Source organism: Manacus vitellinus, unplaced genomic scaffold (assembly GCF_001715985.3).
Source record: "Manacus vitellinus isolate BGI_N305 unplaced genomic scaffold, ASM171598v3 scaffold_9_pilon, whole genome shotgun sequence".
Taxonomy (NCBI): Eukaryota; Metazoa; Chordata; class Aves; order Passeriformes; family Pipridae; genus Manacus; species Manacus vitellinus.
This window is the reverse complement of record NW_021940917.1, coordinates 5451885-5596063: the sequence shown is the minus strand read 5'-3', so window position 1 is coordinate 5596063 and position 144179 is coordinate 5451885. Positions and strand designations below refer to the sequence as shown.

At 38.3% G+C, this 144179-nt stretch overlaps 2 protein-coding genes across 3 annotated transcripts; one reads left to right on the top strand and one right to left on the bottom strand.

Annotated features, from left to right (window-relative positions):
• Positions 1–31911: 31911 nt before the first annotated feature.
• On the top strand, positions 31912–44238 carry LOX (lysyl oxidase). 2 transcript variants are annotated; one of them, XM_029965418.1, is made up of 6 exons: positions 31912–32131; positions 33411–33548; positions 35754–35910; positions 38263–38358; positions 38510–38625; positions 40446–44238. In XM_029965418.1, the coding sequence occupies exons 1-6, from the start codon at positions 32082–32084 to the stop codon at positions 40450–40452; spliced, it is 564 nt and encodes a 187-aa protein (XP_029821278.1). In that variant the 5' UTR covers positions 31912–32081; the 3' UTR covers positions 40453–44238. The 2 variants fall into 2 exon arrangements, with proteins under 2 accessions (XP_029821278.1, XP_029821279.1); XM_029965419.1 differs by lacking the exon at positions 40446–44238 and having other exon boundaries at positions 38510–38629.
• Positions 44239–49243: 5005 nt separating this feature from the next.
• Positions 49244–118899, bottom strand: SRFBP1 (serum response factor binding protein 1). The gene is given in 9 exon segments (XM_029965467.1): positions 49244–50097; positions 50820–50857; positions 51472–52213; positions 53088–53169; positions 73716–73787; positions 94042–94114; positions 95116–95204; positions 118784–118821; positions 118824–118899. Coding segments are annotated over 9 exon segments (1398 nt in total). The 3' UTR covers positions 49244–49909.
• Between the last annotated feature and the right edge of the window lie 25280 nt (positions 118900–144179).

The window sequence follows — 144179 nt, the reverse complement described above, 5'->3', positions numbered from 1 at the left end:
TAAACATAATTCCAGCAAGCACCACAATGCTTAATGATTTCGAGAGTTAAGAAAAGGCACAGATGAGGTGGGAAGAACCAAACGCTTTTCCAAATATTTTAAGTTCAGTGTTTGCCAACACTGAACTGTTGGAGGAGGGAGACACAAACAGAAATATTAATAACAAGAAAATAAAGGATTTAGAACAGTATTTCACTTCATTTTGCAGGCGGTCTGGGTATTTTGTTTACTTGCTCTGATTTTTTTTCTGTACTTGGCTGAGGGTACCTGTGTATTATTTAGACACTCCAGGCAGGAATTTATAGTTGCCTTTTGTTGAATTGTTCACAAGTGGTATGGGCAGCATGTTTCTGTATCTCTTTATCCCCTTGTTGTTCTTCTCATCCTTAATTCTACAGCAGACTTCTTTGCTCTGCTTCTGACTGTGTATGAACAGTACTTTTTGGTATTACCAGAATTAAACAAGCACTTCCACAAGCCTTTGGAAAAGTGGAATTTTTGTCATCTGTTTTGAAAAGAAAAAGAGAGATATTGTCTATACATGAAACTTATTTTTTAAAGGAGATATAATTCAAGACTGTGCTATTGTTTTCTGGGAACTGAGAATATGAGTGGTTTTTTCAGTCATTTCACTTTAATTTCACTCTGTACTGTGATTTGAATGCTGTCGATACAAATTAAACAGGGCATATGAGGTTATTTTTAAAGCACTTTGCACTGCCAGATAATTTAGAAAGGTTTACTCTACAATGTTTAGAATCCCACTGAAAAATTTACAAATCCTATCTCCATAGTGGTTTTGTTTGCTTGTTTGTTTGTTTATTGCTTTTATTGGCATATGCTCCATTTGTTTATTTTTTAATTGTGTTAATGAAGAAACATGCAGTGTAGCTCAGACCTCACTGTAACTCAGTATTATTACAACATTCTTGATGTTGCTTGTACTACAAATAACAGAAATATTAACAGCCACCTTGCAATAGGTAGATGTCAACTGTAAAAATACTATGATGCATTTGCATTTTCAGCTTCAGTATTTTTTAGCAGTAAGAGTGGGGCTCATGTTCTTATTGGCTTGACATCAGTTATATTATCAGTGCAATACCATGATGAAAAGTTTTGAGTCTATTAATAAAACATCAGAGAACTTGATCAATAAGTTGGGCAGTTTTGGATATATGCTCAAGATAGATTACTTTTATCATCCTTTCACATTTGTTTTTTCCTTCTCATCTCCCCTATTTCTATTTGCATGGATTGCTAGAGGCAGATTCATAGAATCATAGAATCATAGAATAGATTGGGTTGGAAAAGGCCTCCAAGATCACCAAGTCCAACCCCTGATCCAACTCCAATTCCTATATCATGGCACTAAGGGCCACATCCAATCTCTTCTTAAAAACCTCCAGGGATGGTGAAAAACCTCCAGGGATGGTGACTCTTGCAGATTTGACTTTAAAATGCTTGAGTAGGTTGTACAAGGTAATAAGAGAGCAACAACATTGTATCAAGGTTTCACAGACAGCACAGGGCTGTTTGACTCCCATATCTTCCTTGCAGATGGCAAGACAGTGAACATCAAGAAACCAAGTGGAATAAGCATAACACATTCTCTATATTCTCCATATTTTCCTCACATGGCTACTTGTCATGTGTACATCTGTACAGCTGATTAACTGTGCCACAGAAGACAAGGCAGTGCTGACTCTGCAAGAACCTATATAGTCTCCTTGAATTGCTACCTTGGGGCAAAATGAAAAAGTAGTGTGGCAATTTTGAAGCAGAATACAGCACAGGCTTGGATTGGGATTAACTCAGTAGAGAGCCAAATTTGTTGTCTCTGCACTGCACACACTGAATCAATACTGTGGAACCCTCTGGAGCAGCATCCAATGGGCTCTTCTTTGCCAGCTCGATGCCAGCAGATTTTATGTACTTGTGTTCATGCCATATCAAGCATGATCTGGCTCCTACTATGCTACAGAGCACTCTGGATTCCTAGAAAGTTCATTAGCTCTGATGAAATGTGGTGCACTCAGAGAGCAGTTCAGGTCGGGTGCTGTGTCTGAGTAAGTCCTCCTCCGGTTTGGAGTGTCAGGGGGATGCAGTGCAGCAATATTCCTAGGTCTGGCTAGTCTTATGAGAACTGGTTCCATGACTGCTCCCAGTACTTGCATCATTCATTTTTTTTCTGCTATATTTGTTTCTTTCCATCAGGTAATGGAGAATTCACTGTAATTATTTTTGGCTAGAGTACTACTGCTAAGAACTATTTCAAAGTGGTGTAATGCAGAATGGGCTCATGCCAGTATATGGTTCCTTTGTTTTAGAGAAAATGGTTACTGAAGGTCAGACTAAGAGATCAGAAACCCCTGTAAAAATCAGCCTGACGCAGGAAAAGGACTGGACCAATGTTACCTACTTGTCACATCATTGTCCTAGCACTGGGGAAGGCAAGTTTAAAGGAAAGCCTTAACCTACTCTGTTCAAAATGCACTGACAGCTATTGAGACAGAAGGACTTTCCAGCCTGGTGGTAAACATAATTATCTTCCCTGAGAAAGCCGTGTCAAGCTAAGGGATTTGAGAGCAGATTCATCTCAGTACTTCCTACCATCCCGAGCAGTAGCTCTTCTTTGCTTCAGTGTTCAAACCATGACTACTGTGACCTGAGGGGAGGTGTCAGATCTACATCCTCCATATCACCAACTGCTCTGAAGACTTCAATAATGATTAAAAGTACTGCTATCAGCATTCCCTGTCTCAAAAACATACGAACTGCCTGCATGATTTCTTTCCTATATAGGGAGTTTATATGCCTGTGGAAAGAAAGAAACAACAACAACAAAAAGTCACTAAATGCAGTTGGTCTGAAAAATACATATATTTTTATTTATTTTGTTCATCAGAAGGTAAAAATACCTATTTTTCACAGTCTAATCATTGTTTAAGTGTCATGGTAAGCTGTCACCTTGTTTCTCACATGAATATCCCTACCACTGTTCTTAAGATTACAAAGAGTAACTTCTGCAATCATTGCTTACAGACCTCTCTAAAATGCCACAATCAATGGAATTTACTTTCATCCATTTTGTGAACAAAGACAAAACCTCATCCTTTTCAAAATTTAGTCACTGGACTCTAGCAAGATCCTCTGGAGAAGTTCTGTTTCGAAAGAATGTTACAAAAAATGTGAAAGCTTCTACACTGGCATAACATGAGAAGACCCTACAGAAATTGAAATGCCAGACTAGTGAGCTGGAATTTGCCTGCGTTGCTAACTGGGAAGGGAGAAGAGGAAGAACAGCACACATTCCTACTCCAGAAGGAAAAACCTGGTTGTGACTCAGACAGGGGAGAATTTTTTCCAAGAACAGTTCATCCTAGTGAAACTAAGACACTCAGGTCATGTTGCCAAGGTCATTGACATTTTTGTTTATCTGATCCTTAAAGGGAAATTACCAAGTTAAAAGTCGTGGGCTATATCCTCACTAAGACAAACTGCTGCAACTCCACTGGAGGCAGTTAATGGCACTACAGCTTTCATAGGAGCTTCTTAAGAGTTTCTTTCCCATGTTATTTCAGTTCTATATTACATCCAGTTTCCATAATCTTTTCACAGTTGATTTCTGACTTTTCACAGTCTGTCTTTCCTATATGTAATCCTATAGCTGCATGGTTACAAATAGAATAATGGAATGCATACAAGAAAACTTGCTTGAAGTCAAAAACAATGTAATGAACATGTTGCATTAATATCTAAAGCAACACTGGACCATAACTTCCTGCCACTTGCTATCTCCTACCTCCTTCATTCTCAATCACCTCTTGTTAGATGTCTACCCTTTTCCTCCTTTCATGTACCCTCTGAGATAAAGCAGCTCTCTTAAGCCATTAAACATCACATTTAATAAATGTTAAGCCAATGACCTCCATATAGAACAAGTTGTACAAAAACCTCCTAATAGAATAAGCTGCACAAACCCCATCTTCGTTGCTTTCACAGAGACTCCTTGCTGGAGGCAAGAATTTGAAAATAGCTTCTCACTCTAGATAGTGTCATTTTTGTTATCTCAATGTGTTGAGTTCCCTGTATAGTTTAAAAATTGAGGGATTTAACTCTAGCACAGTATCAGTGTTGTGCTCTTCTTATTTGCCTTCTGAGTGGACAAGCACTCCTTGCTGGCCGGTAAGGGAAGTAAGAGTCTCAGATTCACTGGGTGCGAAGTCAACCAAATGCCAGCATTTCATTCTCCCTATTGCTTCAGCATTTTGCAGGCCATAGTGAACCAAAGGCCAGATTCAACAGTCCTGGGTTCAAAAGTTATTTGACTTTTCAATAAAAGCAGTGATCCTCACACACTCTAATAGCTGGGGTTTTAACAACAACTCTGTCTGATGAGAATTCTCCACTCATACCTTTTGTCCCTGATCACACACCTGAACTGTGAACTTGGCAGGACAAGTTTTCCCTCTCCTATGATCAGAGTAACTTTGATGCATCAGAGGTCCTCTGGAAGTTTCATCTTCCCAAGCATCATGGGGTAACCTGGCATATACAGTGTCACTATGGAGAGTTTTATGTACAAACATACTCTATGTTATAAACAGATCAAAAGATTGATTATTCTCAGTATCTTTGACTCATTTATCCAACACAGAGCAGCATGATAGTTCCTGGCAATACTCCTCAAGGAAAACTTTTGTGTAGGTTATGTCTGTATCTTCTCATCAAGAATAGGGTCCAGATTTCCTCAACCACATAAAGCCAGTCAGTCAGAAGCCACTGCCATTTTATGTCTGACCTCAGTATTGCTTAATAAAACATTTTTTCTGTTTTGGAAAACTTGTCTACTCAAAGTACAAGCAGAGACCCTAGTAACATCTTCAAGCAGTCTCACTGTGAAAAGAGTACTCAAGAAAAAAGTATACTGAAGGTTTAACAACAAATATATTTAGAAAACAGTAATATCATATGGGAAACCACATATATCAACATGTTGCTCTGTACAAGTTTTTTTGTTACAGAACAATTACTAAATCAAAGTGTTGATTATTAAGAGAGAGACTTCTTTTATGACTAAACATTCTCCTTATATAAAATTACACATAAGATCTACACAAAGAATACTCACTTCATCAGACAGCTTTGTCTACAAACAAGGCTCTGCATATCTCTAAAAAATCCAATAAATTCTTGTCTGAATTTATTAAAAGGCCATGTCCATTAAACAGTCAGTTTTTGTTGTTCCCCTGAGAGACTGCTTGCGGCAAATTTTACTGTATTTCCTTCCCTCCTGGTATTGACTTATAATAAAAGAAAAACATTTTTTCCCTGTTTAATGCATTTTCCAAAATTACATCAGTGCCCATCCACTTCAAACAATTTTTAACAAAGGCCTTGTCCAGCTGGGTAAACAAAAAGATTTTACATATATTTCATTGTGCATTTTTTACTTTTTTATTGTGAAATATTAAAGCAACACTTCTTGCCACTACTCAGATGAATAATATTTTGCATGTTTAAACTGAGCTGTAGGTGCTTTTACTGTCACAAGAATAGCTAAGAAAAACATCCTGGTGTAATGAGCTTGCAACCTCACATGAAAATAGGGCATTAGTACGCAGTAGGGATATCTCTGAAACAATAAACACGGCTGAAAAAAAAAAGATAAACTGCTCATGCTGATACACCTGTCATAAAGATGAGCAGCATAAGATATCTTAGCTTGTTTTCTTTTTCAGCAGATTAAACACAGATCGTTACAAAAGTGGATGAACAGATTTCCTGAGTGCACAACTATTCCCAAAAAAGTAGCAACACAGGCAGCGTACCCAGTGCCCCCTAAGATAAAAGTGTTTTCATCTCCAGCTGTTGAGGGCACGCACTTGGAATATGCTTAGAATGAAGCTTTAAGCATAAACTTTTGTGTTTTGGGTTTTTTTAATTAAAAACATTAAATTCAAGGAAACAAACCCAGCATGAGCCATTCTTCTTTCTTTGGTGCTTTAAGCAGATTCTGTTAAAAGCTTCATTGGATTCCATTTGACGTTAAGGAAAGGAAATCCTGTTCCTGAGGACAAGCTGAGTGGCAGGGTGGGCAAAGGAAGAGTGCCCCTGTTTATGGATTGGTTTCAACAGCTCAGGTTCCTCTTCCTTTTTTTTCTTAAGGACATAAAGACAGCGAAAAAGTTGACAATACAGAGGAGAGACCATATTTGACTTGTTATACAGCCCTGAAATAGTCTTCAAAACAAATCCAGCTTTCACTCACATTGTCATGATCTCAGTGGAGTCAAATTTTCTTGCAATGTGCTGCTGTTGACTAGAAAAAATTTAAAAGAAAGGCACTTCTTCCTCCACTAAATTTTAAACACACGGATGAGTGCTCATTGCTGCCAGAGTTATCCTGGTTGTGGTGTCTAACCACAGAAAGTCCACTACGTCCAAAGTCTTTGAAAGTTTCAATGTAAATCAGTAATTACTTGTAATATGAGATACCAATCAAGCTTGCATGTTTCTTTATGTCAAGGTTTCATCTTTTCCCAGAGGCGTGTATTTTAGACAATCAGAGAAACTGGTGACTGTGCAGCTAATTCACAAGTACGTGGCAGAGGAATTCTGGATCTTGCTTCAGGGTGGTCTTCCTGCATAATCTTTACAGTCAAGGGTCATTCCTTGTCTAATGACAACTGAGACCTTTGCGTGCCACATAACACAGTAACACGTTGTGGTGGGCTAGCCCTGGCTAACAGCTGAACTTCCCTCCAGCAGCTCCACTATCCCTCTCCATCAGGACTGGGAGAGAAAGGAGGTTGAGAAAGTTCATGGGTTGAGATAAAGATAGGGAAATTGCTTACCAGTTGCTATCATGGGCAAAATATATTTTGGGAAAATAAATTTATTTTATTACCATTTAAAATAGATTCAGATGGTGAGAAACAAAGACAATCAGTGAAACCATCTGTCCACCCTCCTTTCCCAGGTCCACATTGACTCCTTCATTCCTGACTCCTCTATCCCACCCTGAGTAGCACAGAGGGGCTGGAGTCAGTACAGAACAGTTGTCCATCTTCTGCTCCTTCCTCCTCACACTGTTCCCATGCTCTAGCATGGGTCCTCTTCATGAGCTCCAGTTCTTCAGGATAAACACATGCCAGAATGGGTTTTCTGTGGTCTTCAGGGAATTTCTGTTCTGCCATGGAGCACCTCCTTCTCATTCTCTGACCTTGGTGTTTCCCTATTCTGCTTCTCACTCTTTTTTTTCTCTCCTTCTCTTTTTGTAGCATTTTCTGCTCTTTCTTAAATATGTGTTCCCAGACACAAAACCAGCATGGCTGAATGGCTCAGCCATGTCCTGTGGTGGGCCCATTGGAGCTGTCTTAAATGGCTGTGGCTGGCATGGGGCACATGGGGCACTAGTGTTGAAGATTTGTAAATATACTCTTCATGATCTTTTCTTCTAGCAAATTTCTTTTCTCTGTATCCTTCTCTCACCTTCCAGAAAACTTTATGAACACTGTTAGATTGAACTAGGTGTGAAGTAAACAGAAAAGAAATGTAAATAAAGGAAAACAAATACTGTATCTACAGCAATTTAATAATCTAAACAAAGACAGGAACCAGATATGCACGGATGTGCCTCTGTATGTGGGCTTGTGTGTAAGAAGAGAGAGAAAGATGAAGGGGAACTTGGGGACTTACACACTCCGGGCATTATGAGGCAATTCAAACAGCTGCAGATGCAGTTATTTATGGCAAAAGAAAACATATGCATTGTTGCAGACTGAACTAGGCTCGAACAGTGTTCACCTGCCTGTAACTTAGCCAGTAAATCTGAACCATAAAAGATCCCTCCATTCTTTAACTGGAGTGCCAGAGCTGTGAGGAATGTAGAGTTAAGATAAAAGCGATTAATGGAGTAGTACCTGATTTCAGGCATGGAAGGTGATTTGTGGTGTCAGATCCTGGCTGAAAAAAGCAGTCTGTTGAGGACAGTGGTGGCTAAAGCACATTGGATCCAATCTGCTACAACACATGACAGAAAAATCAGCATCTGTTTAATATTACACCTATAACAAATATTTTAAAGAAAGGAATTCTGAAGGCAACTACAGAAAATGCAGACTATAAAATAAATTCTTAACTCTTATGACCAATAATCATTCCTGTACCAACCCCTTAATACTAAATAGCCTGAGCTTTACACAAATTATGAGCAGTAAAATGTAGTGTATCACATGGGCAAGGAAACAGAAAAATCTGCTATTTGGAAACTTCTGAAAGTGAAAAGTCACATATGCAATGCAAACACATTTTGGCTGCACTGGATCCTGAAGTATGATGAAGTAAACAAGGAAATGCTTTCAAATTTAATTGCCTTTTTGAAGTACATTGTTTTCAGAAGAAAAGGTTTTCGATCCTCATATATTTGATTCTAGGAGACATTTATCTTTCCTAGTCTCCTTTCTTTTTGCCTTTTCAGATCCTCAATATTTCTCAAAACAGAAGCAGAGTAAAAGATACTTACAGGAGGAAATGAGAAAAAGATATTTTTGAAAGAGGAAAAGGGGATATGTTTAGCCAATATATTTGAAAGGGTTGCTGTCCTAAAGAAACTTGTCTGACAGTTTCCTGCTGACTTGTGATTTGTACTGGGTCATTCAATGTATATATGAAATAAAACCTCTCCTGTTTTTAGTACTTATTGGCACACAAAGAGAGATGCAGTAGATTAAGTACAAAGTATTTTAATTCAGTTTACAGAGTGGCTGCAGGTCAGGACAGGGGCAAATTGACTAAGCATGGAGAGGATTCCGCTATGAATTCTTCTGGAGTAGTTATATGGACAGTTATATGGCTGTCAACCTGTTAAATTTCATAGCAGTAGAGTTGCTATTTGTCTGTTTTTCCAGAACGTTTACAATCAAAATAATTTCTTTATTAAAATACAGTGATGATTCCTTACGTCAGGAATTTTTTGTGCCTTCAATTTATTGAAACCATAACAGAAATACTTTCTAAATACATAGAAATAATTAAATTACTAAGTAGTAGTTTTACTTAGCAGCTCAATTACTGGCTATTGCATAGAATGATCATAGAAGGTTGGAAGGTGACATCAAGGATCATCTAGCCCAAATCTGTTCAGCCAAATCTTAAAAGTCTCCAGTGCTGGGGAATCCACCACTTTCCTGGGGAGATGGATCCAATAGCTGATTGTTCTCATTGTGAAAATTTTTCCTCTAGTGCCTGAATGGTATCTCCCTGTGGAGTAACTTGTTCCCATTACCCAATATCTTTTCCATGTGATTCCTTTTAAAAAGGGAGTCTCTACTTTCTTTGTAGCCATCCTTTAAATACTGAAGCATGGTTATTAGGTCTCCCCAAAGCCTTTTCCCAACTGGTAGGTTTCCTGGTTCTTTGTATCACTTCACTGGACCCTCTCTAGCCTGCCCACATCTTTTTTTGTATAGTGGGGACGAAAATTGAATACAGTACTCCAGGTGTAGCCTGACAAGTGCTGAGTGAGGTAAGGACTTCTCTATCTCTGTCCATGATATTCTTGTTGATGCAGCCCAGCATTCTGTTGGCTTTCTCTGCCACAGCAGGACAATTCACTCAGATTGAGCTTGTTGTTCACTAGGATCTCCAAGTCCCAGACAGGTAGATCCCAGCTGATGCTGCACTCATGGATTACGCTTTCCTAGGTGCAAGACCTTACACTTGTCTCTGTTGAACTTCACAAGATTCTTGTTAGCCTACTAATCTAGCCTCTACATTTCTTCTGGAGAACTATGTGCAGTTTTGGGCACCACAATATAAACTAACTCGGCATATTGTTTAATTCTATGGCTCCTGAGGGGTGGCTCTCTCTTCCACAGTGTCCACACGCCCACCCAGTTTGGAATCATCAGCAAACATTATCAGGGTACACTTGATCCCATTTTCCAGATGACTTACAAAACTATGAAACAGCATTGGGCCCAATATCAATCCCTGTGAGACCTCACTTGTGACAGGCTGACACTTTTAAAAGGAGCTATTTGCCACCACCCTCTCGGTGTGACTGGGCAGCCAGTTACCCACCCACTGCTGGACCACTTGTCTAGGGCCATAACATATCAGTTATCCTCTAGGAGTAGGTTGTGGGAAACTGTGCAATTTATTCACCTGTCTTAGACATAAAATGACACCTACTCTGACAAACATTGAGTGCTTAGTTTTTTTCTAGTTTTCCAGTCTCTATACCTGTTCTTCCCTTATGCAAGAAAAGAAGCGAAACTTAGCCACAGATACATAGCATCACGTCCTGTCCCAAAATGAGGTGAAAGTACGGCAGCTATACTAGTACAAGACTATGTGCTCCAGCATTTCTTGCTTCATATTGCTTGTTGAGAATTCTCACATCTTGTCCTTGTAGATTTAGCTACTCATCCTTGTAGATCTAGCTGAAACAGATGAGTTTTACTTCACAAATAATAACTTCACTTTGACTATAAACTGCAATAATATTTGGGAGTAATGTTCTTTTCCTTTTAAATTGGGCAGCCAACTAAAGTAGCTAGTGCTTTAGTTCCTGTTTTGGAAGTAGTTCATACTGACTGAAAGCCTGAAATGGCAGGGTCACCAGCTGTGGCACTCTCCATTGTCAAATTGTGGGAATGGAATTGTCAGCACGGTAGTACAAAACAATGGAATAATCGTGTCCTGTTAGCTGGGACAAAGTGAGTTTCATCTCTTAACAGAGATGCACACTTGGAGTGAGTAGCCAGAGAAAAAAGAACTGATGGGAAAAATAAAATATTCAATACCTTATACTCCAAAAAAGATAAAGAGTTCAGAGCAAATTTCTATTTTGGACAACCACAACTGAGCCAGGAGCACAGAATTATCTTGATGAGAAATCACAGACCATCAGATTGCTAGCAGCCCTCAGAAAATCTAAGTACCATTTACAGGTATAATAAAGCTTTATATAGAGTTGTGTCTGGTTTAGACTATATAAAAATTCTTTAATTTAGACTGAGGACATTTCAGGACGTAATTGTTGGACAATTAAAAACACTATTCTGCTAACTTATTAATTTGAATTTATTTCTATAGGTGAAGACTAAGTGAATTATAAATACTACCAGCATATCAGCCTTGCAAAATTCTGTTTGTTTGCTTATACATGATAGATATATTATTTTGACAAGGAAGTAAGTTATAAATAGTTTTTGCATCAGTCAGTATGACGCAACTATAAAGGGAAATCTGTATGGGTATAGTTGTTACTGATTCATATTATCACTTGGCTCTTATGCCAAGGCCAACATCCTATCTTTCTTGAACAGTTCTAGACATATAATGGCTGCAAGTTATTTAAACCCTAATTCTCCCCTCGTCTCATGTAACATGCTGTACCTTGAACAACACACTACTTCCTACCTTTGTGCTGGACAACCGGATTAGACTCAAAAGAAGGCTGTCACCTACTAAGTTATCACCATATAGTGCAGTATTTTACAGCAGTGTACTTTCATAGAGTTGGAGAGAGCTGACCAGAGCCTATCTTCTTCTGGACTACGTTTAAGACACTGCTTCTCACCTATTCTCTTGTATTGTTTTAGCCAATCTCCAGCTCTCTGTTTAAAATTACTTTATATTTATGGTTTCTTACACAGATTTAAAATATTTTTTAAAAGAAAAATATTTGCTCCTCTTCAGTCTCTAGTGGGTTTTCTGATTTCAGTTAGATTCACATCACTAAGAAATGAGCCTAGAGTACAAAATTCCATCAAAAATACAATGTTTTAAAAGTTTATAAAAAAATCTCTGCCTGAATATTAATTTGGTACTACTATTTGAAAAATCAGATTAGTTAATCTTACACAGGCACGTGGCCCTCAGGCTAGGAGGAGAGTACCAAAAATCAGTCCTGAAGGACAAAGGAATCCAGGAAGGCTTGATGTGCTTTAAAAAGGAATTGCTAAATATTCAGGAACAGGCAGTCCCCATGTGTAGAAAGACATCAGGGAAAAAGACCAGCTGGAACTTAGATGAAAAAAGAGAATGCATTACCTTTGGAAGGAGGGTTAGGTAACTTGGGAGGGCTATAAAGATGTCTCGAGGTTATATAGGGAACAGATTAGAAAGGTCAAAGGCCAACTAGAACTTGATTTGGTAGCTACGGCTAAATAAAACAAAAAAAGCTTCTTTAAATACATTGTCAGCAAAAGGAGGGTCAAGGAAAGTTTCGTCATTTGTTGAATGCAGAGGGCAGTGTAATGACAGGATGAGGAAAAGGCAGAGGCACTCAATGCCTACTTTGCCTTGGTCTCTAATATCAAGACCAGTTATCTTCATAACACCCAGCCCACACAGTTGGAGAGTGGTGATGGGGAGATGAACGAAGCCCCCACAGTCCAGGAGGAGATGGTTAGTGATCTGCTATGCCAGTTAGACATGTGCAAGTCTATGGGCCCTGGTGGGATCCAACCCAGAGTAATGAGAGGACTAGCAAAAGAACTTGCCAAGCCACTTTCAGTCATCTACCAGTAGTTGTGGCTTACTGGAGAAGTTCCAGATGACTTGAAATTAGCAAATGTAAAACCCACTTACAAGAAGGGTTAGAAGGATGATCCGAGGAGGTACAGGCCTGTCCGCCTGACCTCATTTCTGGGCAAGGTTATGGAAGAGATCATCCTGAGTGCCATTACATGGTACATGCAGGACAACCAGGGGATCAAGCCCAGACAACACAGATTTACAAAAGGAAGGTCCTGCTTGACTAACATGATCTTCTTCTTCTATGATGAAGTGACATGCTTAGTAGATGAGGGAAAAGTTGTGGATATAATCTTATCTAGACCTCAGTAAAGCATTTGACACCATCTCTGACAGCATCCTAGAAAAACTGGTGGCTCATGGCTTGGATGGGTGGACTCTTTGATGGGTAAAAAACTGACTGAATGACTGGGCCCAGAGAGTTGTGGAGAATGGAGCTAAATCCAGTTGGTGGCTGGTCACTAGCAGTGTTCCCCAGGGCTCAGTTTTGGGGATGGTCCTGCTTAACATCTTTATTGATGATCTGGATGTGGGGATTGAGTGCACCCTCAGTAAATTTGCAGATGACACTGAGTGGGTGGGAGTGTTGATCTGCTTGAAGGCAGGAAGGTTCTACAGAGAGAACCGGATCAATGGGCTAAGCACAACTGCATGAGGTTCAAGGAGGTGAAGTGCTGGGTCCTGCACTTGGGTCGCAGCAAGCCCATGCAGCACTACAGGCTTGGGGAGGAGTGGCTGGAGAGCTGCTCATCAGAAAGGGCCTTGGGGGTGCTGGTTGACAGCCAGCTGGATATGAGTCAGCAGTGTGCCCAGGTGGCCAAGAAGGGCACTGGCCTCTTGGCCTGTATCAAGAGTAGTGTAGCCAGCAGGACCAGGGCAGTGATCATCCACCCTGTACTTGGCACTGGTGAGGCCACACCTGGAGTTTGCATTCAGTTCTGGGCCCCTCACTTTAGAAAGAACATTGAGGAGCTGGAGTGTGTCCAGCAAAGGGCAACAAGGCTCACGAGAGGTGTAGAAAACTTGTCTTGTGAGGAGCAGCTGAGAGAGCTGGATTTGTTTAGCCTGGAGAAGAGGAGGCTCAGGGAAGACCTCACCGCTCTCTACAAGGACCTGAAAGGAGGTTGTGGTGAGGTGGGGGCCGGTGTCTTCTACTGTGCCTGCAGTGAGAGGACTAAGGGAAATGGCCCTAAGCTGAGGCAGAGGAGATTCAGGTCAGATATTAGAAAAATTTTTGTGCTGCTCGAGTGGTCAGGCTTTGGAATAGGTTGCTGAGGGAGGTGGTGGAGTCACCATCCTTGGAGGTGTTTAAGAGGTGTCTGGATCTGGTGCTGGGTGATGTGGTTTAGTGTTTCAGGGGTTACAGTGGCAGTGCTGGGTTGATGGTTGGACTTGATGATCTTAAAGTATTCTTTCAACCTTGATAATTCCCTGTGTCTATGATTCTATGAAATGGCTACCTTGTCAAAGAGGAAATAGGCTGATGGTGATGATAAAAGCCAATTTAGATTACAAACTTTATACACAGTAAAAACCAATGTGGGAAATAGATGTGAAACCACACAAATTTTTTTGTTGATGAATTTGAGTTGGTTTCACCAGGGAACATTATTTTTTTAATAGAAATTAAATCTATATACTGAGTCTAAGTAGAAAAACTATTGTACAAATGCGAAGATTTACTAAAGGAATTACAAAGTGATGCTTACCTTTCTAACAGTTTTCATGCATTATTTCCCCTTAAAAGCCCTGAAGTTTTTCATGGATTTGCTGTTCTGAATTGTGTAGATTCGTAATGAATAATCTACATGTATTCACTGGAATACATGGAATACCCCTTTATTTTCCATTTAAACTACAAGACTATCTTACCTGGAACTCCAAGACACTGATGTGCCTTAGATATCCACACCCTCTACCTGACACATAAGGTAAGCTCTTTCACACTCTGATTATGGATATACCTAGAACAACATAGCATATGATGCCTTGTGGCTAGTATGCTAATAGTCACTGTATATCCGCAGCTGTAGGACAGCCAGAAGTTCTAACTCTTTTTAGTGTTACCAGGTTATAAAAAGCCAGATTCCAGCATGTGGACATTTTCACTGAAATCTACCAGAATGTCTGTTAAATCTGGCAGGCAGATTATTTTGGGAGCACTATGAAGTTATTTAGACAAATTCTTTAGTCTAAACAGTCAGTTTAAGTCTCATCCCAGAAGACTTCTCTTACTCCTGGGAGGTCTTGGAACTACCAACATTCCTCCTGGACAATTTGGGATCTGAATGGAATTATCTTCAAATGGAAATTAATAAATAACATAGCTAAAGGAAAAGTGAAGTTTCAAGAATGCCCCAATATTCTGGCTTTCATGACAACACTGCATCCACATGTTTGTGAAAGTCTATGAATTTGTGAAATCCAAAACTTTGCCATAATTATAGATCTTCATGCAAGTTTTCTAACAGAGCAAGTAACTGGGGATTTGGTATATTAAAAATGTTGATTTTGCATTATAAAACACAGGGCCTTGCGATTCAAAGGAGGAAAATCTGGGATTATTTAGTACTGTGCCTCAGTTTCACCCCCAAGTTTGCTGCTGATGTGACTCTTATGAAGATGCCCTTGTAAGACACTTGGCTTGTTCGCTGTCTCTCACACTTCCGTGGCTGGGAGAGTCTTTGCCCAGGTATGGGTTTTCAAAGTCTCTTTTACTACTCCAGCGTTTTCATTTCACAGAAACAGCAGACAGCAAGTCAGATAATAACTTTCTAAATGAAATGTAGTGATCGTGTTTACATTTAATACATGCATACATAAATGCAAAACACACACAAAATAAATATATGTAAAAATGAAATATCCACATAGTAATCTGTTTACAGTGCAGGTGAAAACGAACTCCTGACACATGCACAGGATATACATACCAGTAACACACTTCAGTTTATATAGCAATCCAAGATGATTTCCTTCAAATTTATAAACATGGGAACTCAGATCCCAGCTCCAACATAAGACTGTTTATGTGAAGTCAGACTCAGTGCTACTTCTCTTTCTAATGTCTTTTCCAAATTATGCCATTAAAGTTACACTTAAAATTTCTCATTCTTCTGAACAATAAATGGAGGCTTCAGGATTCCTAATTCAAACGCCTTTACCATGTGTGCCATTGCTATAATTTATGCTGCCCCTGCCAGTGCCCAGCACGGGATGACTAGGGGGGCATATAGCAGCAGACTGTGTCTGGGGTGATCCACCTTGGGAACACATTCCTAACCAGGAGAAATCAGCAGACTGCAGTCCTCCTGAACACAGCTGCTTTTAGATGACTGGGTTTAACATATGTGTTCTATCTTCCATTAGCTTCTCAGTTTGGTTCACAACTCCAGCCCCAGAAGGTGAAGGCTGATGAAAAAAAACCAAACCATTTTAGTGTAAGCTTGGGAATGGTCATATTTTTGAGTACTAAAAAAAATTCTCCCTATTTCCCTTCCCTGCACCAGTCAATAGACTTTTAACCTCTATTGTTCCTTTGCTTACATCAGTTTTCTCCTTTATGAAATAAAAGGTCCTTCCTATTCTAAGGAACAACCTCATCAAATAAGAAAGTAGAAATCTTAATACTAAAAAATTTATCTACTGTAAGGGTTCTGAAACACTTAAACAGGCCCAGAAAGCATGAGGGATCTTCATCCCTGGAGACACTTGAAATCCATGTGGGCATTGACCTGAGCAAGCTGCTGAAACTGGGCCTCGTGTTTCATGAAGAAACATGCACTTCTGCACTCTGAAATATCCCTACCTGTAAAGATCTATTATCTCACAACAGCTTCCTGTCATTATAAGTATTTCAGTTGGGATGCTACCAAAAGCATTAAAAAAAATAAAATAAAAAAAAAAATAATGAAGCATTGCCTGCATGGCCCAAGTCAGTGATGCAGACAGGTACCACAGCAGCACAAAGAGCAAACATCTCACCAAGTCTGACATGCCTCTCAGACTGGTACCACTACACTGATGAGAGGGGTCTCATCAGTGAGACTGAAACTACTGAAAAACCATGTTCACAAAGGATTGGACTGGGCACGGCAAAAATTCTGTTCAAAGAATGTATAATGTTCTCAGGAGGCTCATTTTGGATATATGAAACCTGAAAAATTACCAGATGAAACCAGGAGAGGGCAATGAGAACACAGAATACTGTTGATAGCTAGAAAGGCCCGCATTATTGAATGATATGCCATTTTCTTCTTTTTAATCAAGGGTTAAATATTTATTTGCACTCTCATTGGCTCTGAAGAAGCTGCAGTTTTGAGGTTAAATATTACCGCATTGCACACAATAGATGCAAGGGTCTCACAAAACAAAACAAAGGTTTCCACATCAGTCTTGCTAAAATAAAAATCAGTTCACAATTGCTGCTGAGAATTTCCTCTTGGGCTAAATGGAAGAATGTGTTTAACTGGAGAGGTTCCCAGAATTAATGCCACAGAAATTTGCATTAAAAAACAAACAAACAAACAAAAAAACAACAAACCAACAATCAGCATTTTGAAGTGAAAAATCCATTGCAAAGGTCTGTTCTAAGAAATTGCTTTCACAACAGTCTTCGCATGAATGCACTCTGAACTGCTTCTTTCTCAACACATATTCTTTTTAAGAAGCCTGTTTAGTTCATTTCAGTCTCTTTCAGAATGTTTAACTTTTGGTGAACTCTGAAAAATCTATGTGTTCATTAACAAAAGGAGGACAGTGTTTGTTTGGTTTCTCCAGAAAGAACGCTCTATGCATAGAGCATAGTCCACTGCAGACATAAACAACAATAAATTGTCCTACTGGATTGAGGCATATAATTTTCTCAGTTTTCTTTAACAGAAAACTTCCTTTAAGAAGACAGGGTAAATTTTAACTTCAAAGATGCTGTAAAAAAAAAAAAAAGTTGCTTCAGCTGAAACAAAAATAACCTTCTCCAAAAGTGAATGAATAAGTTACACCATTATTCTCAGGTATAAACAAGTGCAGGGGTTTATACTGGAGGTTTTTTATAGCTGAAGTGGAAACATGTTCCATCAAAAAAAATATTTCAGAAGCTTAAGTCCTGATTTTTTATTTTTTAACCTTAGTAATTTAGGTGGCATGTGTTGGATTCTGTTTTTGTCCTAAAGGTATTGGTTTAATATTTTATAACATAATATTTAAAGTCCTGAGGAATTCAGAATACTTTCAGTATCCACGGGAGCAAACAAATACATATTGCCTGCATACCTAATAGTCTAGTGGTTTACTGCAGTGAAAAACTATCCACCACATTTTATGGTTTAACATCAGTGCTTAGGATTTTATATGTTCAAATGAGTTGAGTTTGTGTTTCTCAGGGATATTGCTATCTCACACTTAACATACACAGTTTGTTCACTGCTTGTAACATACTTACAACATAATGCATTGTAAGTATCTGTACAGTTTATAAAAACATGATTTCATGTGATACGAATAATAACATGACCATTTTTTGTCACAGAACATTACTGAATTAAATCTTATATTCTTAAACAGAACAAACTTTATTGTTTATGAGATCATTAGTTTTAAAACTGAGGTGCTGCCACAGCAAGTAAAATTAAAATGAAGGCAAATTTGTCTCAATAGTGTAAGAGATGCTCTCTAGATGCTGTGTAGCCAATGATTCAAAAGAACAGGAAGGAATGTGCCAGTAATCTCTTTTTATTTGCAGGCTTCTTGGAAGAAGTACTTTTCAGCAAGGATTTCATCACATGGAGCATGGAGGTGCAAAAGACTCAGTGGGACTGCACAGGTGAAGCATGACTGACTGGGTCACACTACTGCAGTGAAAATCTGTCCATTTTTCTGGCCTCTGCTTGCTATCTTTTGACTGCAAAGAAAGGAATCTGGCCAGTTTCTACAGGTATGGTATATAGTTTACCTGACATGTTTTAACCCTGAGCAAGAGCTGCAAATCATGATGAGTACTTGGAGTTCTGTGGTCCCCTGGTACCAGGCTATTTTTGAGAAGTCCCTCCACCCAGTATGCCTTCTAACTACAATGTGCATCTTCAATGTAATTTTATAAACTCCAGCTATGATTGTGTGTTCTGAATAAAAATTCTGAGTGGTGAAGGAATTTGAATTTTTTCAGGCAATGAAGTACTCATTCCAGTCTTCAGAAAGCAAAAACCATTTAACAAAAGAGAAGACTTAGCAATTTCTCTTAATTAATGTGTTTGATAACTCCATGAGAAAAAGATGCCAGACTGTCTTCAGATGCTTGGACACAAAAACTTCCCAAAATGCTTGTTGGGGGGGGTAGTGGGTTTATTCCCCCCCCCAGCTGACACTCACTAGTGGTTTTCTAGTCCAGAAGCACTCCATCATTTGGCAGCAGGAATGCAAAGTTAGATAAATACATTTTCAGCTCACCAGAGGCTGCATCCTAAATTGTTGCTTTACAGCAGCATACCCCTTTCTCACAGTTGGAAAACCAGAGAAGGACAGTTGCTCCAAAGGCCAGATAATGGTAGGGTTCATTTCAAAAGGTGTTTCAAAGCTGTTGCAGCTCTTCAGGACATCCCTGACACTCTCTCATAAAGCAAGTAGCCAGAAGGAAAAAGTGAGAGACTGTATAAAGATGAGTGAGCGAGAACAGTGAACAAAACTTTGCTTTATTTTACTTAATTCTGCCGTCAACACTTTTCATGCTTAAAACTTTTTCATTCATGCTTATGTTAGAAGGTCTTTTCTCACTACAGATGTTGTCCTGAATGACAACTTTAGTCGAGGTGTTCAATTCAAACTATAAACAAGGCACAGTTTTGTTTTGTTTTGTAGGGAAGGAAAAAAACTATTGCATCAGCTGACTTTGGGTTGTGGTGTGCTCTCTATCATTTGACCTCTTTAATCCAAGACTGTCTTTCTAAAAAAGATATCTTAGCTCAGAAACTAATTATGACCTATATGCAGAAATTACTGGGTGAAATTCCATTGCCTCTGTTATGCAGAAGATCAGACTGTACAGGTCCTTCCTGGCTTTAAAATTTTGAAAATGCAAATTCTTACACATGTAATCTTACTTACAGATTTCCTCAGAGGTTTCTATAAAAGAATATTTCATTTTCTTTCTGTCACCAACTGCTCACCAACACTTCAACAGAGATGATGTGCTCTTCCTGAGTAGTGTGCAAAGAGCAGTGATGGGAGAGATTTCTATAATCTCAAAAGCAAGTGCTTTTGAATCTTCCATGACATAATGCAAATTAAAGTTCCTACTTGCTGTTTTTGGCAAATACTAACCTGTAAGGACAGTGTAGTAATGACGGAAAGGCAAGTAGTAGTTTGAGAAATACAGTACCTCTTTCTTCTTAGCTCAGGACTTTTAGATTTTGCTCTGGTTCTACTTCCTATCATATTCAAACTTAAACATTAATTAAACAAAGTTTTACAACAGGAGAGTTTTGCTGGTAACCATTATAATTTTAATGCAAAGTGAAATACAAAGCCAGACTTACAACAAATAGTTTTGGACACCACAATATAAAAAAAGACATTAACCTATTAGAGAGTTACCAAAGGAGGGCCAAAAAGATGGTGAGGAGTCTGGAGAGAAAGCCATATGAGGAGTGGCTGAGGTCATTTGGTTTGTTCAGCCTGGAGAAGAGGAGACTGAGAGGAGACCTCATTGTGATCCTCAGCATCCTAGCAAGGGGAAGTAGAGGGGCAGGTACTGATCTCTTCACTCTTGTGGCTGGTGATAGGACTCAAGGAAATGGCATGAAACTGAACCAGAGCGGGTTTAGTTTGGATATCAGGAAAAGTTCTTCTCCCAGAGGGTGGTTGGGCACTGAAACAGGCTCCCGAGAGAAGTGATCACAGCACCAAGCTTGACAGAGTTCAAGAAGCATTTGACAATGTTCTCAGCCACATGGTGTTGTTCTTGGGGTGGTCCTGTGCAGGACCAGGAGTTGGACTTGATGGTTTTGATCAGTCCCTTCCAACTCAGCATATCCTATGATTTTATGAATTAAATGTGGAAAATACAGTATCTAGAGGAATTTTCATTCTTAAAAAGTACATGACAGGATACATACAAACATGTTAAATGCTCTACTTTCAGCTCCATAGTCTCACTCTGGTGTAACTCAATTAATATCGAAGGGAGTTGTTCATTATAACTCAGTATTATCTACAAAACTTTTATCCACAAAATACTGTATTTCTTGTGTGAGTGTGTGGGAAACATTTGCTTCTGGAACCAGACATTTAATAATCTTCATTCTCCTCAAGCAGCATTTTTGCTTCTTAAACTCCCTGATGTTTAATCATGTTCTGTCTTCCTATGGAGTCTCTTCCACTGTTATGATTCCCAGAGAAGCCCTATAGGAGTTTCTATAGTCTCTGCTCTTCATTCCTCAAGAGGTACATGACAGTGAGTAAAACCATGCCACCAAGTGAAGAATTTCTTACTCCTTATTGATTTTTCATGACTCTGGAAAAACTGTTCCTGGCTTCCCCTGAAAAGCTTGACTTCAGTGGAGCAGGCACAGAAACCTTCCACTTGAAAAAGCAGAAAATTTAGGAGCAGGCACAACTCCTTACAGCCCTTTCAAATTGTTGTGCTAGAAAGTGTGGTCTGCCATACTATGAGTGAGAAGACTCCATTCTGCAGAATAGCTGCCCCTGTGATGGAGGTGACCAGAAGTGTAAAATCTTCTGAAGCTTAGGACTGTATGTATTTTTTTAATGATGGTCTGTATAAATCCAAGAATATGATTTTGTTCGAGCAATTCAGGGAAATGGCACTTGTACCTAGATACAATGTTATATAGATAGATACATACATAAAGTTTTGTTAAACAAGAACAACTACAGGAAGAAATTACCATGGTGAAACTACACCAAAATAAAACTACTTGGACTTAACTGTAGATTTGTTGAGGAAGATAAGTGTATGGCTTAATTGTTCCTGTTTTCCCCCATCTCATGTTCTCACATGATGATCCCAACGTCAGCACACAGATAACTCATACCAACCCAGCCACTCTGTGAAACCACAGCTTTTCCCTGTCGCTTTCAATGCTACAGAGAATTCAGTATTGTACCAGAGTCAAGAGTGTCATCTGTCCACTCCCTCAGCCCACTGTCTGTTCTTTTGTAGGCTGTACTTGCAGCATCAGCCCATTGCCTCACCTCATGCTATCACACCACCCAGACATATGTCACAGGAACACAACACGAGTCAGCTGGAGGGATGGAGAAGGGGCTTCACTTTCTCAGTTAAAGGCAGCAGCCACCTCTGTCACTACAGTATACAATTGAATGTATACATTTTTGAATCATGTACCTATTTTCATGGAAGTCTCGGTTTGACTGACATGACATTGAATGTTGGGATAATTTTGAACGCTTTGAAATGGCACACATGTAGTGCAGTTTAAACCAATTACCGTGTTAGGTTTCAACTCAGATAGAATAAATCCAGTGAAATCAACCTGGCATACCATGACAGGTTCCAAGCTTGCCCTCAAAGAACAGTCTTCATTTAGTAGCTGCTTGAGTCTGTTGACTGTGAGGGGAAAATAGCATTTAATGTTAACTTTTATTTCAGCTCATTAAAGCCAAACAAGCACTTCCTAAGCATACACTCTCTTTCTACTCCTGGTTGGTAAAGCAAATATTACAGTCATTGCCCTGATATACCCTAAACATATTTTTATAAACATTCCTTTCAATCTAACTGCATGACCTAATGTTTTACTTCAAATAATTTTCCCAGTCACAGAGAATATCTAAGGCGAAGTCTGACAATCACCCATGGATGTAGATTAGGAATGTATTTCAAAAAGGATCTACTAAAAAGCAGAACAGTAAAAGAGTTCATAATACTGGTATGTAAGACAAAATATTATGATGAAATCTAGACCAAAGGGAAAACCACCATGGGTGTTTTATTTGAGTCAGAATTGCTGAGTGTCAGCTCTGTTCAATAATATACACAGCTGCATGAGGGTTTTCACATGTTCTAAATGTTGCATCTGTTCAATGTAGCATTCTATATTCAGTGCTGCTCTTCATATTGCAGCAGTGGCCAAAAGTAATAGTCAGACTCAGTGCCCTACTGTGAGCATCACTTAGCCTGCACATAGGAAGCCACAGTCCCTGCCCTGGAGAGCTTACAATCTGGCTTGAGAAAGGACAAAACAATTGGAAAAAAAAAACAAGACAGCAGTGAGGAGGAAAGATAACAGAACCAAGATCCTGTACTGAGATAGGATGAGAATCTGACCAACAAACAACTTCCCAATAGGTTTAGTGTACTCTTCATCTTATAAAGAAGGTAAATAAATAAAGTCAGTTCTTCCCAAGACTCACTCAATTAGGCACTGCTATTTTCAATCTTCCTAAAATAGTTAAATTAGTTATGCCTTGAGAAATAAATGCTCAGAAGCCAAGAAAGGCTCACCAGTCGAGACCATCAGTTTAGGCAAACTGACATACCTCTCTGTAAGCTGATTTGTTTCAGGACTGGAAAGATGTCTTTTTCATAGAATCATAGAATGGTTTTGTTTAGAAGGGACCTTCAAAGATCATCTTGTTCCATCTTCTCTGACATGGGCAGGAATATCTTTCACTAGACCAGGTTGCTCCAAGCCCTAACCAACCTGGCCTTGAATTCTTCCAGTGATGCGGCATCCACTGTTTCTCTGGGCAACCTGTTTCAGTGTCTCACCACCAGCATTGTAAAAAATGTCTTCCTTTTATCTAACCTAAATCTACCTGCGTTCAGTTTAAACCTGTTGCTCCTTGTCCTGTCACTACAGACCTCAGTAATAAGTCTCTCTTCATCTTGCTTTTTTATAAGCCACATCTCTATACTAAAAGGCTACTATATATGGCATCCCCAGGCTGAACAACCCTAACGCTCTTAGCCTGTCTTCATAAGCAAGGTGATTCAGTCCTCTGATCATTTTTGTGGCCCTCCTCTGGACCTGCTCCAAAAGGTCCACGTCTTTCTCGTGCTGAGGACCCCAGAGCTGAACAGAGTGCTCCAGGTGGTGTCTCACAAGAACACAGTAGAGGAGCAGAATTGTCCAGGATGCAGCTGGCTGTCTGGGCTGCAAGTGCATGTTCAGCAAAGAAACTGTCACTCACCTTGGTGTCACACCAGAAAACTTTCTAAGAGTGCATTCATCCTACTGTCTGTGTCATTAATAAAGATATTAAGCAGTACAGGTCAGAATAGGGACCCTTGAGGGACACCCCTTGCTACTGATCATGATTTGGACACTGAGCTGTTGACAGCAACTCTTTGGATTTCACCCTTGGGAAAGCCATGTTGGCTGTTTCTAATTACCATATGCCCTGACATATCTTCCAGAAGGATGCATCAGATATGTTTATGTAATCCACACAGAAAACCTTTTGCAGAATTTACATACAAAACTTTCCAAACATAACTGTCTGATAAGCAAAATAAAACCAGTATGTGTTAATGATATCAAATATTTCCTTGCTAATAGCAAGCTAAGAATGAAGACTTGGTTGCAAATGTGAGGGTATTTATTTTAGAAACATCCTGCCCCCTTATTAGGCATTTATGTTTGGACATCAGATACAGCAAAGCACTGCTGTAGATATCTCTGAGGGATAGATGCCTTAACTATTCTGTTTTTCTATGTGATCTCAACTAATATAACTCACAAGTCTGAACCTGCCTCTCTTATCAGAAGACCTTTGTCAGGTTTCTGTGTCCTGCTAGAAGTAGATCTCACTGTGGAGAAGTTAGACAATCCAACTGTTTCTATTCTTCCCTCGTTCCTTTTTGAATAAAAATGACAAACTCTATTTCCAATGTGCTTAATACTCCCCTCTAAAACATTCTCTCTAATGCAAAGATGCAGAGAGGTTATTTGTTGTTTACTGTGTATATATTTTTCAGTGAAAACAAAGTAGTAGATAATTAAAATCCTAGACGTAGGGATAGAAGAATTCTTCTACCAGTTCTTTATTACCTTCATTGGTGTCCCACTTCTTATGTAATTCACATTTGCATTATGAAGGCAATATTGACTGCTATTTTAATAAAGCCTTTGAATACACCTTATAACACCATGTATAACACCAAATTCTTTTCTAATGTAAATTATGAAAATTCACCTTGGGATTTGAAAGAGGAGGTCTTCTCTGGTATTTTTTCCATCAGATATTGAAGTTCCACAAAGAAAATTACCTGTCTCTGTGACAGCCATTCAAATTCAGGGATGGTTAGTAAGACAAAGATGCTATACACTAGATGAAAAAGAACTATCAGATCAAGGTATATAGGACAGTTAGGAATTATATCTACTTGTAAAATAGTCAACCTAGATATGATGACCAAGACATAATGAATCTAGAACTCCCTTATGCTATTTTTGGAAAGAAAGCTTTAAAGACATCACTGCCACACTAGCTATTTTTTATGAGATGCATAGTAAAATAGCTCCAAAATTTCTGCTGACATGTTCCGCTCTTACATTACGTTCGACAGTGTTCCCCTTTGTGAATGATTTACAGGGACTTCTCCCCTGCCAAAGACAGAAGGCAAATGACAGATTTTTGAAAGCTATTCATTCCTCTCCCATTATACATAATGTCCATAATCTCAAAACAGCCTGATGAATGTCTCAATTCAAAACTAACTGTTCTCTCAAGTCTTTCTTAGCTTGGACTTACTAGTTCTGTTTTTTTGCTTTTGTGCAAAATATGCAGAAGGAAAGACTAATTTTGGAGTGCTGCCACAGCAAAGACATGCCTGTGTATAGAAATGTCCGGCCAGGTTTTTTTGAGTTTTTCATGATAATGTCTCCTCAGTATTCAAAATCTTCAATAAAATTAGGTAGTTGTGTCTGAGATGGTGGGCAGTTCTTTAGCGTGTGCTCTGCTTGTAATGACAATTCAGGACTGAACTTCTCTAAGCAATAAAGTACTGTTTACACATGTATTGTACTAATCTAATTTGAATTTTATTAACCTTGCTAAATGAAATTAACTAGTCCCTATCATAGGCATCAATGCACAGATAATGGGCTTTTTAGTTCGAATGTCTTGGATTTCTATTCCTTTGTACATGTCATCTGACAACTTTCTGAAATCAAAACAAACATACCTGCTTATATTGCTGATACTAAGCTTTGCACACACAAAGACAATAATTAGGGAAGATTTCATTACAGATGATCATATGTAAGAAAAGAATTAACTCTGACAGAGTTTCAAATCTGACTGAAATTGCAATAGCTGCATATTTATCTATTTATATCACATTTTGAGAAATCTCACTTTTATAGAAATCTTGGAAGACAAACAGAAACAAATAGAAAAGTTAGAAAAAATATTAAGAGATGAAACACACTATAAATTCAAGAAATTAGAGGGGTTTTGTTTAATTTTCACTACGCTGTTTTAAAGTCTAGGTTCAAGAAAGAAACTACGCCACTGCATCCCGTGAAGCCACTCATATTCAGATTTAACAACATGTCAATGCTCAAGGTTTAAAAAATATTGCTATTAAAACCTTATTGCAAATCCATGATTTGACAAAAAGTCCATTGACATCAGAAGGCTTTGTCTTCAGCTCTCACACAAGAAAACAGCAACAGCTGTCTCAGGTCCTGTAAATGCTTTTCTTCACAATGCTGTCAGATCCTGAAGAGATAGACAAATGTGGTTAATTTACTTCATTTGGTATAGGTATGTGAAATTCAGCAGTCCTAAACGTGATGTATAAGACAAAGCAACCACAAACTACTACTGTCATACACACAGATAAACCCAAAATATTAGATAGGGGACAGGTGGCCACTAATTTTGAATCAACATTACCTGCTAATAAAATTCTAATAATCTTCTTTTTTTCAACAAATTGTCAAGTACTTTGAATCAACAAAAATCTATTTGTTCCTTTATAAATTCAGATCAGAAAACAAAATGTCTGAAAGTTTCCTTTTGCTTTGGTAGTGGGAAGTTGCCTGATTAGAGACTTCAAAATCAGACATACACAGGGTAACTAAATTTAACTAGAAAATTAACTTTTGTAAAAATAAATTCTTACAGCCTGCTTCAAAGACTACTGATGTCAGAAAAAGTCTACAACTCTTGTCTCTAATTAAGTTGGTTTGTTAAAAAAAAATCTCATTACAGACCTGAATCAGAAAATACTCAGAGTTCTTAGTTTCTAGTGAAGTTTACATCCTGTAAAGAATACTTTTACATCTTAATGCCAACTATTAAGGAAAATTCATTATAATTAGGATCCTTTTAATCCAATGCACTGACAAGTGAGTTTCTAAATAAAAATACCTGAACCTTATGTAAAATATGCTTCAGAAAAATCCAGTGTTCTGATTGCAACAAAATTACATATTTTTCAATGTTTGAATGCAAAAAATGACAAGCTATAAAATCTGTTTTAAGTAAGATCTACAGAACAAGATAAATTTGAATAATCTAGTTGCAACTCAGTGTTTATGGGAACAGAAGAATCAGAGCGAGTACTTTGTCTACTCAAGCATAAATCAGATGAGTATACTGAATTTTTCTCAGACACAAAAAGCTGAAACCAACCCCTACTTTTTGAGATTTTTCTAATAGTCACTCCTCAATAACCAACCCTTCAATCCCAAATGAATAACAACCAGCTTATAAATATACTTAACACATATTAAGTTTGTTTAGCTTCCTCTTAGGATTTTAGAAAATTATTTATATTTCTTGTTTTACATATGTGACTCTAGCTACCAATTTATGACTAAACAAGAACACAAATTAGCCATCCCACAACAACAGAATTGATATTACTTCAAAAATAATATTAAAAGTAATAAATAATGTGATTCATGTAAACTGCCATTTAAAAATATTTCACTTTTTCTACACTAAATACAAATTACCTCCTTATCTCAGGTTTTGAGACTTTACTGCAATTACTTACTGATATCTCCTTCAATTAGTGTAATTTTTTAGTGAAGGAAATTTTACTCCTCAGCTGATACAGACTGTATTTATTTCTGCAGGTGGCAGAAATCAAAATCCCTAGTGAAACAAATACCCAGGCATACCAGTCATTCCACCCAAAAAAGAAAGGGTTGGGCAAATGCTTCAGTAACCAAGCTAACTATGATCCAGTATCAGAACTGGGCTTTACAAAGAAGCTGTACTGACCTCGTGAGAAAGTTTAATATCAGAGTGCTTGACAGTTTCTAGGGCATTTTTAAAGCAATCACAGTACTTGACTTGCTTACAAGACTTTTTAAAGTATTGCAGAAATGTTCACCTCCACACCTCGGGTCACAGAGTTGGGCTTTTTGATGGTCTAGACAGACTCGTGATGTAAAAACTTGGTATAAATGGGCAACCTGTGAGGAAAGGACAGTAGTTAAATGGACATAGGCACCTAATGCTAAGTAAAGGATTTGACTCTCTAGGGGTGCTGATGGTGGTCTGCAGGCATTATGAAAAATAAATTAATTAACAAATAAAACTGGTACTATGGAAAAAATGACAAACAACATGAATGACTGACAGATGGGCGAGAATACTAGTCTCAAATATGCTTTCTCCAGTTTCATGAAAAATAGTAACTTAATCAGGCAGGAAAAAAAAATGGCTAGGATCCCACTGTGTGGAAACATTGTCTAATATCACACATTGGGCAACAACCTGCTATTTGTAACACTAGTAAGATTTAGAGGAAGATTAGAAAGACAGAAACCTCATTCCTTCAGTGTTGCATTTTCCCTAACTTCAACCTTTCCATTTTACTCAGTCTTAGTCACTGATTGTTCCAGGCAAACCCTTAAATGGAGAATAATATTTTCAAAGCCACAATGAGAAAGATCAGAGGAGATGAGAAGCCTGCAAATATGATGAATAAGAGAGCCCAAACCCAGTCACCTCTGTAGAAGGCTGCCCAACCCTAACTAGCTCCAAACTGGACCATCATGCACAATCTGCTTGTGGAAAGACACCAGTTATTGTTCCAGTTGGGGGCCCGGTCCAGCAGATGTTCCCTACCAGCCTGGTGCTGGCTTGCAATGATAACAAGCACCCACTTTGCTATTGGATGGATTCTCAAGTAAGAAGACTTTGCTGTCTTTGATGTGCACCTCCCTGTGTTCCTCAGTATTCTCCAGATCGAGAATTTTTTCAGTTAACTGCTGATTTCCCAGTGATTTTAATCCTCCTGGTTGTTTGGGTGACTGCAGGGAAATGAAGTCCACAGGACTGCACACTTGTCTCCTAAGGTGGAGACCAGAGCAAGCAAGCCTGGTCCGCTGAGCAGCTGGTGCCAGGCACTGGTCACTGCCAATAGCCCACCTGTTTGCAGGAAGAACTTTGACGCTCAGGGTGGCATCACTGATTTCAGGGTGGTAAAAGTGCTTTCAAGACAAGTGCTAACACTAACAATTCAACAGCAGTGTAAATCAGCATTCACAGTCCATCACAGCTACAATGTAGGACTGCATTTTGCTGGTTTTCAATTATTAAATGTGAACCATTTAAAGTAATATGCAATTAAAATAAACTACAATACAACAAATGACAGGAGAACAACAAAATGTAGTGGCAGATATCCACCTGGCCAATAACAGATAGTTTATTAACCTGATCTGGGGAGGCCGGCAGTTGGAAGGTGCCTTGAATCTACCTGAGTAGCGTAAAAACCTCCAACCCCGGGCTGATCATCTCTGACAGGAATCACTTAAGAAATATCCTCACCACCACACTTCTGGTGAAGGAGAACTTTTGTGTATTTTTCTCAGTTCCTGTGCAAGGATTCATAAGCAAACTGCCCTTGGAAAAATACAACCAAAAGGAGTTCTGGCGGAAATCCATGGACCTTAATTCTTTTGCCTTGGTGGGTGATTGGACTTATCAAAACATAGCCTTGATGAACTCTTGTAAAAGCAGGAAGGGAGGGAGAGGCTTTCAGGCCACAGTCTGCTCTTCTTCCCCAGCACGATTTTGGGGAGACACTGCCCGAACTCGGTTTATTTGTTCTGGTGACGGGGCTAAGCCTCTCCCATGTGAAATTTCACTTTTCAATGAAAACTTACTCCGGGAGGAGCATCGCCAGTATATTTCTCGTGTGACTCATACGCACAAAATCCAAAAGTCAATAGTCAAGAGTTTATTTGATGGAGGTTTTCTTCTAATTAAGAGGTCATTAAGGGGATCCGACCGTTACTCAGCGCTGAGACGAAGGTCCCCAGCAGCTGCTCCAGCCCGGGAGATGTGCCGGCCAGCACATTTTCCAGAAACATGTTTCCTCTCTCGCCAGCGGCCCCTTCCCCCTCCCCGTCACCCCGTTTTTAGTCTCTCCAGCGCTGATGAGCTAATAGCATTTTTCCTTTGCATACTTTGGCGCTGCCCCACGGCATACTCTGGCAGCCTACGTGTGTCTGAGCGCGCCCGCCCGCCGCAGGCTCGGCTCGGCACGGCTCGGCGCGGCTCGGGGCGCGGGGGAGACAGGCGGGAGGGGAGGGGAGGTAGGCAAGGAGGGGCGGAGGCAGCAGGAGGAGGAATGGGAGCCCCCGCCAGACGCGCCGGCCCGAGCCGCCCCGTTCCCCGCGGCGCCCCCGCACGGGCAGGCGGGCGGGGGCGGCCGGTGTGGGAACTGTCAGGGCCTCACGTTTCCAGCCGCATACGTGAACAAATGGGCCGGGCGCAGCGCCCAGCCAGCGGGGGCTTGTGTAACTTTGCGAGCGTGCCAGCAAGTTAAAGTCCCTGTCTCTCCTCCTCCTCCTCCTCGCTCCTCCTCCTTCCCTCGCTCCAGACCACCAGCGCGGGCCGAAAGGACGATGAAGCTGATTGTTTTGCTCCGCTCCCATATCGCATTTTTTTCCCCTCGGCCCTATAAATACGGGAGAAGAAAAGCTGCTCCCGCCGCCTCCCGGGCGCGTTTCTCTTCTCCGACGGCCGACCGGCCCGATGCCACCGCCTGGGTGCCGCAGCGCCTGAGACCCAGCACCCGCCTGACCCTTCAAAGGTGCAGCCCGCACTCCCCGTCCTCCCTGCAAACCACCCCGCCCCATCTCCAGCAGGAAAGGAGCCCCTCTCTCTCCGCTCGGCCCCCTCTCCCCCGGTTTCTCCCGTATCTCTCTTCCCGCCGGCTCCTAGGAAAGAGGAGAAGATGCGATTCGCGCCGCCAGGGCTCCGGCTCGCCCAGCTCCTCGCGTGTATCTACTGGAGCTGCCTGTGGCCTGCCGGCTGCCAGCAACAGCAGCCGCTGCGCGCGGGCATCCCCGCCGCCCCCCGCGGCTGGAGGCAGCTCGGATCCATGTGGGAGAAGCAACGGGCAGGTGTACAAAGCCTGCTCACGCCTGGGCTCCCAGTACCAGCCCCCGCGGCGCAGCAGGCGGCGAGCGGCGGGCCAGCCCATCCCTGCCTGCTTGCGAACAACGCGGACGGCGCCCTGATGCCCCGCAGAGCCCGTTCACCCGCGCCGCCGCCGCGCAGCCACAGCCCCGCCGCCCCGGCACCCGGGGTGGACTCCGGTGCTCGGCACTGGTTCGAGGCCGGCTACCAGCTTCCTCCGGAGGCCGCGCCGCCGCCGGGCCAGCGGAGCCATAGTGCGCTCGCCACCCCCGCGGCCAGGAGCGCCTCCTCGGGCGCCGCAGCCCTAGGGGGCAGTTTGGCTGTAACGTGAAATTTGGTGTCGCGCGAGTCGGGCCCAGCGCCCCCGCCAGCCCCGCCGGCGGCACCGGCACCACGGCAACGGGAGCAGCACCAGGCCGGCCGGGCCTGCCGCCCCTCGGCAGCTTCAGGCCCGGCGGGAAGATGTCATGGTAGAGACGAACCCTACCAAGCCCCTACAAGTACACAGGACGATAACCCCTTACTACAACTATTATGACACCTTACGAAGGCCCGCTCCAGGGCAGCAGGTACAGACCCGGCTACGGCACTGGCTACTTCCAGATACGTAAGAGCCCTCCTTCCCGCCGCGTCCCGCGTTCCGCCGTTCCCGTCCCTCTCGGCCCCGCCGCGCCGCCCCGCTCGCTCCCGAGCACGCCGGTCCCGGCGGGATGCGCTGCGGGGGTCGCCGTCGCTGCCAGCCCCTCTGTTGGGGCAAAACCCGACCAGACGGGCGATCGCCCGGCTCCTGACCCGCGGGAATCCCGGCGGAAAGCCCGGTGGGAATCCCAGTGGCCCGCGGTCCCCGCGGCTGGAAGAGCGGGGAGCTGCGGAGGGCACGTCCATTAGCCCACCGCGGGATTCTGGGCGTCGTGCTTGCGATGTGATCTTTGGGAAAAGCCGAAGAGCCTGAGCAAAGGGGAGGAGAGCGAGGTTAAAGGAGGGCAGGGGTCCGTAACAAAACGACGGCTCCTAACGATTGGGATGGTAGCCAAATATCTGCAAACGTGTCCTGGGTTGATCTTGCTGTTATGTGGTTGGTTTGATGAACTGCAGGTCTCCCTGACTTAGTCCCGGATCCCTATTACATCCAGGCGTCCACATATGTCCAGAGAATGTCCATGTATAACTTGAGATGTGCTGCCGAGGAGAACTGCTTGGCAAGGTAGGCATCACCTCAGGCTTTTGCCCATCCACTGTAAGTTCTTGTGTTCCTGTGTCCACTGTGGAGTACCTGTGAACATGGTGAAGAGTGGAGAAGAGTGAGGTTGGAGGCCCAGGGAAACACAACCCAGTTTGAAACCTTCTTCCAAGCTTGTGGCAGATGGTGGGGTATACACATCAGAAAGCAACATTGCCATACTAGAGAGACAAGCTACGGATCTTTTGAAAAACCTACACCTTGTGAAAAGTTATATTACACATTTGTATTGTCGGGCTCATTTGAACATATCTGAATTTTGTGAAATGGAGGCATCCAAAAAAACTATTTGAATCTGGTGGTTTTCATCTCCCTTCTCTAATCTCATAAGATCATATGCAACTCCACTAAGAAAAGACGAAACAAAAACCTATTCTTAACCAGCACAAGTTACTATTAAAATTATAACAAGCTAATTGTTTCTGGGCCTATGCCTTGTAATGTCTCTTAAAACTAAAATCTCCCTGAAAAGTGTTTCAAAGTCTCTTAAGGGGTTGAAATAACAGCTTTGCTATGAAGTTTGGTCTTGTCCAGTTGGCAGAGAGGGATTTTTCCTGTTTTGTTTGGAAAGAAATCAACATAGCTGTTTTTAACCGTTTTAACTTGTTTGATACCTTATCATTTAAAACAGATTTATGTATTTACCAGCATCATTAATTGATATCAGACTTTTTCCAGGGTCGTACTCTTTGTTCACTTGCTGGAAAAAGAAAACATGACATAGGAAGCAGTATTTTTCTGCTAGATTCTCAGTGAATACTAATTGAGATGTTCTTGCTAGCTATCAGTTGACTAAAATATTCCAGTATTTAAAAGATAATAGCTATGTGAAAGAGGATAATACAGCCTGTTCATATATATATGTATTTTTTACAACAGAATCAAACAACTGTTGTGTGATCTTACATACACAGGGAGTTATTTTTGTTAACAGCAACTAATGAATTGTAGTTTTGGTACCAGAGTAATTTTACAGTTTAGCAGTGATCTGCTTTATAGATGAACTCAGTCAGTGGTCCAACTTCCATTTAGAATATTGGAAGTAGATTGGAATCTTACTCAGGTCTTGGTCTGACACCAGGAATTTCCACACCATACGGAATTCCTGTGAACCTCCAATGCATGAAGTTTAAGGGGGCTGAAAAGACCTCTGCTGTCAGTTACTTCTGAGACAATAGAAAGTGTTTTTTTAAAGTGTTTCTTGAATATACTTACACATTTTTCTTTTTTTCCATTATTGCAGTTCAGCTTATCGAGCAGATGTCAGAGACTATGACAATCGGGTGCTCCTGAGATTCCCCCAAAGAGTGAAAAATCAAGGCACATCAGATTTTCTGCCCAGCAGACCCCGTTATTCATGGGAGTGGCATAGCTGTCACCAGTGAGTAAACTGCTCAGTATGAAATCTATGTTTTTCACTAACAAATTGTCACTTATAAGATGACATTTTCTAAAACTGCAGTGAAGCAGAGAAAAGCCATGAGGAAACTTTAGCCTCTTACTGTCTGATACATTTTATGTAGCAGTAATTACTCTTTCTATATTCACATGAAACCAAAAGGGATATGAAGCTTATGTAAAAAACTTGTACAAAGTCTAAATTATTTATAAATACAAGTCTCAAGCCAGTTTTGATGTAGATTATAGTCCAGTTACATTTAAGTGTAACCAGTTAATAAAAATCCCAATCATGTTAAAATAAATGGAAACCCTAAAATGTACATCTACTAGCATGGTCCCTATGATATAGCATTGTAAACAGTGACCCATACCTCTTGACCTGAATTTCATGAGTTAGTTCTTGACAAGGAATGCTCTGATAAATATGGAATTGAAAAGCTACTGAATTGATTGATCCTGTCATCAATAATATCCTTATCAGATAATGATACTTTGACACAGCAGCAAAGCTCTAGAAATAGCATAATTGTTGGAAACACGGAAAGGCAAATGAAGTAGGACATTTTCAACATTTTGGGAGCAAGTAACACAGCAAACCTGTATCTTTTCAGAAAACTCACATTCAGCAGTTTTCAGGTTTGTTCTGTTTTTTGCTATTTCACAGCAGAACCAGTTGTAAAATACTAGAAGTACTTAGAATAGTTACTTCCACCTTATTTAAAATACAACTCTGCTGCTACAGGTACATAAATGATAACTTAATATTATTCTTTAAAAAAAATGGCATGCAATGTGGGCTTGATCTGAAGGCCTCTGAGCCTTCAGAGGCTTTAAGCACTGAATGAAAAATCAGTATCATTAGAACAAATTCTTTCAAAACAAGACTAGTATTATTAGTTTATAAACCTTGTAAAGATAAAAAAAGCTAAAAGTAAATCAAATCATAAAACAAAGCCTCCACAAATGCTTTAGTTAACCCCCATTCCTGAAAAAAAATCAATCACCAATAACAAAAATACCCCAACTCTAGTGCTTAAAAAGCTGATAAGCAGATGAAATGGAGAGAGCAACTGAAATCTTCCATTTGTAAAAGAGCAATTTCTTACTCTGCCACAACAGCCTAGCTATTGCTGTCCAGATGTAAAGTGTCTCTGATGTTGATTCAGTTCTTGGACAGAACATACATTGCCACAAAAAAATGCATCTCTCGTGATCATTTCCATAACAGTGAAACAAGCTCATTTGGAAATGAACTACAACTGCCAACTAGTTTGGCTAGCCATCAGACTTCAGTGTTAGTCATCATCATCTGTGGACTGGTTTTAGTGTTCTTAATGCACATGCTTTTGAGACTTGTGTGCTGTTTTGTTTCACCAATACATTTGAATTCTGTTTAATTAGATTTTTTTCATATAACTCTTGGCATTCGTAAGTAACAGCAGCCAAAGATATAGTGAAGGTAGATAAGACAAGTGTAGTTTAGAAAAAGTGTAATTACAAGAATAATAGGGGTTGAACTCTACAGTAAGAGCCTGAACTCACTTTGTGTGAGAGCAAAAAAAATGCATCACTTTGCCCAGATTAAAAGCATACACACTTTTGCAATAGAGATGACATTAAGTACAGACTGCAAAAAGAGTTGATGGAATGAAATCTGCATTGCCAGTGCACAGAAGCCCACTTCGTTATGCAGATTTTTGTTTTCATCACTGTTATGAATGTGTTATATTGACTGAGGGCCACTGAAATGTGAAAGCAAATTGTTGGGGTTTTGCTAGCAAGTAGCAAACTTCCCTGGAATTTACAGTATGTAAGGTAAGCATTCCTAGTGAAATTCTGGCTAAAGGCAGTTATAAGATGTACAATTCAAATATGAACTACTTAATACTTGCTACTATTATTGGAAAAGAGCTGAAACAGGAAATTTTGGAAAAACAGTGCTGGAATCTTTCCCATAACAAATTAAAATCTATTATTTATTTACAGAAGATGGCATGTAGTAATTGTAAATCAGAGTAATAAAAATAATTGAGTAGCCAGTAATAGGAAAGTATAATAATGCACAGATTTTGTTTAACAAATAAAATTTGGCCACATTTAATGGGAGGTAGATCAAATAGGAATATGTTAAAATGTTATTTATGTGATCTGATCCTTCTCTAATAATGTATCTACGGTTTAACAGACATTATCACAGCATGGATGAATTCAGCCACTATGACTTGTTGGATGCGAGCTCACACAGGAAAGTTGCTGAAGGACACAAAGCAAGTTTCTGTCTTGAAGATACCTCCTGTGATTATGGATATTATAGGCGGTATGCATGTACAGCACATACACAGGTAAGAGTTGGTTTGGAGACAAGTTTTTTTCCTCCTCTAGTCTATATTTGGGTAACTTTTCTGCTTATCATCTGACTCCCTGAATTAACTGATGACCTAACTAACTTCTGAAATTCCTCTGTCAGAGGCCAGGATACCATCTTGGAGACATAATTTACCCAGGTGCTGCTAAGTGGGTTCCTCAGTAAAATGCACTGACACTCATTAGATTAGCACCACTGCTAAATGAACTCTATTAAGACACACCACAAGTTCTCATGGCTATAAGTCCAGTCAAGTGAGCTAAAGGGAACTCAAGACAGCCAGTAAAGAAGTCGCTTCAATGTTCATCCCCCCACAACTGCTCAGTTATATCCTTGGCTGGTCCCAGAGTTCAGCACTAGTATTTTCACCCTTTCAGAGTCTGAAGCTGTAAGGTTCTGAATTCCATTAATACCTATTGCTACTGGCTGGCAGTCTGATGCAGAAATCTTACAGCATTATTTTATGCCTGTATTTAAGGCATGAAAGATATAAAGAGAATGGCAGCCATTTGAACATTATGATGGGTCATGTACAAATGTAAAGCCAGGTGCTAGGGCTTATTAAAGGAACAGATGAAAAATGAAATCAAACATTAAGATAAAAAAAATCCTTGAAAGACTCCTACCTTGAATATTGCATCACCATCTCTCAAAACTGCTGCAGAAAAGCTTAAAAAATCCAAACTAGCCAACCCCAGAACAAGGATGATCAGCAATGTAGTATGGCTAAGAGACTTCATTGACTTTTTTTTCCATTTGGAAAACCAAATAAGAACGAAACTTGAGTGGTTCTGGATTGAAAGAGGAAATTGTTGATATTTATTCTTTCTTACAATACAAGAATTTAAGACCTGCTAGACAACAGCTTTAAAACAGAAAGGAGTGCTCTTTTGACACATGAATGAAGTATTAAATGCCTTGCCTTAGGATGTTGCAGAGGTCAAAAATATTTACATGTGTTCAAGAAAAATTCAGACAAAATAATGGTCACTATTAAACACAAAATAAATCTGATGGTACTCCATGTCTTAAATACAGTTAAATGCCTGGTGGAAGGAATTTGCCTGACATTACACATCCTATTTCTTAGGTTCTTTTGTCCTCAAGCATCTGCTGCTGACCATTGTCAGAGACATGACACTGAGCTTGATGGATCTGTAGTTTAACTCAACGTGGCCATACTTACATGTACATCTGTATCCCTTATTCTGCAGCTTTTAATCTAGGAGGTAGTTATTTTATCACAGAGAAATAACAGGTATGCTTCACTGGCTGACGTGTCCACATTCGAATTTTAACTATAATGAATGATGTGCAATACATAAAGGCTTTGAAGAGGTTTTATAAATATCTTTTCTCCTTCGTAGACTATGACATCTAACTAAGCAACATACATATTTTACAGCTGGAGTATTTGTGTCACTAGAATCATGGCTGTGTCAGCGTTTCCACTGGAAGCCCATGTTTCAGGGGTTTGTAATTGGACTGTAAAACTTTCCTCCAGCCTCAGACTTGGCACATACATGCTGGGTCAAGAGGGAATTCCTACAGGACTTGGGTTTTCTGCACTTTGTGTGTTGCCAGAACAGATTAGCTTTGCCTAGAGCAATCTGTGTTGGACACAGTTAGAGACACCAGATTTGAACCACTGATACATTCATAGTTAGGGATTCTTACTGATGTTCCCAACAACAAAGAATTTTTCAGAAAAGATTCATCTGGAAGAAAGGCTACATTTTCAGTTCCCTCAGATTCTTGTGCCACTGTATGCCTGAAGAGACACCATTTCCATGCAAAACTCAATGTGAAAATAGCTCTTGAGTCTACTGTTCAAAGTTAGCACTTTGGCAGAATACACCCATAGCAAGAAGTTGCATCATTCCTAAGGGTAGAGAGAGGTTCCAGCATAGTGATAGGGTTTGTATTTAAGGACTCCAGAAGCAATTTACTTGAGATTTACAAATACTTATCTTATGTAAAGAACAGGAAATAATAACATCACCAGTCTTTACATAAAAGGAGTACTGTAGCAAGTGATAATAAAATACAGACATCTCACAGATGAACAAATATAAATATTATAGATGTTTCCTCTTCAGTAATAAAGTAATAAAGTGCAGTCTATCAAAATGGTATGTTTGACTTACATATTCGACTTCAGATATATAAATAAAATGCCAAGAAAAAATAAGACTAATTTTCTGAGTTAATTTTCTTAGTGAAGTGTGATGGTTAGGTGAACTTCAGTCTGAGTGTCCCTAATGTCTAGAATGTTACTATTCCTAATGACTAATTTTTTTTTTACATCCACCTTAACTTCATTTTTCAGGGTCTGAGCCCTGGCTGTTACGACACTTACAATGCTGACATAGATTGCCAGTGGATTGATATTACAGATGTAAAACCTGGAAATTACATTCTGAAGGTAAGTGTATTGGGAGTGGTGAAGTATGTTTTGGGTTTTTTTTGTTGTTGTTTGCTTTTTAAAGAAGCAAATCATAAGCATACATTCTTTTGAATGTATGTGAGCAGCTGAAACCTGGAAATAGATAAACACTATGCTTTCTCCCCTTAAGGTGAGTGTAAACCCCAGCTATTTGGTGCCTGAATCTGATTACTCCAACAATATAGTGCGCTGTGATATACGCTATACAGGCCACCATGCATATGCCTCTGGCTGCACAATTTCACCGTAAGTACTTTCCTTTGTTTTCTGTCACTGTCTTACATTCATGGTAGTGAAGTTAACAAAAAGATTTATAAAGCTTAGAGATTTACTTTATCTTGAAGAAAATAACTTCCACTATTAGTTCTACTGATAGCAATTTCTTCAGTATTTTGTTTCTGGGGTTTCAGGAATTTCAAAGTTTGTGAGAATTTTGCACTTGTGCCATCAGATTATATAGCACTTTCAAAATTGCTGTTACTGTCTGGGCTGCTAGATAACTACCTCTGGCTCACACCTTCCTTGTATTTGCACTAGAACCTTTCTGTGATCATTCACTACCCATTTATGCCGCCCACACAGAACTGTTCAGCAGTTACAGAGCTGTTAAAACATTCTGTAAAATCCCACACATGTATGTCACTGCGCTGCTGCTGCAGCTTACACAGCAGCCATCCTCCCTGAAACAGTTCTTTCACACACACTCCATCTACAGTTTAGTTCTTCAAAAGTTTAAACAAGGCCAAATGTACATCTCTTTAAAAATCTTTTCTCCAAAAAAGAAAATTAATTTAATAAATTACCTCATGATAGATCTACCGTACCTTAGTATCTGTCAAATACACACACACACACACAAAGAAGTCTTCTGTAACATAGAGGTAAGCAGTTCTCAGGATAATATATTAGTTGCTCATCCAAAATATTAATCAAGTGATTTCATTTTGATTGCATACGGAGTATTAACATTTTATAGAGGTTTATATGAAATAAATTCCAGATAAGTAAATGAAAAGTAAAATAGATGACCAGTGTAGTCTTATATAACAGCATCAGTGAAACAAATACACTGAATTAATGTGACTAGCTTAATTAGCTTGTAAAATGTTCATTCCTTACTTTGCATTAGGAAATCAGTAGTCAAATGAGGCTAAAGGGAGGAATGTTTTTTCATGCCAGTGTGGAGATTTGTATTTGTAATCACATTTTGATCATACTCATGACAAGTAAAATGGCTTCAGCAAAGTCCTCTGTTCTTGCTGTGTATTGGTCAGACTTCATGAAAAGGAAGAAAAAAGAATAGGTGTTCTGCAGGTTGTGAGAGATTATTTTTGGTGGACCTAAGGCAGGAGCTTTTCAAGCATTTCTATGTAACAGGACTGATTTCTCCTTCTTGGAATACTGCGTGTGCTCGCATTCATGTGGAAGGGAAACTTATGCTTCATACTTTTAACTTCTAGTCTCCCCATCTTACCTCTGAAAATGTTATGGAGTACAGAGAGTAAAAGAATTATTAAGGTTGGAAAAGACTTTTAAGATCATCAAGTCCAACCATCAATCTATGACCACCACATTCATTATTAAACCATGTCCTCAAGTGCCATATTCACATTTTTTTGAACACTTTAAGTGATGATGACTACACTACATCCCTGAGCAGTCTGTTCCAATGTTTTGCAACACTTTATGTGAAATATTTTTTTCCTAATATCTAATCTAAACCGCTCCTGACTCAAGTTGAGGCCATTTCCTCTTGTCCTGTGACTTGTTACCTGAGAGAAGAGAGCGACCCCCACCTCCCTATAGCCTCCTTTCAGATAGTTGTAGAGAGCAATAAGGTCTCCCCTGAGGGTCCTTTTCTCCAGGATAAACCACCCTCTCTCTCTCTCTCTCTCTGTGTATATGTATATATATATAATGTACATATATTCGCGCAGGGTGAGGAAACAAAATTTCTCTTACTGTTCGCTGACTTGTGCCTTCGAGCTGATAAATGAGTACTTAGCAGATATTCTTTTTGTACCTGTTTGGTCACCTGCACAAAATTATTTCTTTTCTTTTGACAGATACTGAGAAATGTACAAGAAAATGGATGAGATGGTGCCAAATGTTTTGAACTGAAGTATCATTATATAAACTTCAATAGGATGCGAACACTATAGAAACAAAACTACAGAACATACATACATACGTACACTCACACACCTTATGTGATTTCAAAGCACTCCAGCAGCTTCTCAACCAAAACTTTACTGGAGTTTAAGAATTTAAATTGGCATTACTTGTATTACTATCGAAATGTGTGGAACTGGTGATTAATGCACAGATATTTTACATTTTGAAAACCCAACTCATTCATAAAAACCTGACTAAGTCTTAGCTCCTTGAAATTTGGAGTTTAGATGATAATAGGCTTCAGTGGTAATATAACTGGTGAATGAGTTGAACGTATTTTAAAAGGCAGAAAAAAAGTATGCAATATGAATCAAATAAAATGCAAGAGAAAGTACTAATGTCAGCTATCTCAGAAAATACCATAATGAAAACCAGCTTAAGAGTAATGATACAGTACCTTTAAAAATACTTGCTAGAACACATTGATATGAATGAGAGAAGTATGTTCAGTTTTCAAGGAATATTAACGTATAGCAGAGAAATACATATATATTATATATATCAGTTATACCCCTGCAAGAAAAGTTACGTTTACATTTTTAATACATTAGAAGTTTTTCCATTTTCTTAAGTGAAAAACAGATGGGGTTTTGAAATACACCTTTCCTTTGTGAAAATTAATTAAAAAACTTACCCACCTTTCTATGTTCAAGAGATTTTTCAAGGTGGGGCTTTTAAAAGACTTCCGCAAAATTAATGCGGATAAAAATAATAGCTGTCAAGAAATGGGCTCTTGGAGATGAAGAAGAGCCCCTGATGTGGTCATCTGTGAAAAAAATTCAACTTGAACAGATTAACCATCAAAATAATACTGGCAATTAACTCAGGTGGCACCACAAAGAGAAGTAGGTCAGAATCTTAATGAAGTACTTTTAGTGTGAAAAAGCCTACTACCTGCTTCCCCCTTAAGTACTGTAGTTGACTTTAAAAATGTGTATCTCAGTATTCAAAATAACAAAGTTGAAAATACACTATATAGAGAGGGAGAACAAAAGTCAGTGTAATAACTTCCTACTTTAGGCTATTCAGGAACCAAATGCAACATTGTTAAGGGGAAAAACTTCAAGCTCAAATTAATGTTTTCGTTGAACTGCTTAACTGGTGCTGGGTACACTACTCCTCCTCCTCCCATCCCAAAATTATTTTGCTTTTGCAGTGCACCCTGCTGTAAGCTACAGTAGCTGTGATTTTCGTTTTAAACTGTGAAATGACATATCACAAGGGGATCTGGTGTTTTTTTCAGAAGATTTCTGATCATGTAAAATAAGGATCTACCTTTGAAACAATGGAACCTAGAAATATTGATTGGCATTGGTTAAATGTGATCAGTTCAAAACACCTAATAAAACATGGAAAGCTCAATATATTAAAAAAAAATTGAAAAATAGCTGTGCTATTGAAAATAGTTAAAAATTTAAAAATCTGAGGAGTATGGAGTATTTTTTGTTATCACTACATTATCACTGAGAATATTTCAGGCAGTATTTGGAAATATTTTATGCATTGGAACCCTATAGATTTAATTTGGATGCTTGATGAATCGCCATAATATCGTTTAAGGATCAGCTGTTCTTTAGTACATATATTTATTTCCTGATTATAAAGTATTTCCACCTTAATCATAACTCGGTTACAAATTTGCACAACTAGAATTTAAAAAGGACCTAAGAACCAGCAACCTGGTGATTACTACCCACCAGTGGGAGAGGGTGTAGAATGAATACCATTTATACCTGCAGGTCCCTTTTTGTTTGGTGCGAGATCCATTTTGGCAATTAGTAACCAGTATGAGCAATGAACAGGAGCAAAATTCAGAAACTCGATTTATTAGAAAGCCATTTGTTACATATGTCTGCAAAAACGAGGGCGTGTTCAAAGTCTAGGCTTCTGAAATCTCAGCCCAAAGAGCTTTTAAGTTTAAGAGGTGTTGAGGGATGCAAGCGCATTCATCTTTCTATAGACTTAGGTCAAAACTGGGGTGAAAGTCCTGAGAGCAGCTTGGGCAATAGACACAAAAGCTAGTGAATGGAAACTAAGCTGTGGGCATGAGCTGCTTCCTGGCAAGAGGTTGTGTGCTCGTACCTCACTGTGCCTGATGCTGAATGTGGGATATGAGAGCACTAACAGGAAAAAGAGCAGCCGCAGAAAGTGAGGTTATCCCCTGGCTCATGAGACAGGAACCTGCTTACATGTCTGTACCCAAACTACTTGCAGAACTCCACTGAAGTCAGCAAGCAGCCAGAAGGCCTTGAGCATCTGTGTAGGTGGAGTAAGTGGAAATGGCCTGGTTCAGAAAGGTGTTGAACGCTGTAACTTTGAATCTTGGGGATATTGTAGCTACAAAAATGTAGCTTTTTTTTCCGTAGCAAAATATTGTATTTGTTTTTAAATGTGTGTTAAGCAACATTACATTGATGTACAATAGCACAAAAACTGCCTAAGATAACATGAACAGTCTATTTAGAAAAACAGGGGATTTTAGGATTAAAAAAAAAAAAAAAGGAATGTGACTTTAACCCTGTCTATGGTAAATCACAACGCAGTAGAAGAGTTTATTATATAGCATGTACAGAAGTAGTTCTAAATAGGGGAGCACCAACCAGTATTTTCAGTATCTTGGCTCTGCAGATTTGACCCAGACACCTTAACTTACTTTTTTCATACTGGAAAATAATTATGGGATTATGTGCATTTTTGTTGAAAAAAAGTCTATAAACCTGTTTTGATAAAAGCTTTTATTTTTACAGCAAATTATATTTGGATTCCATTTCACAAGACATTGGGTTGATTCCCATCATCTTTGAAAGGCATCTTGCCATTGGTAGGAGAAAAATCAGATTTAGATTTTGAGAGATTTCTAGTATAAATTTGCTGTCTTGCAGTCTCAAATTTCTTCTGAAAAGTCAGACTGTAAAAATGTATGTGAACCAATTACCTCCCACATTTCAAATCTTAACATAAAAATTACATATAAGGAATATGTTGTATGTCGGGTTCATTACAGGAGGGGTTTGTTATATATATTTTTTTTAATCCTGAAACACATTTGATATTTGCATATTTCTAGACAAAAGTGTAACAAAAATGACAGATTGGTCACCAATGGAACCAACATATTGTGTAGATTATGTTTTTGTGTTACTAAAGTCTACTCATTTTCTCTCTGCTCCAGAGTTTACTGTGCAGTGTTGAATGAGTGCAAACACCAAATGTACCTTCTTATAGTCATTCATGCATTGTTTGCAGTGTGCTCATTCAAAACCAGCGGGGTGAGTTTCATAAATGAGACATTGAAAAGTGGTTTATCCTGTGTCTCACACTTATGCCGACAAGGCATTTTCATTTTCTCCAAATCCTAAAAGGTGCTGAAAGATTTTAACTTGAATTAAAACCAAAGAGTATGTTATTGGGAGGTTTTTATTATGCAACTAATGCTACAGATACAGTGAAATGCCACTTGTTTTTGCAACTTTTTAGAAGGTTTTTCGTTATTTCCTTCACCTTTCTTCCAAGAGTCTTAATTTCAGTAACTTTGCATCTTTACCTGAAGAGCTCTAATTTATAATATTCAGGCACTAGCTTTGTATTCTTCATTGCACTTTCATATTCTTGTGTTACATGCCTGTATTATGGTTGCAAGTTTATGTGAAAATGACTTGAATAAAATGTTTCAAGCGTTCTACTTGTCCAAGTATTATACTTACTGTATAGGCCAGATCCATCTCTCTATGAGATTTAAGGTTGTTATATCTATAGGAAAACGAGGAAGATTTTGTCGTGCTGACATGGTCTCAGAAAAAAAGTCACAAGTTAGAAACAAAGAAAAATTACTCCTCACACTACACAAAGGATTAATACGTGAAGGCTAAACAGGACAAGGCATTTGGTTCATCTGGATACAGGATTTCCTTACCATATTGTCTGTATCTGTAAAAGCAGGAACTCAGAAATCACTTTCAGAATTTCTGCTCCAAAAATTATACTTTCATGGGAAGAACATTTGAACAGTACAGAAAGTCTGTGTACTCTAGAAAATTGACTAACGCATTAAATATGCAATTACCCAAAAAATATTTTATCCTGTTATTTACATTCTCTGAGTACAGACTGACGTCCTGCTGCCTCTTCACTCTGTATGCTAAACTGATGAAATGGTCTGAGTTGTGAAGCAACTCTTGTCCCTTCACTGAGGGACTAATACAGAGAAGCATGGTTAAAAACTTTGGAGTGTTGCTCTAGTAAGAGGTTGTTAAACACAAATATCAACTAATGGCACTCTTGGTTTTGAATAAATGGAGACAATACCAATGTAATATCTTTTAACATTCATAAAATAAATGTAGAAATATTTCAGATATGAACCACTTTGAGTAATGTTTCTATAATTTATTTAAAAAAATTGTTCCTATTCTACTACTTATTAGAACTGAGAGCTTCAAATTGAGAATTTCTTCAAGTACTATTCCTAGCACATAGAATTTGGTGTGGATCAAAATCCGGGCAAACACAAAAATGCAGTAAAAAATGCATACAATAATTGCAGAAAGTATATTCAAATCTGTTGAAAATAAAGCATGTCCTAGTTCCAAAATATCTCCTACGGACTATTCTACTATCTCATTTTCACATTAGATCACCTGTCTAGTATCACAAAATGATCTATCACCAGTACACATTTACAAAGCAGCTCAACACATTTGGTGAAGAAAGTATTGCTGTAACTGAATTTTCATTCAAGCCCTCTTTCTCCTGATCTAATCATTCCATAAAAACTGATGTAAGAAATATTTATGCCTCTTCAGAAGCCTTCAAGCTGCTGCTATCAACAGTACACCTTTTTTTTTTTTTAAAAACCACCAAATTTAAACTAGCAATGACCATCTTAAAAGACATCGAAAAATATGAGATTGTTTTGCTGGTAATTCTTAAGTGAAAAATAGTGCACCTGAAGCAGCCTAGTAGTATCCAACAGAAGGTACCTGGCTGAAGACATTTCTTTTGTGGTATGGTACTGAACTGGAAAGCATGGTTCAACATTTTTAAATCTAATCATCACAGAATGAAAAAACTTTCCACATCGCTATAAAAATAAATTGGTAGTACTTTGTGAGAAGTCTCTGTCTAAACAGTACTACAGATAACCGAGTTATGTTAAAGTCACGTATATACTCAACATGTTATGTTGTTACAATGAACATAATGTTGATAAACTTTATCAACAACCTCCAGGCAAGTTCATTGGGTTTATCAGTTCACAAATAAATTGCCCAGTTACATGTAAAAAATATTATCAAGTCTCCACCATCACTACTCCTTTGTACAGTGTATTAAGGCTGTGATCCAGGTGAGTCACTAAGTATCAACTAAAAGTGGTAGTAACCCATTAAAATATGAAGCAATGCCAGTAACCTAAACTCTCTTCTCTCATGCATGTTTAGTGTATGTTATCTTTTCCCTTTTCTTTAAAATAAGAGCTCAGAAGTGTTTTTGAAGACAAAAAAAAGAGATGTTTTGATAAGTCAGGCTTCCTTCAGGAAGAATTCTGTGGCCACGAATTACAGTTGTAATAATGCAGTAAGAAACTTGCTCAAGTGCCAAGATAAACTAATGCTCCTAGATCTCTAAGCACATGCAAAAAAGCATTTTAGAACATAAGCTTCTTAGCATCTTGGACTTTTTCCAAACTGCAGTCATTAACTTTTTGATCTTTAATGTGAATAACTCTTAAAATAGGGTCCATTTGCTAAAAGAAAGGTAAGCTGCCCATGAAAAATTGTGTTATAGCTGAAAACATCTACCAAAAGTAATTTTCCTCGCCTTTGACTGGAACCAGAGAAGTCTATGGCATTCAGCTAGAATTTATTTACTTATTTTATTTAAAGCATTAAGGGTTAACATCTGCATCTGGAAATCTCGAAGTCTGTATATAACAGGTAAATGCATGGTTTTTTTCTATGAAATACAATCCTTCACTATAAAACCACAGTACACATGTTTCTGTGTTTTATTCTGATGCTTCTGGCCTTAAATATTGTTGCACATAGTACAGTGAGAATAACAGCAACAAAACCCACTGGAAAATGGAAGTTTTTCCGAATTTTGCATTCCTCTGAGAGGCAATGCCATTCAAGAAAGATAGTATCACATACACTGACATTTGCTCAAGATCCAGAAAAGAAAGCCTAACTAAGCGGGGCAAAACATGCCTAGATACTCATACAAAAATTGATGAACTGGGATGTTTAGTCTTCAAGAACTTAACACAGGATGGGAGAACGGGTCTGTTTTTATATGAACCTATCTGAGACTAGATCATGGTGAGCATTTTATCTTTCTACCTGCATTTAGCAAAATAAACAACTCTAGATAAGTCCAACTATAATTCCACTCCTAAAATAATTCCATTCCTCCTTGTAGCCTATTTATTCCATTCTTCCTTGTAGCCTGTTTTATACTTGGAAATCTGGGCTCATTGTCTGGATGTTATTGCCTATCTACATATTTGGAGACCAGAGAATACCATTGTGATATTTGCTGGGACTTTAGGGAAAAAAATCCCCGAACGCCCATTAAGACATAAAGCCTGCAGGAGAAGGAGACAGAGGTGGCCATACCAGTAACAGAGTAACATAACATTAAAAAAACTGAAGTTGTTCCTGACATTCGACTCTAATGCCATCACAAGTGGTATTACATCATCACTCTGAGGAATTAAAGAATGACTACATGTTTTAGACAGCTTCCAGTACCTGCCCTATGGTCAGGAATAGATGTGGCAGGAAGAGACTTCTAAACATAATTTAGTTCAAACCCACTGACCAAGCACCCACCCTGAAATGGCTACCCAGGAATAACTCAGTCAAGTTCTGAATGTCTCCAAGGATAGAGACTCCACAACCTTTCTGGGCATCTGTGTACTGGGGAGCCCAGAACTAGATCCAAGACTTCAGAAGTAGCCTGATCTGTGCTTAGTACAGGGCAAGAATCACATCTCTCATACTGCTGGCTATGCTCTTTCTAATGCAGACCAGGAGGCTGCTGGGTTTCTTTGATAAGACATAGAAAAATATTGTTTTTCGTAAGACTGTAATATGTAGGAAGGCCTTCAACACTTAAAGGGACTACATATTCTAAAAGTTTGCATAGATTTAAGAGCAGAAAATCTGCAGAAAGGAAATCCATAGGATTATTAAACGCAATAATCTACAGTATCACAAAATGTCCTGGAGCTGGAAAACTAGAAGCTTGAAGATATCAATGTTGCATGATGTATGACTGTGTGCTCCCTCTATCCTATGCTTAAAACATCCCTTTTTGACTGCTTTACAATACACTAGGCAGATGGTCCTTTGGTCTGATGCAGGACTTTCCTTAGGCATGTAGCGGGTTTACCCTGGCCAGATGCCAGGTACCCACTGAAGCCACTCTCTCACTCTCCCTCTGCAACTGGACAGAGGACAGAAAATAAAACAGCCAAGGCTTCATGAGTTGAGATAACAGCTGGGAGAGGTGAGATACTGATTACCTTCATGGGCAAAACAGACTCAAAGTGGGGATAGTACTTAAATTTATTACTAATAGCATAAGAGCCAAAGAGCGAGAAATAAAACTCTTAAAAAACACCTCTCCCCCACCTCTCCTTCCACATTCTCCCTCCTCCCCCTCAGAGGTGCAGTGGGACAGGGAATGGGGATTACGGTCAGTTGTTGTTTCTGCCACTGCTCAGAGAGAGGAGTCCTTCCCCTGCTCCCGTGGGGTCCCACCCACGGGAAACAGGCCCTGGATGGACCTCTCCGGCGTGAGTCCACCCCTCGGGCAACAGCTCTTCCCAAACTGCTGTTCCGTGGGTCACTCCTCCATGGGGTGCAGTCCTTCATGAATGAGCTGACCTGATGTGGGTCCCCCACAGGGGCCACAAGTCCTACCTGGGAAAAACCTGCTCCAGTGTGGGCTTCCCTCTCCATGGGCTGCAGGTCTCTGGCAGGACCCTGCTCCATCCTAGGCCTCCCATGGGGTCACAGCCTCCTTCATGCATCCACCTGCTCCAGCATGGGCTCCTCCATGGGCTGCAGGGGCACAGCTGCCCCACCATGGTCTGCACCACGGGCTGCAGGGCCTCAGCTCCAGCACCTGGAGCACCTCCTGCCCCTCCTTCTGCACTGACCTTGGTGTCTGCATTGTCGTTCCCATTTTCTCATCTGCTCTTCCCTGGCTGGAATTATTTCTGCGCAACAACCTTCTGTTCTTAAATGTGTTATCACAGAGGTGTTACTGTTACTCCTAATTGGCTCCGCCTTGGCCAGCGGCAGGAAGTCCATCCTGGAGCTGGTTGGCATTGGCTCCACGGGACAGGGGAAGCTTCTGGCAGCTTCTAACAGAAGCCACCCTGGTAGCCCCTCCCGCTCCCAAAACCCAGCCACAGAAACTCACTATAAGGCATTACAAAATGCTGTATGAATAGTAGAGTGTATTATCTTACATCCACTAGAGTCATTTACCAAGTTTCTGAATTAACTTGATTATGTAAGATAACTATAATTAAATAAACACTGCTAAAAATTAATTACAAGTTCAGAACTCATTTCAATTAAGTAGTATGAAAAGCACTTGAAGAAAAATTCAATGAACCTTTTATGTCACAGCCCAATCAAATGAACTCTCAATGTCAGACAGGCACTTAAAAGTCAAATGTTTCTTAATGTACAAAGACCCTTTAATTTTTCATATTCTTTCACAAAGTACAAGCTGCACATGAAAAGGACTCAGCTGTAACTACCAGAACAAAGTATTAAAGACACTCTTTTGGTTCTTCAAATTGGCAGTATAATCAGAGGACAGAGATCACAGTTTAAAAGGACAATATTTAATTGATCTTCAGAAATTTTCATATCATGCTTACCAGGTGATCAGCTTTTCCAGCTACTTGATACATTCATGAATTTTTGAGGTCTGTTCAAGTTCAAGAATCTCTTACTTTTCCTCAGTTGAGATTTATTTGACAATCCAAATCCACATATAAAATACATTTTTACATTAGAAAAAAAAAGCTCCAAAAAAATCTGTACTATTCCTATAGGGCAAAAATGATGTTCCTAAAAACCATTAATTTGTTAGAGTGTATTTCATAAATGGGGGGACTACGCTATGGAACTTATGAACCAACACCACATGGCCATTACATTTATCCACAGACAGCACACAGAATAAATGAAGCAATCTTGATTATTCTAAGACGGTAAGATATAGCAGTTGCAGTTTTATAGGCTGCAAAGGATATGGACAGTAAAACAAAAATGTTCAAACAGCAGTTGCAAAAATCTTTTTTTTTTTTTTAAAACCTGAATTTTCATATAATCTAGTCATCAAATTTAATCTTTTTTCCCTGGAATGCTGTAATTTGAGACACTTGTTCTTTGCGTCTCCTGCTTGCTTCCCATGAAGGATGAAGAGGTTGCTCCAAACATGCTTTCTTATTGTCACATTTAATACCTGAAGCTTTTGCAAATGGTTGTTTCTTCAGCTGTGATTCACTTTTAAGAAAACCTGTGCAAGTACAAAACGAAGCATTAACTACATCATGAACTTTCATAAATAGATGCAAACTACTCTGGGATTGCAGATATTTTCAAAAATTTAATAATAACCCATGGGGAACACAGTCATCTGAATATTCACAGCAAGATTTCCTCATCTTGCAGCCCAGTAAATTGCCATTCAGTGGACTGCAGATAGTTAGATTTATTATTACAGACCACACTCAAAATTTGTGTAGACAAATATTCAGCACAGTCTAAACTTTTTTCTTCACAATAAACGAATGAGATATTACACAATATAACTCAATATGACTGAAATGATATCCTTGATCAAATGAATTCCAAAATGGTATCATATAGTACAAATGGAATAAAATACTACATTTTCAGGAGCTACTGGAGGAATTACTTAAGACACAAGGTACTAGGTACATATCAAAATCTGTACCTTTACCTGTGCACAAGTAAAACTAACTGCTTGACAGATGGAAAAGCCCTTTCCTCTGTAAACCGTACTTTAAGTATTTCTAATACTAAAAAAATAGAAAAGAGCAGATAATATCCATGATTAAAATGAAAGCTCAACAATTTGACCATTTTAACAACAAATGTTAATATATGTTCCACAAATTTGAAAAGAAAAAAAGTACAGCTTATCGTAACTGCAGAGGCAACAAAATCTCAAGATGATTTTACTCTTGTAATTTTACCAGGTTAAGTAATACATACCTGTTCTTCCATTTTTGAGTGGCTGGTCTTTAGGATTTCTAAAAATAAAAAGAGAATTTAGGATTTTTCAAGAAATTTGTAAGATTACAAAAACCTGTGAATAAAGAATCATTACCACCAAAACACCCATGCAATAACTTTTCAAGCTTATCATGCGAACCCCTTAAATGCTGTTTCACCTTTGTTAATAAAGAATTAGAAATAGAAGTATTCAGAAGTGACTGAATTTGGATGCAGGTCTAGATAGGAATCTTATTAGCATCAATTTTAGGTAGAAAATTTCAGTTTCAAGAGAACAAGAGAGAACCTAAAAAACCAGGAAAGACACCCTAAAGATTCTGGGGACAGTTTTCAAGGAAGATTTAGAAAGTAATTTGTAAAACCTTTTAGATGCCTTTGGAAACCCAGCTGTAATGATCCTTTTACATTCCCATTTAATTAAAAAATTAGCACATCAGTGCTAATGTTAATCTGAAAAATACTTAATGTCAAGAAAGTGCAAGAAGACTGACAGGTAGTTTCTGTGAACATGTTCTAAGCTTTAATGAACTCAAATTCTCTTTGTTTGGTAAGGACTACTGAAAATCACAACAATTTCCATTACTGAGAAGGAGAGAAGGAATGCAGAACATAACATGGGGAAAAGGTTTACCTTTTTCTGGTTTGAGATTTCTGATTAGAGGTCAACAAGGAACTGCAGAACACTGATTCTAGCCTGATTGCTTTTGCAGGTGGCTTTCTTTCTTCCATGATCAAATCTTGTGCTGTCCCAGGAACTGTGTTCTTTTCTTTCTTCACTACATTTTTCTGAAGTCTATCTTTATCTTTTGTTGAAGAAGGATTAGTTACTGCTGCTGTTTTTTTCTTTCTTTTTACTTTGCCAATGAAGAAATCATCATTGCTGTCACTGTCAGAATCTGATGACTCGTTATAAAACCTTTCTTCAGTACTATCATCGAAGTATTCCTTTTCACTAGGATGCTCCTGGTCACTATCACCAATTTTCTCTATTATTGCATTTAATTTGTTGATACTCGTATTTTCTTTCCTTTTTTGATAGCTATGTTTGTTTTCTGTTTTGTTCTCAGTGACTATTTGCATTTCTACTGCCTGAAATGAAGATTTTTCTGGAGCGTATGCTCTCTCCATTTCCAAAGTTTTCTGCTCAGATGCACTCTCACAAAGTTCTTCAGCCACCCTGTCAGTCTCTATTTTCATACTCAGTTTTGTTTTGTGTCCACATCCTTGCTGGTTTTGAGCTAGTTTAGGAGCTTGGTCATCCAAGTTGCTATTGAAATGTTGCGCTGCTTTAGGCTGTTCTTCTGACTTAGCCTTTTTCAAAGGAGTCGCTTTGTCTGGGTTCTTTCTTGCATCCTTAAAAGCTTTTACAGCAGCTGTGCAAGGGGCAGAGGAAATATTTTGTTGCAGCTACATGTCAATTTATATAAGTTATTTTTATATAATAAAACACCTTTGCAAGTTAAATATGTTGTTTTGAGTAAGCATATTTTGAATGTCCTTATCAATCATTTACTGAACACATGGGGCAAGACCATAGAGTACAGTATCAACAAAAGCGAGAGAAAGAAATTATTATCAATGAAATACAATGTGAAACTTGGGGTTAACTGTGAACTTTAAGCAAATAATCTGCAGCTGATAATCATGTTCACTTAGGGCATTACTTTGAGTGTAAAACTGCAAACTAATAATAAATTGCACATATATAATTAAATGAGTATTTGATATGCTCTGTTATTAATCGAGTAACTTTGACATTATTACTAGGACTTCACTCTTTTTAGCATCAATTTTAGGTAGAAAATTTCAGTTTCAAGAGAACAAGAGAGAACCTATAAAACCAGGAAAGACACCCTAAAGATTCTGGGGACAGTTTTCGAGGAAGATTTAGAAAGTAATTTGTAAAACCTTTTAGTTGCCTTTGGAAACCCAGCTGTAATGATCCTTTCACATTCCCATTTAATTAAAAAATATTCCATTACATTCATTTGATTTTTAGAGTTCCCATTACAAACCCTGTTCGTTCAACACCCTATTTGTTCTTAAATGTCATATTGCACACAGTCACATATGAGACCACTTCAACCAACGTAAATGATTACAAGTTTGTGGCACTTGGTTCACTGCAGCTAGTTAGGGTAACTACAGAAGCTTTTAGGGTTTTTTTTGTTTGTGCAGAAATATACAGGAACAAAGTACCACGCCAGTAAGCTACTGAAGTAATAAACAAGTTAAAATATTTCATACCTTTAAGTTCAACAAATCTGGGCTTTAAGGTTGGATGTGTTGCAAGTCGTGCCATCGCTCGCTCAGTTGCAGTACAATTTGGCTATACAAGAAAAATTCAGGGCATGAAGTCAATTGAATGGTGATTACTTACAGGATTCTGTGTCAGTTATGCTACAATGCATATTAATGTGATTCTGCACCATGAACTGAACAAGAGGAAAGCTTATGATACTGTAATAATTTTATTTTTGCCTGTATTATCATCATTCTAAATGCAGAAAGCTCTGACTGTCTAACCATGATACAAACATAACAGACATGCAGATCATATGATATTTCTCTGGTACTGAATAGGTATAACATGATTTATTTTTTAAAGCATACCAGACACATCTTTTAGTGCTAGCACACTGATTTTACATTTACTATTTCTTACACATGAAAAGCAAATTCATGAACCCACTGAATAAAAGACATCATATTGGTAGAAGGCATCTGCTTGAAGAAATACAGCAGATTGCAAGAAGTGCAGTATGGATGTCATAAAATTTGGCAAAATGACATAGCAGGAAGGAATATGCATTAAATGTGGCTGAGATGCAAGGTCTAACTTGACCATAAAGACTAATAACCTTGAATTTGATGCAGTAGAATACTGGAACTCTGCCAATTGATTCAAAGAAGAAATCTGATCTTGCTTTAATTTTAAGGAAAAAAAGGGAAGAGAAGGAATTCCTTCCTTTCTGACTTTCCCTTTTATATCTTGGAAATAATGTATGACACTTTGTAAAAGCTCTTATTTTCAGGTTCTTGTCTTCTTGTTAGCACTCTTCTTGAAGAACAAAATGAGAGATACCTAAGACTTCAAAAGGCAGCTTTGTCTTCTGGGTTTTTGTTTGTTTGTTTGTTTGTGGGGGCTTTTTGTTTGTTTGATTTTAATGGAGGAAAATGAGGCGTAATACATTTGTAAACCACAAATTTAGCAGGAAGATTTCTTAAAGCCTGCTTTGGGAGAGAGTAGATGAGACATAAATTTCTCTCTTCTCTCTTACAGAGCCTTCCTCTGGCTCTGTAATGGATACATGTTTAAATTGTTGCTATCTGTGATTTGAGCTATAAGCTACAGGAAGTATCACAGCAGAAACCACCTGAATCAACAGATGATAATACTTGTAAAGAACCGGGCAAGTGCCCTGTGACCCAATCTGTACTGATTTTGGTGCCCCTCAACTCAAGAAAATCTGTGGCCTCTCCTGTCCTCAGCAACCACCGCAACAGATGGAGCCCAAGCCACAGGTGTGTAACTGGTAGAGAATAAGGGATGGAGGTACTGGCTCTGCCCTAGGATGGAGTTAACATTCTCCATAGCAGGCAAGATGGTGCTGTGCTTTGGATCTCTGACTAAAACATCTTAGTGTTGGTAACACACCAATATTTTAGTCATTGATGAGCAGTGCTTACACTGCATCAAGGCCTTCTCTGTTTCTCGCTCTGCCCTCCCAACAGGCAGGTGGGGAGTGGACAAGAGGTTGGAAAGGAAACACATCTGGTACAGCTGATCCACAAGGACCAAAAGGACATTCCATTCCATATCAAGTTGTGCTTAGCAATAAGAGCTCGAGGTAAGGAAAAGGAATGGGGAAATGTGTGCGGTTATGGCATTTGTCTTCCCAAGTAACCTTTTAGCGGAATGAAGCCCTGCTGTCTGGGTTGTGGCTAAACATTTGCCTGTTGAAGGGAAATAGCAAATAAAATCCTTATTCTCTTTTGCTTGCACATACAGCTTTGATTCACTTATTGAACTGTCTTTATCTCAAGATAGAGTTTTTCTCACTTTTTCTCACTGGATGCTATCCCCATCTTGCAGGGGAGGTGAGCGAGCAGTTGTTGGGTGCTTAGCTGCTGGCTGGGGTCCAATCACCACAACACAAACCCTACCTAATACATCAGCAATGCACATTAAACATAGCTGACTGAATTCACATAAGAGTGCTCAGTGGCAAATGTTACTTGTTTGTGTGTACCTGCTCTTCCAACAGAATCATGTGACTCAGAGTATAAACAATTATATATTCATTGCATAAGGATAGATGGACACTTCCCACCAACTACTAGAGCAGAAGAGTCAGTTTCAGTGCTTTGGTCTGAAGGAAACAGAGCACAAGAAGGCACTACAACTACAGCAGAGTCAGTACTTCTAAATGAAGAAATATTTAATTGGTTTGCAAAATGTAAATCTTATTCCTCAACCAATGCAAAGCAAATCCCATTTTGTATTTCTTTTGCCATAGTTTTATACAAAATATACTTTAGGCACATCAGAGCATATTTCATGTTTGAAGTGCAGAGCATCTGGGAATTCTAGCACTTTCCTTTTTCCTCAAGTCTCAGTTACTACAACATTAGTTCTCTAGGCCAAGAAAAAACTGGAAAAATCTTTTCTCTGAACACTGTCTATAGAACTGTGAACACAGGTCAGAGCAGACAGGACAAAAGATGGGTCCATTTCCAAGGGCCACAGACTGGCTTACTTTCAGGCTAGCCTAGGTCTGAGAACTTGAAATCTGAATTCTAATCCCCATGTGACAATGCTGCATGCTGACACCAGATTCTTGGGACAGAGAGCTCACATTTCTGAAGATCATATGCTATTTTCTTTGGAGATTTTTCTATAGCTGGAAAATCTATTTCTGAACTTAATTAATACACTTTTTCCCTCAGCTACTTCCTGTGGGTTTTGAAAGAATATACCATGAAGTTCAGAAAGCAGCAGCAGCTTCTGTGCAACATCTGGTGTCCTTTAATTCAAATATTTATAGAAAGGGTTTAAGCATGTACAGGCCAATCCATATGGAATAACCACATTTTTTCCTTATAGCAAAATACTTCACAAACACAATTCACACTGATAGACAGTAGCTAACAAACAATATGGCATTCACATTCTTTAAGATTTCCCATTTTTCTGTGTAGTTTGTTTTGGGGTTTTTTTGGCATAGGCAATGCTTGATTTATTTTTCCTCAAGTATTTTCCAGTATATAAAACCTTATAGAAACATAGAGAATAGAGAAAATAAAACTTAAAAGAAAAATGTCAGCTGTCTTTACAAGCAAGAATACCCTCTCCCCACTTCTGCTGTCCACTTTATGTTTAATTAGATACTAGAATTGTACACTTTTATTCTGACATATTCCTGCTACTTCTTGTACTATGTTGCACTACTTATTTTTTTATGCAAGAATGTGCTAGTACTTTCTATATGAACACTCTCCCTCCTTCAGTGCAACTGAGGTGCTGCACAGTGAACAAAGAAATGGAGCAGTACATAGTCACACTTCTTGGTGAGAAGTTCTAAGTTACTGTGATGGTTTTGGCTGGGGTAGAGTTAATTCTCTTCACAGTGGGTTGTATGGGGCTGTGTTTTGGATTTATGCTGAACACAGGGTTGATAGTATGGAGATATTTTTGTTATTGCTAAAGGCCTTTTGTGCTTTTCCTATTGCCACGCTGGCGAGGAAATTGGGGCTGCATGGGAGGTTGACAGGAGAGACAGCTGGGACAGGTGACCCAAATTGACCAAAGGGATATTCCAGGCCATATGTCATCATGCTCAGTGTATAAATCTGTGGGGAAGAAGGGCAGATGTTTAGAGTGATGATGTTTGTCTTCCCAAGTAACTGTTACATGTGATGGGGCCCTGCCCTCCTGGAGAGGCAGAACACCTGCCTGCCTATGGGAAGCAGTGAATTAATTCCTTGTTTTGCTTTACTTGTGTGCACAGCTTTTGCTTTCCCTATTAAACTTTGTCTCAACCCATGAGTATTATGGCTTTTAGCCTTCCAATTCTCTTCCCAAGTATCCTGCTGGTGGGGGAGTGAACGAGTGGCTGCCTGGGGCTTGGCTCTGGCTGGGGTGAAACCACGACAGTTAAATACAAAACCACCTGAAAGTCAGTCTCCTCAATCTTTTTATCTTGGCAAGTATTTCCATATATAATATTGAAACTGTCTATCACCACTGACGTCATGCATGCCCCATAAAAGGGAGACAAACTTTGCACCAAGTGGCAATGACTGGAAATAGAATGGACATTATAAGCTTGCTAAAATAAAAGCAGATTCACAACAGCAAGTTTTGAGATGTGATGGAACAGGGGTCAGAGGCATGGAATGGCTCCAAAAGCTGGCACTACAGGGTAAAACAAAACAACCCAACAGTATAACGTAAACATCAGGCATAAGCTGTGTGAATAGAAGCTGCTTCATACAACGCAGGTAAATAGTGAGAATGAGAAACTGAGCGTCTCACAGTCTCGGAACAGATGGGACTACAGGAGCTGAAAGGCATGCCTTGATAGTACACCTGAAACAGTAGAGCTTCAGGATGAATTAAAGGGCAGAAACCTGTGATTAACTCAGGAGCATGAAATGGAGACTTCTGACTATATCGCTTCATTCTGATTAATCTTCCCATTTCAAGACTAATTTTGTTTGTACCCTCTCTGCTGTAGTTATAATTGATAATGGGAAAGAAAGAGCTCATACTTTTAATTTTTCATCTGCACTTTGTGCAAAAGGGAATTGCCTTGTGACAGGTCTCATCAGAAACAAAACTGCTACTAGAAGAGTGTACTACTAAAAAGACGACTACTAGAATTTCAGCTGGGTGACAGTGCTGCCAAACTGATAAAGTGTAGCGGTGCTGCATCTCTCATTTCAGGTCATCTGTTATTTAAAATAATGACACTCAAATGGAGACAGTCAGAAACCCCACTAACAAGTATGCAGTACACGGTAAAAACCATGACACAAAAAGCAATCTTGAAGTATGTCATACTAGCTTCTAAACTATCCAGAAGTACACTTTAATGTCAAATGTTAACAACCTGACTTTAAGCAAAAAATGGCAGAGACAATGCTAACCAGAGTAAGTATAAAAAAAGTAAGACCTAATTCTGGGCCAAACCAAGATGTCATTGCAATAGCCTTTGTAGCAGCTTAGGAGAAGAGCTCTCTACTGAAAAAAACCCCCAAACCCCAAACAACTACAAAACCTGTTAATCCACATGTTCTTTGCAGAGCTCTAAGTAATTACAGCTGGCCTTCATAACAGTAGATGTGATTAATGTGAAGTCACAGAGTGGCTGAAGATGCCATATCATGGCTGCCACCCAAGTCCATACTATGCCCTCGTACTACTTTGGAATAAGATGCTTGAGAGAAGTTACTTTCTGACTGTGAAATACAGCTAGTTCTCGTTCTCCCTCTTTCTTTATGTCTGTAAGAAATACAGTATGTGATCTGTGATCATCAAACATGGTGAAGATTTTGGTATGAGAGGCAACTGGTTAATAGTACCATTCATGACAGCATTGCTCTCTCAGCTCCTGACAACAAGAGGTTGTTTATTGACTGTGTCTCAGCTTAATAATTGGACAACAAGTCAACTAAGGGATGTAGAAAACAGGTTACATGTGGCAAGACTTTATAAGAGTGGTTCTCCCAAATACAGAAGTAACAGGAAGCAATCCCATTATAATCAAAGAACAGAAATGCCAGCATTAAATACTTTAGACTCTGGAAATGGATAGCTAAAACCTGTCAGATCTATAGTGATCTATTACTTTGTTTTCACTCAAGCTATACCAATGTTGCACGTAACATCAAAATGATGGTACAGGTGTTATGAAGTAGCAGTTACACCAGCTTAATAATAAGACAGGTGAGAAGTTCTTATAGAAATCAGTTCTGTATGGATCTCAGGAAATCATCCAAGCTCCAGCATAATTTTTTTTTTAATTGGATGATAAATGATTTTTAAAACAGGCTGATGAAAAATTTTGAATTGAAGCTAAAATACATGTCTTAATAGATCTAAAACCTTTGCAAAAACTCGTCATGAAAATGTCTTGTGGTAGAACAAGAGAAGAAAAACTAAACAATTTCCTACAAAACATCAAGATATACAAGTAAACCTGTTTATTATTGTTTTCAAGGCTTGCCACAGTTCATATGAATTTACATGTTTTTCTGTTATCGTGGTAATTCAACCATGAAAATATTTGGATATTTACTTTATTTATCTTGCAAGCTGTGGTGGGTTGATGCCCGGTGCCCAGTGAAGCTGCTTTATCACTCCCCTCCTCAGCAGAACAAGGGAGAGAAAATACAACAGAAGGTCATGGGTCCAGATAAGGACAGGGAGAGACCATTCAGCAATTAATGTGACAGGCAAACAGATCTGACTTGGGGAAAAATTAATTAAATTTATTACCAATCAAATTAGATCAGGGTAAAAACAAAATCTTAAACCACCTTCCCTCCACCCCTCCCTTCTTCCCAGGTTCAACTTCACTCCCAGTTTTCTCTTCCCTCCACCCCAAGGGTACAGTAGGACAGAAAATAGGGGCTGTAGTCGATTCATCACATGTTGTCTTTGTCATTTCTTCCTCCTCAGGAGGAGGACTCCTCACACTCTTCCCCGGCTCCATTGTGGGGTCCCTCCCATGTGAGGCAGTCCTCCGCGAACTTCTCCAACACGACTCCTTTTCACAGGCTGCAGTTCATCATGAACTGCTCCCATGTGAGTCCCTTGTGGGGTCACAAGTCCTGTCAACAAACCTGCTCCCCCATGGGCTCCTCTTTCCATGGGGTCACAGGTCCTGCCAGAAGCCTGCTCCAGCATAGGCTTCTCATGGATCACAGACTCTTTCGGGCACATCCACCTGCCCTGGCATAGGTCCTCCATGGGCTGCAGGTGGATCTCTCTTCCACCATGGACCTCCAGGGGCTGCAGGGGCACAGCTGCCTCACCATGGCCTTCATCACAGGCTGCAGGGGAATCTCTGTTGCAGCTCCTGGAGCATTTTCCCTTCTACTTCTTCACTGATTTTGCTGTCTGTAGGGCTGTTTCTCCTACACATGCTCACTCCTCTCTTCTCTGGTTGCAATTGTTCCTGTGCATTGCCCCCCATTCCTTCTTAACGATGTTATCCCAGAGATCCTGCCACCATTGCTAGTAGGCTCAGCCTTGGCCAGTGGTGAGTCTGTCATGGAGCTAGCTGGCTCTGGCTTCACAGGGGAAGCTTCCAGCAGCTTCTCACAGAAGTCACACCTGTAGCCAACCCCACTACCAAACCCTTGTCATGCAAACCCAACACACAAACGTTATGAAGAACATTATGAAGCTGAAGACTCGTAGCAACATGGGGTATCCTGGGCAATCTTGTTGCTCATCTGTAAAGCTGCACACAACAGAAGGCAGAAGTCTGGAAAATCTAGCTGACCTTGTGCTACCGGCAGTAACATTGACTCAACTCATCACTGCCTTCCACAGACTCTTGGATCAAGAATCAGGGAGGAGCATGAGATTCTTCTAAATACTATGAAGGTACTTACACTGCCCTAATTTCATTTGAATGTCTGGACCACAGCTATTCTTTTCCCCATAAATTTGTTCACTTACATTCACATTCAGTTCCACATTAAATGTTGTTTGTCTTTTATCAAAAAGAAGTATGATGTATAAACATTGCTCCTCTTTTAAAATAAAAGTTTCAAAATAAGTTACAAATTCAGAGAAAAATGGATTTCTTGCTATTCTTTGCTGCATACATGACAAAACCACCTACTATCCAAGCACTTGAAAAAGTTTAAAGGCCCTTTCAAAAGCCTAGAGCTTTGTAAGTGCTAGATGACAATATTTAACTGGAGTATAAAAGGGTCTATAATAGAGTTTCTTTAGATTAATCTGTCACAACTAATTAAGCCAATCATACAAGTGTGAGGTAAATGCTTATTTTTCACATTAGGAAATGGTCAAATAAAAAATGGAGTGTTTCATCTCAAACTTCCAGAGTGATCTACAGCAGAGATTGGCATAAACCCCAGACCTGCCTGAGTACAAATTATGTACTTAATCTTCTACAATTCTTTCTTTCTTCTCTTTATGCAAAGAATAATTCCCATGATTGTTTCAATAAAGAAAAGTCAGAGCAAAAAATTCCAGAATGAAGTAGGCATGGATCCTTAATTATTTCCTCATGGAGAACAGGGTGAACTCTAGGTGTAAGCAGAAACAGCAAGACTGCGGGAAAACTCAAATGCTGCTTCTCCATTTTTTCCAAGGCTATAGTACTCTCAGTTTGGCATCCAACAAGGAAAAAAAATAACTTCTAAGGTTATGAAAGAAGACATAAAGTGAGCACTGTGACAACTCCTCCCCCAGTTATGGTGGTCTAATTCATTGTGACTGTGTCACTATAAAATATATGCGTCTCACCAAACTGAGTAAAAAATTTTGGGACACAGCACAGTAAAATACATGCCACTAGAAAAACACCCAAACCCCACAAAAGAAAACCAAGTAAATATCCCAACCCAAATAAGGCAAGAAACTAAACTGCATAGCAAAATACAATGAACTAGAAATCTGGAAACAAAATACGTACTTCAGGGGGAACAGAATCAAAACACAGCTCAGGTAACAGACAGTAGCTGTGAACAATATAGAGAAAAAGTTCTTTGCCACAAAATTCACATAGTCTTAAGAGAAGATAATGAAGTTTGGAGGAAATGTCATACATAAATTAGTTTGACATCCACAAGATATCAGATCTGAGACCAGAACTGACCTTTACAGAAAAGTGAAATCATTTGTCTGTAACTGGCCATCTAGAATGAGGATCTGAAAACTGAAAATAGGCAATTGTTCATTAATGGTGAATAGAGAATTAAGCAGGTTAATATCAGAATGAAATTTGAAAGATAACTTTTGGGAAAAAAAATTAAAAACTGATTATTTATACTTATTTGTTATAGAAAAGAGAGCAGAAACACAAGGGAGACCAACAACATCCAGCCAGCGCTGTAAACAGAGCAGTAAACAGAATTCTCTGACTTCACTGCAACCTGAATGCACCTGAGCTCCCAAGGTTTAGCTGTAAACCCTGGGCATGTCCAAAGATTGAGTGAAAGCACATGGTAGCACTGAATTGGTGTGACAGAGGGATGAGCTCTGTATTATTAAAACTATTAATGGACCAAAAGTTCACAGTATTCTGTTTTGGATGAACCAAAGAAGTTTCGGAATTGAGATACTGTTCTCCTTATGATGTAAATCTGCTGACAAAACTCTGGACTGAACTACCGGGGATGTAGTCTTGATACAGCCTTACAATGTTTCACTATAAAACAAATACTCAAACCTCAAGTTACCACTTGTCAGATGAAGCCCGACACAGTACCATATGTATAAGCACATACAAAATTAAGTTTACAGCAGAGACATTTGACATAGTTGAGATCTTCAAATTTAAACAATCTCCAATTTAATCAGGTATATTTCAGATAATTTACAATGCAAAGGAAAAAAGGTTACCCTTGCCAACAAACCCCATCTTGCTCAGACCTCCACATTTATAAGCATTACTACCAGGGAACATATCTATATACAACTAAAGTACTGTCAGGTCAATGTCTTCAGATAAAACTCTTGGGAGAGACATATTTCTGCTCAGAGTACTGTTGATGGAAATAAATATGAGAGCCAGGGATTTGGAGGCACAGATGACTTAGAGACTTCATGAACACTGCACGCACTAACGAGGGGTAGGCCATGTTATCATATCCTACTCAAAACAAGACAGCATTTCTTGGCATACCACACTGCAATTTATGTGCACAATTGAAAACAGATTTGGTTTTTTTAAATATATATGTTTTTCAGACTTTTTCTGAAAAAGACAATGGAAATACAAATTCAGTTCACTAAAAAACTATTAAAACATCTGAGATAGACACACCAGTTCTTTGGCACCAAAATGTAGCTTTTCCATCATTAAGTCTATTGACAATGCCTTTGAAACCTGCTCTAATGATAAACACATGTCCGATATATATGTAAGCCCCGATATTACTTGAGCCTATCAGCAGACGATGGATGTAAATTAAATGGCAATTCTGGATGTTCAGATTTTATAGCAGGTATTTCACTATATGGCACACTGAATCTTTACGCTTAGAGGCTCCTGGGCAGCTTCTAGGCCATTACATTATTATTACTTAACTCTGGCATCCCGAGTTTTCCTAATGTGAAATGACCACAAAATCTTTCCAATCAGTTTGGCAATTATTCATATTCCAAACCCAAGAAAAAACTAGACCATCATCTTTTAAATGTAATGCCATTACTAAATGACTATTTACCTCCCATTTTCTCTTATCTACCGATATTACCATAGAGGGGCAAAGTCCTGTAACCTTATGCTCTCATTTTACCAAGCTCAAACTTTTTAATATTGATGGTCTTAGCAGCTACATTCATTGACATCCCAATAGATGAGATTTTTAAGAACAGAATTCCAGTAATTCAAGAACATAAAGTTTTTCTCCTTCTAAAGTTAAATTTTTAAAAGTTCAAGCACTAGTAACTTTTCATTTAGTTTTCCACTGTTAACAAACTGATGGGCTTCATATTGAGTTGAAAGAAGCCTCCTAATTCCTTAACTTCCTTTTTTTTTAATTTTTTTAACTACCAATTTCTTAATTCTGAGTTGCAGCACTTTAAAAACTGATCTGCATAGAAAAGAGAGGAAGAAATCAGAATGATATTGCACTTTATTTCTATATGATACACAATGAAAAACTGATAGAATTTAATTTATAAAAATAAAAGGAGCAAAAGACAATACCAGCTGTTTTTAATTTTTAGAAACATCAGGAATGTCAGATTTATTTTTTTTTCTGATTTTCCAATGCAATTCTGAGCCACACCACAAAGCAAATATACAGAAAGAGCCTTTCCTGTAGTAATGTATGAGTAAGTGTCAGTCTTTAACATAAATAATTACAATTGCTTATATAACATTAAAGACATCTTAACGTTTTAAGTTCTCTAAGCAACCAAAATAATGTTTCAACTCATGTAAATTCTGCCTTATGTTCTCTCTCCTTGTACTTAATTTCTAGATACAAGTGCATTCACTTAGTACACTATCATAGAGTGCCAACTGTATGGTGCTTCTCAAAACAAGATCAAGAGGTAATAAAATATGGCTGTTCTTCCCTCAGGGGTACACTGATCTTTGTTTCTTACATGAACACACACAAAAAAGTGCTGCTGGAAGTTAATGATAAAACAGCTTCATGAACCTTAGTCAAAATTATTCCATGAGTACCAATACTTACAGGATTTATAGACAGATCACAGAATATGCTGTGTTGAAAGAGACCCACACAGATCATCCTGTCTAACCCTTAGCTCTGCACAGGACACCATGTGCCCGAGAGTATCATCCAAACACTTCTTGAACTCGTCAGGCTTGGTGCTGTGACCACTTCCCTGGGGAGCCTGTTCAAATGCCCAACCACCCGCTTTGAGGAAACATTTTGCTTTCTCGTTTGGTTGCACATATCCTTCTCCCTGTCCCTTCATGTGGATCAACTTTACAAACTGATTACTTTCCCGGTGGATACATAAAGGATGTAATTCAAAGATTCTGTCTTAAGTAGCCATATGAATTAAGGGTAATTGAAAACTTTCACTATTATTATCTGTCCTAAATTTGTAGCTTCTCTAATCTCACTTAACATTTTCTGTTCACCAGCATCATTCTGACTGGAGGCTGTAGGACATGCAAGTACCAAACTTTTACGCCAGTTGGAAATTCCAATCAAAATGCTTCTTAGGGATTTTCTTTTCCATTAATATGACTGAGCTGTTAAGACTTAAAATACAGTGCTTCACAGAACAGCACCACTCTCATGCATGTACCTCATATCCCATTATTCCTGTAAAGATGGTAAATTTCATTAATTATCTTGAAGACCTGGTGGAAGGAGAATATCTATTTTATATGTGATGGTATTATATGTCAAATATTCTAGTTTCCCTCCACTATTTTTTTTGGTGCAAGGATTAGTATGGAAGCATTCATAATATACACCCTTTCCCTGTAGCTTAGTATTGGAGGTGTCAATCAACTAGCACTGTAGGCAGTCTGATTTACCTTCATTATTTATCGGATCAAGCTGTTCCATTCTTGGTCTTTCCCTGTATGTCATGTCATTGTGAATATGATATTTCTCCAAGCATATCACCTTCCCCGTGCTTTAAAATATTCCTTTATGTCCTTTAAAGTTTTCAGTGCAATTTTGATTATGCTGCTGGTCGTCCTTCCTGTCCAGCTTTCTCTGGCCCCACAAGTACTCCAAATACCTAAATGTTTCATTTTGATAACATACTCTCACCCATGCACTGAGATTCTGCCTCTTAGGCATTGTATGCAAGCCTGAACAATATTTTGGAGAAGAAGATGGTGGACGTCAGTAACTTGGCCTTCCTGAATTTAAAAAAACCCTAAGTTGCCAAACCAACCACCACGAGAATCTTGCCATGCCACATTTTTTGTCCTGCATTTTTTTTCAAGGAAAGCACAGAAACAAGACTACTTCTAATATTTTCCTCCATTGTTCCACTGACAGCTCGTATCCAGAAAGATATTTATACGCATCACTCAAATACTCATTTAAAATAAAAATGAAAGTTGTGAGTTGCTTGTCTTTCATGAGTCCCGTGATATAAATCTTTTGGGGACCAAGTAGTACAGCCATGTGCATGTGCAGCACTATGCATCACATCGTCACTACCACAGGCATATCCAACCTCAAAAGCACTGCTCTTCCCACCCACCTTTTCATCCATTTCTAGTCTCTCAAGCATGTTTATTGTATTTGAATTACCTAGATGATCAAAGACAAATATTACTCACAAAAATTTGAATCAAATTCCTCTGAGCTTTACTGACAATAATATGCCTGCCCACATTCTGGTCTGACACACCAAGTAAGTGAAATGAGCATATTCAAATCAAAGGCAATCATATCACTTTTGAGTTTGAGCCTGGTCTAGGGACGGGGCTGTACTTTAATAAACTTGAACAGTCTGTTCATCTAGGCAACAAAATTAAGAAATACAGCTTCACGGGAATGCAAATGAATGGTAGAAAGATTCTTGGACTAGCACTTTAAAATTTGAAAGGAGACAGGCCTTTTGTATCAAAGATAAACAACACCTCTGTGGAAAACTAGCAGTTTATTTCAACACTGAACTTAAAAAATATTCTTTCCAGAATGAACAAAATCAAAGCTGTAGTTAAAATGAGATTGCTGCAACTTCTACTCTGCTATTGGAGATGATGCTAACTTTGGTCTAGTTTACCTCCTTGCTCTCAAACAGTGGTACTACAGCGGCATGTGTGTGGTAGCCTAGTTTGAATGCAAAGGGGCTAATGGAGAAGTGATCTACAAATTGTTCCAGAGACAGTAAGGGGAAGAGTGCGGTGGGGGAAGGAATGGCTGTCCACAGGTGGGAGTGTGACAGACAGAACCTAACATACAGGATATGTACTTTTTCACTGGAAGTCTGGGGATGGATTGATACTGGCTGGGCTGGCAGACAGATGGACAGTCAGGTAGAGAAGTAGGTGGAAGAAGACTAGAGAAAGATTTGTCAAAAACTGACACTTTTATACTAACATAAAACTTCATTTGCAACCATAGCAATGGACTCTAGGCTCTAAAATACAGACTAGTATACACAAAAGCCATGCTAAACAGCAGTTCAGGTGATCAAATTTGTAAGATGAGGAACCTTCAGGAAAAGAAAACAACAAACAATCAGTACCACAGAGAAAGTATTTACGCCTCAATGTGATATTCATCAATGAATGTAAAATTCTTCACTTCATCAGTAACCTAAGGAAGACCACAAACATTCCTGTTTAACATTAACATCTGGTGTTTGACATGGAAAATTCTCAGAAAACAGTGGCTTCATACATTCAGTGTAACTGAATTCAAACAGAGTCAAAATACTCAGGACAAAAAGAATTTAACTCTGTAGTACTGATTCCCAGCACCAAGCCAATTATTTTAGTCTGTGATGCCAGAAATTTTACTATTAAATCAATGCATCACATTTCCAATAAATATTAACATGTTGACAGATACAACTACTACAGAGAGAAAAGCATATCTGGCATCTGATATGCAAATGAACATCTATCGTTCCATATTGAAGTAAGAAGGGAAGATAACACTATAACATGTAGGAAAATAAACTGAATATAATTATTTTACTATTCTCAGCATTCTCAACATTGTTGGAGAACAGAAACATACGTGTACCTATAAGGTAACCTATTCCTTCTGGAGCAAAAGGAAGTAAGATAACAATGTTTCCAATAATTAATACTTATAAAGAAGGGGGAGAGGAGTGAGATGGAGACTGTCAACCATGTCCAGATAGGCAATCATTAAACTATTAAATCATCAGTGTAACAACAGAATTTAGATAAAAAGGAGAATGAAGTTTTTCATGGGTTCCTCAAAAACACCAGCCATTTGCCGCCGTATAGCCAAAACTGAACCACAAAACTGCAAAGTATTAATGATAAGCATATTATACCAAGCTTATGGACTATCACATCATGATTCAGTAGTTTTCTCCCTATGGTTTATGGACTGCAAACAAAATATTTCCATAAGCAATGTTAAAAATCCAGGTACATAATTGTCTCCTATTACATGCAGTAAGAACAGAAACAGAAGTTTTATATCAATAATAACATCTATCCTAATCAGTATGTTATATAGTGGAGGGCTGGGGGGAGGAGAAGGGGAGTGGACTGTGAAGAAATCCCCCAAACCTCAAACAAGAGACAGTAACTATTTTGTGCCCGATCCAAAGCCTTTGAAGCTAACAGCAAGTCTTCAATTAAAATGCAAAAGGCTTTTTTTAGGGGCCCTTTTTATGATTTAGTGCATTTCCTCAGATTAAATCTACAGTGAGTACAGAGGGGTTATTTTAGATATTTTCCACCAGGGCATACACTTTTAAAATAAATGAAGGCAAAGATCATAAGTGTACAGTTAGGATTTTCAGTTAAAATAGAAACATTTATATTTTTCAAAGTTAGAAAATACAAATATGACTGTTCCTCTATGGATGTAGATGTGTTTAATCAAAAATTCTACTTGATTCCGAAAATACATCTATCTCTGCCACACAGTTCAAGAGTACTAGCAGTATCAAGTTTAAAATTTCCTTAATAAATAAATGTATTCATTAGAACAATGTCTTGTAATCAAAGATTATCATCTAGTGAGATGCTTTGGGAAACCTGATGCTCCAATTATTTACTTACTCACTGTCAATTAATGCCTCAAAGCTAGCAGCCTTTCATAAATCGCCTTTCACAAACTGTTGGTGTGAAAAATGTTTTCAATATAAATCTACAAAGAAGAACAAAAAACAAAGCAAGCACTGTGACTACTCCACCCTTGTTCTTTTTTTGGTTGGTGATGAGAGAGGGGTTGTGGATTGATATACTAATCTCAGGCCATCATTTGCATGGTTTAAAAATTATATGAATCTGAGAAATGCTATTTTGATAATGTGACTGAAAGACTCCTTTGAAAGAAATGAAGTTAATACATAATCAGCCTGTAAAGTTCATCCTTCTTCTTCCTGTCTGTCCTGAACAGAAGCACATTTCTGCCTCTTCCTCAAACCCTTTTTGCCCAAGGACGTCCTTAGTCCTGCACCAGAGATCCAGTGAATTCAAGTAGTTTTGGAGATGAAACAGGGTCTTTTCATATGTGAATCAGTAAAAATCTCATCTGATAAATCATCAAAAACCTTTTCTTATTACTCTTAGTAATTTAATTGGTTCCCCAATCCCAAGTTCACTTAAGCCATACAGGTAAAGATATTAAAATCACTCATCCATGAAAAAATCCCCAGAACTTTTAACTGCAACATATCAGTCTTTGGGCATCTATTAAAAATATCTGGACCTGAAGCCCACGGCATTAACGTACACCCTCCAAAATCATGTTAAGTCTAGCTGTCCTCATCAAGCACTTATATTTTTTAATGATCAAAATCATACTGTGCACATGGTTGCTGTGCATGAGCTGCCTGAGATCCTGTTTCTAAAGTCTTCGAATTCCTTTTAAATTCCAAACAAGACAAAGCTGGTTCCTGAACATGAAGCAATCCCAAATAAGCTTGCCAGACCTTATATTAGCAAGAGAAAAAAAAAGAAAAGAAAAAAAAAGGAAAAAAAAAGGGCTTCTAAGAGCTAGTGATGACTTACATTTCTGGTCTAAAAAAAATTTCACAACACACTTAGAAACTGTAGCAAGCTTTTCAGTAATCTTGAGACTCAGAGGGATGTGGCATTGCATGGCCCCAACAAACTTTTGCTGTGCAGAGTCCTCTTTGCAGAAAAGCATCTGCATGATTCAAACACAGCAGGATTTGAGCAACGTATGAAAATACAAGACTTAGTAGGAAAACGTGGCGTTCTTTTCAAGGATCACAGATCAGAAATCAGTGTAAAAAAAAGCAAAACTACGCTACTAAGGTTATATGAAGATTGAATCTGGAAGCAAAAAATAGAGGTGGCATTTATCATATGTGAATATTTGTTGGTATTTCTGCAAGTCAGAAGCATGTGCTCAATTCAGTCTTTGATAAAATTAATGTACACTGGTACTTTAGTCTTCACTGATAGAAAACCACAATAGTTCATTTCAATTTCAAGCCTCCCCTTGCCAAAATCTTAAAGTCACTCAATTTTGAAGCACATGGACTTTTAGGAAAAATAAGAAGTATTTTGACTTAAAGTAAGATGACACTCCATACTGCTGCTTGTACTAGAGAGTTCCATTATGCTGGAGCAGAATTCTGTTATTCTCAGTGTTTAAAAGACAGGGATTTTTTTTTTCATGTGCTTTACACCAAAAAGTTACTGGAAGAAAAGCTAAATGAGATATTAAAAATGTTAGTCAATATCTGTTATTGCTAGTGCCAAGGCAAGAAAACCGTCTCCAGTTATCATGAAGGTGTTCCCTTTTCTGGAGAAACAGCATACATTATACACAAAATTTTCTAATACTGGAAAAACATTAATAAATATTAATCTATTTATCCTGCCTATCTTAACGTATCTAAAGTACCTTAAATCGATGTTAGCAACAAGTTGAAGATAGCAGTTAAGACCTTTGTCAGTTCCAAATTCAGTTTTCTGCTTGTAATGAATAGCATTTCTAGGACTGGCTTCCAATGTATAACTTCAGTGTGCTGGAGCACAAAATGCCATCACAGCTGCAAATATGAGTTTTTAAAAAAAAATAGACAAAAGCTCTACCACATACTTTTCTAATTTTACTAAGGTCTGGCAAATAAGGTTGCAGAAAATGCACAGCTATGTACAGAAAGCGAATAAAGACTTAGTGAGAACCTAGAAAATACAGGTTCCATTTCAACAGTTGGAAATAGCACCAGCAATATAAACAACAGTCAAAGTTGCATGATACGATTTATTACAATTTTTAAAATAGAATTTTTCACCTGTTGATAACAATGGTGCTAGCTGCAGCAATATTAAAATGGATTAATGTGCTGGTTTAAAGGTAAACCAGCAGGGGAAAATGAACTCAACCCAAAAGAGAGATTATAAATCAGAATAACAATTTAATAAAATAATACAATAAGTACAATTATACAGACAAACAATTGGTTTTAACCCACAAAACCCAAATATATAACCCAGCACCCTGGGCATGAACAGAGTGGTGTTCTTTGGGCCCCCTGAGTCCAAAGAAAAGGGAGAGGGGGAAAACCTGTTGGTGAGAGTGCTGCTGCAGTCTGGTCAAAAGTGGTGACTGCAGTCCAGTCGAGAGTGGTGATCTGCAGTCTTCCTCTGGATCCCACGAGTGATTAAAAAAGTCCCAAGACTCCAAGATTATATATTCTCCAGTTCAGGCAGGAATGCTCAGTACCTCCCTCAGGGTGGGGGGTTCCTTAATGGGTGTGAGGACAAAAGCAACTCCTATCTCAAAGGCCTCTGAGCACCTAGTTTATAGCCTGAGGAGTCAGGCTCTATGTGCAGATGGTGTAAATGGTTCATTGATAACAGTTTCTGGGAAACGGCATGGAAAGCTATAGAATACACAGTTTTGGGTTATACCCATCCAGTGATGAACTGGTCCCAGTTGTTCTAACTAGGACAATTAAAAATATTTCAGCAGAAGTGCACAAAAAACTGTTCACCTGCTGCTTCTTGTCTTACAGCAATGTGGTAAACCCTGTAATGCTTTTATAAATTTGGAAAGGCAGAAGTCCAGTGTCTGGTGACTCTTGCCAACTCACTCTGCAACTATTATAAATCTGATCTGCTTATTAGCAACCATGAGTATAGCCATATTGACAGATAAATCACAAGAGTTCACAGTAAACTGCCACTCGCTAAACACTTAGCACAATTTTATTGTACTTGACTGAAATCTATGCAAACTTTTTTAAAACAGAAAAGTATGCTTATCTTATTCTGAAAAATACTGTGGAAATACAGTAATGGAACATAAAATCTCAGTGGGCAAAAGGAATTAAACAAATATCTTGACTACATGACCACTATGCAAAACTAATATTCAGCATTCCACAGTGAATTAAAAGCAGATTGCATTTTGTCAATGAAAACAAACCTATTTTGACAATGAAAACAGCCACGGGATATTTTCCTTCAAATATTTTGAAATTCGAGTTAATGAAAAGGTAAACAGTGTGGTCTGCATTTCCTGAGACTACAGAATATTGCTAGGGATAGAAAATAAATTTTTTTTGTTGTTCATTTGATAGCTAAATGTGGGAAAATAAGAGATAAAATACTGGAAAATTAACTTTTGTTAAAGCACAAAAGGGATGCTTTCTTTAGCTGGGGATATTCTATGGCCAATCAACAGCAACCAATAAAGTCATGATGGCACAACTGTCACTTGTCAACAGTACTGTATTAATTAATTGTACATATTCTTCTACTGTAGTGAGGTTAAAAAGTCTCTATGGGTTTAAAAATGCATCAGCATCAATCCATAAATTTGATTTGAAACATAAGTTCTATCCACTACAAAGTGTGACATTAACAGAATTTCACACTCCTGAAAAACAGGACCACCCCTGAAAAACAGGACCACCCCTGAAAAATAGGACCAGCAGCAGAAAATAACAGAAACAACAGATCGAATCCCCAAAACAATTCCATGAGGTTATCTGTATTACACATTTTCAAGAATTAAAGCAAAATTAAAGCCTATTTTAAGTAAATATGGAAAGTACACTATCAGTCATGACCATGAATATATAAAAAATAAAAAAAGTAAGGACAAAATAAAAAAAGTAAGTTTAATTATATTCCCTCAGCATTCTTGGGAATAAAATTGTCCTCTTAGAAAATACAATTCCAACTGTAAACCTATAAACTCCTTTAAAACAATAGCATCAGTTATTTACTTTTGGGGCTCCTACAGTATATGAAACCAGCATAAGGCTTATGCATTTGAAAAAAGGTCACTGTTTGAATTTAGCATCTCTCTTTGAGAACAAAATCCCTCTCCACATGCCCTCACTCATCCAGAATCTTCACTTCTGCATCATTTCTAACGTTACGGTAACCCATTTCTGACTAGCTCACCTTCAGACTGGAAAATCTTGGTCAAAAAAATTTAGAAGAAGAATGCAGCTTTTTAGCCCCATGCCAGTATAGCTGTGACCTTTTCCTTACTCTATTCTATCATTAAGAGAAGGAAAAGCAGTAAGATGCTTCTACCCAAACACAGCGCCAGAAACACCAAATTCCTGTGATGTTTTCCTATTAACTTGATTTTGCTGACATTAAACATTGAAAATCCTCCTACACACTATGCAGATAACTGAACTACATCATGACTGTAATACACAATAGCATAGTTATATTACAAACTAATGGTGCCATTATACAAGTAAATGACCCAATTCTACAATTTAGCCTTTGGACTATAAGCATTTCAGATTTCAGACTCCCTCAGTGGACCACCCACAGGATTTGAGGATAATGTGAAAGAAAATACACAATTTCATGTTCTGAGATTTTTAAATTCAGAATTGCTTTCTGGCATCACTTCTGCAACACATGCCTTGAAATGGTACTGCTCTCAACATCAGCTGCTTATTTCAACAAGGCTCTTCCCACTTTCTCTTACAGAAATCACTACTCAGACAGTTAATATTTAATAATGTACCATCAGTGGGCTTCAAGAGAAATGTTACACTGAAACTAATAAGCCACAGGGGTGTTAAAATTCCACCTTTATTTCAAGCTAATGTTTGTCATGTTTTGTTCACATGTAGAAACTTTTCCCTGCATTTAACAGTATTGAGAGCTTTTTTCCAGCTGTTGTTGAGAGCTTAGATTATTTACACTAACTGAACCATGTATATGTACTATACAAACTAAACAAATCTCTTTATAAACACTAAGAAATCACTACCATGTTTCCTGGTATTCTGTTCCAATTACTAGGGATTAGCCCACCAGGCTAGATGACAAGTGACTTGCACAGATATGCAATTTTTTTGTAGTTATGTCCTAGCGGATAAACTTTCTTAGAAAAGAAAGATCTACAAGGAAGATGCAATACAACATACAGAATACACCGTGCAAAATGCATGTACTTGCAACCACATATGCATCTTTTCCTAAGGAGTGCTCTCGCACTCACAGAGGCAAGGGAAAGAAAACAAAAACCAGCAAGACTTACCTTTCTGCAGACACTTTCAAAGTTAACTTCAGTCCTAAGAGCAAGTCGGGTAACTTCATCTGGCTTTATTTCCTGTAGATGAAAGATACATTTATTCTTCATATGATCAGACTTTAGGAAGCCTTTCTAAGGCTCATCTTCCTCAGGAACATTCTAAACATGGCACCTCCCAGAACTCCTAAAGAAAGAAAACCAGTTTGTTATATGGAGATTTTTTTGGTGTGTATGTGAACACTACTTACTTTTCCAAAACACTACATTATACCTAATTATAACTACATTATACCTAATCTGACTGTATCTACTACTGCGGAAGGCAAGAGATACTTTTCAACAGCAAAGGATGCAGAAGGGTGGTTTTATTTACAGAAGTGTATCAATTGCCCATACTGCTGAGATAACAAATGAACTTTGGAAGGCTTTAAATACCCCACTTATCTTAGACTCTGAAATTATACGAGAACTTTTCAACATATGTGAATATATAAGTTTAAGACAATGAAATTGAAATAGAGAAGAAAAAAATATATCTCTTTTCTAAAGAGACTGACTACACATGTACTTTGCATTCCTGGACTCAAGCACTTCCATTGGCAGCCAAAATAGAAGAATGGAAATCCTGGACAAGTGGATCCTGTTAAAAGCTGAATATTTTATGAAACACGCCCCCATGACAGATTTCTCGCTGTTTTAAGACACATATTTTATATATGTTGTACTACAAAATGACCTATTAACCTTATTAGTTGAATTATCCGAATAGTGTTTTTTTCCACCTAGGGCACTGGGAAAAAAATCATGTTACATACCAGTTGTTTCTCAGATGGCCATTTTAAAAGTAGTTTAACTACTGTTATGCAGAATCAAATAACTTCCACACATTCACAATACTGGAAAACTGAAAATTCCATACAGAGAAATTTAGTTATTCTGATAGCTTTCATATTCAACAACTATATTTGTTACTTTCTCTTTTTCCCTAGTTAACCACCTGTGAAACCTATTCCAACACCTTCATTTTACATTGTGCTCCACTGTTAAGTTCCGTATTTTACCCTTTTTTTTTTGTCCTAAATCTGGAGCAGTCTGCACACTTCCTTAGATGCAATTTCACAAAAAACTAAGTAGCTTACCTTCTTATACAAGGTCATACCTTGAATCTCAAAGCCTTCTATACAGAAGGTACCTTACAGACAGTTGCACATTATCTAGATCTTTAATCATACCTTGCATCTCAAAGCCTTCTATACAGAAGGTACCTTACAGACAGTTGCACATTATCTAGATCTTTAAGGTGTTGCATGAATTTCATATGTTTTAAAACTACAAGCAAGTATCTTAAGTATATTAAGCAATGGGGAAAAAAGTAACAGAACTATATTATAATAACAACAACAAAAAGAAGTATCTTTTTGTGAATGTCAGAAGAGTTTCCTGACAATGAGGTCTAGAATCTGCAAAATCATCTCCCAAGGGTACTACTGGAAGCCCAAACACTTAGAGGACAGAATCCACATTGAAAAAACACCAGTGGATGTAGGAAACAATCTCCTACTGGCAGATGAACAGTTGGATGATCTAATAGAGATGAAAAAGACCTATGATTCAATTTTCCAAGGCTTTTCAAAGTGTTTCACAGATGGTGAAAGTAGGACATGCTGGTTACGTGACACGCTTACTGTCACATGGTTGGTTGTGGGTTACAAATGAAGCTCTGGAACCCAATACTACTCATTAAATCAAGCTGTTGCTTTATTAAAAAAAAGGTCATTCATCCCAAACAAAACTGCCTATTTCCTGTCTCTTTAGGATTTAAATGAAGCAACCTGTTTCAGAGGGGAAGCAGGTGAACTTCAGGAGTCCTTACGCGAGAATGTCGAAGGTTTAATTTTTATATGACAATATTGCAGAATTCCCGAAACACTGCAGAATCATGAATAATAACAGAGAATGAGTTACACTTTGGAATGTGAAGTCATGAATGCCTTCCTGAAATGCCTAGGATACAGAATGAGGCCAAGAACCTCCTTTTAAGGCTTAAATCCCTGAATTTAAAAATCATCTCCTTTACTTGTCTTAGACTTAAGGCAAACCAAGCATTTTTGAATTACATATCCTTCAGTAGCCCCCTGTTTTTGTAAAAGCAGCCATGTGAGTCAAATTATTATAATTAACAGACCTTTATTCTGTCTACTAATGACCAGCAGCAGACAAAAAAACCAGGAAAGGGATATAAATATCTTTTCCTCATCACAGTTTTCTCAACTTTGAGAAGCACATAGCTCAAGAACTCACGACTCAAAACCTTTGTATTGAGTATGTATAATGAAATCCTCTTTCACCAGTTATGTTAAGGGATGTTATAAGTGGCTGCCACTTCCTGTATCTCTGAGACCAGTCCAGGAATTCCTCCTGCCCTGCTGCTGCAGCCCAGCCCGCTGCATCCGGAGATCTGGAGGTGTCTGTCCCAGGTCGATACATGTAGCACTTGCTTTCGTGTCGACAAGTTCAACCAGTAGTGAAGCTCAGCTATGCTGCACGAAGGACTCTCAGGACTCACATGAACTTAAGTACAGCCAGCCAAGACCTCTTCCTCCTTTTTGCCTGATCAGGACTGAAACTCACAATTGACCGTACGCTGCTCCCCACCCCTTCAAAATGCACAAACACATGAGCATTCTTGGATCCCTCAGTATATGCACAGTGTATCCTTCTGTCCAACTAAACCCTCTCTGTCCAGGTCCAGAGCTCTTTCCATCCATCCAGAACTCTTGTATCCATCTCATGGGCCTCCTACTTGCTGTCTGGCAGCAAGTCACAGGCAGATGCAGGCACTCAAACTTGTCTCACAGGCAAGCGCACGCTCACAGGTTCCTCCCAAACAAACACCAGGCCCTCTACCCACTTGATACCTCTTCCAGACCATAGAATCATAGAAACATGGAATGATTTGGGCTGTAAAGGACCTTAAGGATCATATATTTCCAACCTCACCATTGGGGCAGGGACACCTTCCACTAGACTGGGTTGCTCAAAGCCCCATCTAATCTGGTACTGAACACTTTCAGGGATGGGGCATCTACAGCTTTGCAGGGCAACCTGTTCCAGTGCCTCACCACCCACACCATAAAGAATTTCTTTCTAATATATCCAATCCTAGCCCTACTCTCAGTTTAAAGCTATTACCCCTTGTCCTATCAGTACATACCCTTGTAAGAAGTCCCTTTCCCACTCACCTTAGCAGTGAGGTTTGCTAGCGCATTACACATGCCAAAGAGGCACACATGCGAGGTCAAAGCACATGAACGTAAGACACTCTGCCTGCCCCTGTCAGCAGCAGGCACCAGGCACACAGTCTGTGACCTGCATCCCAGTCCAGATGTTGTGCCAAGAGCCTAACTTGCATCACTCACCCCAGTCTCACCCATAGCTGCACCTAGGACACACAATGTCCCTATCCTTGCAGTTGATGCAAGTGCTGTTCCTGCCCCTGTGGCTGGAGCTAAGACTCTCACCCACTGCTGCTGCTGCTGACACCACAGGCTTGCCCCTACACTCCAGCCTGACTCCTGTTGCTGGCCCCATACCCCCTTCCACCAGTCCACCAGTCCTTCCAGTAGCTGCCACCTCTCCTTACAGTTCTCACATAAAGGGGACAAAGAAGTGAGATTACACAGTTAAGACTTATAAAATGACAGATTGTGGTGATCAGTCACAGTGCTTGGTCAAGCAAGTCTATGACTAGCACTGGTTGGGACTGGCCCCTTCTGATACTCCCACTTATGCCCCCTAAGCATTGCTTAGTAAGTTTTGTACAGTCCACAGGTCCTCCTATACTCACAATCCTCATGTTCGTATTGTTCTCCCTTCTTATCACCTACAAAGTCCAAGCTGGCCTTCCCCAAAGCAGTATCAATAGTTTATTAATGACCCATTACTTAGTGACTGGAGACCATTTCTTTGTCCCTGCCTCTGTTTATCCCTTGACCACCAGCCTGCTGCTCTCCATGTTTTTGTTCATCCCTTCTCCCTTCACTTTTTATCTCCTTAGCACAGAGAAGGTCCACTACTGGAGGCTCATAACAGAAAACACTCACTGCCTTCCATACACCCTTTACAGATTACAGCTGTTTTCTGAGATCATGTTATTGCTTGGTGTCATAACCTCCTGTGCCAGTAGGTTTCCAAGACTGATGAGGTGTTATGTTCCAAGTGAACAAGGAATACAAAAGAGGGAACAAGATAAGTATGCTATTTTATGAAGCATCCGATCCACAATAATTCCAGACTAGGGAAATACAGACAACCCCCCCCTGTGGACACACTCTTTCTCCTTGAAAATAATCTCCGACAAATGTTTTAAACAACCTCCAAATATTAAAAAAAAAAACCAAACCAACCCAAAGCCTTAAAAGCAAGATGTTGACCTACTGACTGCCTGTTGAAGGATGATAAAAAACTGTCAGGATCAACAGATCCTTCTCCCCTGCAGGCTGACAACATTTTCTCTTGTGGGAGAGACAATTACAAGAGGTAATACACTGCCAGCACTAATGACATCAGTGCTACCACTGGCAAATGCTGACATGCTGATGGATAACAGGTAGTAAGCAACAACGCAAGAGATTGTTTTCTTTTACTAACAGACTGAACCCCTATCTCAACTTACGTCACAAAACCCTTTAAGAGACAGGGACACGAGTGAGGGAAGACTCTCTGCAAGCTGACATACATGACACAAAGCACAGTGATGTAGCTCTCTGTCCCAGTGCCTGAGCTGAGTCAAAAGCAGCCACAGTAGTAACCAAGACGAGACTAGAAGGAGGTGGCAAAAGTGACAGAGCTGCAGCAGCAGGACCAGCCTGACTCAATTTTTTCAACAATTTTCACAATGTGGGGACTGAGGCTCCTCCAGGCGCTCACTCTAGCAGGCACTGGAGGGACGTCAGGAGAACTGACCCATCAGCCAGCCTGTTGTTTCCCATCAGGGCTGCAAGCAGATGACCAGGTCTTACCCTGGGATTAAGCTTAACAAACAGGATGTGTAAAACTACTGGTCATAAGAAAACTGCTGGCTGCAACAGATAATGGAAGAAGTTGAAGAGTGGATGGATTTTACTGATCATCAGGGGAGAGTTATGTGAGAAACAGATGAGCTTTGAGGAAAGGTGGTGTACAGGGTAGATTTCAGGGGTGGGATATCTTGCAAGGTACCAAGGTAACCGTAGTGGTACTGGCACAGGGAGCCAATATTGCCTACAAAGTCACACTGAAACACCATATTTGCGTAAAAAGTAACAATGGGTGGACAAAGACTGGCCTGTGTTGAGAAAATGAGTGCTGGGGCACAGGAAGGGGCAGCTGCAGGGCAGCCATTCTGCTCTGAACTGAACAACCAGAGGAGCAAGCTCGCCCAAGAACTCACAGAAACTTAGAAGCGCAAAGTTTAGACTTTTTTTAAAAAATAAACCATAACTCTATCTTACACAGAAAGACAAGACTATATTGAAGAGAAGTATGTCAAGCATAAAGGGCATATGAAAATATGATTTCATGCTTAAATTGATTGTGGTAGCTTCGGACAATACTTTAACCAAATGATACTGAGGAAGATAAACGTTCTAACTAAAAAAGCATGGAAATGCAATTTATTGAATAGCCTTTGGAAGACAGCAAGAACAAAATACCCACTGTCAGATGAGGCTTCAACACATCTCAGAAATGCAAGATTTTTCATATAAAATGTATTCCCAGCTATGCTGTCTCAAGCAGTTTTAGATGACTCAGAAAAAAACCAGTCTGCCAGTAGCGGCCTGTGGGAGCAATTTAGGAGCCCTCACCCTATTAAAAACTACACAGTTTCAATTTTGTTTTGACTAGTATTTTTCTTTTACCTCTACATGCAATTTAATAATTTTCCTCATTATTTTTTTACCTTTTCTTAGTTGTACAAGATTTAAGCCTTCCCTTATGAAATGATGATTTTTATGCTAAACCAGAGAAATTTCTACAAAAATAACTAATAGAATTAGGGTATAGATAACAGAACACTCTTACCAAAAGTCAAATATTTCTGGTGAAATCTCAATTGTAGTTTGTTACCCATTACTACACTTTCAACTTTTTAAACATTAACCTCATTTTTACCCTTAAACGTGTTTGAGACTACTTTCTCACAAGGTTTCTTGTGTTTTTCAACAGCATTCAGTCTTATTTTTTTGCTTTCTGTCATTTTTCTAGGTCCCTTGGTGAGGAGGAAGGCATAGGAGAAAAAAAACAAACTTCATTTCAGAACAGGTTTTCAGCTTCTTTTTTTCTACAATTTAATCCCTGCATGGTTTCCTGTCATCATTACCAGTTTCTTCCCATACGTCTGTAAAAGTTCAGTATTTTAGTCATTCAGAACAAAAGCAGTCTTAGACTCAAGAGTAAATACTACCATTGTAAAGTACACAAAAATAGTTCATTTACAACATAGCGAAATAAATCAGCCATGGTTCACCTGAAAGCTTATATGCTTTCCAAAAAGAAACTAAATCAATTATAAGAGTAGAAATTTGTTTCAGTTATGGAAGCCTGTTTTCAGGAAATGCAGTACTCTTAATTGATTATATCAAACTGATTGTAAAGAAAAAGTGCAATTTTTTCCCCTGAGTTTACAAACCCAAATCCTTTGTCAGTAACTGTGACCTAAATATATACACAAGAGTTTCTACAGATATAAGACACACTAGTGGACCACCATATCAAAGTAAATAGCATTCTGCTATATAAAAAAGTAAAATAAATACACCCCAAGACATATCTCACCAAGCTCCAATTTCAGCAGATGTGAGAGCAAGATGAACAGCAATGCCATGAGGAGAGTCTCGATAAAATTAATAAATAAACAGAATAATAGTACAGAAAATTTAAACTGATAAGTAAAATCTGACATTGTCAAGTGTGGCTTAAGCTTATTAGCAAGTTTATTAAAAAGATCACTGCTACACTGCCATATCTGCTTTATTACAAAACCACTATGTAGTTTTACCAACAGACAAAACTAAGCACTTTCAAGTAGCTGGTTGCCTTCCTGCTTCTCAAGCCCCCTTTTGAGTAACTGAATGTCTTGAACTTTATCTACCACAGAGTAAAAATCTGAAGGTATGTGAGCTCTGCAAGTATTTTCTGCATTTGCTCTCATTTTTTAACTATGACTTTAAAAATAGGAATAAAATGAGAGGCAGTATCTGTCTTGGTAATATCACACAGAAGAGGAGAAGTCTCATTCTAGACAAAGAGCCTGCAGTCTTCCTTACTCCTGGAAATTTCATCTTTCATTTGGCTCTAGTTTTTTCCTCAATGGAATCCAGGCAATCCAGGTCACTCTCATCTTTATCCATCACCTTTAAATTACATAAAAGCCTTCCAGAGAGGTCTACTGATTTGTCTCAATTCCTCTAACTGTAACCTGATGATAAGTAAACTCAGAACACTGTACTTGCTACTCATTTATGACTGCACCTTCTGCAGTAACACGTTTAACACCTGAAGACTCAGACTTTTGTTTTAATGATTTCCTGCTTTGTTGACTGTGACAAATAATCTCTCAAAATAATTTATCTCCTCTGGCTGAATGACAACATGAGAACACCCAAAGGATGCAATTGCACCACTTATTTCACTTGGTGCTAAGAAATAGATTGGATAATTGTTTCATTCATTGCATTTCAGCAATTCCAAAACCACCTACCGCTGCCTCCTGTTGCAGCAGACACATCTGTGGATGTGAAAGCATTACACCACATTTACCAAGAGTTTCAGGTTACTGCTGAGGAAGACTGAGGTTTTCAACCCACAGGTGAGAATCCAGCGAGCGCCGGTAACAATCTTGTCAGAGGTAGATTGATTTGATAGGAAATCCAGGATAGTGCTGTTGAGGCCATCCCTGTCATAGGTCTGAACTTGACTGATGACCAGAAAATTATGAAAGTATAGAAGAGTGCCAAGCCACTTGTTCTGAATATTATTGCCCTTCATGAATCAAGTAAGTATCTGGATATCTCCATGCTAAAAACCTTCCTCTTTTTTAAATTTTATTTTATTTTAACAGTCATTTGGAAAAAACCCGCACCCACCCATTCCGGATTCATCAGCTCACTTGCTGACTTATGCAGCTGAAATAGGGATTTATTCTTGGAGTTCTTGGGTGAATCACACTTGGGGCTCAGGGCAGAGGATGGGCTGAGAAACTTCAGCACCTCTCAGTTTCCACAATCTACTCATACCACATAGAGAAGGGCCTTGCTTTGCCTAGTAAGCCACACCCAGTTCATGTTGGATTTAAATAAAATGTAATTAAACATTGTTTTTAGTACTCGAAAAAGACACAGAAGCATGTTCAAAATCCTTAGGCAAAGAAATAAAAGACAAGATATGCATAATCAACATGAAGGTTAAAAAATTCTCTGCCTTACTCAGGTTGATTTGCCATTTTTCCTGGCAAGACAACACTTAGGATTTTCAATGTTTGTGCATATTTATGCCAGAGCCTACACCTTTCAGATAGAAAATACGAATGAGTCTATTTTTGGGAGCTATTGTAATGGTTTCTTTGGTGATTCACTGGCATAAATTCTTGCTTTTAAAATTACAGATACACACAAAATCTATGTGGTGCTAACATGCAAATCTTTTTAGAAAACACAGTACTCTACTGGGTAGTAAAAGAGAGCATGAAAGACAGTAACTAACCACTGTAGGGTGAATGTGTATAGGATGATGAGATTCCAATTCCTTTTTATCTCATATAATGTAATATTCTGAGAAACTAAAGACTGTGTGTTGAGATGTAGAGTGCACACAAAATTAATATAAACAAATCAGCATATTATTAATGTATTCTTTAAGAAAATTACATGTCACATTGCAATGGAGGCAGGAATGTCTTTCCAACTAGCAATGCTTTGCATGTTGTGGGAACTTCTCACTATTGAACTGTTTCCATTTTATTAGTCTTAGAAATATTTATTAATATTTTTTGAATAAATACTATTTCAGAACTTTGCACATATTCAGGAACAACATCTTCTTTTAATAAATGATTTCAAGAAGTTAAATCTTTGCTAAGCTTACACTCAATGTACCAAGTCTGATAAAAGTTCAAAGACATGCACATGTACAGATTCAGCTTTCCACAGCAGTCAAGTTTTACTGTAAATACCTGTGTCATAAAGGACAGACAACTACAGGAAAGCAACACCACAATAAGAAAAAAGATTCCATGGGCTATTTTTTTCCCCCATCAGCCTATCCAACAAAGTTTTTCCCGGCAACCTGACTGGATGACTTGATTCTGCACCATCACATACTGAAACCAGAGGTTTTATACAGTAGAAATGAAGACATTATCTCTCTAATTGAAGACAAGTTAAGTGAATTATAATTTAAATACATTCCCCTGTATCATTACGGTTTAAGGTTATTATGATGTTCTACAGTAATTATAGTATTTTTTTAAATATAGGACCTGTCTCTTAAAAAAAACCAAACTTCCTTGAAATCATTCATTTTCAATGTTGTTGGATTAATAGCAACCTGGTCAAGAACACTACAAAACAGATAAAGAAAAAATGGTAAAATTCAATTCTTATTTTAAAATAACTAAAAGCATCACCAGAGGAAATTACCAGAATAGAACTTCCCAAAAAAATCAAAAGCTTGAGAACCATCTCGCTTTAGATGAAACATAGGGCATTTGATTTTGATGGGAATTAACTATTACTAACCTGTTAAAAAAGAAAAAAAAAAAAGAACACTCCAAAACTACAGTTAATCTTTGGGAATGCAAGAATGTACTTCAAGTGGAACTTGTCTCGCAATTGTTCTTTTTGTAAACTACACTGGTGTCAGGTTTTTGCTGGCATCAATTTTAAACATTACTAAATGTCTACAGTATTGCTGTCTCAGTTTAGATCCAAGTGAAATTCTATGTCAACCTGTGAGTTTTCATCTAGTAAGTTTCACACTACAAAATTTTATCATTTTCTGGTTTTATTGTTCTCTGGAAAATTAAAGTTATTAAAATACTTGTGTAGCAAAACTACACAATATTTCTATAAATATAGTTTTGTCCAAATGGGTACCTTCTTCTAGATACCCTCATTCTGCTATGCTGCATAACCTCTTTTAAAAGCAGAGCAGGCAGTTGAGGGAAAGCCTATTTATTCATGCTTTAAAACCAAACAAAATGAACAAAAACAACTCCCCAAAAGAAGACTTAACATGGCTAGTTGCTTAAGCTGTTGTAAAATACCCAGACTTTATTTGGCAAGTATAGGCTGCTCTTTGCTGCCACGTTTATAAACTAATTTAATATTTCAAGAGGTATGCAAGTCAAATGCCAGCAATTACATCAGTCTACTGAGATGAACACTGTGAACTTGGCATTTTATTTAGTCAATTAGATTAAATGAATTGTTTCATTTTGGAGGTTCACATCTGATTCAGTAGTCACATTCAGGGAGCAAACAGTCACTGTTTTCAGCACATTATACAAAAACAGCAAGTCTGCAATCTTGTGACGATTTCAGAAGTAAAAGGTATTAGGAAAGTTAACTACAACTACAAGTATATAAAAGAAAAGTTACAAAAAAGGAAAAAACTAAGCTTAAAGTACAGCAAGCATGATGATGCCACAACAGTTATTATTTAAATATTCTTTTTTCTTCAAACATCTTTTAGTTCTGAATGTCAATGTTCACTTGGACTGTAATGCAATCTGTAAATTCACTCTGTACTGACAATTTGTTCCACAATGCTTTTCTAATATTAAAATAACAACCACATGCAATTTTAGGGTTAATATATTTCCAAGCAGCCCTATGTTGGCTAGAACTGCCTTCGGTTTTGAATTACTATCCCTGGTATTCACCACGGCCGCCAACCCTGCTGCTGGCTGCCAGATGATCCGCTCTTGTGAAAACTACGGGAAAGCAGCGGCACCTGCCAGGAGAGGGCGCGAGGCATGCCTGGCACAAGGCACTGCTGTCTCCTGTCCTCTCCTCTCCCACCCGGCCGGAGCATCAGCCAGCTACCAAACCAAGGCAGCCAGGGAAGGGACGTGCTGTATTCTCACAATATTCTCGAAGAACAAGATGGTGGCTGACAAATGGGTGCAACCCACCTAATAATCCCCACCCGCTAGATTCTGGATTGAAATAGATGAGAGAACAGAAATGAAGACAGAACCTGGAGAAAGAAATGCAGGGTGAGGTGGAAGAGCATGAATCTACAGATCCATATACACAACCCCCTTGTGTGCTTCCAGAAGGTATAAATGAAAGAGTTCAAAGATTAGACACAATGCAGAAAGAAAGAACTTCCTATTTCCATTCCTTTTCCCAGAATGCACTATCTCCAGGAAAACTACTCCTCCTCCAGACTTTTCTTCAAGAACCATGGGGAAGAAAACAAAATACTTTTTGTCATTTCCTAGAGATCATGAAACTTCAGCAAGACAAACCTGTCACCTGATTTGCCCAAGGTGAAGGATAAAGGTGGAGAAAAGAGATCTGTTAACAAAATGTGAAACAAAGAATTTTGCTTTTAGTATCTCCAGATTTTCAAATTGGCTGTTAAAAGCTCCTGAACAAAATACTGGTACGCAAACTGCAAAAGAATTATCCATGACAAATACACAAACTGTGTAAAACTCCAACATCAGTAGTTCACCTTGTATCCTAGGGAATCCTATTCCAATTTTGTTACACCTTCTATGCCATATTTGATCATCCTTGACACTTTTCTTTATAGTTTTACTAGGTTTTGACCGTTTTTTACATACACAAAGATGATTTATGCAGTATACGGTAAAATGATTGATTTTAATAGGAACAGACTGTCTTCTGTCTGAAGACAAGAGCAATATAGCATTTTCATAGATTTTTATGGTAACTCCTATATCCACTTCCTAGTACCTACTGGTAATAGCCAATTTTGATCCAGTGAAAATGAACTACTGTAAATCTAATTCTTACCTTAACCTTACCACCACCACCAAAATATTATCTCACATTTATTGCCATTGAATTTCTTTAGTCATCTCATTGCCCAGTTAGTCAGTTTTGTAATATTATTCTGTAGTGTTTTCGTGTTAGTATCTTCAATATTCTGAAATTTTGGAATCACCAAGCTCTGTCATTCATTCTCTTTTTCTGAATCATTTCCAGCACTGATCTGCACAAAGCTCCACTGTTAGCTTTCCAACACTACAAAAGCCAAGCATCTATTCCTCTCTTCACTTACTATGTTTAATTCTATGACTAAGAGAAGAAAACTTATATTCATGAACAGCTTTTAAAAAAGAAAAACCAAAACAAAACCACAAAAAACCACTAGAGGCTTTGGTGAAAGCTGGACAATTGCTTTTTTTTTTCAAATTTAAAACACTATACAGACTCAATCAGCAACATCCACTGGGTATTTAATCCTTCAAAGAGCTCCCACTGACTTGCAAGGCATGACTTTCATCTACTAAAGGTACAATTATTCTGCCTTATCCTATTCATCCATGTATTCACTAAACTCATATTTAATAAAAGTGCCAATGAGTCTATCCAGCACTGAAGTCGTGTTTACATTACTACTACATTCCCAGAACAGACTTCATATTTTATTTAAGCAGGAGGCAGCCATGGGGGAAATAAGATCCTACACACAAAAGCATCAATTGGAATAAGGAGTCATAGCATCCACAGTCACAGTTCTGAATTAATTAGTTTCCAAGTGACTATAAAGATACTTACAGTAGGTCTCCGATTTCTTCACCCCCTCCCACAACCCCTTCAATTAGAAGAAATAAAACCTTTACCACAATATTAAAGATAAGTTTCTTTTAAATCTGTGAAGAATGAAAGATCTAATTTCTGTGGGAATTTTCTTCAGGAGAAAGAAGATAAAAAAGGACAGTTGATTAAGGATATTGAGACAGTCTAATATTGATCCACCATACAAAGTGTTTACTATTTACTGGAGATATTCTTCATAACTTCTCCATAATAAATTAAATACAAAGACCAGCTGTCATACAGCAAGAAATTAATTAGAATTGCTTCAGAGATCTCACAAGGATCATCTTATCTGGCAACTACTATTACACCTCAGCATGGGATGGTCAAAATATAAAGGAAAGGCATGTAGTACTAACAGAAACATTCTGTTTCAGGTTCTCATGAATTACACAGAAGGTTAAGAAAAAGGTCCAAGCTGATGTAGTAAAGTGAAATACATGTTGTTATGATGAAAGATGTCAACAAAAAACCCCCTCTATTTTTAATACGCATAAATATTTTCAAAATGAGTGTAAAAACATGATCACACTTCTGTCATTTGACGTAATAATAATAATAAGCATTTTGGTTTGCTGTCACTGTTCCATTTTCACATACATTAAGGCATATGGATTGCATTATTTCTTTTTTTTACTACAGCAAAGGTGCCTCTTTATTAAAATAAACAACAAAAATACTTAAGCAGAATTCAGAAAGGAGATGAAGTTTCATCTGCAAGCCATATTTCTTTAAAAAGTGAAAATAGCTTATTCTGCATCCTCACCAAAAAAAAAAAAAGATAGTAAAATTCTTATGCAAGACTTGATAGGAAAAAGCTTTATCTGCAAACCATACTTTTAAAATAGTTGACAACATGTACTTAGAATCTACTTTAATACTTTCCTTAAGTTGTCTCAAATCCAACAAAAAGCTGCCTTTGTGACCTGTTTCCACTTTGTAACTAGGAATCTAGCACATATGAAAGAAAATACATGATAACTGCTTCTATTTAAGCATATTGTCAACAATAAAGTCTTCAAAAATGAAGCTGATATTTTTACCGATTTTTATATTTAAGAAGCACAGTCCTTTTTTCTTTTTTTTTTAATGCAGTCCAGGGCAGTATTTTGGTGTAAAAAAATTAAAAATAATTCTGTTACCATAATGAAATAAGACAGTAGGAATGGCTGTCAGGTTATTTTCTCATTCCAAATGAAAATTGTACAATACAAGATCCCATCCTTATTTTTCTTTCAGTTTTTCTTACAATTTTAAGTATTTTTATGCTCTCTACTTAGGAAAAAATGTTTCATATTCTACAGCTTTCTTATGTTGGGATTGTTAAGACTGCTCATTTAAGATATTTTGACTCTGCCAGAGAAGCAACCAGGAGATTGACTTGGAAAAAGTTAAGTATGGAGTTTCTCATTTTAGCATAAATATGAATGTAAGCAATGTATCAGTGAAAAGAACATGAAATTCTATGAAGATTAAGAATAGAGCTCAGCCAGTGACTGAGTATACCAACCTGCCTTCTCACTATTTTAAGAATCATGTCAGAGAAAGGTGATAGGTAGGAATATTCAAGTAAAGCAGGTATACCGAAAAGACATTTATGTAGTTTCCTCATGAGCCAATCCTTCACCACTCTTACTAATCAATAAAAAAAGCATTAAATATCTCACCCTTTTCCAATCTTCACACTGAGCCGTGGACTCTTACTTTCCTTTAGCTTGACTTCTGTTCCCAGTATACCTAGAGAGTCCATTCCTGCAGAGCTTCACATTCCTCACTAGTCGAAAATCTGAGTTTTGTATTTTCTAACTCTGTCTGCATTCAGGCAGTGTCCCTACATTCCTCTCAGGCTGTCTGTTCTTGCTTCCACCTTTTGTGGACTTCCTTTTCATGTCTGGGCTCAAGAACACGCTGTTTACCATGCCATCTTCTTCTGCATTACATCAAGTGGTCTTTACGTTGTGTTTCCTGAGCTTTCTACGTCAGCCCTGACATAATCTGAGACAGCTGCTAAATGAATATTCAGACCTAGTTTAACAAAAATAATCCTCCTTGCTAGGGCATACATTACCTAGAGAGCCACATAGTGCCACTGGCAAAGTATGCTTGTGCTATTGACAGCACAAGCAGCAAATCTTAGTATTACCTAACAGCACCTGGCTTCTTGCACTTGTACATCCGAGCAGTGTACCACCCAAAAGCCCCAAGCTTCCTGCAACACTGCAGAGAAATGCATCACGCATGGATAAAAAGTCAGACACTTGCCAAAGCAAGGATCTGAACTGCTCCATTGAAGGAGGGCAGAATGACTTTGAGCTCTACCTCTTCTTCCTCCCATGAAACAGGTCTGTCAGTGGCATCCGGCCTACTCCACTGCGAAAGCTGGACCACCCCTGCCTTCATCTTTTCATTGAGAAGCATCAAGGACTGTTCTTAAGCTCATTACACTAAAGTTTAAGAGCTTTCTATTACTCTTTCAAAAATCATTAGAGGTTAAAGATTCTATAAGATCAAGATGACAGTCTGCTATCTATTATGAAAGAAAACATGCAAGACTTGTTGGAAACACATGCTAGCAGAAAGAAAAAGCAAAACTACAAAAAAGTGTATTAGTCCTCACTCTTATTTTTATTTAAGACAATTTTACAGCCAGATGTTAGCTGAAACCCAGGCTACAGAAGATGAAAGCATTAACCAAAAAAGAAAACACTACCAGTAGAAGAAAATTATGCTTTTCAAAAAAGCCTGGAATTTCAGGATACAAAAATTCCATGAAAAAAGACTATTCTAAAATAAAGACCTATCAAATTCCTTAAGGTGACGTACTATAAAAATGATCAGTAACCCAGTCCTGAGTAAAAGGCCCTTCTCACCCTTATCACTATTCTTTTCATGAAATTGGACGACTGCTGTCCCAAGGCCAAAGACTGTGAAAACATCCTTCAGACTGAAGCTCTACCTTTATAAAACAATTTGGCTTCCAAAACATTAATAATGGAGTTCACACTCAACTATACTTCTGTTTATACCTTGCTAAAATATAAAGTTGAGAGGAAATAACTTAAAGCATTATTTTTTCCCATATCTCTCATACTAAACTCATTATTCTGTGATAAATATTGTGCCTTAAGTGTATCAAAAAACCTGCATTGTATTAACTTATCTGTTCCTGCAGTGACAATCTTCAGGAGAGAGAACGTGTCTTTCCAAGACATTTAACAATGGTTGCAAACAACTGCTGCTCATTCCTGAAAACTGGAAGATATTTTTTCCTGCAAGCAAATTGCCTTTTGTCTATATTTCCTTAATGGGCATCCTCCAAATACAATATTGCTATAGCAACACCTGCCGTAGTGCCAAGGTTTCACTGTAAGATAAAGGCAAAAACTACTCCTAATTACATTATAAAGCAATGCTAAAGTTATATTAAGACCTAATTTCGGCTAAAAAATACAAACAATTCAAGACAAACTACATATTGCTAAGAAATCATTACACAATCCACTATTTTTGTGTAAAGAAGTTTTCAAAAATATAATAGCTTCCTAAATATGGTAAGAAGTGCTCTCCCATGGATAATTAACCCATTTTGACTGGTCTGACAAACAAGTAAAGAAATTCCTGTAAGTATAGACAATTTTACATTTCAAAAAAGCAGTATCGTAGTAGAAGAACTAGAAAGGATCATACTGTTCTTTTTTCCCCATCTTTCATGAATTGTTAAATGAATATTTTATACGGTTTTGGCAAAATGAAAGCCGAACTCAAAAAACAGTGTATTATTCCAATAGCTTTGAGAACTCCTGCAAACAATTAACCCAGTTCCTCCATCCACGTAGCTGGAATTTTTAACTGCTCTCATTTCTCACAATGTTTACTTCTGATTGTTGTGCTTGAGACATTTTTAATTGTATTTGCCAATTAAGTTATTTTTATTATCCAGTTCTAACAATGAAAATATAAAGAATAAAAAATTTAATGTCATTCTAACAATAATACAATATATACTATTTGTAAATTCAAATAACAAAAAGTTTCTTAATACAGTTTTCAGTATATGCAGAACTGCGCATGTGTGACTGCGTATAGCATATTAAAAAAAAAGTAGATACAGAAGAGTATTTAATCTAAAAAGGAAGCATCTAATACTGTCCCACTCCCAGGAAATAGTGTATTTACAGTGAAATTATGTAAGCACTGCCTGTTTAGAATCTACTTGAGGACAGGAAAAAAGCATCCCCAAGAGCTAGTGCTATGACAAGAGTTATCAAACAGCAAACATTTTGTCTTTCCTATTATATCAGACTGTAGTTGCTAAAGATTCACAACAGAAAGAGAACTTAAGATCTTGTAAATGAAAGTTCATGTTTGTGTCTCATTGAGAAGGACAGTAGCTCTTTCATATGTCCTGCTAAGCTGCAGGCAGCCTCCAAGCACTGTGCCATCAGGCAACTCATTTTTTCAGTTTTGGTCTTCTTTTTGCTATAGCCGGTATGAAAGATAACAGCTGTTCACAAAATGGCAGCAGCCATACTGAAACACTCTGTTAACCAAGAAACAGATTCCCCACGTAAATGAACCAGTACAAAAAGTTTGTGGATTTACAGGCAGCTGAATGTAGAAACGTAATTCTTAAGAAAGCAAAGAATTCTCCCTGATTAGGATTTCAGCCCATCAGATTTTTTTTCCTGAGTAAAAGAAATTTAAGCCGTTGCATTAAGAACTTCAACAAAACAGACAACAGTCAAGGCCCCAGAATTTCAGTCTTTCTTCCCTAAGCTCAAAACAAATTCCCTGTAAAATGGAATCCTCCTCTCATGCCTTCACAAAGATTTTTTTGATGCCAACAGTCCCAAGAGGACTTTTTTTTTCCTGGTTATGTGATAGTGGGAAGGGAGATCTGGGTCTGTTCTTGACTGATGGAAGAAAAATACATGTTTAGAAGTAGGTGTCTTTTGCAATTGAGAAAAATTCAGAAAAAAACCTGTGCTATTTTCCTTTTTTTTTCAAATATGCCTTTTCTTCAACCTACACCAAGCCTTTATGCCTCCAACCAATAAAGAATTTCCAAAAGTTGTAAGGAACCATTTCAATAAATGTTTTATCCTGAAAATACACATGCTGTCAGACTCTGGGGTAATATCCACTTTCTGGCTTCAAACCACTTTGGCTGGTGTAGATATTTTGTTGGTTTTTTGTCTTTTCAACCGAACTGCTTTTTGCAGTTTGCAGCTCCTCAAGACTAATCATTCAGTATGAGAGAAGACAGATATTTTTTCTTACATAGAACACGTGAGGAGAAGTTCATGGACTTCTTGGCGTAACATGGAAAATGAACAATTGCTATAACCTGCACATAGACAGGCCATCAGTTTTTAAAGGATTTGAATCTCCTCCGACGTGTTTGAGATCCACACAGTGAAAGTGCTAGAAAAGCGCAGGCTTGTATTATCCAGACTAAGTTGCAACTTCATCGACCATTTACCATTTCTATTCTGTCCATTCTTTCCCAAAAATTCTAAAATACCCACTTGGGTTAAGCGAAGAGTTTTTTATGAACCTTTTGATCAATAACTTAGGTCAAGAGGCTGCTGGGAGTGAGGTTACACCAATATAAAATTTTCCATGATCTCAGATAACACTACTGGTTTGTTTGAAAGCTGTCTTTTTACTTTTCCATGCTGAATGAGCAATATTTCTATGCCAACACTAAAAGGTTCTCTTAGCCTAGAAATCAACAGTGGCGAAAAAATATGTAAACAACTTGTGCCTTTTAGGTTGTGATTCATAAGAAAGAAGAATTTTTCTTCCATCTAAGAAATATACTGTAGAGCTAGTACGTGTCTATTTGTTCACATTTAAAGACTAAAAAACTCCAAGTAACCCACCCTTTTTGCTATATTATTAATATAATGGTGCATCGTTTTTAGTAATAAAGACAGCATGCAGAACTTATAAGTTCACATAATCAAGTGCCCTATCTGCTCAAAAAGTGCTCCTTCTCAGCTGCTTACTTCAAAGACTCCTCCTTTTCTATAAACTATTTCAAAGCAGATTTGCCTTCAGCTCTCCAGATTACAAATCTATTCTCCCTTGGAAACCACTCTTAAAGTTACCACTTAAAAGTCCTGCATTAACCATGCCAACTGAAGAAACAGTATGAATGTACTTGGTCAACACATTCTTGAGTGTAGGTAGGCTTTAAGTTCTCTGCATGAGCCAATCCTGGAAGGAAAAGCACAATAAAGGACAAAACAAAGACTCTTGGTAATGTGTGCAGAACGAATCTTGCAGTGAAACCCTCTCAAGAGCACTCACAGAAGCCCCATAAAACATGGGCTCATGAAATCAGTGCTGCAGCACACCTGATTGCTTGATAAATTCTCTTAGAAACTGAGACACATAAATTTGCCATTAAAAAAAAAAAAAAGACAAGAGAGAAAGGAGCAAACATAAGGCCAAGTTTAAGGCTGATGGCAAGTCAGCAAAGCAGAATGCCTCAATATTACTGCCATCATACCTGAGCAGTGATTTACCCTTTAATATAGTGCTGCCCATTTTCCCCCATACTAGTTTGTGAGGACTCTTATTTTGGAAGTACTATGTTAAAAATCCATGATTCCATCTAATGAATCTGGCACAAAGCACATCTAAATTGGTCAATGAAGCCTCTCCAGTTACCTTTTTTGGAAGTCTAAGATCTGTGCAAGGATGAGGAAAGAAAAGAAGAGACAAAACCCCAAAAAATATCCAAAAGAGCACACAATGATAAGTGTGATTTAATCACTACAGCTGCCAAGGAAACAATCAAACCAGCCATATTGTCTGAAAAAAACAGTCTTACAACCAGCCTGTGCACGACTCCTGTGCTCCAGTCTTATGGCTGGAATCACACCTCCTCTTTCAGCACGCAGTTTGGTGTACTATCAGTTGAAATTGAGAGATCAGTACAAACCATTACAAAGTTATAAAATTGCTGAAGCATTTTCTGATATGTCATACCATAACAGATACAAAAACTGTATCAATTGACACGAAGGTTGAAAATAAAAAAAGGTCTGACTCAAGCATCACCAGTCTATTGCAGCTAAAATTTAAAACTACTATAGAACTTTGACATTGAAAGTAAAATAAAAGTAGCATTATACTTAGAGCTAGGAGAACAGATAATGAGGGTACTGTACTGTCAGACACACAAAATGCCTCCCATACTCCCCAGCAGCACAAGAACTTTAATTTCTGCCATTCAATGGTTGCAGTAAAAAACTTCAAGCATCACAGATCACTAAATAAATTCATGTTTAGCCTGGAAAGTTTAAGACTCAAACTGTCACTTTGATAGATACAAGTATTCATAATTTTCTAGTTGTGTGACAGCAATGTCCAAGCTGACTCCAGAAATACTTTAGGTTTCATTAATGCAGTTGAAGAAAACAGATAAGGTTTTTAGTTACTAGAATTATTGCCTCTAATATAGAAATATCTAAACATGGCATTACCTTCATTGCATGAATTTCTTCTATTAATCTGTCAACTCGTTTTTGGTTCTTTAATTTCAAGTCTTCTGAGCCCCTGCAAATGAAGACTGTCTTTATTAAGAAAATCTGGGCTTTGTTCACTTTATTTCCCTACGGACTAATATGAAGTAGCAAATTAAAAAATTACAAGACAGAGCATAAACACATTGCCTTGTTGTCAAATGAACATTTTAGCAGAGAGCTGAACATAACCTAATGCTTTTGCTGTTCTGAACAGAGAAGAAAATACTGAGGATTTACCAGAACAATATGAAAGACAAATGTTACTGTATTAGAAATTCATATCAATTCATATCAACAATAGGAGACACCAATATCTCAAATATATAGATATACTTTATATTTGTTACATATTGCATATTAATACATATATACATTTTAGGATCTGTAATATTCAAATATAAAAGTTCGTTGGGTTTGCTTCTTATTCTGCACAACTTGTTGAAACTGTGAGAAGAGTATGCCCAATTTACACTTTGAACACAGTAACAGATGTATCTCATACTACCTCAAATAAGACACATTGTAAACTACTTGGGGCCAGTAATCTTTAAAAACAATCTACAAAACATTGTTTTAACTGTTTATGTAAGTACTAATTAATACTATTAAAAATCAAGTATGAGCCGTGTATCTATGCCAACGGAAAACGCTTTTTGCTACAGAACCTTGAAGACAACTGCAGTGAGAAAGCATTGCACAATCTGAGTTCAACAGCAGAATAGTTCAAAAGATCACGTCTGACACTTTTAAAAGTGCTGTAAAAGGTTCTGTAAGTGATTCAGATTAGATTCCAATGCACTAAATCCTGTTAATAAAGTCCTCCCAATTCTTCTATATGAAACTGCCTTTAGTTAGTATTTCTAGTCTATCTAAAATGATGTCAAGGTAAGTCAAACACAATCTATATATTTTAATACCCAAACTTTTAAGTGTAGTACATTTTTCTTCCACTTCTCCATTTTTGGGAAAACAATTAAGATCCTGCCTGATTTACAAACACTGATTCAGAGGAACGCTGTATTTAAAACTGACTTTTTCAACTTTAATTTCCCGATGTGTCTGGTTAGTCTGCGAATAGTCAGGACTCTGGCCTTCTTCACATCTTTTCTCATCTTCACAACCTGTCAGAAATATGGAAGACATTATGAAGTTTGTTTTCCTTTATTAATTACCATATACGATACATTCATTATATTAACTTAAATTTTAGAAATTAGTTCAACAAAATGAAGTACTTTTGAAAATAAAGTGCATTCCCTCACTAACCAAATCCCAGTTCAAATGAATGCAGACTTCACTTAAAATCAAACCGCTTCCATAAACATCTGAGGAAGAACAACCAACAGTCTAAAAAATGTGTCTGAGGTCTAAACAGAAGACAAGACATTCCTAACTAGCCATACTTTAATATTATTCTTAGAGCTAGACTCAGCTAGAGATTTGAAAAGACTCACCTTTTGCCTTCACTTTGCTTATTTTTGTCCCGGTGAAAAAGCACTAGTACTTTTCCATTGGTACATAATATGTAAAGGCATTTTCATTATGAAACATGTTGAAATATTAAAGGAAAAACTCTCAAAGTAAATTTTATTTGGTACAGAACAGAATTTGAGATATGAAATTCTTTTTCTACATTCAAATTCATTTTTGCTGAAAAATGAAAATCCAAATGATTTCCAACTCACTACAGTCTATCTCAACTTGCCATCCTACCCATCACTCTGTTCCCAAAATGTATTTTAAAGTAGGTAATTGTAAAGAAAACTTGACCATGATATTTTCGTTTAACTTCTTGCCCCAATAATAAAGAAACAGAATTCTAATTAGTATTAGACAGATAGGATAAAGAAATCTTTGGAATCTTTTGCAATTAACTTCCATCATGGAAAACCTTAAGCCCAGGTGTCTTGTCCATGATGAATGTTTTGGAGATATAGGGAGTCAATAATGACTTTCTTTTTAATAACTAAACCTTCTCCCTTATTTATTCATATATATTTTACTACATCTACTAAGATTTTGTATTTAACAGTTAAACTTAGAAAACAAGAAATATTAAAACAAACTAAGAAAAAAAAAAATCAGTCTTCCTGACAAAAGCCAAATTTATCTTAAATTTATCCAGTGGGCTAAGTTTCAAAATTAAGTTGGCAACTCTTTCTCAAGGAAGTTCTTTACATCAGATTTCTACTTTATCTTCTAATTTCTCAGGGATAACACCAAACCAACAGATTGATGGTGACTGCACCATCAAGTCAGTTCCACCAGGAATATTAGTACTACACACCTACATCAAACTTGAGCAACAAAAAAGAAAAGATAAATCTTCAAAGTTCACAGAGTAGTATTTCACACCTGTCTTGGGAAGCCTGGCTAGTATATATACCCTGTGCAGAGACCATACAGATGAAACTATATAACTTATTAAAAAAAAAAACAAAAGGTAAACATATTTTGCCCACCTGATTATGTTTGTAGCTCAGGTAACTGACATAAGCAAGTTTTTAAGCCCTCAGCTGTACTCAGGAGTGGCTTGACTGAAGGCTGAATCAGTCAGAGCAAAACAATTCCTGGTGAGGGGCTTATGCTGATTGGCAGCCTCACCTCTGCCAGGAAAGGGAAGAAACGTGGAGCTGAAAAGCACGGAAGGCAAACCGGGAGGGGAATCATAGGGAGAGCAGCGTTACTGTCATTTGCACCAAGAGAATTGTAAAGGGGAAGGTTTTTGGGACAAGAACAACTGACCTAAAATTGGTCTCCTGTTCCAAAATTGTTACAGCTGAGGTCAGTACTTACCTTAGTCACACTAATGAAAATAACTGTGCACACGGGCCTACTTACAAAAGCATTTCTACTTCAGTTAACAGCAGAAACCATATGCCAAAAAGAACCCTGTGCCAAGTCTCTGCAGCACTGCTCAAGTCTTAACATGCTAAGGAACAAATCCTACCATTTGCCATCTAGGCATGCAGACATTTCTTTCTGTAGGATTGAAATTATCACAGCTCCCGATGTTACATCTTCTTCTAAATGGAAGAAAGAAAATAATGCATCTTCTGGTTGAATACTTCTTTGATAGTACGTACATTCAACAAGTTTGGAACTTCAGATGCAAACTGTGTATGCCTTCTTCGAAAGCGTGGGGAGGTTGGGTTTGGTTATTTTATTACCATTAAAAACATCCACAAGCTACAAATATATTTGAATTTAAATAACTCATACCTTCCATATTAGTTACTGTGTATACAAACATGAAGTATATTTAACTTTCTCTCAAAAATATTTTGTCATGTATTTTTTTTTAGAAATATTAATACAGACACAGCATGTTTCCAGGGCCTACAAGAGCCAAACTCCAGCCTTCCCTGCTGCCAGCCAATGAAGGCTGTATAGACATGACAGCAGGACTGAGGGAAGGTATTCGCTCCTTGGCAGACTAGGCATATCAATTTATGTAATCCTAGTCACTTCTTTCACACGGGACAGTATGCATCAACTGTGTTCTTGGAAGTACTCATAAAGTTCTCAAGAAAGCAGTCAGCTCTTTGGGAAAGAAATCAAAAAAGTTTAGCTTCAGATTTGCAGTGTGCCTGGAACAATAGGGCTCAGACCACCAGGGTGGCTCCTAGTCTCTATGTTACAAAGTGAGAGAGGCAACTTTGTCTTGAGTGAAAAAAAAAACAACAAAACCTACACAATCCCCCACCAAGTACAGTCATATCTAAAAGAAATCACAGAGGAAATGAATTCACTTTTAAAAAACAAGCCTAGGTACTAACACATAGCATGAAAGTACATAAGCATGTTTCCAAAGTTATGGCTATGAATAAAAATCACATCCATTCTGCACTTTCACTTACAGGATAGTATTTATACAGTATTTATATTACCACAGATCCTAAACAAAGATGAAATGCAAAAAATTCCACGACTGCAGGTATTCCACAAAGAAAGGCATCATCAGCCTTAGAGCTTGCAACCTGCAGTAAGGATTGCCACAAAACATGATGTGTACCAGCCAACTACATACAAACCAGTTCAAGCCATAGGCAGACAGCAGCTGCCACTGTTTCAAGAAAGGGGTAACAAACAGCACAGCAGGGGATCAGCAGATTAGTAGCCAGACAAGAAACAGAAACTCTCTCCTGCAATTCACCTTTTCCAGTGAGTGCACATTACTGAGGGGGATTATAACAGGAACTACTGATTTCAGCACAACCTACATTCAAGTGATACTTGGCACATGGTTACTCCTGGAAACATCTGGCAATAAAATCAGCCCTGATCTGAATGGATGGGTACAAATGACATGGTACAAAGGAACAAGAGGGTACATATCAAACCAAGGGGGTGACTTCTAGCAAACAATCCATATAACAAGTGTGTGTTTAAAGGCATCACAAGAACTGTACTTAACCCAGAATTTACAGCTGAGAAATGAAAAAACTAATAGCTTCAGCCACTTTGCCTTCCTATTCCAGGTTAACCCTGAAGGGTTAATAAGTATTCCCAGGGATTTGAAGTCTTGTATGGTAGTCTAATCAGGCCTTCTGAATCCTCAGCATATCCAAGCCCTTCTCATGCCCAAGCAGAGGGAATCATGGCTAGGCTTTGGGAATGAAGATTTGGGAACAGAGAGAGAAACTGACACAGGAGTACTTAATTGTACCTTTGATCTCTAAGTTTTCTTCTTTGTTTGTTTTGTTTTGTGGTTGGTTGTTTTTTTTTTTCCCCACGAAAATACTTCAGTTTGAACACTGGTATTTCACTCATAGTTACAAATTAATTTCAACCAACAAAAGTCTTGGAAGGGTTGAATCAGTGCCTGAATCAGTATTAGACTGTCTGGAAAGGGCTTCTGACATCACAGACATTATCCCTTTTAAATTGATGGGACATGATTATTGAACATAATAAAAGACAAGACACATGTAATAACAGAAAGTTATTTTAAGAGCCTCCTACATAATTTAGCTGTTCCAACAAAACTTGTATCAAGATCTTCAAGTTTCTTTAAGAGAAACCTAAGGCATGTTTTGATAAAACAACACCAAAAAATCTGGGTTTGGTTCTGAAACCCTAAAGAACCACAGAATGGTCCTCATATTAGGAGGACCAAGGAATGTGGACAAAATGACAGTGCAGGTGCAATATTACATTCAAATTCACATGACTAGTCAAAGGTATTTGCCTTCACATTTTTTAAACAGCAGCAAAGTTCTCAAAGAAACATTACATTAGAATAAAATGTTATACTTGGCCACTTCTGAAACTTGTTTTGAGGTCTGTACAGGCAACATGCCTCCAAACTAACCTAGTGTTCAGCCAGTTAGAAAAAAATAAAGTGTGGCTAAAGATTTGTAGATGTATCAAGAAAGGTATGTGACTACTCTGAACTACAGTATCAACTGTACTTGACAAAAAAAAAAAAAAAAAAGACCAATACCATTCTTTAAAAAAAATCTGATGGATTAAGAGAAGCACTAACATGTTTCTGCCTATGATTCATTTAAGTATATTCTTTTCAAAAAGCACTGAAATACTCAAGCAACTGTGAAAGAAAAGTGGATTTTCATGTTACCATATACAAAAACTAATACTGTGCATGAAAATACCTGAAGGACTCAGAATGTCTTAAATACTTCTTAACTCAAAGTTACTAGAAGTTAACTTAGGCAGTCAGCCTCAGCTATCCAAAATGCATGAAAGCCAATAAACTGATGGACATGTCTTTTTCCTCTAAGCAGCCTGAAGCACATACAACTGTTCTTCTTGGGCTTCAGCCCACGAGGTACTGAATATTTTGGTCGTGACCCAATAATGCACTTAAATTATTAAATCCTTAAACAACCAGCACTAGACAGACCAGAATTTCTTCATCTACTTCTGCTTTAAGCCAGCACACAGTCTAGTCCTAGTTCTAGTATAAGCAACCAGAAAAGACAAATCATTTTGTTCTCCTCAAGTAAATACACTGCATCTAACCTCACCTAAAAAAAAGAATTGTGAGAGTTTATAACATTGTGAAATATCCATAATGTTGTACAAACATACATCCAGAGGTCAAACAGAGGCCTCCAGACTTTCCCCTAGCATGGTAAAGTCTCTCCTCTGTGAAGATTGTCTTCAAGGCCCAGACACAACTGCAAAAATATTTCATTTACAATTTGAAGATATCATTTCTAAAGCAATGTTCCGTAATCTTACACAGACATATCCAATTCTACTTTGCAATATAGGGTCTCTTATGTCTTTTCTATGACTTGGTGCCTGGAAAAAAAAGAGGGTATTTCTGAGCTTGCTTTTCCACTTCATTTTCTTCCTGGGCTCTCTAAGCTAACAGGACTTAACTGTCATAAGCGTCACACCTGAGAGTGGGATAAAAAGGAGACAACATCATGAACCTACCCTGTAAATTCTGTCTCAAGAAAGGGTCTATTTTAAATATAGCTGATCATAATGCTATTGACAAATTACCATATACCTGCACAAACTGGGTCTAGTGAATGAACAATAGGAAAAAAATGAAAGTGTAGGTACAAGATATACCTCAGTCCTCGTGGATTCCCTTTATGCCAAGAACATCCTTGCAGGTTGAAATGAGAGCCTCATACTATTAAGACCAAAATTACTCAAAGCAAAAGGGAAAAATATTTGTATCTGCCCAAAAGTATATAATAGTTTTCTGATTTTACTGCAATAAAAGATTTACTTTTTAACTCCCTCAAGTTTAAGCAATGCTGCTAAAGTAGAAAGGGAAAGTCATTAAAAACACACTAAAATCAGTTGTGTTTTGTACAATTGCTTTTTTAAAAAAGTTTGCAAATTGCTTAAATTATACATCAACAAATGTCAAAGCAAGAAATCCAGCTTAAAAATACAAACCCAACAAAAAGAAAGTGAAATGTATTTAAGTTGAGTATTCAAGCTCTCTTCAATACAAGAAAAACATTGAAGTAAGTAATGTTTGAGTTCTCACTGATCTTCTTTCCTTTCCTCGTTTTAGGGCACATCAAAAGCATTGGTTTCATTTTATAGTTTCTTGGTAGTCTTCTAACCAAGAAATTACCATGGCAACAGTATTCTCAATGTTAATTTTTGGTGCTATTTGGCAACAGCGAGTTTTAAAATTCAAAACACCTGCAGCTGGATCACATATTAGCCAGAACTAACAATAGTACATAATCTTTTGAGTGAATAATCTAAGTGAAAAAATGTTTCTGGAACTTCATTACAAATATTTCTCTCTATTATCTGGAATGTCAGCTTGAAAGATCTAATGATTTTTAGATTCTTAGGAAAAGTTAGCAATTGCCAAGTTTCCTTTTTTCTTTTTTTTACAAAAAGAACCCCTATATTACGGTATATATTTTACATATGTGAAAAGATGTGGAAATAGGCAATTATAGACTTACAGCTTTGTATATTTGCATTATAAAAACACATATGAGTAGGATGATAAAGGCAACAAGAACAACATAACACACCTGTGTGGAGTATCAGGGTCCAGTTTTATACAAATATATACCACAAAAAAGAATGTATAAGCGAAGCAAACAAAGTGAATTTTCAGCCAGATTAGTTTCCTGAACTGTTTTCCCTTATGGTCACAGGAATATTAGCTAGTTCCAGGGCAAAAGAGCAAAACAAGAATGTACAGGAGGAGATAGAGACGGACTACAATAAACGAGAGTACAATAAATAAGCTATCCCTTTATTTGATATACAGATCAAATGCCAGATAGTGCTAAGGAACATAGTTTTTCAGTTAGTTTGTTCCATATCAATGTGGTGTTAATCTTGCTTCTGCCATCTTCACCTACATGCAGCAAACAGGTGTGAATCAAGTGGATTCAATTATACCCCCACACCTCTAACAAAATGCACAGTTCATGAAACTTGAGGAAAATTCTTCTGGATTAAACTATTGCACCCTGCTGCCCAAAGCAGGCAGAAGTGCCACCACTAGCTGGAGGCATCCATAAAGCCAGAAGCTTCTCAGGCTCTGGACACTCACCCTGTCAAATTCCCAAAGTGGGTTGCTGAAGATGAATGGAAAAAAGCACACTGCCCACTTGGGTATATTGCCACCTTCCTCACAGGAAGAGTACCACACATCCTCCTCGTGAGTTACTGTCAAACCCTTCCTCCACAGTGTGCCCATGCTGCTTTCTTTGTACTTTCTCAACTGAACCACTGAAATATGAATTTCTTTATTCAATATAGCACTGTATTTCCTCCTGCATGGAGAACAGTTGTCATTTCTAGCATAATTTCTCCAAGTGGAAACCACAGTGAGTACTCAAACTGCTAGAAAAGATCATTTTCATCTCAAGGTTTTACAAAGCAATTCCAAATATCTAAGATAGTTGGGAGGGAGTAAGGCCAGCCTAGAATTACTTGGTCATTGCCAAAGACCAAAATTTAACGGATTTACTGCTTCAAAGTCAGTGTTTCACTGCATGGAGTCAGACTCTATGTAGTAGTTCAGAAAGCACTCAAGTCCAAACCAGAATCATGAGCTGGCTAGACACATTTCTAAACCCTACATCAACAGCAGTAGCTGTAAACGTCCAGATAAGAAAAACTGTGATACACTAGCCTAAAGATGTGATATTACATATTACATATTACATTTCATATCTAACCACATGGAAATAAAAATTATACAAGTCTTCCAAAACACAGGACTACTTGAAGGTGATTTCTAACTCTGTATTTAATTGATCAGCTAGATTAATCAGCTAGAGTTTGAAAGCTCCTAGCTAGCACTCTGCTAAAAATATTTCCATGGAATGTTGTAGGGGGATGTGATCAAGGCAGTCAATACACCAAAGCTCAAATTAATCCTATGTCTAGGATTTCTTAATTAGACCAGAGCTCCAGCTACAAGCTACATGTGAATTTCATGCCTCCTTAAGCTTTGACTTTACAAGAAGACAGTAACAGTAGTGACAAGAATTATTAGGATGAACACACAAAAATAAATAATGTGAGTGCTGAGGGCTTTTCCCCCTCTTCAAATGATGAACGTTTTAAAACCAGTTGGAAAGGAGCACTGCTCCCAAGGCAACATTATGAACCTCTACGTTACTTGCATAATCTAAAGCATAATCTAAAGCATAACACCATACCTTGCCTATTCTGACTCACCACCAACCTTACATTAATTATATGGGTCCCGAACATGATCCAAACCTGCAGACTTGAACTGTCACACAACTGAGTAAGACATCTTTTCCATAACAAACACAGAAATGCAACCATTGTGTTTCCAGTATTAATTTGGAGGTATGGTTGGTGGTGTGATTGCTTTGGCTTGGGATTGTTATTTTTTCTCTTTTTTTCCCCCTCCTTTAAGATGCATTGTCATGTTGCTACTTCATCTTCTTCCACTTCAAGTAAAATAAGCACCTTTCTGTAAAACTTCATGGTTGTCAAAAAAAGACAGTCAAAGAAGTTCACAAAGTTATACCTCTATTCTAAGGATATTTAAAAAATATAACATGACTCAGGTTAATGTGTAGGTTTTAAAGATTAACCTTCTTATACCTAAAAATGACTTGAGTAACACTGCTGAGCACTTGCCAACTTTTCACTTTCTACAATTCACAAACTGCAGTATTAGGGTAACCACTGGCAGGCAGCTAGAGCTCTCTCTTCTGACCATTTGGTACTAGATCACCAAATGTTTTAAATGCAAGTTAAATTCAATTTGTCTGTCAAGGCCCCAAAGCATAAAGGGATGGGTTTCTCTGACAGAACTAAGAGATATTACTAGACCTACTGTTACCAGCAATTAAGTATAAATTCCTTTGCAACGAAATGTAAAACTAAAGCATTTCACTAGATATCATTCCATCTTGCATGAAAAGTAGTAGCAGAGTTGACAGCTCAGCTGACAGGACAAACCAGTGCATCAGATCATTTTCCCCTCATTCTACCTTGGTGTGATTACCTCAGACATAGGTACCAGTCACTTGAAAAAGTGCACAGTAGAAATATTTACAAGAGAGGAATGGTATGAGTGCATAAACTTTGGCAAACCGTGAACACAGCACTCTTTCCCTTATATTCTTCTCTACCTTCTCTCATTTACATTTCCTTTTACATAGCACTTAACTGTTGAATATTTACAGAATCACAAAACTGTTTGGTTGGACTCAGTGTTTTGCATGGACCCCATGCAATGAGTAGGACATCTGTAACTACAACAGGTTCCTCAGAGCACATCCAATCTGGCTTTGAATATTTCCAGGGATGGGGCATCTATCACCGCTCTGGGCAACTTGTTGAAATGTTTCAACCCTCTCATTGTAAAAAAACTTCTTCCTAACATGTAGTCTTAATCAAACCTGTTCTAGTTTACAACCATTACCCCTTGTCCTATTGCAACAAGCCCTATTAAAAGATCTGTCCCTATCTTTCTTATAAGCCCCCTCTGAAGTACTGAAAGGCTGCAATAGAGTCTCCCTGAAGTCTTCTCTTCTCCAGGCTCAACAGCTAAAACTCTCAGTTTTTTTCTCATAGGAGAGATGTTCCATCCCTCTGATCACTTTAGTGGCCTTTCTCTGGACCCACTTCAACAGGTCCATGTCTTTCCTGTACTGAGGACTCCAGAGCTGGATGCAGTGCTCCAGGATGGGGCCTTACCAAAGCAGAGTACAGGGGCAGAATCCTCTCCCTTGCTCGGCTGGCCACACTGCTTTGGATGCAGCCCAGGATATGACTGGCTTTCTGGGCTGCAAATGCACACTGCTGACTCATGTTCAACTTTTCATGACCAGGACCCACAAGTCCTTCTCCATAGGGCTCATGAGTTTTAAAATAACAAGCTAGTAGATTGCACTTGATTAAGTGCGCATTTCAAGGGTCCTACTATCATTTGTCTAGCCACCCAGTTGTTCTTTGCATGCTACAGTTAACTTTCAAGAAACTACATGACTTGGGCATTCATGGATCATCCATCCCTCAACAACAGGCCTCCAATGTTTTATGGCCAAACAGCATGTCAACAGTCACACTGTCTGACTCAGATTAGCATGCACCTTTGCTCTGTCATTAAGTAAAACATCAAGATTCATTTCTGAACCACAACACAGCTGCTCAGCTTCCGCTGAAAGATGATCACTCTGCTTGTATGAGGGTACTAAATGAAGGTGGGATGCAAATGGGAAAACAGGGACAGCAGCAGCTGCATGTCAATTAGCCCAACAAGAATATATGTTGCCCCCCTCTTTTTGCACTGGTAGAACTTATCTCATACCATTTACGCATTCATTTGTTCTGGCAGTGCTTTGGACAACACTCATTGACATGATCTGTACCCAGAAAGGTGACGCAGTTTATGATGGACGTAATAAGTAAGCTGACAATCAGCATCTGAGCTAACTCAAAGCTTAAGATGGAAATTCTGAAGACTGCCAGCCAAGCTGATTCTTCTATGTATAATTTTGCTTTTCAGTAGTTTACTTAGACTTTAAATTCTTTATTATCACATAAATTTGTATAACTACTTTTAAGTAATGCTTATGTTATGATAAATTACATGCAAAAAAAAAATTAAGGAAACCATATCCTATCCTACATTTAAAACATATTGTGTCCATGTCAACGTACAAGTCTCTCTTTCTTCACTTTTTTTTCCAAAATTTAGATCTTAAAAATTTCTTAGTTGCTCAGTATTTCCAATTTAGTTTAATTAATGATCTTTTTCTTTTGCTAATGATCTTTTTTCTTTCTATTGGTCTCCTAAGCCACCATAACTTCAAGAATTAAGTGCCAGTATGCTACAACTTTTCCCAGGTATTCTGAAAGAGTGGAATGTTAAAACTGTATATTCCGAAATTACATTTATTAGCCTGATTTCTGAGGAAATCAGGTTTGTCAGTATGTTGTTTGTCAGCATCCTTCTCCAGTAACTTACTTATTAAACAGTAACCAAGGTTGACAAAACAGCATAGGCCAGAGCTCCAACACATTTTGTGAAGACTAGTAGCCAAGTAGAAGATAAGAACTAAAATTAGCATGCCTAGCATGGAAGAACTACACAAGGAGAATTCAAATCTTTTCCATTTTGGCTGCCAAATAGTACGTGCATACTCATTTGCCAGCACGTCTGGCCCCAAACCAGCCACAGAACACCAGTCACATCTCCTGATCGTCCAAACAGGTGGGAAATAGGCCATAAATACAGCTACAGAGAGCACTCAAAGTGAGTAACCCCAAGCATAATACTCTAAAAAACTGCAGAGACAGAGGAATAACTCAGGCTAGCCGTATGAAGTTTTAAGGAACATTGGCCTCAAAGTTGTAACATGCCAGGCATCATTGGTTTTCAGCTTACACACACAACACATTTTATTCTTACCACATTCTTTGGACTGATGTTTTTAATCTGGTGATTGAAACTTCCAGGGAAATTAGAACCCTGACAACTTGTTGAATGGAATAGAAGAAGGAAAAGTTCTGTGCAAGATACTTCATGTAAAAAAGATACTTCTGTAGTAACTTCGATTACTCTCAGCCTACACTAGTCTCAAACACCAAGAGGCCAGGGAAAGAATGGGAAGCCTGTGCAATGTTATAGCAGCACAGTATTTGCCAAATATGTAGTTAGACTAATCCACTTCAAAATTTATATTTTAATGTTACTATATAGTTGTAATCATGCAAGCATAGAAGAATCATTAAGGAAAAATGGTTTTAAGTTCATCAAACAAATAAAACAAATCAGCATTAGCTGAGGACTGATCAAGTTGGAGAAATACCTACTATATCATTTCTCCATTTCCCTACAAATCTGAAGAATAAAAAAAAAATAAACTAAATATCTCAATTTTTAGATTGACCATAAATATAGGTACAGCCTGCATTGTGAAAACTGAAATTAAAAGTTACTGATCTTACTATAAGAACAATAAACTTTTTTTTTTTTTAATTTAAACTATTTTTCTTCAAACTCCTCCTCTGTAAAGTTTATTCCTCTCCATACAACTAAGAAGAGGCATAAGTACTGGAAAACCAAAAGGCTAGAAGGTTCTTTAGGTATGTGAAAACTCCCATCAAAAAAGGTGATCAACTACCAACAAAATTAACAGCTATCAACTCCTGCTGCCAAAGTGAAACTCAGTTTCGCTTCTGGATAGAAGCAAACCAGGACTCAAGTCTTGCAACAGTTACAGTTAATTTTCATCATATAAGTAACTATCACCAGTATTGATACATTTTGGAGGGATAAGCAGGTCTGTACTACACTCTCCTCACTACCTGAAGAAATTTCTCTCATGCAAATATATTTTAAACTGAGGATAAAATTTTCTCCTGTCTCTAATCTGTAACTCCCAAGAGAGTCTGCTTTCTTGTCAGATGTTCAGATATGACACTTATAAAGTTTAGAAAGAAAAAAAATCATCTATATAAATAGTTGCAATATAACAAAACACACAGTAAGTAAGTAGAGACGTATGGCATGGAATAACAGAGAACAATAAGGAAGCAAGGAATGATGTTTAGTCTAATAAAATTATCGAATAAAAGTTAATGAGTGATGTTCCAGGAGGTGAAAAAAAACATAAGCATTTTTTTTCCATGTCTGTTAAAAAGAACAGAAAAGATATATTTGTAGTATTAGATGTTCAAAGTATTTGGTATCTTTGGATATCTTCTTAAAAAAAAATCTGTCTTCTCCTTATGGAAAAAAAAAAGCTAACAAAAGCAAAATATTTCAGACTTTGTTTACCAATGGACTATTAAGTCTAGCTTTTCATACGCCTTATGGTGCCCCTAGCACAAGGACAATTGGCATGCATATAAAATATAAGTATCACAACACATTCAATGAGTGCAACCCCTATTCAGACCTGGAGTACTCCATTGACTAGCAAAAGCCATGGCCTCAGGAACCACACTGTGATAAAAACTGATATAGGGGAAATCCAAATTTGCATCACAGATTTTTCTGACTTACACAAGATGAACATTCAGCCTGTGTCAGACTACTAAAATCACCAGAATGTGAACTACTGTTGGCTTCAAATATGTTCCAATACTATTGGCCTGACTAACTCTGAAACACTATGCTACTTCTCACATGAAAACTGCTCTTCCATTAAGCTGATTTCTACTATAATGTCTCTATGACTTAAATTTTTTTGTAGGAACTTTTTTCCAGTTAGCAGTTACAGATTATGCAAATAAATAAATAAATAAATATTAAAGAGTGGTACTACCGTGTAAGTTATTTTTCAGTCTTTTTGGAAGGACAGGAAAAATTTTTGCTAGCAGGAATGAAGAATTATCTTGCTACACCAGTTAGTGCTCCTTATTCCCTCAGAACAGTTTAAAAAGACTAATTTCATGATGAGAATTTTTCATAAGCACAAACACATGGGGAAGTCAGTGTTTAAAAGAAATAAAATCTAATCATCTGTATTCTTCCTGGAATTTTCTTCATGACGTAAAATAGAAGCTGAGGAAAAGGACAAGTATGAAAAGTAGATGGAATAAAGAGCTTACAATATCACTGCCAGATGTCTGACATACACTATTCATTTAAAAACTGTACCTTCAAACAATTAGTTCTCCATCAGTTGCCAAGACATCAGATCTACAAGAGATCTACAACTATCCTAGTATTAGTTATTTACAACTCAGAGCAATGCTCAAAGGTTCCTGCAAAATCTTCTTTGTTGGGACAGAACAAGTGCTCCCACATTACCCATCTGCCCAATGGTATGTTCATTCTCCAGCCATTTAAAATTTCTCTTCCACACCAAGTGCTCGTTCTGCTGGAGAATTCCCTTCTTCTTCAATCTCTAGCTTTTTCTTACGAAACATAGGTTTCCCCCTTTCCCCTGCTTATGAGCTCTCCTCATTCCTCATCCTATTTTCATCTTGTTCACCCACCTCTCATTTTGACTGCTGGAATATTTAAAGAATTACCAGCTATCTCTCTATTCCCATCCTTCCTTCATTATTCCTCAACTGCTTCATGAGCAAGTAATCACCTTAACTGCCCTTTTGCTTTTCACTGTCTGGAATTCATATCTTAACATGCATATAAGTTATGCCCTCCTGAGCTACTAATTTTCTTTGTTGCATTTCTCCAGAGATATTTGCCTCTGGATGAAATCCCCTATTCATTCCTTTGAAGCAGTTGCTATTCAAAACAGTCCTTGCCAGCCTCTCATGCAACCAGTCTCTACTCACTCATCTCTTCCTACATTAGCATACCTGTACATGACCTTATATTTTTTCTAATCTGCTCTCAAAAAGCAGCAAAGAGGATTCACAGAATCATGTATGTTGAAAAACACCCTTCAGATCCTAAAATCTAACTATAATCCAAATACTGCCAAGCCAATCACTAAACCATGTCCCTAAAGTGCCAGATCTACACGTTTTAAATACCTCCAGGGATGATGACTCAACCACTTCCCTGGGCAGCCTGTTACAGAGCATTTCAACCCGTTAGGTGAAGAAATTTTCCCTAATATCCAATCTAAACTGTCCCTGACACAACTCGATGCCATTTCCTCTTGTGTTGTTCCATGGCAAAAAGACCAATACCCACCTCACTACAACCTCATTTCAGGTGGTTGCAGAGAGTGATAAAGTCTCCCCTTAGACACACTTCATTTGGTATTAAATATCATATGAATAAACAGTTATCATTGTGACCCACCTTCACAACGGAAATAATGTAATGGTAATTTTTTTTTGTATAAAATTAGTATAAGAATTTAAAATTCCTTTCCCTTATATGATTTAAAGGACAATTTAAAAAGTCACCAAATCTAGTAGCTGGCCACTTTTTCTTTAATTGCTCTCCACTACTGACCTTCACAGCATAAGACAAACTGAAAAAAAGTTTATCCTTGCCATACCAAAAGGCAGTTTGCAATGAATTCACAACTTATTTATTCTCCTTCTAGGAACGTCCCCTCCTCCAGGCCCCCAAATTCTATTACAAAAACATCTATCACCACCCCTTCCCTTCTACACCCATTTCAGCCTTGCTTCCTTCTTCATTTGGCAGCAAGCTCCAGACCCAGCAATGTAAAGGTTGCAGAAAGACGTCTGCAATGACAGCACCAAGCAATTACGCACATTTTCTGTAACTGAATCTTTTTTTAAATTGTATTTTACTCATGCATATATAGCCATAAATTACATCCGATAAAAAAACTACAGTGTACTGCAAGTATCTCACAGTTCCTTTAAAATAAAAGTTACAAAGTTTCCCATGACCATTTGCATGTTTTTTTCATTATAGTACACTACCACACCAAGGAACCACAGATGTTTTGTTTTATGAGAGCATCTTACTAGCCTACGTGGCCTACCACACACACTTTATATAAACCACTTAAGCTAAGAAAAAGTGTTCATTACTGTCCTGAAGTACAGTAGTTTGATAACGGCTGTATACAATGCTGCCAGAAGCAAAAAACTGCCTAGTTTGCCAAGCTTAATTGCTTCAGTAATCTGCTGAAACAAAATCTATGCGAATAGCAGATCAGAATTTGCTGCTAATATTAGTAAAACTGATGATGTGGCAACTCTAGAAACTTTAGAAACAGCTGTTGGAAGAGTTCCTAGGGAAAAAAAAAAACCACAATTCCTCCGAATTCTATCTCGCAGAGTATAAGTTTGGAAATTTCATAAGCTTTCAAAAGACCTTTTCCTTAGGACATTTACATGGTCTGTAAAAGAATGTCAGTAATTTAACACTTCAACTGTTTTAAGCAGAAATCAAGCCAAGTGTAGCACAACTTTCTTCTTCAAGAAACTGTTGTGCCTGGAATTATTTATTAGTAACACAACTAATGCAAGAATTTTTACATGCATTTCCATAGAGCTAAAGTGACCGCTGCCAAGTATTCCAGAGTTTAAAGAGAAAGCCATGTTTGCTTTCCAACTTTGCACAGATTTGTAATTTACAGAAAAAAAGCAGTGATTTGCCAGTATACTAAGAAATTAACTGATGGAAAATATTAGATATTCAGTTTTGAATTGTGTAGAAACTTATCCTTTCTCAGTTCTCATAACTTGTTTATATGCCTTTTGGAGACTTTAGACTGACTTTAGTGATATTTAAGAGACAGTATGACCAGCTTCAAGGAAGTATTTAAGACCACATGCAAGCCAGGGATACACAGATCTTGGCAGTGCCAGTATTCAGCCACAGCTTAAACTCTGACCACAGAGCACCCTAGACACCTGTACTTTTTCAAAAATACCTAGCCACTTTACATTAAGAATAATTTTGGTCTCAGAAGAACCTAAAGCTGACTCAAGTTGTGCAAGAGTCTCTGATACAGCTTAAGCATACTGGTAGATAGCTCAGAACAGTACAAGAACTGTCTAGATGTTGGGGTACTTAACAGAACTGAAAAACCTAATACTACAGACTCAGTTCAGCGTGAGGGAGTCTAGAACAAATGCTTCTACTTCAAGGAAGTGGCCTGGCCAGCATACTGGATAGTATGGACAGCTGGATCAAACAAGGCCCATAAACCACAGAAAAAACAGCAAAAGGGAACTCTGCAGTAGACTAGCAAGAATTTCATTAGGAGTAAACGGTCCTCAGTTTCAGTTTTTCCTTTCAGGGAGCTCATGTATTTTATGCTAATTGTTGGATAAGCAGCTCTTGGAGCATTTTCCCTACAGAAATGCTCCCACTGGTGAAATACATGGACCAGGCTCCCTTCACCCCATAAAATCTCCCTTTCTTGCCAGACAGTAGCCCAGCAACAGTATTTGTTAGTATTTGTGATTAGTGCACTCTGCTGGTCATTGAGATCACAGGATTCAACTCTTCTTAGACTGAGGGAACCTATACATCAGCTTTGTCATCTACTGGAAAGCTTTACAACTAAGCCATTAAACTAAAAATTCTGCATTTTCTCCATCAGACAGAGGGGCGTGCCTTAAAAGACAGCATGATATTTTAAATTATGAGCAGTAAAACATCACACAACTCAGTCCAATACCAGACAACTGGTCAGATGCCTCATCTCAAGCCTCCCTTCCCCTTTAGGCAGCTATAAAGTCATCAGACACGAATATTAAAATGCCCTAAAGGAACTCCTAGATAACCGCATAGCCCAGGGGATAGCACACAAACAGATCTTCAGTGAGATGCCTGAATCACTGCACCGGGCTGGCTGCGCAGTATTTTAGACAGCTTTAAACACCGTAACGCCTATAGCACTCCGTCAGTAATTTTTTTGAAAGCTTCAATTTAGGACTCTTTTTTTATCAGTGGTAAAGAAAGTCTAGGAATGCACTTTAAAATATCACAACACACCTTAGATAACACTAGCCATTCAGGTTTAAAACACTGAATGCTTACGTCAACAGCTCACTGTGGTGGGACAGTCCATCTCCACCCCTCCCATTTATCTTTGGTCCCACATTCCTGAAGCTCTCACTCCCTAAAAAACACTGCTACCTTAAATATGTAGCAGCAGACTACTCTAGCAAAAAATTTATTATGCTTACAGAAGAGGGAGGCAAAAGCATGTGGCTGGAATGGGTGAGGAGCAAGGAGAGTGAAAATCCCTAGATTCACAGTGAGTCCAAGTGCCTGTGAAACCACATTTGGAAAATCACACTCCTTCCAGGGCATGTCATATCTGTCTGAACAGCAAAGCAGTTCTTCAAAAAAAGCTTTGTATGAGAGGCGCTTCAGTTTTAAAAACTGTCCCAGTTTCTACAGTATAAAATGTGGGGTAAAGAAACAATTAATAAACAAAATCTTAAATTATATGTCTAAGTTGTCATCTTAAGTCAACAAAAACAAAGACAGGTGTATCACATCTCAGTGATGTAGCAGTCTGACGAAGGCTGAAAGAAAGACCCTAAGTAAATATAAATAAATACCATGGTGAAGTCAAACTCACTTTGTATCGAATGTTTCTTGCAGAAATCATGATCATTCAATGACTAAAAAACTTTATGTTAATTTCTTATCAACTTAAAAATTGCATTTATACAAGCATGCTGGACCTACTATATAAAAAATAGAAATACACAATACATTAAGGACTAGCATGGGTAAGCAATCAGGTTTTTCATGTTTAGTGACCCTTACAAAAATCATGATGCAGTTCTTGCTTATACAAGTCAATTCAGTGTCAGGAGGAAAGAATGACCCTTTCAAATTTCCTCCTCCCCATTCCTTCCTGATATTCCATTCAGACCAAATTTTTTGTAACGATATACAGAAAATCTGGTTACCAAAAATTATTTACTTTTAAAAGCATGTACTTGACCTTTCCACAATTTACAAAGGAAGGCATGTATAAATGCAATTTCAGTAACTTTTTTCTGTTTGTCATCTTAGCTGTGTCTGACCACCTAAGGACAAATGACAGCCACCAATGCTACACCAAGCCAACACAGCCTTTATATAAGCATCTCCAAATATATGTTTACCTCTGGTTGCACTGTGACAAAAGATTCAAGAGTTATAGATATAATTTTGTATAATTACTGAATTACAGGTATAACTCAAACTGCAGTTTCAGACTTCCAGAGACTCTACCTCAGTCCTTCTTCATGAGTTATTTCCCATGGCTTTTTGTCTATCTTTTTCATTACCAGCAACACTACCCACCTGCGCTTTTGCCATGCACTAGCAAAATTCTTAAGTCAGAGGTCCAGACTGCTTTCTAAAGATGTCATTCATCTAAACTACAGTTCAGATAATTCAAGAGGTGAGGATGTCAGTCCTAAATATAAAAGAGCAGAAGAGTTGAGCGTTGCCATGTTGAGCATCACAGCACAAAATGCTGGAACCCATGAAATGGAAATGCTGGAACTACTGAATGGAATTCACCACCTTCAGCTTCATTACTAAGGTCCCTACATAATAATTTTAATTCTGCACTTTGTTTAATAGACGAAAATACAGGGGAAAAGAACACTTCTATCATGGACGACAAGCATTATGCAGATATCAGCTTTTATTATCTAACCCCCCCAGCTTTGTAAATACAGCTCAACCTTTTCTAAGTCAGTATTCTAACTCTGTAACATTTTATAGAGAAAAATTATTTTGTCTATATGCAATTAATTATTAAATACAACTTACCAAAGTTTCCATATCCAAACAAGTTTGGCAAATTTGATTCACATCCCACACGCAGAAACAACTCTCAACTCTAACAACTTGCTTTACATAATATGATGCCTTACTAACATTCATCTTTAGTCATCATAGCATTCATGTACATACACATTAAAACACTAACTTTTAAAACAATTTATACAGACATCATTTGCATTAGCTTCATGAATTTTCTGCACCGTACCACCCTGAGGTGGCTGTAAGCAGAATGGAATTCAAAAAAAAAAGAAAAAGGAGTAGAAAGAGGGTGGGCAGAAAGATATTTACATTTGTTGCAATAATACAATATCGGTAGCAGACTATGACTGTAAAAACAGAACAACATTATTTAAGAAGCACAGTTCTGAAAAAAAAAAAACCAACAAAACAAAACAAAAAGAAAAAACCCACAAATCTGGGTTAGCTCCAATTCTAAAGCTTGTTTTACACTATTCTATATTGCTGATCAACAAGGATAATTCTTCACATTAAACATGACCTATCTCCCTTTAAACTTGCCCTCATCCATGGCAGTTGATGATTATGTGCTGCCATCTAGCAAGTGTTTCCAGAAAAGTTTACCTTTGGAAGCTATTCTGTGGCAAAATACCTGAAAATTCTTAGAAAGCTTTTTAAAATGGGGAACATATTTGAGACAGCAACAGGTTTTTAAAAAGATTCCTTCAGCGTGCATGCTTATAAAAGTAAGCACAACAATACAATTAAGCTTAATACAGACAAACCCTGCAAAAGCAAGATCATATGTAGTGGATATATAATGGCAAAACTGAAATTTTCATTCTACAACTTACGCTTTCCTTTGTATAAAAGAAAGCGATGAGTAGAAAATGGTAAGAAATACTGCATTTTCCTCTTTCTCAAAAACCCTAGTCTTCACTGTTTCACTTTGTTCTAACTTTCTGTAGCTTTTATTTCCTTCCCACCCTCCCTCCCTGCCACCCAACTCTTCCCTGGGCACAGAATTCAAAATGCAATGACCCCATATAGTAATAAGACGCTTGAATTAAAAAAACAATTGTGTTTCTTAACCCTTTTCAATCTTAATTTTTCAGTCAGGCAGGTACACTGAAACTGTAGCACATTATTTATCAGCAGCTAGATGATGTCTTCCTAAAATTACTGGATCTTGCTAACCATGGGTTCTGCCAAGACCTTGCTTTTTTCTGTTATTACCTCTATATAAATTCAAATAGCGATAAAGGAAAAGAACATGTTAACATGAAAATAGTGTGACTTTCTGAAGCTTTTACACTGCTATAAACAACTTTACACAAAAAGAGAGAGTAATGGACTATCTAAACTAATTATGCTGTGAATAACTCAAAAATTAGGACTGATTTGCTTTTATTTTCCGTCTTATTTCACCTCACCACAACAATTGCAATTTCCTCTTATTTTCACCCTGGATCCTTAATGCTGTACAGTCACCTCAAATCTCTCATTCATACAGTCACCTAAACAGTGCAACATTTTCATTCTTTGTTCCTTATTACATCAGAACAGCTGAGAGCATACTGCTTTATGTAGTACTCTCTAAGCAAATTATAATTAAAAAACTCAAAACCAAGTGACTTTTGAGGTCTCTATTCCTTTCCAATTTCTCTGAAATTAGCCAATGAGTTCAAAAACTCTCAGAAAGGAAACAGACATCACAGTCCTTTATTTGTCTTATTTCCTTGGAGGATTTTCATAATAACAATAATAATAATAATATCCAACTTTCAAGTTTCTTTGGTGATTAGAAGCTAAATCACCACCCAATTAAATTTCCTTTAATTTCAAAGCACATATACACTTTATTTCATTACAATATTTGAACCAAAGGCTTAATTTTTACACTGTACTAACAAAACATTCCATTAAGAGTGTGATGTGTTTTTTTCCTGTTTTCACAGCTGTACTAAAACAACACTTGCCATTAAATTACACTGAACTGTACTCTAGTAGGTAGGTATTTCCATTCAGAGATAAGCTAAACAAGCATATCTTATCTGTACAAAGCAGATGCTGCACATCTTTTACCTATAACAATATAGTTTATAGGAGTGAAAACAAAAATGTTTTTGGACACTGGTAACTTTGTTTTGTTAGTTAGTAGTATCAAACATAAAACAGAAAGTAACAGAAAATAAAAGTCAATTAACATTAATATAAGTGCCAGTGTATGTCACAGAGAACCACTGCTCTTAGACTATTTGCTCTTCCTGTAAACAAAATACGAACTGGTACAGAAAATGTTGAAACCTCTCATCCAAGAATTTCTTAAGACTCCACCATTTTGCAGGACACGGTAGCTTATTAATTAACTGCAGAAATCTTTCTTTGCCAGAATTAAAACCTGAAATACATACGTATAATACAGCAGAATTTCATAGAATGGTTTGGGTTGGAAGGGAACTTAAAGACCGTCTTATTCCAACCCCCCTGCCATGGGTAGGGATGCCTTCCTCTAGACCAGGTTGCTCAAAGCCCCATCCAACCTCTACATGCCTTTCTAATTTGTCTTTCTCCAGCTTTCTTTTAGGCTTGCCTTAGACACTAAAGTCCTGTAAATCCAGCTAGGACAAGCAAGTTTATCAGCTCCATAAGGGTCACAAAGTTGTCTCTGCAACAACTATCATCATGCCTATTGGATATGGCCTAATGGGGAAAGAAATTAGTATGATCCCCAGCATTGGCTGACTGAAAAAAGCCAGAGGTGCACAGAATAGAGCACCTGTAATTACAGTACATCTTTCTCTCAGCAAATTGGAAGAATACACAAGAAAAGTTTATTTAATTGATTGCACTTTTCAAAATCATTCCTTTATACATGGTCAAATCCCCCCATTTCATCTTTATTAGAGGAATACATATAGTCTTTACTAGTAAAATGCATTCTTGCAAGGGCATCCCTGTAACAAATACACAGAGGGTATTTGTTACAAAAGTAGCAAATACCCAAGTATTAGTAAATAAGGTATTTATTTTATTTATTTCACATTTTATGACTAACAACTGCAGTAATTAACACAGCTCTGACACTTATGAAAGGGCATCGGCATAGAAATGGAAAACACTTTTCAATCTATTCACCATCCTACTGTAAGCCAGCCTTACCTTCTGTCCCTCTTGAAAAGACAGCATCCACGATTTCAATCTCTGTACTACTTTACATGTTGGATGGACCTGTTACTACAGTGTCAACTTTTTGTTCAAGCTCTGGTGAAAACTCTCACCTCCAGAAAATATAAGAACTTACTTTCAGTTTCCTCTTAGGAAAGGGTTATGTTTGAACTATACAATGAAAAGGTATCCCCAACGTCCTTATTGAACCTATCCAAACTTTTGTACAGAAACTCATTGTATTCTTTTTCTTAAAAACTCCTCAGTCAAATAATGCTTCTGTTTTCATCCTTGTTATACTAATATCTCTGTGGTGAAAGACTATGAAACACCACCTGAACTTGATCAATCAAAAAAACCTCTTCTTCAATGAATGAGATAACCTCTTCTTTGGTGATTTACTGTCATATTTCAATGTGAAATGACTAATTTCTGACCTTATATTTGTGAACTGCAAGGACCAAAAACTTGCAATAAATTACTGAGTAAATATCTGTATTTTACATATTATCAAACATTTTTCCTGGTGAACATGCTAAATTCTTGATCTGCAAATCAATATGCAAATCAACCTGTCTCCAAGTTACCATGTGCCTCGAAGATAGTCATTTTTGTCCTGCTGATGACAAATATGAATGTTAACCAAACTGTTAATTACGTAGGAATTCTGGAAGTGCACAATGACAGCTGCAGATGCTGATACCACACATAGCTGAGCTGTCAGCTACTTTAAACTGTTGGTGCAATACCTAAAAATGAGGCCACTTTAGTTGTGTCAGGCTTATTGTGCAGGATGATTTGCAAATGCATAGCCAAACCACACCACAAAGCGAAACACCCCTGACTAAGTGAATTTACACCATGGAGTGGGAAAAATATTCTGAAATAAATATTAAACACCAAGTTTCTTTCAGAATAGGAAAAAGTTAGCTCTAACACATTGATTTTTTTATTCTCAGTCCCTCCACCTGCAAGAAAATAAGGCAACATCATATGTTTGCTATCCAGGAGACAGGTAGCCCGGTCTTCGGTGGGTCCATGAGAAACACGGGGAAAACGTCGGTATGAGCGCAAACACAGGAGCGACCAAACGAGGCCCACAGGGAGGATGCCACACTGAGGAACACGTGCGACGGCTGCGGGGCACTCCCCGAAAAGCAGCTTATCCTCACAAATCGGGGGTTTGTTTGCGTCGCAGCCCTTTCGCTGAGCGGGATGCGTTTCCCAGCCATCTGAGGCCACATGGGGCATTCCCTACGGCTCCAGGCGGCCACGCGGGCCTCGGAGAGAATCAATGTCGACCTTACTCGCCTGCAGGGCGACCAGTCGGTGCCCACCCTGTGCCCCGGCCCCTTCCTCCGGCCACTGCCTCCCTGCGCCGCCGGGCCCTCCCGCCCGAGCCTCCGGCACCCGTCCACCCGGCCGCTCCACCGCCACCCCCGAGGAGCGGGGTCTCACCTCGTTGTTGAGGTTCAGCACGGGAGCCATGGTGCCGTCCCCGCCCGCGGCGCCCCGCACAGCCCCGCTCGCTCCCCACGCCACAGCACGGCCACCAGAACCGAAAGTGCGCGCATGCGCCCCGCGTCCTCGGCCCGCCCTCCGTGCTCCGCCCCGCCCCGCCCGCGGCCTCCCGCCCGGCCCGCCCCGCCGCGCCTCCGGCCCCGCCCGCGCCCTCCGGCCCCGCCCCGCGAGCTCGCTCGTGCCCCGCCCCGCCCGGGGGTGTGGCCCGTCCGGGCCTGCCCCGCGTCCCTGTTCAGAAAGCGGGGTAAAAAAGGTTTCCTTCTGGTTCTCGGGGGTGATGTGCGGCGTGCGCGGGAGGAGGATCCCGAACCTGACCTGCCCGAGGCGCCAGGGGCCGCTCTTGGAGAAGAGCTGGCTTCGCACGAGGTTAAACTTGAAACTTCCCACCGTGCCCCGTGCTGCGGAATTGGCTGAATCAAAGGCCTAAAGAGGTGTACTCCCCTAAATCCTTAAACTGAAGTGACGTCTGCCCCTCCGAGTAGTTTATAATCTTAGAAATATCCTGAGATTCTTGCTTTTCCCACAGTGTTGCTGCTGGGTTACAGCGGTGAACGGTCCCCACTGCCGTATGTGTAGACTTTGCTCCATCTCCCCTACTCCACAAAAAAGCCTCCATTTTCAAAGTGCTTTACACTTCTAACATTGAATTATCCAGTAGTGCAGAAGGCAGATTATGAGTTGTATAGAAATTGTGCCTCCTGAAGCTTTTGTTGTGCAAAATTTTATATAAGTGGGTAATTTTAAGTAGCTTTAGTGATGTGTGGCTGAGCACATGTTTTTGGATTTCATGATGTCTCAGTCTGAGAAGCTGGGCAAAGTTTCATCAGAACTTTTCTCGTGATTGCCAGTTTATTGTGCTAGAAGGAATTGTTGATTTGAATTGCTGCAAATATTCTTCTATTGAAACAAGACTTTTGTAAAACTCATGCTTAACTGTAGAAAAGTCATAGCATACCTAGAGAATGAATCAGTTATTGTTTCACATTGCTGTTTATCTGTTGCAGTATTCAAAAGAACTGAGATCATATTTGAAAATATTTGGGGAAATTGTTTTAAACATAACCCCATTTTTGTTTATACAAATAAGATCAGTTTCAGGAAATTCTTTGGACATTCACCAGCAATTTGCTGGCCCCTGGATGGCACTGTTGTGCCTGTAATTCTGCTTTGAAGTCTGAATATTTAAACAAATACAACTGTTGTCAGCTGTTTCTGTAATGCGTTTTATCTGTGGGATCTAGCATTTGGATCTTGTTATATTTTGGTGTTTGATTTCCAGCTGGTACTTAGGCATCTCTTGTAAGTGAACTGCAGCTAAGTCACCTTTGACTGTACTTTCTTTATATCAAGTCTACAAGTGAGGTGAGGCAAGGCTAGTCCTTCAAAGTATTACTTTTGAGTTTCATTTAGGATGTTTCTGAAAGTGGTTCTGGATGTTCAGTAGCAGCCTAGGTTTCATTTGGCTCTGCCAAGAGCCAACTGAAACTACTTTGAACCTTCCCTTTATATTTTAGTAAAGGGCTTTTGTTCCAACAGGAGCTGAATTTCAGTAAAGTAGATAGAATGTCTAGACTCTAACTGCAGATGAGGGTGTTTACTGCAGCTGCTGCATTATAAGAAATTCTGATTTGGACAGTTTTATCCAGTTGACCTGAAGTCAGATAACCATCATAGAGTGATCTTTTTTACTGATAGCGAGCAGCTATAGTGTTCTATATGAGAAAGAGCTGAATTTGACTATGTCTGAATGTAGAGCAGCCTTGGATGTGATACACAGAATACCATCAAGAGATTCTTAAGAATTACTGAATATGATCTCATATCTAGATTGGATTTGTATTCACTGAGTGTAAAATTGGATGCAGAAACTCCAGAAGGAAAGATCCAAGGAAAATAAAGAGCTGCTTCCTTTTGTGGTGGTTTGAAAAAACCTTTTCTCTGGGGTAGTAATGGTTTGCCCCACTGATAATACTGGACCAATCAATAGTCCACATGTGCCCTACGAAAATTACATACCCACAGAAACAGAAGAGAAGGTGGTGAAGATAGTTTAGAAGGTAGGTAGCCATGATCTGAGCCACGAGGAGGCAGGGGGCCAGTGAGCCCCTCTGGAGGCCAAGGGCCCCCCAGCCCCCAGCTGAGGCTACGGGAGACCCACTATAGTGTCAAAGCTGGACCGGGTCCCATAATCAAGAGCTGGAAGAGTTCCCTTACTGTCAGCAGCAGCAGAAGACATTGAAAGCGGCAGCAGAGCAGTCCTGAACAGAGACAGCGATGGCTGAAAGCCAAAAAGATAGCCAGTAGCAGCGAGATAACGTGAAGCCAGCTGAGAGACGCAGAGATGTTCCTGCAGCAGGGAGAGCTGGCAACAAAACAGAGGAAAACTCAACAGAGCTGGTTTGGGGTAAGACTGTGTCACTTTCCCAAAACCCAGAGACTTCCTGAAGAGGAGGGGTGGACTTTCAAACCCTTAGGGAGTCCCGAAATGCAGCAGCAGCTAGAGAGAGGGAGAAAGGAACTGAAAACCCGGAGTTGTCCTGAGAGCTGAGCCAGGACGGAATGCAAAGGAGGTGGCCGTGCCCTCTGCTGCTGCTGCTGCTGTTTCTATCATGCTGGCGAGCTGAGACAGAGCAGAAAAGCTTTGGTAAGACTGAACTGAAAGCTGCCTTCAATGTTCTAACCCAAGAGGAGTGAAGATCTACAAGGAAATCCCCTGAAGGCTCGGGCTCAGGGTTGGAATTTCCACAAAGTAAGAACAAAAATCCTGACTGCCATACTTAAATCTGCTGCCTCAGGAAAATGAAGGACACTAACCAGTGCCACAAAAAACTGAAATGAAGGAACTGTGGCCTGAGAAGTGACAGAAAGACTTTTTTCTTCCTGGACTTTTATTGAAGAAAAGGAGAAATTTAATTAATGTAAATATATATGTGGGTGTAAATAAACCTTTGTAAATATTTTCCCCTTTCCCCAATAACGAATGGTTGTGTTTTGTCTGAAAACTCTCCACATGGGGTGAAAAAGATATCAAGTCCATACCATCACTCAACCCTCTCACAGGGACAAACTGTGGGAGGGGGGCTTGAACTTAAAAATTAGATTCTTGGGAGTTTCAAACCACCACACTTGTATTTCATGCAAAACTAATCCCTAGATATGCCAGTCTTAAATTCCATTGTGCATATTAGCAAAGAGAAAGACAAAAGCAGGACCAGGGAGCCAGCTGTGGTTCTGTGAATCTAACCAATGCCAGCCTGGCGTCACATCAATTAGAGTCGTTACTTGTTTAGTTTACTGGGTCATAACTTCAGTTTTCCTCTGAACACTGAAATAACTTGCTTTGAAAGTTTCTTGTAGGACCTGATGACATACTTCTGGTCCTTCTTCATCCAACGATTTTGTTTTCTTGTCAGTCAGTCGTTGATGAAAATAAGTGATTTTGTTTCTTTTCCCTTTTTAAACCTCAGTGGGCTTCCAGAGTTAAGAATCTTTGTGCCTCACAGCTTCTTCATTGGCCCTTTGTCATACTGTTTTCTGACTTAAATTCATTCTAAGCCAAAATTTTCTTGTCAGCTTGTCATGGTCAGGATGCTTTGAGGCATTGCCGCATATAACACTTTCATACTTTGATGCTTTGTTCTGACATTTCTTCCTTTCATTTCAATATTTCACTCTGATATTTTGGCATGCATTCTCAGTGTTTGAATGCATTTTTCTGGACCATTTTCTCTCCTTTGAGAGCAGCTGCCTGTGCGCATGTTGCAAGGCAGCATGTATTTATGGGCTGCCAGTACAGTGAAGGGCCTTGAGGGGAAGCCATACAGAGGAGCTGCTGAGGTCACTTGGTTTGTTCAGCCTGGAAAAGAGGAGACTGAGGGGAAACCTCATTGCAGTCTACAACTTCCTCGTGAGGGAGGGGCAGACACTCATCTCTTTGCTCTGGTAACCTGTGACAGGACCCAAGGAAATGGGAGGAAACTGGCAAAGAAATGGCAGGGGCAGTTTAGGTTGAATTTTAGGAGAAAGGTTTTCACCCAGAGGGTGTTCAAGCACTGGAGCAGACTCCCCAGGGAAGTGGTCACAGCACCAACACTGTCTGAGTTCAAGAAGTGTTTGGACTACACTCTCAGGCACATGGTGTGACAGTTGGAGTGATCCTGTGCAGGGCCAGGACTTGGACTTGGATGATGATCCTTGCGAGTCCCTTCCAATTCAGGGTATTCTATGATTCTATGATTCTATTATAGAACTTATATAATATTACAGGAAATAGCCTTCAGTTTTAACTAAACAAGCGACTGTTCAATACTAACATATATAATCTTAGACGAACTAATCTTCCATTTTAAATAAATCTGCAGTCAAACCTGTCAATAGGCCACAAAAGGAGCATGTGCTCAAAGGCTCCCTTTGGGACATTGCTCACACTGCTGTGCTTTCCCAGACAGCTCAAACAGGTGGAGTCTGAGACTTGAGCAACTTTTTTGGCAGGGATTTGCAAAAATCAGAGCAAGCCGACACAGGGTCAGAATGTCAGGTTTTCAACAGCCCTCTCTGCTAAAACCATGGCTGGGATCAACCACATTGCAGATGGCTGGTGCTGGGGGCATTCTGAGAGAAAGCTAGTTTTCTTAAGGACAACCCAGCATTTCACATTACAAGCCAGAAACATCTATTTGTCCTAGTTCTTTCCTTAGAGGAAAGAGAGACGGTCATTTCCCTGAAGTTTTCTGAAGTGGCTCTTGTCCCTCCGCTACAGCCTGAACTTATGTAGAAAGTGCTCCTTCTGTCTACTTCACTGTAGCCAGGCCAGTCTTTCGAATGTCTTTAAAGAAATATTCCTTCAGACTGGAGGAATCCTTTGGATTCAGGTTGGCTACCTACAGGCAAACAGTTAAGAAAATAAATGTTCATTACACCTAAATGCAGACTGCAGATTGAAAATTGGTACTGCAAAGCCAAATCGAAGCTGAAAAGGAAGTTGGGGACAGATTTTCCAGGGCATTTTTGGATGTGAAGATCAAACTAGCTCTCTCATGAGAATCACAATTTTAAACAAGTGTAGTCCTAGTTGGCTGCAGGAACTTGGACATAAGAATATCCCAGAGTGGTGCAACCATGTATGAAATGGACTCCATGAAAACCTCTCTCTGCACTAGGAGTCCAGGAGATTTTTTCTGTCTTTACTACAGCTTTGAAAGTGAAGGCAAACTGTGCCAAAACTTTCAGTCTTTACCAGTTAAAATACATTGAAAGGCCAAGTACTTCCTGATTCCCAACCCCTGTCAACTAAACCGCGTACAACAGCAGTGTGCCAGGGAACGCCCCATAAACCTGACAGTCATTTCTAATAAGTAAATTTTAGAAATTTGAATTAATTTCTTATGTTTCGTGACCAAATTTTAATTTTGTAAGCATAAATTTTCTGTATAGAAAAGTCTGAAGGCCAAAGTTCATCACACCCAATGCTAGGCTTTTAAACAAGATGTTTAATCAGGCAGAAGTCAAAATGCATTAATTATCTCTCCCATTTCTTTTAGAGGGACACATAGGGATACTTCCAGAAATCAGTTAAATTAATCTAAGACCATGTTGCTGAGGATAATAGAAGTGAGTAGATTCTTAGCCTAAATACCACAATTAGTTAGGTGGGCTGAATCTTGGCATGGGTATCATTGTTGTAGCTGTGAAGAAAAGTTCAGAAATTCAGCAATTAAAAGTCAGTTTTTGAGTCAGTGTCATCTTTCATGCACAAAAGCAGTTGGGGAATTGGAGTCTCACCTTCTAAGGGACACCTGACTAACCAATCTTGCTCTCTTTTTTCTTTTCCCTTTAAAACTGATGTAGGAGTTAAGTCTGAAGCCTAGCACAATTCAGCTAGAATTCCTCTCTCACAGGAGTCAAGTCAAATGAACTCATCAAACTCCACAGACAGAAGGTGATCTGGTGGAGGCTTCTCACTTTTAAAGAGAAGCTTTAGTTTACTAATGCGAATGATTATAAAGAGTACTTCTTTGGTAACTGCATATTTGCTCAATATTGTTATGTGTTGATTAATGAGAACTATGTTTCAGTGTTGACGCTAATAGTTTTGATATATGAGAAAGATAAAAGACATATGAGAACAAATTTTAACAATATAAGTTCTCTGAATTTCTTTCAGTCTGCTAATTAGCACTTATTTTTACCAGGATGTGCAAAAGATGGTTGTGTTTCAACCCAAGTTTTTTTTGAAGGCATTGTTTCCTCATATCCTATTTTCAAAGTAAACTAAATTTACGTTAGAAAAAAAAAATCTACTTTTTTCCCCAAGAAAATCGGCAGAATATAAACAAAAGTTTAGAATGCACTATGAGTCTTCATAAAGTAATTAGTTATTCACAGTGGCTCTTGCAACACTCAAATTTTCTGTCATTGGTTTTCTGGCTTTAAAGAAACAGCTGCTATCACTTACGAGCATAATCACAGAACTAATGGAGGTTCTAAAAAGTTTGAGTAGCTAAGAACAAGTTGCAATATTAGGTGCATACTGCATTTTATGTTCTCATATATATTTCTTCAGCTGTCCTTGTATGTTTTCACTTGGTCATCTGTTACAGCTTTTAATAGGAAACTACACTTCTGGTGAATTTAAGGATACATATAATATAACAGCTGGGTTGTAGCAACTTCAGAACAGAAAATTCTACTTTCTGTAAAGTCCAATCAATAGATATTCATTTGTAGTATCAAGTTTTCAAAGATAACTTTGTCATTTCTTTCATTAAAATGAGCAAAATAAAACAGTTTTGGATAATCTCTCTTCAATACCTGGTTTATAAAACAGGCTGTTTTTTGTTTTATACTACCTAAAGGAACAAAAAAGCTGGAAGTCTGGGCTTTAAAGTTGGGCAGTGGGTTTTTTGTTGATTTTTTTTAATGTGATTCTGGCTTAGAACTAATTTACCATTAGTCTTAGAAAGCTGATATTAATACCTAAGCACAATTTTATGATGCAACTTTGAGAGTAAGGGTCTGTGGTGAAAATTCTGATTAATGAATCTCCAACTGCAGCAGTGTTAGCAGAATCATGTTTTTGGGGTTTTAAAAGTGGAGTTGAAAAACACAGATGAAAAATTAATAAGGCTTCTTAATTTACAAGGTTGTTGAACCAGCACAACCAGTAAAAAGTATTTCATTTAAAAGCACTCCACATCACTGCAAGAGTACATTATGTGATTTACTCAGGGTTTATTTAATAACATGTGATCCTTTGGCAAAGATTAAATATACTGAGCTTTCAAGCCACAAAATGATGAAAAAAATCTGATGTCTTTCCCATGTCAAAGCAGTTGCTGAATGTTTGCTGTGAAACAAGTGAAAACAACATAATTTCCTGAATTCTAAGGACTGATGGCTGACATGCTGGACAGTAACTCTGCAGGAAAGGACCTTAATGTCCCCGTAGACACTGACTGACTATGAGCCAGCAATGCACCCTCATAACAAAGAAGGCCAGAAGTCTCCTGGGTTATGTTAGAAAAGGTATTGCCAGGAGATTGAGGGTCATGATCCTTCTCCTCTACTCAGATCTGATGATACACCTCTGAAATGCTCAGCCCATTTTAGGGCTTCCAAATGCCAGAAAGGTATGGACATCCTGGCTGAAGTCAAGGGGAGGCGGGTGTCATGAGGACGCCTATGGGACTAGAATATCAAGGAACAGGTGAAAGAGCTGGGGCTGCTCAGCCCTGAGAAAGCTCAGGGGGATCTTGGCAATGTGTATAAATATGTGATGTAAGTAGTGGACAAGGGGCAGTGGGTGCAAACTGATAATATCAAAACCCAGTATATAAGTAAGTTTTTGGTGTTTATTTTTCTGTATTGAAAGAGAGTATAGGTAAGTGATGGAAAGAAGAGTCTTTGCAGTTCCTAACAGATCAGTGTTTATGATGCAGGTCTCAATTCTTTGGGATTCTTTTGAGCAACTTTAATGTCATATCTTTAGGAAACATACCTATAGTAGAATCTAGTATTTCTGTCAATAAAAGGCTTTGTACTGCAATGATGAAGAGATGTTAACCAACATACTTGAATGATTTGTATGAAAGAGAATGCATTCCTATTTCTGATTTTTCTTTTTCTGACATAATTTTCTAAGAAGGTGGACTTTCCTGTCTGTAGCAAGTGAGTAGAGGAATGTCCTAGAACATGTAAGACTCGTGGATGGTGTTCCTGCATAAATAGTTAAGGCATCTTCCATGGTTTTCTTCACACTTGGAAGAAATTAGGCCTGGCTTTTTGATTCATTGAAGACTATACTGAATAGAGGTTCCACCTAGTGATTTTCAGGGATTTCCTGATTTTTTTTCCTGTCTTTTTTTTTTTTTTTAAATTGCCTAAATTATATACATCTGACCTTGTTTCTAACTTTCATTTCTGAAATAAAAGCCTGCCTTAGATGCAATAAGCTGTGACACAGAATATGAAAGTGATATCGTCTGTTGGTTTGGGTTATTTTCTTTTTCATTTTTCTTGCAAATACATTGAAGTTTCCAGCTAGCACTCCAGCAATTTTATTAACTTCTGCATTTTAATTTATTTTAGCTATAGGAAGAATATTTGAATTTCTTACTCGCTTTTTTCTTGATTTTTTTAGCATTAGTGAATTTGTTAAGCTTGCTAATAAAACATTAGCTCTTATTGTTTTTCCACTGTTTTGACTGTTGTGTGTGTGTGTGTGTGTGCACATATGTGCCATGAATCTGTGACTTTGTTTTGGTATTGCATGAGGGAATAAATAGAAAAGTCTTTTGTATTATTGATAAAAATATTGAGGAATTCATTCACAGGTCTTCATAATGCTGCTGCAACACCTCTGCACAGATAAGTTAGTGCAGGCATAGATTAGTTAGTGCAGCATAGATTTTGTTTCTTTTGAAGCAAATAGAGATGGGAGAGTAGCTAAGTGAGTTACTTGGCTTCTCTGTTGTGTCTGTTGCAACAGAAAACTCTCAAAAGTGTTGACAACAGTGGCAGACAATCTTTCATTCACAGTATTTTTTGTTTTTATTAGTTTTGTATAGGGATGACTGGCTTGATATAGTAAATTTGCATATGAGTTCTCCTGAAAGTGGACACCATAAGTAAATATCCATAACTGGTGGCAGTTATGGTAATATACCACTCTGAATGAATAGCAGTTATTTTAGGAAGAAATACATGTACATAGAGATTTTGTTGGGTTCTCTGCCAATCAACGTACAAAATCTCTATAACCTGTAACAGTATCTTGAGTAATATCTGAATGTGGTTCTTCTGCTCATGGCAGTTCTGCCTGGAAAATCAGCAAGTATATTTGTGATGGTCCAATCAGAAAGGAGCATATTTGAACTGCAATTTTCGAGTGAATATATGAGTAAAAAACTCTGTGAAATGATTTCTCGTTGTCTGATTTCTTGCTGTCCAATATTGCATTATCTACCTCTGGGAGAACTTTGGAGAAAAAGAGTACCATAACAGCCATGGCAATAAGGTCTTTTCAGATTGCTCAGTATTTAAGAATTTGAATTGCTAAGGTCCTAAGTGGTTTGCTCAAAGTTCTTGCTCAAATTTGTGATAAAGCAAAGAAATAAATTTCATTTATGTTTTTAGTTTCGTGGCTTATCTATTGCGTTAACAACATTTTAACCACTGGTTTCCAAGGGAAGGTCATGTCAGTCCTTCTGATTTCTGATTCTTCTTTCATTTTGTTGATAGGTGAAGGACCTGACTCTGAATGAGAGTTGTGCAATGCAATAGTCTTGGAAGGGAGATAGAAAGTTGATAGCTAAGCCTCCATATGACTTCTCGGCTTAACTTCTAGAGGGTTAAATAATGCTAATGGATTCTAAATGTACTCCTCACTCTGACATGGAAGCTCCTTGGGAAGAAGCAAGGTCGGGATAGTCCTTAGCCACTGAATTGTTCTCTGCAGTTGGTGGCAGCAGACTATCAGGTTGCTTTAATTTATGTGAGTGTCAAGTAAGCCAGTTACAGTGCTGCTGAAAGTTAAAAACTGACAAAAACTCCTTGCTGAGCATAACTCACCTGGGAATCAAGAAATCTAGGCTGAAATTGTATTGGAAATCTGCAGTGCAAAATAGGCTTCACATGTAAAGAATTTGACTTCAGCTCATGTAAATTTTCATCCACTTAGCCATATCATTTTATAAAATTCAAGTAGCTTGTTAAAGGTCAAAAATTAAGATTACTCTAGAGTCGATCTGAGTTGTTTGGGATGGGCACAGGATTAGTCTCATTGTAATGACCTATGGGGATTTTTCTACTACCTTGAGGAGATACTTCTTTTAGAGATGATGAGTTGTTTTATGATACCATAAAAATGAAAAATCAGTGAAAAAGACCAGAAGCCAATTTCCATACTACTTTTTGAGTGTTTATATAGTCATTAAATTAATACATGGGCATCCGTGAACTATGCAAGTATATATGTATGGCCAGTCTTCACGAGCGAAGATTTGGGAAAGGTCATTACCCTTCGAGCCTGCGCAGTGGATTTTTTAGGTGAGACACAGTGTGCGCTGAACTGAGCCCACCCTTTAATCCTGAGGTTCATCTGCCGGGGCCGAGTGAGCTTGGACGGTGGCAGCGAGGTCCTCAGGACGTAGGTTTGTTTAGAGTGACCTTCTCTTAGATGGATGGCCTTACAGGGCTGACGAGCTCCATCTGCCCGGAGGAGTTCCCTGACCAGGAATCGAACCCGGACCACGGCAGTGAGAGCGCTGCATCCTAACCACTAGACCACCAGGGGGCCCCACTATGCAAGTACGGCAAAAGGAATGAGGAGATTCATCTTGCACACATAGCCTGAAAAACACTGTGTGAATAATTTACTTTTCTGCCTTGGTTTCCAACCAGAAACTCAAAGGAAAAGAGTTCAAACTTATCTGGTTAGACATTTAAAATAGTACTTATTTAGACCAATTTTGCACTTATCATTTAAACCATCTTTCCTATTGTGTACAATATTTGGAAGAATGCCTTTATTTACGTCATTGTTTGACAATTTTTTTGAAAAGTCATCAATAAATTACGACTTCTTTATTCAAAGAGGTTGCTGAACAATCTTCATTTTGCTGTGTTGGTTTTGTAACAGATGTCTGAATGGTTAAAAATCCACATTGCTGCCTTGTGTGATGCTTTGGATGATTCTGTTATTGACTCATAAGACACCTGCTTCACCTGAGACCCCTGATTTCAGTTATCTATGGTAGATTACTCTTGTAATATTATAATTACTAAGGGATAAATTGTTATTTTCTGATTTTCTAAAAAATTAGATATTTTCAACAGATTTTTCTCTGCATGCTGAACATTAGAGAAAGAGTATGTGTTCTTGATACACAAAAAGATATCTCCTCACATCCTTAATTAATGTTAATGACATTGATATTAAAGTAATTTGAATATTTTCATCAAGTCTGCTATAGCAGCTTAATTTTAAATTTGATAATGCATTAGGAATTGCAGGTTTTCTTGGTTGGTTCTCATAGATCTTGTGTATGAACTTCTGATCTCTTCTAGGAATTAATCTTGTAGAGCATGGTGCTAATAACACCAGGGTTATGGTTTTGATCCCTGTACGGGCCATTTATTCAAGAGTTGGACTCGATGATGCTTGTGGCTCACTTCCAACTCAGAATATTCTGTGATTCTGTGTGATTCTGTGAAATTTACGGTTCAGTACAGTAAGGTCAAGAGTTCAGGTTTTAGTATTCTCTGTGTTATATTCCTTAAGGAATGCATTAGAGAATCTTTCTCACTTTCTTGTGTCTCTATCCCAATAAAAACATTTAAGGAGCAACTTCAGGAAGAAAAAATCCACCTTGGAATATACCCTAACATGATGTTTAGATAGCTATCACAGGAAATAGCTGTTCTAGTACCTATGATAAAGGATAAAGTAGAAATAGACCCAACTATTGGACTCTGGGTAAATGATAGACTCTTTTCTCACTTGTTCTCTGAATTCCAGCTTCTATTCCTCTGGTTTACTTCTCTGATATGAGTAAGTTTAGCAGATTTTTTTTTATAGTTCTAAGTTGGCTATAGCTGGATTTTTCAGCAAATACTTTATTAAAATTTGTTCATGCCTGCAGCATATAATTTAGAAACTCTGTAACTAAACCTCTTTCATTGTTAGGTTTGTAAGTCCAATGGCAAGAAGTATGAAATGCATTTTGAATATGTTTGGTAAATCAAGGAATGTTTATACTGGCAGCAGAAGTCAGTACTTCTGATAGTCTAAAGGATGAAAAAAATGCACAAATCTTAGAAAATCTTATTTTATATGACTGACAGAAAGCCAATTTGCACTTAAGGTAATGCCTGAAAATGAAATCCTACAGAGTTTGTTGTTGGCTATTATAACAAGGAGGTCCAAAACCCAACAACATTCCTTTACATGGATGTTCAGATACATTTTGTAGCATATTTTTCGGGATATGTTGATCAAATGGATTTTCAGTCAGCTTAAGTCAGCAAAGAGAAAATAATTTATATAAATTTTAAAGTAATAGTGACCAAATTCCATCTGCTTTATGAATACAAATCCATGCAAGTGCTTATTAAAGTATGGTTAGCAGGTTTTAAGTCACGTGTCTGGTGTGTGGTAATTCTACGTGATAGGAGTGAAAATAGCCCCATGATACAAGCGGAGGGACACACCACATGTATTGGAAGAGAAGGTGTTTTCTTTCCCTTAAAAGAAACAGTAAAAATGTAAAGCTGATATTTTTAACTTTATGTCATTTAACTGTTAATTAAGGTGGATATGGAAAAAGTTCAGCTTTTAATATCACCAAGCAATGCCTTCAGACATCACTCAACAGTCAGATCTAATCATATATTTCAGCTTTTCTTACAGTTTTGCCCATTAATAAACAAAGAGACTGTCTTCTGTCATCAAAACCTGGAAGCACCTTTGGGAAGAAAGTGTTCACAGATTGAAGAAACCTTTAAGGAGTTTATAAGCATGTTTGACCTATCTTTTGCTCTATTATACTGAAATCCTTTTATTTATAAGAAAGAAAAGTAAGACTCCTGTTGGAGTTGTTGAAGGACTCTGAGCTGCTACAGGGGACAGCTTTCTAAAAGTTCATACTGTTTTTCTCGAATTTCAGGTTTTTTCAGTCTTCAAGGGAAATCTTGACAGCAGGGGCCAGATGCAGAGATATTCAGGTCAGGAGAGAGCCCTTTTTCGAGGTGACAGAACTCTTTACACTTGTGTATTACTAGCTGATTTTACTGCCGTGGAGTATTTTCTCTTAACTGATTTTAATATCTGAGACCCAGAAAATATCCAGACAAGTGAAAAATCTATAAATAATTTTTTGAAAGTTAAATTCAATCACAGGAGTCTTGATATTATGGAAGTTATGAGGTCAGGAGTTTTCACTTTGTTTAGAAAGTAAATATTCTCTAGTGTTACAAGTTGAATATCTGTTCTTCCAAAATGAAGGCTCTGCTTTATTTAGAATATATAATATTTACTTATTATATGCATATATAAGAGCATAGGTATAAAATACATATGTGCTTATAATGTAATGCTTAGATATGATCTTGACTTTAAGGATGTATTTCACAGCTTTTATGAACTAAGCTGTAAAACTACTTTGTTTCATGAGGACCTTGGAGTTTTGTGTGTTGATAGAAATCAGTTTTGTATATACATCCTTAAAAACTGTGCTTTCATTGTAATATAAAACTTTTATTTAAGGAGTCCTCCAAGGTTTGTCTAAAGGTAACTTTATTATTCATCTCCTTATAAGAAAGAAAAAGTACAGTTAGAACTTTGTGATTTTATGAAATATGTAAAATTAATCTTTCTGTCTACAGCCACTGTTATTCAGATTTAAATGCGAACACCAGCTCATGTCTGTAATCTCTAGTTCTCAACGGAACAGGAAATGTGAGGAACAGAATTGTACTAAAAATAATATAACTGTTGATTCCAGGGTGATTATTGCAGAAGCCTTGCATAGGAGAGCTGTCATTACTAATAGTTGTTGGCAGTGTGGTTTGTGGCAAAGAATTTGATGAGCAGTAGCTGCAAACAAAATTGCAACATAAGTTAGAGGGTAGTATTTAAAAGTTATTCAAATGTTTGACCTCTCCTAGAAAGGGCTCTTCACTACTGCATAAAAGATTGCAAAACTCAAGATTTGAATATTTGAAGTAGCCTGTGGGGATACAGACTCTAATGCAGCTCAGCTAACGTAAGAATTATATGAATGGGTCTGTGAAGTAGTCAGATATATAATCAGATATCGCTCAACCAAGGTAAGAAATATATTTCTTCAGTTCTTCCTTTTGACTTCTTTATGAGGAATGATCACAAGCAGTAGTGAGACTGAAGTTGCATTCTCTTCAGAAAAATATAACTGGACCATATCCCCTTGAAAATCCCTTAGATAGCATAACCAACTACCCACAGTCACCTGGTTGCAACACAATATTGTATAAACCCTTTACAAGGGAAGATGTAGAAGTGAGGATTCCATAGGGCCAGTTCTTTTCTCAAACTCATATTGTATGGAGCAGGAAGTATATATAACGGTGTGATAGCAAAGCTGTTTTGCCATACGTGCTCTGAGATCCTCACTGGAGATGTCTCTGTGTTCATCTAGATAAAAAGGGCAGTTAGCTTGCCAGTAGAGATAAAAAAAAGTACATGAATACCCTTGGTTGGGTCAGTCTACGTTGTGATTTTGAAATAAAATAGGGCTTTTGGCTCAGAAAGGTCTTTATGGTCATAAATGAATTTATATTATGGCATTTCACTTACTTTACAGGTACTACCCCCATGGTAGTCACGAGAGCCCCTGCTGTTTCTCTAGAACATAGTGGCATTTCATTGCTAACTCTCATTTCTGTAGTGATTTTGCCTATGAATTTAATTCAAGAATAATTTCCTGTCTAATAACTTACAAAATCATATTACCAAGCTCTGTATTGTTAGGTTAGAATTCAATTATGTAAATCATAAATTAATTAGTTCACAAATAGTTGTTTAAATATTGAATACTGTTTGCAGTACTTTTTACTTTATAAGGTTACTTTTAAAAGCTGATATGTTGTTAGTTTCCATCACTATACTGATATATGCTTTGTAATAATATATTTTTCTTATATTCTTGGGGTATTCAGGATACAGAAGCAAATGGATGTTGGGGCATTTAGTGTTTTTTCAACACTTGTTCCCAACATCTGTTTCTTATTTGAACTTTCTGTACTCTCTTATTTTCCTGCCCTTTCTGGGCCTCACTGTGAAACAGAGCTGCCAAAAGGGAAAAGAAAAAAAGAGAAGTTTCTGGTCCCTTGAAACTGCGGCCAGGCAGCAGTGATCTGCAGTGTTTTCTTTTTACACTACCAAACATGCGAGCATGTACTCGCTCTTATTCTACATTTTTTCTTGCAGGAAAAGCTCTAGCCAACTTTATGACAGAAGAAAAGAAGCAAGAAAGGCTGATAGATGATTGTCAGGTTCCAAAAGATGTTTTAGAGATTGTGGTCTGCAAACAGATCTGGACTAAGTCATGCTTCACAGGAAAATCATTTACCGGTACCCGGTGGACAGCAGCCCTTCTTTTGAGAGTGCTTACCTCAAAAGAGCCAAGATGCTCCAAAGAGTTAAGTTGCAAATGAGTGTTTTAAGGTTGCTTAAGGAATCCCTGGCAAAGGTATTGGCAAAAGCAGGTTTAATATAAAAGAGAAAGCATGAAAAAGTTCATTGGCAAGGTTCACTCTACTACTTACTAGACAATTAAAACACACCCTTTAGAGAGAAAGCAAACAAAAATCTAAAATTATTCAATGTACAACCTAAATCAACCCAAAAATTACCTGTGTGGAGGCTTTGTGGGGTGAGGATTAAATGGGGGAGAAAAGGGTAAGGGTAGGAAATGGTAAGGATAAAAAGGAATGAAGGAAACCTTCCCATTGAGTCGCAAGGTTCAGAGTAGACCCTCTTGCTAAACTGAGTCCTGGACTTGACCAACACTTGCACTTAAACATAACGGCACTTAATTAGTAGCTTAAGTTAAACAATTTAACAAAGGATTCATATAGAATTTACTATAGCACAACAGTAACTCACAGGCTCATCTTACAAATCTAAAGTACTTGAGAATCTAAGAGAGCAACATTCATAGTACCTTTGCTATAGCATATTCATACCCACATGCACACAGACCTGAAGGATACATACCTGTGTAAGATACATACCTGTGAAAAATTCCCCTCAAGTTCACTAAGGTACTCATGTTGGATGTCTTCACATCCTTTTAACAGGAGAACGGTTGAGCTTCAAGGACTGGGGGATCCAGGCCAGGATCCATCATCTTTGGTGGTGGTAGTCCTCCAAGTATAGCAAACTTGAGAGTTTGCTGGCTCTGAGAGGTGTCCCACTCAGAGGGAGATGCTGGTCGCAGCCTGCTGTGGTCCAGGAGAGCTCAAAGGGTCTCACTTAGGACTGCTGTTTATAGCATCACAAGAGAGTGGGATTTAGTCATAGTAATTTTTCATTCTGGCTAGGTCAGTAACTTTCTTTGAAAGCTTGATAACAAAAATGTTATTCTACTTGGGTTGTTATTCAGGCAAGGTTGTTCTTTAAAAAACAGGAGCTCATTAGACAGCACTGGTTCCTTGGGAGCAGAGTGCTTTTGATGAGCTCAAGTGGAGTTTAGCCCAGGTGCAGTTCATCAAGACTGAGGCCAACAAATATTTTTCAGATCAAAGTGTGGCCCGAGAGAGACAGCACCACAGAAATTGTCAGGACATTGCACTCTGCTAGAGTTGGTCCATGTTTCACTAACAAGAACTAGCAGTACTATCCACCTCCTACTTCATCAGCTGTCCAGTGAAACATTTTAGGAACAAGTTAAGGAGATTTAGTGAAACTGACATGTCTCTGGATTTTATTTTTTTTATAAAAAAAAAAGTAGACAAGCATTGTCAGGAAATTAATTTACAGTTAAATGGCATACAAGAATAAAATAGGATATTTTTCTAAAAGATTGAAAATTTTTCTTAGAATTCTGAGAAGGTGAAATTTCTCTAGAACATAGTAGCAGTGATTCATGGGCTGCAGTAAAAGGGACTCTGGGAGTCTGGGCACTAAGAATGCCCTTAAGTGTTATCACAACTGGTGTATTTGCAGCATGGTGCAAAACTGAAAGTGAAGTCTGTGCTAGGGGTTAAAAGAGCATACCATGCACAAAATGTGGTTGAAGGAAGGTTGGTCAAGGCTAAAATCTGTTCTGTCCTCACAGAAGTACAGCTAGACACTGTTTTGAGGTATACCAGTCAGCTCTCAACTTTTTTTTTTTTTGTAAACTAATGTATGAGGGCATTTCAGTGTTCTAGTATTTGACAAGGGAAGAAAAAACTGTTTTGAACACATTATGCAATGCCTTTGCATCCATGGTCTTTTCTGCTTTCCAGTTCCTTCTGCAATGAAATAAAATTTTTCTCTCCTGTAGCACCAGCCAGCTTCAAGAGAGAGAAGTTTGTATTGCATTGTGGGAAATGCTGTTTGGGGAGCCTAGGCCAAAATAGATGCCTGTCATATAATTTTCATAATGCAGTATAGTGCCTGGGAAATGCTAGTTCGTATTTTTTATTTCAAAAATATTTTTGGTGCATTATAAGATATGAGTCAGAGAGACCCACAGTGAAATATTTGATTTTGACTTCACATCAGAAAAACAGTTTTTAGGTAAAATAATTCCTGTGGAAAATTCAAATGAGTTTTAGTATTAATATTAATTAAAAAACTGCTTATTCACTAAACATGTGGACCTCTGTTAGCTCTAGTGAAATTATAATCTGAATGCAACAGCCTCCAGGAAGACAAACATTACAGTAGAAACTGGTGATCCAACATCAGTCATGTTCTTCCTAGTTAAAATTAGTCAGGAACTTGTTTCTAAAGACTAGATACAATTTCTGTCATAGAAAGTTTATACTATTAACATTGTGAGTAGTTACATAGAATGTCAAAGAGTGTCAACAATAAACACACAAAAAACGAGTCAAAGACTTTCCCTCCCCCCCAGCCTACCCAAGCTCAGTCCCTACATACAGGATTCAGCTGTTCCAAATTTTGATCTTGAAGCATTTGTAGACATAATTTCCTTTAAAATTACTTAGTGTGAAAATATTTTTAGCTAGAAACTTATGTTTTCAGGCAATAATTCAATTCAGAACTACTGTTCAGTCAGTTCCATAGATGACATCTCCCTAATGTGGATTTGTTTATACACCTTCACACTCTTCAGTTTTGTTGTCACAAGCACGACAATACTGCCCTGTGTAGAGGTATGGCAGTTGTATATTAGAAGTCATCTGCATAGTTTGAAAACAATAGCAGACAAAGATAAAGGATTTTAGGGTAATCCTACTTTACTTCTATAAAATATAGAAAATCATGTGGATAGCATGTAAGGCCCTCAGAATTTCTGCTCAGAGAAGTAGAGAACTGAAGTGGTACTTCAAAAATTGTTAGAAATAGGAGAGACCCAGGTGTCAGACTTAAGTACTTCTAGACATGAACTGAGAAGGAAAAGTGGTCATACTGGCAGATGTCATAGTTCTTACAGTCTGCTCCATGTGAGACAATAACGTTGTGTTCTTCATTGTCTTATGAAAAACACTTCATTGCTCTTAATAGCACTGAAGAATAAACCATCATGAATACTTTTTGAGGCTGTTAGTTATTATCATCGTTTTCAGATGCTTAACACATCCCAAGGATATTAAGGATCTGAGACAGAGCTAGGGAAAGTTCTGAAAGTTCTTGAGTTCCAGTCCTTTGCCTTAACCAGAGGACATATTCAAGACCATATCTTGTATTTCTGAGTGTTTTCTTAGTACACAGTTGAAGAAACAAAAAAGCTAATTTCTTAACTTTTCCTGTTAAGTCTCAATCTCCTGAAGGTTATATATGGGCTGACTTGCCCACATATATGGATGGACATATGCTACTGGATGGACATCAGGAAAAAAACACTGGTAAAGAAATGGTAAAAAGACTTTTAAAATGAACTTGCTTCAAAAGTTCAAATTACAGTAGCTCTTTTGAGTCAAAGTAGCTATTTGATCAAAGTCTGTGACTTACTACACCACAGATACTAAAAAAGTGGCATATGCAATTGAGCCTACTGTTATGTGTGCAGGAAGTTCCTTGCTCAATCCATTAAGTGTAATGTTACAAGACAACATCTAGAAATTCAGAATTCTATTACTGCCTAATGTAGTATTTTCAGAGACTCCATCAGCAGTTCTGCTCAGGTCATTGTATGGCAACTTTCCACACAGAATCATAAAATCATAGAATGGTTTGGGTTGGAAGGGACCTTGAAGATCATCCAATTCCAAACCCCTGCCATGGACAAGGACACCTCCTGCTAGACCAGGTTGCTCGAGGTGCCATTCAACCTGGCCTTGAACGCTGCCAGGGATGTGGCATCAAGGACTTCCCTAGGTGGCCTGTGCCAATGCCTCACCACCTTCACAGTAAAGAATTTCTTCCTAATATCTAATCTAAACCTACCTTCTTTCAGCTTAAAGACACTCCCCCTTGTCCTGTCGCTACATGCCCTTGTAAGAAGTCCCTCTCCATCTTTCTTGTAGGCTCCCTTCAGGTACTGGAAGGCCACCATTTGGTCACCCTGAAGCCTTCTCTTTACCAGAAATTTAAAATTCTCATGCAGGATCTGAAACACAAGTGAAGAATTTTTCTACTTAGGCATTTGTATGATATTGCAAAGAATGTGATTTTAAAGCAAGATCTATGTTTCAAAGCTGACTTTTGTGTGTTATAGCTGTGGAAAGAGGTTTAGCAGTATCACCTGGTTTCTACTAGTCTTCCTCCTGTTGAAGAGCTGCTCTACTAGTTTTTGACAGGAAATTAACTGGCAGCCCTGTAAAGTCTTGATTAAAAATTATTGCTGATGCTAGCCAAAAGCAGTCTTTTTATTCAGAGTACTTAGATTTTGTGATTTATTATTAAGAAAATGACTGGCAAAAGGAGGTTTTCCCCTGTCCATTTAATGAGCACAGAAAGTGCCACTGAAGCAATTCTCTTCTACTTGGGTTAGACTACCGTATCTCAAAATAAACACTTTAATGTTACATATTGTAACTGCTTTTTAATCACAAGTTATAATTCTTTATAAGTATCAAGGTGGCAATTTTCATAGAAAGCCATTGAATTATAAAAGAATCTGGCACAGAACAAAGATATATTCATGCTCTCTGGGCTCTAAGTTTTAAAAAGCAGAAGATTTTTTTTTTGTCTCACTATTTTCCTTAAATATTTAAAGAATACTTAAATACTTATACATTACCTGTATTGGAGAGTTTCTGAATCACCTGGGGACACTGAACTATTTCTTGAACAACAATAGCTTATAGGACCTGTTTTTGAAGACTTCCACAATGTTTATGTTAGTAGGACTTGTGACTACTGTTGAAGGAAAAAGCATTTGTCACTTCTCCCTGCACTGGTGCATAATTATCAAAGTCAGAAAACCACATTTTTCTTTAGAAACCAATTAAATAGGAGAAAGTGAAATGCAGTATGATCTTGCAGTTACTCTTAGGCTGCCTGTGCTCTTTTGCATGCCAAAAAATACTTTAATCTAGGAGGCATTAGTATACAGTTTAGGCAGGCATCTAGTGTTTCTGATGATGTGTCATTAATAGCTTCAAGCAAGTACAGATAGTAAAGTATCGAGTTAGCTTGAACACAATACTAAGGTCTTTTGGTCTCTTTTTCTCAGAAATGTACCAAAATACAGAAATAATGAAAGCAAAAGGATCAAAGATTCATTAATTCCCCAATAATAAATAATAAATAATAAATGAAAAGCCCCAAACTCAGAATGAGTACTTCCAAAGTGTCAAAAACTTCTTGTATTTCAAGGTAACCAGGAAATTATGCTGCAAGACTTTTCTGCTTTAGCAAGAACTCCTCTATGTAGCTGTGCATTGAGATAAAAGCCATCAAGTTAGTGGTTAGGAGATGTAAGCAATAATTTAGAGAGAGACTCCTCTAATGGTATTGATGGTATAGAAATACAATAGAAAAGATTATAAAGTTACAAAACAGTGTTAGACTGGGCTAAGTGTTTGTAGTTATACTGGGAGATGTTTTCTCCACCCTGGGCAGCGGCAGGAGTAGCGACAGACCAACACTGGCTGGAGAAGGTGTCAGAGAGCTAGAAGAGATAAGACGAGGCAACAGAGACATGCAGCACTGCAGAAAGGACTCCTGGAAGGAGAACCAAGAAAAAGAGAGTCAGCAGCAGAGCTACAGAGTTTTGGGGGTAAGAACTGAACAAGACCCCCCAAACTCCTTTGAGACCTATGGGAAAGAAGGGACATGGACTCCTATTTTGGAGAGGAGTTTTGGACATGCAACACCGGAGAGAGAGAGGAGCTAAGAAGCTCAGTCATCCTGAGAGCTCAGCCAGGGCAGTGTGGGAGGTTGGCCTTGGGGACCTTCCCTTGCTGCAAGCTACAAAGAAGCTCACAGCCAGCCTGAGGCAGGGCACAGAGGCCCTGCAAGGAGCTTGAATCTCCTGGAGATACCAGACCATCACAAAGCCCCCTGTGCTCGTGATATGACCGTGGTGGAACGACCTTTGTCTGGGGTGAACGTAGCCCACGGAGGAAGACCCTTTTGCCTGCATCAAGGGACCAAGGGAGCTTGGATACCTCCCTCATGACTGCTGGCAGAAATTCAGCTATCAGCTGCTGCATGCATGTGAAGAGGACAGATTGCTGCTGTAGAAGATACTTCTGCTGGAAGGGATCTGTCCTTCTTCCCTCCCGGACTTTTATTTGGAGGGGAGAAGAGATCTGATCCATTTTATATACTTATGTCATGGTAGAGATAGTTGTGATCGTGTGTATAATGTATTATAATATTTATTTGTACAGTCATTGTATATATTCCCTTTCCCCATTTGGAGTCTGGTGTGTTTTGTCTGGAAAAAAAAAACAAACCATCTCACATTGGATTGAGATGTGACAGGGGGTTAGGACTAGGGAATTTAGATTTTGGGGCTATCTCAAACCATGACACTGGATATGGGAGAGGACAGAGCAAAAAGACTGTAGTTAAGGAGCTCTACAGAACAGCTCTATTAGCTATTGAAGCCTGTTCAAACTTTTGGTTTGAATTAGGCATAATACTCAAACTTTTGCTATATACTGACTACATACTGTAATGATTTTTTTATAGAAGTAAAGAACTGGGACCTTTGGAGAGCTAAATGAGAGCTGATTGAGGTAAGAAATTATGAACAACAAAATAATGAGAACATCCAATTATTGTGAAAGAAAATGTTTCCTAGGGGTTAGCTGTCAAAATTGATAAAGCTGAACAGTGTCTTTGTTACTTGCATATCTTCTTCTAATGCTTTAATAGTTCATGACAGGAGATAAAAATGAACTTCTTTTCCAATCAGTCACAGGAATTTTATTGGGTGACAGTGTAGTGACATTTTGTGCTGCAATAGTCAGTTAAATCTTTGTGAAGTTATGATTGATATTAATCTCATTTGCATTATTTGACCTTTATTACACTTGTGGAGTTTTTTCCTATAAAGCTACTGCATTTGATTTCTTCCTCTCCCAAGATTCTGAAACCTGACCTAATTGTGACACCATGATTCTACAAATAGTTGCTTATCCGCTTTGGTTAGCTGAAGTCCACAATAGCCTGAGACTACATGAAGTATATGCATTAATGCTGGCTCATTATCGTCTAGCACTTTGGAAAATTTTGAGTTCTAGAATAGTCTAGATGAACAAAACCATTTATTGAATTAAAAGTTTATTTGAGTTGGACAGTGCCGTAGAAAAGGCCCATGGTTCCACTTAAGAAAGTCTTGAGCCTGTCTCAGGTTTTAAGTTCTTACTCAGTTCATTAAATGGCGTTATAGTAGAAGCATCTGCCTAATTGTGAGAAAGACTGTCAACACTTGAACATGGCTCTTTGTCCCCAAAGTCCACTGCAGAGTCTTGCTGAAGCCCACACGCAGCTTTAGTCCTCACTGGAGACTCGGCATTGTGGGCAGAGAGACATGTGCCAGGCTGAGGGTGGCTGCAGAGATGGGCCTTTCCTCCAGGAACTCCTGACCTTTCCACAGGAGTCTGGGGCATGCTCCGTGCTGCAGAGCACGTCATTACTTTGTTTAGATTTGGATTTCTTCTTTTACTTGCTTCTGGCTGAGCCTGAATCTGATAGGTATTTCCTCTTCATCTGATTCTTGATCAGGGAAAGTCTCTAGCTGGAATTTTGGAAGGATGATGTTACTGTCCAGGTCATGGAGTTCAGGAACTACCTGTTTCTTCTAGTCCTCTGGAGGAGATGGTGTTCCTGTTTTCATTTCAGGGGAGGAAGCTGTGGAAGAAGTGAGCAGACTGTGTAGTGTCAGTGTGGGCAATGAGGAAACTGACAGGGTCTTGCATTTCTTTCCCGCCAGAATTACCCTCACATTCTTTCCATTTTGGTGTATCTGACAAGGCACGAGGGCAGGGAAAAATAATGAGAAAGGTAAATTCTTAAACTCTCTCATTGCAAATTGCCAGAGCTTATGAGAGAGGAATTTTAGGCAGAAAAGAATACTGTGGTATTTGTAGTCAGCTTCCAGTAACCTGTTTCCAAAAGGCATTCCTGCCTCCTTCCTGTACAGTGAGGTGCCCTTCAGCTTCATCCTATAAAATGCTATGTTACATCTTTGAACATCTTTGAACATCTTCAACTTTCACTGGTCTTCCTTGGAGAAGAATATTCATTACTTCTAAAGTCTCTGTGTACTTTAAATAACTAAAGTGAGAGAGTGTGAAAGTATTTTTTCTAAAGCAGACAGAATTTGGAAGGCATTCAGCAAGATTTCCATGGTGACATTTCTCACCCCACCAGCTTTTGTCCTTCTAAATGGCAATTAGAGCTGTTGACTTTTTTCCTCTAACAACAAAGGAGTAAAGAGAGTTACTTTTGTAAAAGATCAGAAATGGTTTATACAGTCTTTGCAAATAGATCTTGGGCAGACAGGATCTAATAAATGGAGTCTTAAATGAGGCTCATGCATGATTTTTCTAAATTATTCAGTATTAATAGAATCATAGAATCGGCAGGGTTGGAAAGGACCTCTGAGATCATCAAGTCCAACCCTTGATCCACTACCGCTGCAGTTACTAGACCATGGCAATAAGTGCCACATCCAGTCTCTTTTTAAAAATCTCCAGAGATGGAGAATCCACTACTTCCCTGGGCAGCCCATTCCAGTGTCTGATCACCCTCTCTGTAAAGAAATTCTTTCTAATATCTAACCTAAACCTCCCCTGGCACAGCTTAAGATCGTGCTCTCTTGTCTTACTGAGAGCTGCCTGGGAGAAGAGACCAACCCCCACCTGGCTACAACCTCATTTCAGGGAGTTGTAGAGAGTGATGAGGTCTCCCCTGAGCCTCCTCTTCTCCAGGCTGAACAACCCCAGCTCCCTCAACCTCTCCTCATAGGACTTGTGCTTGAGTCTCTTCACCAGCCTTGTTGCTCTTCTCTGCACCTGCTCCAGTACCTCAATATCCTTCCTGAACTGAGGGGCCCAGAACTGGACACAGCACTCCAGGTGTGGCCCCACCAGCGCTGAGTACAGGGGCAGAATCACTTCCTTGGACCTGCTGGCCACACTGTTCCTGATCCAGGCCAGGATGTCATTGGCCTTCTTGGCCACCTGGGCACACTGCTGGCTCATGTTCAGCTTCCTGTCAATCCAAACTCCCAGGTCCCTTTCTGCCTGGCTGCTCTCCAGCCACTCTGTCCCCAACCTGTAGCACTGCATGGGGTTGTTGTGACCAAAGTGCAACCTGGCAGAGTTATGATGCTAGTAATGAAGTTCATTGGTTATATACCTGACATTTTTCAAAAGCAAAGACAAATAAGACACATTGTGTTCACAGGAAATTAGTGGAGTTTTGAGCCTCCATTTGGTCCCTTCACTTGACATAATCTGTGATTCGAATGCTCTGGGAATTTTGAGAATGTTATCCTGTTGGTCAGCTCTGTCAAGTAAAAAGGAATATCTCCAGAATAATTTCACTTCTATGAAATATTATATAAAGTATAAATTATACAAATTGTTACATAAATTGACAAGAATTCAGATTTATTTTTGTACTTAAGCTCTTTGACATGTTTCTTGGAATATCCTTGCATCTGAGCAGTTATGTACTTGTCAATGTATGTATGCTTGAATGGAAAATATGAAGATATTT

Coding starts and splice junctions, on each gene's coding strand:
- LOX (XM_029965418.1), top strand. CDS start 32,082: ATGTCCATGTATAACTTGAGATGTGCTGCCGAGGAGAACTGCTTGGCA. Junction 33,549..35,753: donor GAGTGGCATAGCTGTCACCA/GTGAGTAAACTG, acceptor ACGGTTTAACAG/ACATTATCACAGCATGGATG. Junction 38,359..38,509: donor CTGGAAATTACATTCTGAAG/GTAAGTGTATTG, acceptor TCTCCCCTTAAG/GTGAGTGTAAACCCCAGCTA.